General features: G+C 39.3%; 2 protein-coding genes across 2 annotated transcripts; one reads left to right on the top strand and one right to left on the bottom strand.

Annotated features, from left to right (window-relative positions):
- Window positions 1-35,066: 35,066 nt before the first annotated feature.
- On the bottom strand, window positions 35,067-43,713 carry LOC131224292 (uncharacterized). The gene is made up of 9 exons (XM_058219816.1): window positions 43,567-43,713; window positions 42,657-42,920; window positions 41,639-41,736; window positions 41,310-41,379; window positions 40,919-40,967; window positions 40,032-40,120; window positions 39,896-39,943; window positions 38,177-38,236; window positions 35,067-35,254 (listed from the first exon to the last, which is right to left on the bottom strand). The coding sequence occupies exons 1-9, from the start codon at window positions 43,711-43,713 to the stop codon at window positions 35,105-35,107; spliced, it is 975 nt and encodes a 324-aa protein (XP_058075799.1). The 3' UTR covers window positions 35,067-35,104.
- A 7,837-nt stretch (window positions 43,714-51,550) lies between these two features.
- LOC131223780 (protein RETICULATA-RELATED 5, chloroplastic-like) lies at window positions 51,551-111,649 on the top strand. The gene is made up of 7 exons (XM_058219283.1): window positions 51,551-52,220; window positions 98,442-98,571; window positions 104,628-105,158; window positions 105,255-105,362; window positions 105,655-106,203; window positions 109,602-109,718; window positions 111,357-111,649. Exons 1-7 carry the CDS (start codon window positions 51,586-51,588, stop codon window positions 111,507-111,509), a joined length of 2,223 nt encoding a protein of 740 aa, XP_058075266.1. The 5' UTR covers window positions 51,551-51,585; the 3' UTR covers window positions 111,510-111,649.
- Window positions 111,650-115,238: the final 3,589 nt, after the last annotated feature.

A 115,238-nucleotide genomic window follows, 5' to 3' on the forward strand; every position in this document is an offset into this window, starting at 1 on the left:
TTATCTCGTAAGAAGCATAACTACAAGTTTACCCAAATCACAAAGGCAACATCATCATCACATATCTACTAATATAATCATTTGAATACAATGCTGAAAAGGAAATAATGTATCGAAAAATCAAAGCTCCGGAGGTTCGCTGCATGCTCCAAGCCCAACGCTGCTGCAACCTAACACCACTTGCACGCATCTATCATGCATAAGCTTATAGAAAGCTTAGTGGGTGGTGAGAGTCTGTGCACAAGGTAAGTGCCAAGTATGTAATATCAGAGTAATTAGAGTAAGTAGAAATACTGACAAGCCCATAAATCATACAATATCAGAATAATGCGAAAAACATGCTAATAGGCCATAAGACAAAAGGAAGTGGACGGTGCTAGGGTCTCACATCCTTAAACAGACGAACGGTCTGGATCATCAGACCCCAACTAACGTCAATATACCAGCTATATATAATATTTTAATTCAACGGGTGGGTCCCACGTGGGGCCCACCAGATATGTATGAATATATATATATATATATATATATATATATATATATATATATATATATATATATATATATATATATATATATTATATCATATACATTTATCATATTATATAATATTTATATATATCTGTATATATTTATTAATAATCTAACAATTGCTTATAGCTAACGTACAGAGCATGTACACTTGCCTGACGGACAGTGTGGATTATCCACATACATCACAGTGGCAGCTATGCATCGTCCAATCACTCCAGCACCGTCCAGATCATCTAGACAGTGTGGATGGAACAAATACAACATGGTATGGCCCACATAACTAGGTGGCGTCAATACATGAAGGTGGGCCGTGAATGGACGGTGGAGTGTAAGGCACGTACACCACGGTGGGGTCTTCACATGCACCGTCCACCCTCACACGAGTCACACGTGTGAGGTGGTCCCATGTCCCAGAGAAATTGACGGGAGGTGTGAATATATGCATACATCATGGTGGAGATCCACCGTCCCAACCAGGACGGTGTGTATCAAACCATATATCACGATGGTCCTCTCGGCAGTGGACGGTGTGGATCTCACACTAGAGAGGTGGGTCCCACATGTTGCTGACGTTAGCAACAACTGCTGCTACTGCAGCGATGAAATCCACATCTCAAGTGGATCTCACCGTCCAGATTTGCTGGACGGTGTGGATCTCACATCAAGGAGGGCCATGTCCCACACGAACGACCACCACATTAGGGCCCACTGTCCCATGTAGTGGACGGCATGGATAAACTCATTCAACATCGGGTGTGCCACACATCAAGAGAGAGAGAGAGAGAGGGAAAACGGATGGAGGAGGGGCCCCGCCACTATGGGCCCCTCAATACAATGCATACATCAAGATGGGTCCCACCATATATGGGCCCTCAAATCACAAAATCGACGATAAATCACACACCTTTGATCTTCTTGGACTTCTTATTCCATCAACGCATCCTAGAGCCATCTAAGTGCACAACTGGGTGAATGGGAGAGACCTCACTATCCGCCTGCCAATATAAGCCCGGCTCGTCGATAGCAGTTCCATTTCTCAAGCTGGGTCAGACTTAGCCTAATCATTGCCCACTCACTCGGCCGGGTAAGGCCACACCCCCTTCCAACTGACCACGATACAGTGGGAGACGCGGCCTACTGGTATCCGACCCTCATGCGCTCATACATCCACTCGGTCTAGACATTGGAGCATCCTCTAGTACCATAAGGGTTTGGGAACTTTCACCTTGGGACATATATGACGCCCCTGTGCTTAACAAGTATTTTCAGTATCCAATCTTGTCATCCACGCTATGCCTGCGGAGGCTACGGCCCTAATGTCACTAGGGCGTATAGTAATCATGTCACACAAGTGTGATATACATGAGTCACACTATCAGTCGTGCAGCAATCCTGCGTGTACCACACGCTCATGTGGGAGAACTTCATCTCATAGGGAGCCCCAAAAACATCTATGATCAATCATTACTCATAACATGCATGCAATGATGCGTATGGGCATGTATCATGATGTAATACTAAGCATGTTCTTAGTGTGTCCTACTAGACTAAATATACTAGCATGATTATCAAATATAATAGGCGATGATCGGCCTTAACCAGTATGTCACTTACAAGAGTAGGGGTTGAACGATACGCCCCATTAAACATATAGAAGTCTATATGGAATGGTCCATGTTAGACTATCGTAACCAACTCAAGGTACTAGCATATCATATGTCCTAAGACGGGGTCCACTGAAAGGACGGTGGGTCTAACCCATGCATTAAGGTAGTTTTCCCACAGTGGATATACCAAATCTGATACCACATACTCTTCCATCTACAGTAAGGGATGATGATGCACTAATGTCAAGGATAGACCATACATTTGTTTCAACAAGGAGACGGACGGTATGGATGATATGTACATGTCATGAGGTCCTAGCAAATGGGTTACAAGGGTAGGATACATCTCTCGTGGGGAGTGAAGTGGGTATACAACAAGGTAAGTTCATAGGGTGAGCTAACCAGGTGAACAATTGCGCTTTCTCAATCTCTTATCATGAATAAACTGGGCTTCCTTATGGGGCCCCATACATATACAAAGTGGGCTTAGTGGAGTTCATACATCTAGGACTACGTGTCCTTCTAACAGATTGGGTAGCCCACTCAACTCCTAAGTGGGCCTTAGGTATGGTCACTAAACTTAGAAAAAACATGAATCTAGGTGGGTCACATTTCTATGGAAGGCCCGATATGAACATAATGTGGGCTCCAAGGTTTGGACAATCCTATAGGGGAAGGTACTAGCATCAATGGGGGCCCAACGGTTTGGGTTAGCCCAATAAGAGAATCTGGTTACCTCTACATCAATGGGGGCCCAATGATTTGGGATAGCCTAATAAGGGAAGATGGGTTGAAAATTGGGTATAACAGTGGGCCCTACAAGGTATGGTTTTCAACGGTGGACGTTTAACCACCACTATTCCTATGGTACGGTCCACTTGGGATTTGGATATGACTCTTAATGGGGCCCACGGCCCTGACAGCAGCTGGAGAAGGGATGGATAGCGTGCATGTAGCACATACATCATGGTGGGCCTCATAAGACAGCCCAAGGAAAAATGGGTATTACAATCATCAGTGGGGGCCCAACGGTTTGGATTAGCCCACTAGGGTATCGGTGGAAATGAGCTTAACAATGGGCCCTAGGAAAGTTGTACAACAGGGACATTTAACCACCATTTATAATGTGGACATTTAACCACCATTTCTCCCAAGGCATGGCCCATTTAGAACCTAGAATTTAACTACAATGGGGCCCACGGCCCTTATACTAGCCAGAAAATGGATGGGCTACATAAGTATGATCATATACATCATGTTGGAATCATACATCACAATTGGGCCTTACTCAAGGGCCTCATATATATCACGATGGGCCTCACACAAGGGCCTCACAGACATCAAAATGGGCCTCACACAAGGGCTTCATATACATCTTAGTGGGCCTCACCACATGGGCCTCATATACATCACAATGGGCCTCACACAAGGGCCTCATATAATTCATGTTAGGCCTCACCACATGGGCCTCATATACATCACAATGGGCCCCACCAACTGATGGCCAATGCGGATATATAACGCATACATTATGGTGGATCCCACCGTCCTAGGTTGTTGGACAGTGCGGATATAATACATAAATCATGGTGGGGTCCAGCGCACGTCCAAGGACTAGACGGCATGGATGAAACACCTACATCAGGTAGGGTCCATGGGCGGACGGTGTGAATACAACCCTTACATCATGTGTGTCCCATGTCCTCGTGCAAACGGTGGACAGCATGGATAAAACACTTACATCATGGTGCATCCAGCACCGTCCCAAATAACTGGATGGTGTGGATGTACAACACATATATCACGTGGGCCCCACGGCCGCTGGACAGTGTGGGTGCAACACATGCATCACAACAGGCCCTACCATCCAGCCTATCTGGACGGTGTGGATACAACAGATGCATCAGGTGGGTCCACAATGTGGCCCACCAGCTGCTAAATTAAAGCTGATGTTTGTGTTTTCTCTTCTATCTAGGCATGCTGGATGTGTTGCTGATGGAGGGCCTGGATGGGCACATCATCAAGGTGGCCCCGTGATCTGGACAGTCTGGATGAACACATCATCAAGGTAGGCCCCACGTCCAGGGACTGGACGGTGGGGATACAACACATTCATCAAGGTGGTCCCACATGTGGGAGAGTTCCACCGTCCAGAATGCTAGACAGTGTGGATGTACAGATACATCACGGCAGGCCCCACAGTTTCACGTGAACGGTGGGTGAAATACATACATCAAGCGGGACCCACCGTCCCTTACTGGACTGTAAGATCCGTATCCTAACCGTACCATTTCGTAAGCCTTCGCGGTCCTCCCGGTCGAATTCCGGCGACCCGCGATTTGTTATCGGCGTTTACGCGCGATCGTGAGTCGTGTCCAAAGTTGGATCAACTCGAAACTTATACCTTTACGACCGCGCCGTCGTCGCGGTTCCGACGCCGTATATTTCACGCCAAAGCAAGACCCGGTCCAGGAGATGTGGGCCGGCGTTCAGTTTGAGGAAAACGCCGCGCGTTACAATTTAGAGAATCTCTACAATAGGTTAAATCAATCAAGTACATGTCACCTTACCCAAAAAGTAACCCAAAGTCAACTCTCCCTCTCTCCACCCATCCCTTTTCAAGTACACCCATCACTCACCCCATCACTCACCCATCCCTCTCTTTCTTACATCCTCTCTCTCTCTCATCTCTCTCTCATTTTTTCTCTCCCAAGCACCATGAGAGCACTCCATGTCCATAGCTCTCTATGGGAAGAGCTTTGTGTGGCCCACTCCCTACCATCTAATCCAATCCTTCAAAGCCGATCTCAACCGTTGAATCACACCCATTCGAGCTCTAAATCGCATTGGTGGAAGAAAGAAGAGGAGATCTTTAGTGGGTGATCTTTATTGTTTGATTTTTTTGATTTGAGGGCCCACACATGGTGGGACCCATCTTGATGTATGATTTGTGTGAGGGGCCCATAGTGGCAGGGTCCCTCCGCTACTCTCTCTCTCTCTCTCTCTCTCTCTCTCTCTCTCTCTCCCCCCCCCCCCCCCCATATGTTGTGGACCCCACTGAAATATAAGCATCCACGCTGTCCAGCCATGGGCCGCCCACTGTCCAGCAGCAGCGGCGGCCCACCTAGCTGCTAACCGGTGCGGATGAAGGGAAAATATAAATGTCAGCTTGATCGTAGGGTGGCCCACTCACTTGGGACTCACCTGATGTGTTGGGTCCACCTTCCAGCCACGTGGGACGTGTGGACCCCAACCATGATGAATGGGTTTTATCCACGCTGCTCGGACCATGGGACAGCACTGCTGTCCACCGTTGAGCCCACCTTGCTGCCTAGTTGTGGCCTGTGTGACCGGCCGGTCACACAGGCCCAAACAAAGGGAAAGACATAAATATTCGCTTGATTTGCCAAGCTGGTGGGCCACCTGTGTGGACCCTACCTTGATGTATGTAGTATAATCCTCACCATCCATCTTCAGACCGTCCATTTGGTGAGATCATGAACCCTGATTAGGGCAGATACAGTGGCAATGAGCAGTAGCAGTCTGCAGCCAGACCCGTTGAAAGGAGAACACAGATATTAGTTTGATCCAAAACCAGGAGGGCCACATGCACGTGGGGCCCACCTTGTAGCGTTTAATCCAAGCCGTCCGTCTAGACGAGGGACGCGAGGCCACCTTGAAGCATGCCATCCAGGCCGTTCGTCCACTGGATGCCCAGGACGCTGGATGGATGAAGAAGAAAATACAAATATTAGCTTCATCATAAGCTGGTGGGTCCCACACGTGTGGACCCACCTGATATCTGTGTTTCATCCGACCGTCCATCAATGGACGTCTATGTCCAGACCGTCCGTCATTGAATGTCCAGACGCTGGACATGTGATGCATATAATATATTTATATAAATAATATAATATTATATATATATGGTGACCCCACGTGGGACCCACCTTACGCATGTATTGTATACACGCCACCCATCCGTTGTACGGTGTGGCCCACCCCACACGTATGACACGTGTGGGCGGGTGGGACCCACCTTCTATATATGTTATAACCACACCGTCCCTCCACATAGCTGGGGCGGACAGGAGCTTCGAATAGCCACCTGATGCTTGGTTTAATCCAAGCCGTCCATCTAGTGACGCGTGCACCTCCAGCAACGTCAGCAGGTCTGCCAGTCCACCTTGATGAATGTCTGCATCCCCACCGTCCACGTGGACGGTGAGGCCAGCCGTAATGAATGTGTTTTACACACTCCGTCCCTCTGTGGAGCCCCACACGTAATGTAAGTGCTTCATCTATACCGTCCACACATGGACGTGGGGCCCACACATGATTCATGTATTTTCTATCCACGCCGTCCACTGTTTAGACGGTGGAAGCCCACTGCTGGCGTGTCTGATCCAGACCGTCCAGATAATGTGAGGCCTACCATGACTTGTGTGTTGTATCTACACCGTCCATCCAGGCCTCCCAGGCAGAATGATACAGATTTAAATCTCAGGTGGAGCATGCCACGTTCCCCCACAATAATGTATGTGCTGTAAATCCATGCCGTTCGGACTAGCTGGGCCGAGGCCCACCATGATGTGTATGTTTTATCCTTACCGTCCATCAGTTTGCAAGCCCGCCAGAGGTATGTGTTTTGATTAGGCCCATTTGCTGTGTATGCGGGGCCCACCTGTTGTATATCAGGCCCAAGTGACGGGACCCACCTTGTGGACGTGGGTCTGATCCTGAGGTTGTGTTTATACAATCGTCCAACTGTTGAGGACGTGGACCCCACACTTGATGCATTTAGGCCCGTGTGTAGGGCCCACCTATTGTGTATTTGAGGCCCATGAGTAGGGCCCACCTGCTGCGTATATGAGGCCCATTGATGCGGTCCGTTTGATGTATATGAAGACCATTGGTGCAGCCCATTGATGCAACCCCAGCCCATTGTGATGTATTTTCAGCCCATTTGGTAAGGCCCAATGAGACGTATATTCTTGCCCATGTATTGCGGCCCAATGTGATGTACATGAAGTCCATGAGCAAGGCCCAATGCGAAGCTTATATGGCCCTTGTATGAGGCTCATTGCGATGTGTATTAGGCCTTTGTGTGAGGTCGTGGGCCCACTATATGTTTAACCCTATGTGGGCCACTCCTTAGGAGCAATGTTGGTTGAATGTCCACATTGATGGGCAATGATGGTTGGATGTCCACATTGTGACCTTTGCTTAGGCCTTGTTAGGCCCATTTCGATTGCCGATTTCGATTGATGTGACCGATTTTCCGATTCTGATTATCGATTGATTGCGATTGTCATGACCGATTGCTGATCCCGATTGACATGACCGATTTACCGATTCTGATTGTCGATCGATCCCGATTGTCGTGCCTCTGATTGTCATGACCGATTTGCCGATTCTGATTATCGATCGATCCCGATTGTCGTAGCCGATTGCCGATTCTGATTGACGTGACCGATTTGCCGATTCTGATTATCGATCGATTCCGATCGTCGTAACCGATTACCGATTTCGATTGACGTGACCAATTTGTCGATTCTGATTGATGTGACCGATTTACCGATTCTGATTGTCGAGGCCAAGTATCGAGGTCAATTCCGATTGTCGAGGCTGATTGTATAGGTTGATTCCAATTGTCGAGGTCGAGTATCGATTCCGATTATCGAGGCCGAGTATCGATTTCGATTTGTCGAGGCCGATTGTATAGGCCGATTCTAATTGTCGAGGCTGACTGTATAAGCCGATTTCGATTGTCGAGGCTGATTGTATAGGTCAATTCCGATTGTTGAGGACAATTTCGATTGCCGAGGCCAATTGCCAAGACCTATATGAGGCCCATCGTGATGTGTATTAGGCCCTTGTGTGAGGCCATAGGTCCACTATATGATAGGCTCTATGTGGGCCACTCCTTAGGGGCAATGTTGGTTAAATGTCCACATTTTCGATGCCGATTGTCGGTGCCGATTATTGATGCCGATTATGAGTATGTGACAGCATAGCATCACGATACATGCTCATACGCATCATCTGCATGTTTGTTATGAGATGTGGTTGATCATTGCATATGTCATTGGGCATGTTGTTATGAGACTCCCTGATAGGCATAGATTATCTCACATGAGTACACGGTATGCACAGGATTAATGCATGACTGATTTATATGACTCATGCATCTTGCATTGTGTGTTGTGATTACTGTACGCCCTAGCGACATCAGAGTCGTACCTCCACAGGTATTTCGTGGATGGTCAAATGGGATACCGAAAATCTGTTCTACATGGGGTGCTATAGATATTCCTAGGTGAAAGTCTTTAAACCCTCTTGGTTCCAGAGGTTGCTCCAACGTCTAGACCGAGTGGATGTATGAGCGCATGATGGCGGTATACCGTTAGGCCGCGTCTCTCACTGTGTCGTGGTCGGTTGGAAGGGGGTACGGCCTTACCTGTCCGAGAGGAAGGGGCAATGCTAAGCTGAGTCTGACCAGCTAGAGGAATGGGTTCGCTATCTACGAGCCGGGCCCGATATTGGCAGGCGAATAGTGAGGTCTGTTCCACTCACCTTATTGCGCGCGATGGGGCGGCAATCTGGTTTGGAGTGTAATAGACCCCGGTGATTTTTCAAAAAGGAACCATACTGATATGTGGACTTATTGAGTAGGAGTTGCATACTCATACATTCATTTCATTCACTATCCACTCCGGCTGGTGGTGCGCAACTAATTGTTGTGTACTTTGCATGGCCAGGATTTCGGTTGGGCACGCGACTAACCTGAGATCAGGAGTCTACCACATTAAGTCTGACTATCTAAATTTAGGTATGGGACTGGTTTAGATAGAAGCCCTTTGTGATAGACCCCGTAACTTGCGATACTACGTACTACCATCCCGACTTCACAGTTCAACTTGGTCATTTCATTCGCATCGCATATTGCATTGCATCCTCAACACATAGTATTTAGCTTACTGCCTCCGCATTTCATAGCTGATCTACATTCCTTTATCAATATATGATATTGGTTTATTATATTTTTGCATCACATAACCTGGATAAGGCTGATGGTATTTATGGGCCTATTAGCATGTCTTCGCATTACTCTGATATCGCATGAACTTGCTAGTATTTCGGATATTGTATAATTTATGGGCTTGTTAGTATTCCCGCTTACTCTGATTACTCTGATATTGGTTACTGGGCACTTACCTTGTGCACACACTTTCACCACCCACTAAGCTTTCTATAAGCTTATGCACGATAGATGTGTGCAGGTGATGTTAGGTTGCAGCAACATTGAGCCTGGAGCGTGCAGCGGTCTTCTGGAGCTTTGATTTATTTTATATATGTATTTCCCTTTCAGTATCGTACTCAAACGATTATATTAGTGGATATGTGATGATGATGTTGCTTTTGTGATTTGGGTAATCTTGTGGTTATGCTCATTACGAGATAAATGTACGTTGAAAAATCCTCCTTGTAGGATCCCAAGATCGGAATCTGGCGTATATACGCTGGGAGCCGAGAATGGGGTACTACGGAGGCTGTCAGCACCGGATTCGGCGATCGGGAATTTTGTGATCCCGGTTTCTGAGTTTGGGGCGTGACATGGACGATGGAGTTACAACGCATACATCAAGGTGGGTCCACATGGTGGCCCACCGGAGTTTGGATCAAACTGATATTTGTGATTTCCTTCATCCAGGCCTATCCCAACGGACAGGCAGTAAGGTGGGGCCCAACACGTGAACGGCGTGGATCAAATACATCATGGTTAGCCACAAGATGGGAAAGAGAGAGAGAGTGTGTGATGATGGAGGGCTCCGCCACTATGAACCCTCCTAGGGAGGCCATGGGACTATAATACATTCATCAAGATGGGTCGCAAAAAAACATGTGGGCCCTCAAAATAGCAAATCAGGGTGGGGATACCATCCCCATCATAAAATCAAGGGTCGAGATGACCTCTACATGTTGAATATCAAATAAACATCATGGTGGGGTCCATGGGGAATGGCCCCAACATGGATTTATATATATATATATCATGGTGGGTCATTGGCCACACCTTGGGTCTAAAATAAGATCCATACCATCGATCGGTAGGCCCCACTTGGCCATCATCAAAATCACCAAATCTAATCCTATAAACACCCATCGATTCCACTTCTTCTTAGTTCCTTGGAATGCTAAGCTCCTTGGCTTCTTCTTTGATGGAGGATGATGAAGATTGAAGGGTTAGGATGAGAGATTTGGGGTAGGGAGTGGGCCACATACTTGGGTTCTTTTTTCTCCTTAGGATTTTCTCTCTTGGTTGCTTGGGATTTTGGGTAAAGAAATGAGATGGGATGGAGTGAAATGAGAGAGGAGTGGTGTTGTGTAAGAGGAATGGGTGTGTGTAAGAGAGAGTTGACTTTGGGGATAGCTTGTGTAAGAGAGGGATGGATGTGATAGGTGGAGTAATGGGTTATACTTGATTGATTGATGTGATAGGTTGGGTAGAAATTCTCTCAAGATTTGTAACGCACGGCGTTTCCTCAAAATATACGCAGGCCCACTACTCCTAGTCTAGGTATCGCATCGGTGCGCAAGACGCGGTGACAGCGTGGTCGTTAGGGTATAGGTTTCAAGTCAAGTCGACCCAGATCTACGGGATGCGACTTAGGGTCGCGCACAAATCCGTCTACAGGTCGCGGGTCGTTGGAATTCGACACGGAGGATCGCGGAAGTCTAATGAATAGTACGGTCTAAGATACGGGCCTTACAGACATGGCCTGGACTCGGCCCAGACTCAACTGAGTTGAGCCCGACTCGATCGGGTTGAGTCGTTGCGGCACTTGCTACACTCTCTCTCTCTGCATCGATCTCATTTCTCTTCCTCTTGCTCTTTCTCTCTTTTCCTTCCTTTTTCTTCCTTTCGCTTCTTTGCCTTCCCTCTTTCTCTCTTTCTGTTAGGAAGACCAGAGATGACGGACTCAGCCTTGATCTTATAGCGACACAAACCAAGTCGACTCGGCTTCTCGCCATACCAGAAATGGCACACCCCTCGCCCTCCCACTTTATACATTTGGAAAGTAGTTACCCTAAAAAAGAGTTTCTTATAGGCTTTCCTAACCCCGTTCTAGAGGTTTTAAATGCAACTAATTGAGGGATTAGTTGTGAGCTCCCACTCTAACCCGAGATGATTTCTAGATGATTCCACGAGGGTTGGGTTGCATGGCCATATGATTTGATTATGGCTCTCCTTCTGACACTAGGGCCTACTCAACAGATGCATTTGATCAATGGACCAGGTCTGCTTAAAGATAATGGGGTCTTTGGTTGAATGGGGAAGATGATGGGGTTGTTAATGGTGATTTCTTACCCATGGCCTCTTTTGCTAATCCACAGCTCCTGGACAGTCCAGATGAGACCACTGATCATTGTGGGACCCACTTTTTTATCAATGGTATGAGATATCTCGATGGTGCGTGAGAAATTCGGCCGCGGGCGAGTATCTAGTGCGAGGGAGGATTTCTCGCGGAGCTTTTCATTTTATCGAGATGAGTCATTACTTACCCTAAGACCAACACCTTTGATAGTTCTGGAGAGCTTCTAGAAGCAGATGAGAGGTCTGGATCGTGTCAGTGTAAAGACTCCATGTGTGTGATAGCTTTAATTGAAAAACCCTAAAATGCGCTGGAGCTTGGATACATGGCTAAGATTCTTTGCATTAGAGGGTTGGGATGGAAGGAGATAATCCCACTTGGATTGCCAGCTCATTGCCAGCGAAACAGAATTTCTATTTTTAGTAAAATCATGTGCACAAAGCACTGTTTGTGGATGAAACTGTTCACCCATGTGTTTGCAACTTGTGTGGAAACACCTATGGCCTTGGTCGGATTCACCTTCCACTCCTGATGGATGGTTTAGATCGGTTGAGCTGATCACAAAGGTGGGTCATGGATCACGTTAGCAACGACCACTCTTTCAAATGTTATTGATGGTTGTAAAGAAGGAAGAAGTCCTTCCTCTTTCGGCTTCTCTCAGGTCAAACCCGGTTTGACCACATGTTTGGCTCGATGAAATTCGGTTGTACACTGACTTTGTACACGCACATCCATGGTAGGGCAAACATTGATGTCCACGAGTGATATACACTCCATTCAATCACTTTGACATCTCCTATTAGGGATGTCGGTCCAAGGATGATGCAGATTTGAAGCTCGGTTGTCCACACAACGAGGATTTTAATGTTTCATTAACGATGACTGACAATTAATGGTCAAATCTTTTCCTGATCTGCTCTCCGATGTTTCTAACGTCCTCAGGCTAATACGGATAGACTTTAATAGTCGTTTTTGTAATCTAGTGGTTATGTTGAGTAATTAGGTGCTAAATCACCCCATAGGAAGTTGTGGATCCAATGAAAGGTGGTTCTCATGATTCGAGCTTCTAAATCTAAGATAGACAACTATATTTATCTATCAGGGAGACTAGATACTAGAAAATAAGTTTCTCTGGCGATATGATGGTCCAACTTGAAGGTTTACGGATAAACAACTTGATCTAAGGATGGAGATCACTTCTAATGGTCGGATTTAAACTAGAATAAACATGAACAAGCTAGATGTGAGTTACTAAGTTAGGTCTTCATAGTAACACTCGAGTACTGAAAAGTAAGGGGTGTTACAGTTACGATCACCAAGACTCCTCATTTACTTGTTCTTTACTCCTTGATGCTCATGTCTTCTTGTGTCTTCGGTCTTCAGCTTTCAAGGGCTTAACTGACTACATGACACATGGACTCACGTGAATGACTAACAGGATATACAAATCAGTGTATTAATAATCTCTCCATTTATCAATTAGATGACAAAAACCTAATCTAGACTATGTCATGGTCAATACCAATGACATACTAAAACAACAAAAAATATTACATGTCCAAGATTATAATGATATATAAATTTAAGTACAAGACTCGAGACATATAACACTAGTAATGCTCCCCTATTCTTGCTCTCCCTATCTTTATCAATCCTTGTATAGAATAAACAAATCTTGTAAAACAGAATTTATTGTTTTTGTGGGACTTGATCTTTCTCCCCATTTTTATCAGTACTTAACAAAGAGTTAATTCCAATAAATATACCCATAAAAACATAGCATGAAACAACTTTATAAGTCATAGATTTTTCAATTACATGGCACATACTAATAGAGGATTAAAGGGTGCATATAATCATTAAAAACATGGAGCATGCTAAATATGATCATTTAAAAGATATGCCAATCAGATTAGGAATGACCAATGATAGTTTAAGATAAAGACATTGAATATTGAAGTTCCGCAACTTTAAAGCTTAAACTATTAAAACAAATGGGGCTTAATCCTCATATTTACTAATAAGCACAAGATGAAGCTAGTACCCTTAGATTTTCCTATATGCTCACTATAGAGGCCGAAAATCCTCAAATTTTCAATTAGGCTCATAAATGAGGATGAAATCCTCAGATTTAACTATTGAGCACAAGATTGAGGCTGAAATTCTTTAATTTTCAATTAAGCCCAAATAGACCTTTTAAGGTCACCTATTCTTCTTCACAACGCACTTGGGTGTGAATTTCTTAGGACCCGAACTACATTCAGGAGGGGGAATGATATTCCTAGATGCATTTCCCTTAGGCAATTTCCTAGCTGGAGATGTATGTTTGGTAGGTGATTTATCTATATTAGTCATACCTTGATTATTATTGTCATTGATTAGCATAGATTTTGCATTTTCATTAAGTCAGGCAATTAGAGTTAGCTACACCTTCATTCGATCGGTCTTTTTAGGAAGGGTTAGAAACTCTCTCTCTTTTTCTGACGATCCTTTAGGGATGCTTCTTCATTACTGTGCCATTTTCTCAATCATGAAGAATTTTCTGATTTGGTTTGGGAGACTGAGGTGGATTAGGCCCTTTTAAAGCTCGCATATTTAAATTTAAAGTGCCCAATATCTCCATAAGTATGTCAACAAGAGAAGCTCTCGAGCTACTTCCTGAAGTAGATTGGATTATGACTATCAAGTTCAATTCATCTATTGTTCCCAAAAGGCTTGCCCATAGTATATTTATAAATAGGTTCATGTTCTTGGGTAACCTTATCTTTCCCCTTATATGTAGACCTTATTCTTAAGCTCCTTTGGATCTTACTTCTAACGGTTAAGCCTTTCAGGAGGAACCTTCTTTGATACCAGTTGAAATTGTGGATGATGGGCCCATGTGCTATACGTGTGGAAGCTTGGCAGAGCTAAGGAACGAAAGCTATATTGTAGAGGGAGGGTGATTAGGACCAAATAAATTTTATCCAATTAAAAATAAATTTCTACTTAAACTAATATGTAAATTAAACTAAGTAAGACAATTAACTATAAGGATTCCAAGCCATTAGAGGGTCTAATCATATAGACTACAAAGGATATGGTAATTAAGCAATTAGTCTATAAACATAATAGTGTACATGTGTGTGTGGGATGTGCTACCTATCAACTCCTAGCACTCATCTAATCATGTATGTATATATATATATATATATATATATATATATATATATATATATATATATAATTAAACATTAATCACATAAGCATAATTAAAACAAGTTCTCAAAAGACAATCCCAAACACAAGCATTTATAGTGGTTCAATTTCCCTACTCCACTCCCAACGGATGCACTCAACCCATGAGTGTACCAAATTTCACCATCCGATGTATTAAATTAGGTTCACCTTTAACTTTTACAATCTTACAAAAAGATCGGCTACTACAAGAGGCTATATGATTTTTTATAGGCTCGCCACGAAACTCGATCTTACAAAAGAACGTACATGTGTACACTCCAGCCGGAGGTCATGAAATGTACAAGCGTACACTCTTGCCATAATCCTTGGTCCTACACAAGAACGTATAGGCATACACTCCTTCAAGAGACTTGAGTTGGTTTTCTATCGTCTAACCAAAAACCTCGGTCATAGTCAAAGGATCTACGTTTACTTCCACCGAAAGCTCTCACAAAGACTAACACATACACACCCCATGTCTGGTGAATTTGGCCCTACACAAGAGCCTACACCCTACACAAGAACTTATCGAATTTGGGTCATAAACTCTTACCCTCAATCCTATACAAGGAAAGACTCACTCAATGACACTTGTTGAATTGGTCCCCATTGATGTGTCGTTCTTGAGTCGTTTCTTCAGATCTCTGTTATGCTTGAATCCGCTCCTCAATTGCTCCCTGATCATGATGTTGATGCATTGTTAATGCTTCAGCTCCAAGATCAAACACCCTGCATATGATGCTCCGATGAGGTGACCAAGTTGATGTGAGGTTTGGTAGAATCTCTTACAACTAATGAACGGTTGTAATTCCTAGGAAATTCACCTAGATAGGTCTTATAGAGGATTTAGAAAATGGGTATACCAATACGATTAGGTCTAATCTATTAAAAATAGTGGAGTTCAAGCTCATCTTAAAGGTAGAAGTTGGAGTCCTCATTAGAGTGTTAATCTCAAGGAAGATGACTTAGAACTTATTGGTTTGAAGGCTTAGGATGAAGGATATGATCATGGAATCACTTAGGCTTCTATTACACCAAAAACTCATGTAAATGCCCAAGAATCGAATGCCTTTGTATAAGAAATCTATTTGCAATGGCTATAAAATGGTTAGTTAACGGCTCTTTTGGTAGGATCGAAAGGCCATTCGATTGGATCGAAGGTCATTCGATAGGATTATACCCTCTGTTGATCCCATCGAAAAAAGTTAAAATTATCTCTGATGGTTACTGGACTCATTCTTTGATCTGATCAAGTGGATCTTCGATGGGATCGAAACCCATCGACAAACTGTTGATGTGATTGAAGTTTACTTGAAAGATGTTGTTTTGGGCATACAATTTCATAGGAGTTTGCACATCTTTTAACCTTCTTATCATGTTCCAATTAAGTTTGTAAGGCTAAAGGATAATTAACTAGGTTTACCTATAAGGTTAAGAATTATCTAGAGGTTTAAAGGTTGTTTTGGGTCAAGAGTTAGGATCACCAAGGCACCTCATTTACCTATTCTTTGCTCCTTGATGCTAATGTTCTCTTGTGTCTTTGGTCTTCAGCTTCCAAGGACTCAACCGACTATATGACACATGGACTCACGTGATTAGCAAAGAAGATGCACAAATCAGTGCCCTAATACGAGGAAATACTAGATGATCCATATGCTGAGAAGTGGATGGTAACGATGCATGATGACATTGATTCTTGTACAAGAATGAGACATAGGAGTTTGTGGAGCTTCCTATTGGGCAAAAAGTGATCGGACTCAAGTGAATTTACAAGAAGAAATAGGATAGGTACAAGGAAAATTTGGTTACGAAAGGGTATGCTTATAAAAAAAGGCATTGACTTTAGTAAGACATTCGCATTGGTTATCAAGTATGTATCTATCAGGTTTGTGTTGTCGCTAGTTGCGCGATACAACCTTGAACTGGAACAAATGGATGTAAAGACTGCTTTCCTACATAGAAAATTGGAAGAGCATATCTACATGAAACAATCAGAAGAGTTTAAGATATATGAATCAAATTTACTTAAACGAACTTAAGCTTCAAAAGGAGGCCATGTCGGTTAATTGTGACAATGAAAGCGCGATCAATTCGGTGAATGATTCTGTTTACTATTCTAGAACTAAACATATTGATGTTCGTCAACATTTTATCCAACAGGTGCTTAAGGAAGGTGGTGTCACTATCGATAAGATTCACACGAGCGTGAATCCGGTGGACATGCTTACAAATGTGGTTCCCGCAGAGAAGATATGATTATGTTCTACTTCTTTGGGTCTGATGAAAGGTTAATGAAGATGGAGTGTGCCTGAAAAGCGATGACAATGGTGAAGATATGATGGAGGTGATTAAAGATGAAGCTTGGATCAATGGTTCATGATGATTGGAGCCATGGTGGAGATTGTTGTCTAATGTCTTCAATCTGTACGTGAAACAAGGTATTGATCGATTGAATAACATGGTCGATTGATCAAGTGAGCCCCAAAATATACAGATTGGTCTTTAGATAGTTTTTGACAGTTTCAATCGATTGAACTTTCAAGTCGATCAATTGATAAAATTTGAAAAATACTTTTAAACTCTCTGGACACTTTTGAGCATGTTCGAGCAATCGAACATGTGGTGCTTGAAATTACGGTAGAACCGCTAGTACTGAAGTATGAAGTATGACCAAATGTCCTAGAGGGGGTTGAATAGGACTTTTTGAGATTATTTTCCAATAAGTACAAACAATACCTAACTTTTAATAAGAAAGATAAGGCAATGTAACTCTAAGGCTTCCAATCCAATAGAGGGTCTAATTCACTTAGGATATCACAAGATTTATAAATAAAGTATAAGCCTATAGGGATTGTGAATGTGATGATGTGTGGGATATGATTTCCAATCAACACTTATACATTAACTAAATCATGCATCATAAAGATCAAATGATAAACATAAACATAACTAGATAAATGTACTCAAAGCAATCTCAAACACATTTATATATAGTGGTTCGGCTACTTGCTTACTCCACTCCCGACGGACGCACTCTCTCTTAGAGTGTACCAAATTTCACTATCTAATGATTTTAAATCAGGTTAACCATGAACCTTTACAACCTTCACAAGGTTAACTAGGAGACCTACACAAGGACACTACTTGGGATCCTACATAAGGCATCCCATGCCTACGCAAGACAATACGTCCTACACAAGGACACAACATCCTACACAAGGATACAACATACTCTCCCATCGGAGGCATATAACTAGGACTTGGCGAGTTTGATACTCAAACTCTGAATCTCAATCCTACACAAGGAAAGGGCTTCAGACACAGTAGACTCTAAGTACTTACAAATAAGTGGATGAGTCTCATTCTCGCACAATGTGAAGATCTTCAATGATGATGAAGAATCTTCATCTCCTTTAACAGCAACATGCTTGTGATGTCGATGAATACTCCGAGGTTGTGAGATTTAGGGTTTTAATCTTCTCTATTTAAATGGTATGATTTAAATCTATAGAGAAGGTTCCCATGAGCTATGCATTCAGGAGTTCCAACACTTAGGATTTTAGTTGGTTGGAAACTTAGTGAATGTTAGAGTTCATTTTTCAATCCAAGCAAAGAAAATGAAGAGTTAGTGCTTGTGCCAATGATGAACTCTAATGGGAAAGAGAGAGTGAGAAGAGGGTATGTGTTCACAACCCCAAGTGTAGGGTCGTGATGTAGTAATAACTCGGTAAGACCGAGGTCGAATCTACAGGGACTAAACTTGTACGTATTTTGAAATAACTAGAACTAGAACTAGAACTAAAAAAAGATCTAAATCTAAATCTGGAATAAAGGAGAGTAATTGTGAATAATGTTTAAACTATCAATTAAAGGTGGGAACTAGGGTGCCAAGGATCCACTTGTAGCTATCAAGATGATACTTTACTTGATTCAAGGAACACAATTGGAATTGGAGTCCTATCATATCCAATTGGAAGATAAAATAATTAAATTAAATATGAACTTTTCATTGACCAAATTCTCAATGAAAGAGAATTGTGATGAGTGGAAGGGATTCCATTCCATCACCTTACCATGCCCAGGAGACGATGGTGAACAACAGGATTTACGATCTCACAATGTCAAAACATGAAAAGAAGATATCCAAAGCTATCACAACATCTATTGTAATTTGAGTCACAATAAATCATAGAAAACTCAAAATATTCCATAAAATCAAATTAGAATCCAATGAAGTTCAACATAAGCAAGAATCAAAGCAAAATAAACATTTCAACAAACTACAAGCTTCATCTCTTAGCCCTAGCTAAGAGGTTTAGTTAACTATAGACATGATTAAACTAAAAACTCTTAAACAAAGCATAACAACTAACTAGAAGAAGAAGATCGAGGAAGAAGGAAAGACTTCTTGAAGTTCTCCAACACTTTGCTCCACTCTTCTAACCTTAATTCATACTTATAAGTAATTAAAAGACCCATATTTATAGTATTTTCTTGGACCGACTTTGAAACCGCCTCAAATGTGCGTAAAAAGTTATGCTTCGTTCGGATCGAAGTTGGGTTGATCGGACCGAATTAAAGTTGAAAATCGCATTTTCTCACAGGACAAACCTGCGTGATTTCGGTCTGACCGAATTAAGGTTGAAAATTATGTTTCTCGCTGGACTGTTTTGTGCGATTTCGGTCGGACCGAAAGTCTATTTCAGGAAAACTCTGCTTTAGACTCAGAATTTCAGACTATGTTTTTTCAGGGCAATTTTCAAGAATCTTCTTTTTTTAAGACAATTTTCAAGATTCCTTTTCTTCACTTCAAATCTTTGATTCTCTTCATCCCTCACTTAGTTTTCTTAGATCTTTGGCATGTGAATTCTTCACTATTGACTTCCAAATCTCTGAATCTTCATTTAGTAATCTTTTGAGCATAAATCTTCTTTTTGGCATCAATTTCACCTTAAGATCTCGAAATCATCTTGCACATGAAAACATGCATAATTAGATCAATTAAGCACTATCATGTTTATAAAACCAAGGTATAAATAGGAGAAAATATGTAATATTTCACACTCAACACACTCCTCAACCAGCATTTTGCTAGTCCTGAGCAAAACATGCATTAAGATATCCTCAATTCTTAGTGTGCAAACCTCTTTCAAAAACCAATCTTTTGTGTAATCAAGTATGAATGAGTAGTATCAAGATAAGAAAGCGGGACTTTGAAAACCTAGAGTTAAATTACATAAGCAATCAACCAAATAGGTTCTATATCAATTACTTAGGAGCATAAGTTCATATATCAAGTTTTTCAATGTGCTTAGTGAATTTCAACTTACTTTTCATAAAAAGTACTATCATTTCAAAATATTAGCCATAATTATCACTTCAAGATTAATTGAATAGTTAAGTGCTAATTCCAAACTTATCCACTTTTTCTTCTTTTTCCAGTTTTTGATTTTATATCGACGGTCCTTTTTATTTATTCATTCTTTTCAGTCTTTTCAGTCTCCCTAATCGTGTCATCATCCAAATTAGGGGAGTGGGCCAAACACATCTCTAGAGGATCAGAGTATAGATTCAGGGTTGTTCTATCTTTCATGATAGAGCCAATCATGTTAATGTCATGGATATCGTCAACATCTTCTAACTGTTTTCTCATGTTGAAAAAGATATTGAGCTCTAACATCATATTTCCAAAAGATAAACCCATAACTCCATTCTTACAATTAATTATGCATTTGATGTAAAAAGGAATGGACGACCAAGGATGACAGGGATCTGAGTGCTCATATCTACAATGGGTTGAGTATCTAGGATGATAAAATCTACCGGATAGTAGAATTTGTCAACCTGGACCAACACATCCTCGATTATCCCTCTCGGTACATGGACCGAATGATCAATAAGTTGTAATGTGGTCTGGGTGGGTTTTAATTCACCTAGACCTAATTGTTCGTATATGTTCACAACCCCAAGTGTAGGGTCGCGATATAGTAATAATCTCGGTAAGACCGAGGTCGAATCCACAGGGACTAAACTCGTACGTATTCTAAAAAGAACTAGAACTAGAAAAGATCTATATCTAAATCTGAAATAATAGAGAGAGTAATTATGAGTTTTGTAATTGAAACTTGTGAATTTAAAGGAGGGAACTAGGGTGCTAAGGATCCACTTGTAGCAATTGGGATGCTACCTTACTTGATTCAAGAGATCTAACTAGAATCTATAAATGCTATTGTGTAAATCTAACACCCGTAGTGTTGTCAAATTTTGTTGTGTCAAACCATTTAGTATTTGTATCATGCTTTGAGTTGAAGTGATCAGGTTCGTACATTTTAAAGTTCTCTGGATCTTCATCGAACTTTCCTACATATTCAAATTGAAGTGAAGAGTGTTAAAGCTCATGGTTTTCAAGCTAAAATTCAAGAACTTAAGTTCAAGTTTGAAGTTCAACTACTGTATGCTAAAGACTCAAGAACTCAAGCATAACTCAAGCTCAAGTTCAAGAGATCGAACTCAAGCTTCAAATATCACAAGATATCAAGATTCAGAAGCGAATGATGTTTCATTTGTTCCTACTCACAAACAGGTTTGGATGACCCTAGATTGACCTTAGGTTGTGTCATATTTATTGTATATTTTACGTGGGTCATTTCATAAGTTTATAGGTCATTTTCTCGACTAGTCTTAGTCCTTGTTCGACTAGTCCAAGTACTAGCTCGACCAGTCTAAGAGTTTTCTTGACCAGTCCAAGGTTTGTTGTGAATTTTCAGAATTTTATGTTGGACTTTTGACCAGTCGTGCAGGCTTGACTCAAAGTCCAGTAAGCTTTTTTGGTTCCACTCGACCAGTCTAGTGCATTACTGGCCTAGTCGAGTGCATTATTCGACCAGTCGAGCGGGCCACTCGACCAGTCGAGCAAGCCACTCGACTAGTCAAGTAACGACCTTATCTTATCACGCTAGAAATTTTGAAATTTTGTTGGAACTTCGACTAGTCGAACTGACCCTTAGACCAGTCGAGTGAACAGTATTTTCACCTATAAATAGAGCATAAATTTCAGAGTTTATTCATTCATTAAAGCGAAATCAAGACACCACTCTGAGAGATAAGTTTATAATATTATTAAGTTATATTGTGCTCATTTTAGATTCTCTTTAATTAGATTTTGTAATTTAATTTTGTGATTGTTATTCCAATCTTACATTAAGAAGGGATTTGTGATTTCCTCTTTCTTGAGATCAAAATCAAATCAAGTTAGCCCAGGTTGATTTAATTAAAAATTATTTAAAACTAGAACCTTTTCATATGTGAGACTGGATATTGAACATCTTCGTTTACATCGGATCAGTTCTACCGGGCTTCTTTAAAGGAAAATTTTCAGATAAGTACCATTTACAATTCTATATTTGTTTTGGTTTTTGAGGTTGTGCTAGAAAAATCTCTTTTTGATTTTGTTTGAGGTGATCCAAAAAATCTCAGAGTGTGGGCCTTTTGTGATTGTGTAAGCCCAATTAAAGACACAATTGTGAAGGTTTTAAGGTGAACCTTGGAAAACCTTTTTCATAGTGAACGCTAATATCCCGAGGGAGTGGATATTAGGAGTGGATTAGTTGTGTGGCTGTTTTCTAACAGTTGGTGTACACACAAGCAAACTACTATAATTCCTGGAGTTGTGGTGGATGATTGTGAAATGGCCAAGCTATATGTCCTAGAGGGGGGGTGAATAGGACTATGTCAAATTAAAAATAAATACAGCGGAATATGAAACAAGGAATAGATAGCACTATACATCAATCACAGTATAGGAATGGAAAGCAACCTAATATAGAGAAATATAAACAAAAATTGTTCTAAGGACAACCTTACACCAAAAACCAAAGTTTACGGTAGGACAACCTTATTTCTAGAACAAATAGAGAAACTGAAGCTCAACGTAATAATAAAGAGATAGCAAAAATATAATGCTGAAATATAAATCTAAATTATTACAAGATTCCCCACTATGCTTGAAATGAAATGATTACAACATTCACATTCGCACATACATTCCACAATTCTGAATGATAAAAGATAGAAAATATAAATCACACATCCATAACACATAGAATTATAGTGGTTCGCCTGTGTGTTCACCAACTGTTAAATAATAGCCACACAGAATGCTACTCCACTCCTAATATCCTCACACATTGATTTTAGCGTTCACTATCAAATAGGTTTTCACAGGTTCACCCAAAACCTTCACAATTGTGTCTTTTTCAAAGGGCTTACACAATTCAAAAACCCTCACTTCTGAGTTTTCTGGCTCTCCTCAGATAACCAATAACTTTGAGATTTTTCTGGCTTAACCTCAAATAAAATCAAACAATGTAAATTACACAAATTGTAAAATACCTGATTTTCTCATTTATTGTAGCAACCCAGAAGAACCAAGTCGGAGTAGAGATTTAAATGTCAAAGTTCAATGTCCAATACTCACTTTATAATGGTTCTAGGTTCTAATAGATTTTAAATTAAAACAAAAAGGCTAACTCTAATTGATTTTGATTCCAGAAAAAGGAAAACAACAATTCCTCTTTTCAGATTAGATTGAAATGCAAGAAACAAAATCAATTAACAAAGTTAAAGAAAGAGAATATTAAATATGCACACTTAGTTTAAATGGAGCACCGACTTATCTCTCAGAAAACCTAATTAAATTAACTTGAATTGCCTTTTTTCGATTTTCTAATTCTGAGATTCGTGCTCTATTTATAGGTAAGCAAATCATACCTTTGACTGGTCTAAGGACCTCTACGACTGGTCGTACAACCAACAGATATTTGAAAATTTCGGGCGCGATAAGATTGGCAATTTTACGCCTGGTCGTAGGTGGTCTACGACTGGTCGTGGGTCTCCTACGACTGGTCGTAGGCTCACACGACTAGTCGAAGCAAGTGGATTTTAAGCGCTGTACCTTGAGTCGTAGCTCTACGACAGGTCGAAGATGCAGTCGACATTGTACCTACGACTGGTCGAACAGTCCCCAAGACTAGTTGAAGCCTAACAGAAAATTTTCAATTTTTGTAACAAACTTACAACTGATCCAGGAAATGTTTAGACAAGTCGAAGCAGTGCTAGGACTAGTCGAACAAAGTCCAAGACTAGTCTTAGAACAGACCAAACTCACTTATATAAAACATATGAATTATGTATCCAAAATGGCCTACTCTAAAGGTCAACCTAAGGTCAGTCATACCTCAATAGTGAAGAAGGACATTGAACATAGGAGACAAGTGACCTTTGAAAGTAGTAAAGGTTGAAGTCTTGATGGAGTTCAAACTTGAAAGCTTCTTGAGATCTTGAGGTTGAACTTGAAAGCTTCTTGAGATCTTGAGGTAGAACTTGAAAGCATCTTGAGATCCTTGACTTGTGAACAGTGCATGTCAACCTAAGTTGATCTTGAGTAGAGCATTGTTCTTCACAGATGCAAGCTTCATAATAGTGTCTTTGGTACCACAAATTTGACAACACAAAGGGCTATAAATTATGGCACTTACAGATTGAATGTGCTTATGTGTGTGAATATTATAATTTTTTTAAGCATTTGTATGTTATGCACTTGTAGGAATATTGTAATAACTTAGTTTATTTTATTTGCTATTTTTTTGCCTCTTTATTGGTTTGGGATTTTGATGCTTACAAACGTTCTAATAAGGTTGTCCTGTCATAAGCCTTTGTTTTTTGGTGTTAGGTTGTCCTTAGAACTAAGTTTGTATCAACCTCTCAAGACTAGTACATTTGAGGTTGTTATTTACTTGTGCTTCTTTATTATTTAATTGTGTTATCTTTCTTTTAATTCCACTTATTTTTTTATTTGGCATAATCCTATTCACCCCCCCTCTAGGACGTTTTGCTCGGCCTTTTCAAGTGGTATTAGAGCCTAATAACTCATTTTATTATTTGGATTCATTTCCTGAGCTAACCGATCTGAGCTTATAAGATGTCAAATTTTGATAGCCTCTCAATCACTAGGCCTCCACCTTTTAATGGTTCCAATTATACCTATTGGAAAGCCAAAATGAGTATCTTTTTAAGGTCTATAGATGAGAGCATGTAGCAAGCCACAGTGACTAGATGGACCCCTCCTACCACTAAAGTGACTGGCACTGATGGATCCAAAACTATAAAGGTTACACCATATTTTTCTTGGACTACACTTCAGAAAAATAAGAGTAGTGCTAATGCAAAGGCTTTAAACGCAATCACTTGTACACTATCACTAGATGAATTCAAAAGAATTATATCTTGTGATACTGCAAAGCAAGCCTGAGACATTCTAGAAATGGCACATGAGGGTACGACTATAGTTAAGAAATTTAAACTTCAAATCCTCACCACTCGGTTTGAGGAGATACATATGGAAGAAAGTGAAACTTTCATGGACTTCTATACTAAGTTAAATGGCATACTCAACTCTATGTAGGGTCTTGGTGATAGTATCCCAGAAAGCAAAGTCTGTGCAAAAATATTGTGCTCATTGCCTGATAAGTTCAATTCAAAGGTCACTGTCATTCAGGAACTTCGTGATACGGACAATATGAGGGTTAAAGAGCCGGTTGGTTCTTTAAACCTACAAGTTAAACTTTAAGGCTCCTAAAGGTAAGTCCATTGCCCTTTAGTCTTCTAAAATATTTCTCATGAAAATGTTAGTAATTCTGATTTTGAAAACTCTGAAGATGATATGGCACTATTAGCCAAGAAGTTTTATGAAATTTTTAAAAGTAAAAAGAGGGTAGATTTTCAAAAACCTTCTGAAAAGAAAAGGACTAGATCTAAAAATTGAAAATCTATTAAATACAGCCAATGTTTCAATTGTCATGAATACAGGCATCTGGCAAACAAATATCCAAAGAGGGACAAATATAAAAAGAAAGGCATGTTAGCCACATGGGATGAATTGTCTTGCTCCGAAGCCTCTTCTGAGTCAGATGATTCTGAACCTGAGTCTACTAATAAGGTCAAAGCCTTAATGACTCTAGCCAAATCCACTTTCTCAGACAGTTGTGATTCAACTAGTGAAGAAAATATGCGAAGTGATCCTGAAAATGATGAAGATTTACAAGATGCCTATGATGCCCTATAAAGGGAAAGTTGTAAAATAGCTGTAAAAATAAAAGTTTAATAATCTAGTCTTCGAAAAATCGCACCTTTCAAATTGTTTTGAAAAAAACCAAGTGTGATTTAGATTTCAAAACTTCTCAAATTGAAAACCTAAAGTCTGAAAATAAAAAACTAAAACTAGAGTCTTTTCTCTCTTGAGTTTGAAGGATACTTGGAGGTATGCCTAGGGTGATCCTAAACTAGAAAGACTACTAACCGAATCAAGGAAATGTGGCGATAGATCTGGTCTGGGCTACGATAAAAATATACCTCCTAAAAGCAAGTCCACTCCTCCTAAGTTTGTTAAAGGGGAGTCCTCTAACTCAATAGGGAAAAGTCTGAATCAAAATAGTTTCAAAAATCCTAAAACTTTTTAGGCTATGAAACCTAAAATCAACCATATCAATTATAGAAATCAGAATCATAACCCCTTAGTTGAGAAAATTGTTGATTTACTCAAGAAGCTTATAAAATCTAGCTCGAATGGTAGAATATACAACAACTACAAGCATAGAAAAACTAACTATCCTCCAAAATCCAAAACTGTAATGAAATGGGTTCCTAAGGTTGCTTGTTTGGTTGCCCACACTGCTTTCAAGGCTTCGAGTCAATCAAAGTGGTACCTAGATAGTGGTTGCTCTAGACACATGACAGGTGATAAAGATTTGTTCACCAATCTTAAAGATATGACCGATGGCTCAGTCACATTTGGTGATGGTAGCAACTATAGAATTGTTGGCCAAGGTACAGTTCAACTCTTTAATCTTCCTCCATTTGAGAATGTCTTGTTTGTAGAAGGTCTTAAACATAATCTCTTAAGCATTTCTCAAATTTGTGATAATAAACATAGCATAAAATTCACCAACCAAGGGTGTGAAATTTCTAATAAGAATGGTTCTGTGATATTAACTGGTTGTAGAACATTTGAGAACTGCTATATAGTCAGTGATTCAAGCTCATCTAAGTTATCGTGCTACATAGTCCAAACCGATGAGACCGAACTATGGCATAAACGCTTAGGACATGTACACTACCGTAATCTTTATAGACTGAGCAAAAGTGAAGTAATAAGAGGTCTACCCAAGTTAAAGAAATTGGATAAAATTTGTGGCTAATGTCAGATTGAAAAACAAACTAGGAGTGCTCACAAGAAAGTGAACTCCAATGCCACATCCAAACCCCTTGAACTTCTCCACATGGATCTCGTTGGACCAACTAGAATGGAGAGTCGAGGCGGTAAGAAATATATTTTGGTAATTGTAAATGATTTTACCAGGTATACATGGGTAGTTTTCATGAGAGAGAAATCTAAGACTCTCGGTGAAGTGAAAAGGGTACTCAAGCTTATCCAAACTGAGGAGAAATCACATGTCACCAAAATCCATAGTGATCATGGTTTCAAATTTGATAATAACATTTTTGAGAAGTTCTTAGTGATCATGGGATATCACATGAGTATTCTGCACCCAAGACACCTCAACAGAATGGGGTTGTTGAAAAAAAAAATCGGTTACTTCAAGAAATGGCCAATGTAATGTTAAATAGTATGAAACTTCCTAAAAATATTTGGACTAAAGTTGTGAACACGGCATGTTATATCACTAACTGTGTTTATACTAGAAAGTCTAATAATAAGACCGCATATGAACTATGGTTCAATAAGAAGCATACTGTTAAATACTTTTGAATTTTTGGCAGCAAGTGCTACATTTTACGTGACCGGAAAAATCTGAAAAAATTCGAACTAAAAGTGACGATGATATTTTCCTAGGATATGCGCTAAATAGTCGAGCGTATCGTGTTCTTAACAAGCGGACTAGTATTATTCAATAATCCATTAATGTGATTATAGATGATTACTTGAATACACCAGTCTCAAGTTCAGAAGATGATCAAGTCTCTTTATTTGATAAACCAGACTATTCATCTAGTTAAAATGACACTGAACTGCGATCAGTTAAAGACCATCCAACTGATCAAATTCTTGGGAACCCTCTCACTGGTGTGTACACTCGTAGACAATTAGAAAACATTTATAATTATGTGTGCTTCACATCCCAGATTGAGCCGGCCAATGTAAAAGAGGCGCTTACTAATGAAAACTGGATGGTGGTTATGCAAGATGAACTTAATCAATTCATAAGGAATGATGTATGGTACTTAGTTCTTAGACCTAATGATAAACACATTATTGGAACTAAATGGATCTTTAAAAATAAGTCTGATGAACTTGGTAATACTATAAGAAACAAGGCTAGACTGGTTGTACAAGGGTACACTCAGATAGAAGGATCGATTATGAAGAAACTTTTGCCCCGGTAGCTCGTCTTGAATCTATCAGACTATTTATATCCATTGCTTGTTACAAAAAGTTCAAATTTTACCAAATGGATGTTAAGAGTGCTTTCTTAAATGGTGATCTGCATGAGGAAGTATATGTTGAACAGCCTAAGGGTTTTGAAGACCCTAAACATTTTGATCATGTTTATCACCTAGAAAAGGCACTCTATGGATTGAAACAAGCTCCCAGGGCATGGTACGAGAAATTGACTAAGTTTCTACTAAGTCATAACTTTATAATGAGGAATATTGATAAGACACTTTTTATAAAGAAACACAATGATCACATATTGATAGTACAGATATATGTTGATGACATTATCTATGAATCTACCTGTTCTAACATAATTGTTGAGTTTACAGATTTAATGAAGTCCAAATTTGAAATGAGCATGGTTAGAGAACTGAACTATTTCTTAGGTTTGCAAGTAAAACAACTTCCTGCTGGGTTCTTTATCTCTCAAACCAGATACGCTCTAAACTTGGTTAAAAAGTTTGGTTTTGAGAGCGGTAAAAACTTCGATACTCCTATGAGTACGACACTTAAACTCTCTAAGGATTCGACGGGTAAAAGTATAGATCCTAGATTGTATCACAGTATGATAGGTAGTTTATTATATTTAACTACGAGTTGACCTGATATTACATTCAGCGTAGGAATCTATGCTAGATATCAATCGAACCCTAAAGAGTCCCACCTGATTGCTGTAAAGTGCATTTTGAGATATGTCGCAAGTTCGGCCAAACGTGGTCTTTCGTATCCTCATGATACTAATGTTCAATTAGTCGGTTATTCGGATGCTAATTGGGTTGGTAATATTGATGATCGCAAGTCTACCAACGGTGGATGTTTTTATGTCGGGAACTGTCTAGTTTCTTGGTATAGTAAGAAACAGAGTTCCGTATCACTTTCCACAACTGAGGCTGAGTATATTACAGCTGGTAATGCATGCACCCAGCTTGTATGGATGAAAAGGATGTTAAGTGATTACGGATTTGCGTAAGATTCTATGGTGTTGTATTGTGACAATTCTAGCGCAATTAACATTTTTAAAAATTCTATTCAGCATTCACGAACTAAGCATATTGACATTAGATATCATTATATTCGTGAATTAGTTGAAGATAATATTATTTCTGTGGATTATATTCAGACTGAAAATCAACTTGCTGACATATTTACAAAATTGCTTAACAGAAACAGGTTTACTACGTTGAAATTGGATATGGGTATGTGCAATATGATCTAAATTGTATGTGTTTATTTGTAATATATTGCATGTTTTTATTTTATTTATTTTTACAAATTTTTAATTTTCAAAAATATGAAAAATACAGAATTTTTGTGGTGCACGACCAGTCGAGTACACACTCGACCAGTCATGGCACGACCGGTCGAGTATGTACTTGACTAGTCGAGCCGCTCAGGTTTGGGGCCTTTTATTGTGCAAAAAGTACTTTTTCTTCATTTGTTTCATCTTTCCTAACTAGCCCCACCACGACCGGTCGAACCCACCTTCGATTCCTTCTTGTTAGTGCATCTTTTTCGATTTCCTTGTGGATTTAAGTTTTTTGTACTTCCATTTTCTTGTTTTTGTAGTTTATTTCAAGGTTTATGGTGGTTTATTGGGTTTTCTAGCTAAAAATCTGATTTACTTGAAACTCATCTTTCCTTTCTAGCATTGCTGATATTTCTTCTATTTCTTATGTTATGAAGGGTAGAAATAAGAAGAGAGCCTCTCATGGTCCCTCTTCTTCTCGTTCCGCTCCAATCACGGTGCGTCATCTTAGTTCACCCGAAGAAGATTCCAAATATGTGTGGGATATACGCCTCCGCAACGTGATTGTTGAACAGACAATCAACTCTAATCATTTGAAGCCTTTTGGTATTGTTCCCCTCCTTCAAAATGTAGGTTGGGCTAACATTTTAAATTGGGGCAGTCCGGCATACCGTTCCATTGCGTAGGCCATGTTTGCTTACATAAGTTCTCTGCTGAGAATCTAACTTTTACAATTACAAACAGAGAAGGTCCTATTGACGTAGATCGTCACTTAATATCTGGATTGATGGATCTTCCAGTTAATGATGACGGAATTCCTATTTCTACTCTTATAGCAAGACCTTTTGAGTTTGAGAAAAGAATGCTAACTAGAATGTTATGCAACATGGATGCTGATTGGAACTCTAGTGTGGTGCTCAATTCCAAATATATGTTACCCAGATACAGGATTCTCCATCGAATTTTCATCTCTAATGTATATCCTATGTCTGGTAACAAGACTGAGCTTACTTCTTTCACGGCTCGCATCTTTCACTCTGTTGTTACTGGTGTTCATATATGTCTTCCATCTCTTATCTGTTAAATTATCATTTAGTTTCATCTCCATCCGGGTCATAATGATATTCCATTTGGCTACCTCATGACTGTCTTAGCCACCCATAGTCTTGTGGCTATGCCTGTTGGAGAAGCTCTCATTAACCATCTTCCCTTCAATAACTCGAACATAAATAAGATGAATCTGGGGTTGGCTCCTGGACAAGTTGATGTGGGTGCTAGTGGAGCTGCTGAAGCAATTGAAGAGGAGGATGCTTTGCCTCCTGATGATGTTAATATGGATGACTTATTTGATGAGATTGAGTCAGATTCTGTGGCTAATCCAGACTTTCATCCTTCTGACTTTGATGAGTGTTTGCGATCTCTTGAGGAGAGGGTGGAGGGTCTGCATGTGTCCCAAGAAAATCAATTCAAATACATGCACAAATATCTTTGGCGCATTAACAAGGGACTACATTAGATAGATCATTTTATTCCTGCTCCATCATTTAGATCTGATTAGCTGTTTATTTTATTATAGACATGTATTAATACTTTCTACTCTTTGTGTGTTGGGATATTTCTTGGACATACTTTTACTTTTTAATATGTGGACATGCTATTATGCCTTTCGTTAATATTTTGATTATCATGGTGATGCTATTTCCTATCTTATTTCATTTACTTTTCTTTCTTTATATATCTTTCCTTTGTCATATTGTGACAAAAAGGGGGAGAAATTGTAGAGATGTGTGATTGTGGAATATGGAGTGTAGTACGTATGGAAAAAAAAATTTACAGGTTCTACAAATCACCTCTCCTGGATTGAGGGGGAGTAATGGAAAGAGGGGGAGATGTGTCTGTTGATCATTTGTTACTTAAATGGTGCATGATTCTTTATTGTACTTATATAACTAATGCATGATTCCTTATTGGTGCATGATTGGTGCATGATTTTTTATTGTGCGCATGATTCGCTATTTGGTTTTGTCACAAATTTGACAAAGGGGGAGATTGTAAATGTTATTATGTAAATCTAGCACCCGTAGTGTTATCAAAATTTTTTTGTGCCAAAATATTTAGTATTTGTATCATGCTTTGAGTTGAATTGATCAGGTTCATACATTTTAAAGTTCTCTGGACTTCATCGAACTTACCTACATCTTCAAGTTGAAGTAAAGAGTGTTAAAGTTGATAGTTTTCAAGCTAAAATTCAAGAACTCAAGTTCAAGTTTGAAGTTCAACAACTGTACACTAAAGACTCAAGAACTCAAGCGTAACTCAAGCTCAAGTTCAAGAGATCGAACTCAAGCTTCAAGTATCACAAGATATCAAGATTCGGAAGCGAATGATGTTTCATTTGTTCCTACTCACAAACAGGTTTGGATGACCCTAGATTGACCTTAGGTTGTGTCATATTCATTGCATATTTTACGTGGGTCATTTCATAAGTTTATAGGTCATTTTCTCGACTAGTCTTAGTCATTGTTTGACTAATCCAAGTACTGGCTCGACCAGTCTAAGGTTTGTTGTGAATTTTTAAAATTTTCTGTTGGACTCTCAACTAGTTGTGAAGACTGCTCGACTAGTCAAGTAAACAATGCTCGACCAATCATGCAGGCTCGACTCAAAGTCCAGCAAGCTTTTTTGGTTCCACTCGACCAATCGAGTGCATTGCTCGACCAGTTGAGTAACGACCTTATCTTATCGTGCCAGAGAATTTGAAATTTTGTTGGAACTTCGACCAGTCGAACCGACCCTTAGACCAGTCGAGTGAACAGTATTTTCACCTATAAATAGAGCACGAATTTCAGAGTTTATTCATTCGTTAAAGCGAAATCAAGACACCACTCTGAGAGATAAGTTTGTGATATTATTAAGCTATATTGTGCTCATTTTAGATTCTCTTTAATTGCTTTTGTAATTTGATTTTGTGATCTTTATTCTAATCTTACATTAAGAAGGGATTTGTGATTTTCCCTTTCTTGAGATCAAAATCAAATCAAGCTAGCCCAGGTTAATTTAATTAAAAATCATTTAGAACTAGAACCTTTTCATCTGTGAAACTAGACATTGAACATCTTCTTCTACATCGGATCGGTTCTACCGGGCTTCTTCAAAGGAGAATTTCCAGCTATGTATCATTTACAATTCTGTATTTATTTTGGTTTTTTAGGTTGCGCCAGAAAATTCTCTTTTTGGTTTTGTCTGAGGTGATCCAGAGAATCTCAGAGTGTGGGGTTTTTGTGATTGTATAAGCTCAATTAAAGACACAATTGTGAAGGTTTTAAGGTGAACCTTGGAAAACCTTTTTCATAATGAACGCTAATATCCCGAGGGAGTGGATATTAGGAGTGGAGTAGTTGTGTGGCTGTTTTCTAACAGTTAGTGTACACACAAGCGAACCACTATAATTCTTGGAGTTGTGGTGGATAATTGAATGTGCTATGTGTGTGAATGTTGTAATTTATTTTAAGCATTCATGATGAATGGTGTAATTTATTTTATGCACTAGTGGGAATGTTGTAATAACTTAGCTTATTTGATTTGCTATTTCCTTTGCCCCTTTATTGGTTTGGGTTTTTGATATTTACAAACGTTCTAGTAAGGTTGTCCTACCATAATAAGCCTTTGGTTTTTAGTGTTAGGTTGTCCTTAGAACTAAGTTTGTATCAACCTCTCAAGACTAGTACATTTGAGGTTGCCATTTAGTTGTGCTTCTTTACTATTTGATTATGCTATCTTTTTTTTTAATTCTGCATTTATTTTTCAATTTGGCATAGTCCTATTCACCCCCCCCCCCAGGACGTTTTGCTCGGCCTTTTTAGAATCGGAGTCCTATCTTATCCAGTTAGAGAAAGAGATGGTCAAATCTTTAAACTTCTCATTGATCTAGCCTCAATAATGAAGGAGAAATGTGAAATTTTGGATGGGATTCCATCACCCAACTATGCCCAGGAGACTATGGCAAATAACAGGATTTACCAATCCCACAATCTCAAATAAGAAAAGAAGATACTCAAAGCTATCGCAGCATCTACTGTAATTTGAGTCACAATAAACCATTGAAAACTGAAAATATTCCTTAAAATCAACTAGAAATCAATGAAGTTCAACATAAACATGATCAAAGTAAAGTAAACATCTCAATCACGCTACAAGCTTCCCCTCTTAGCCCTAGCTAAGAGGTTTAGCCAACCATAGACATGATTGAACTAAGAACTCTTAAATAAAACATAAAAAACCACTAAGGAAGAAGAAGAAAGACTCTTGGCAGCGGCTCTCCACCCTTTGGCTCTGCTCCTTAAACCCTAGATGTTGCCTAGGAACGTCCTAGGGACTCCTATTTATACTTGTGAAGCTCCACCTTACACACCGACTTGAATTATGCAATCCACAACTTTTCCGCGCTACGCTTCGGTCAAACTAAAGTCGAGTCTGAATTTGGAAAGGAATCTGTTTCAGCAGTTACCTGTTTTCGGTCGGAACAAACTTAAGTTGTTGGTCGGACCGAATTAATCTTCGGTCTAACCGAATTAACTCCTTTTAGCGCTGGAGTAATTTGTACACTTTTGGTCACACTGAATCCTCCCTCGATCGGATCGAACTAGGTTTCGGTTGGACCGAATTAGCTTCTGAATTTCATTATTCTTCGCTGGATTGTTTTGTGCAAGTTCGGTTTGACCAAACATGGGTTCGGTCGAACTGAACCTGTCTCTTTTCTACTCCAGATTCTGCAATCTTTCGAATCCTTTCTTCAGCTTTTGTAATTGGTTTCTTTGGGCCTTTGGCACGTGAATTCTTCATTCTTAGTCTTCAAGATCCATCCTATGCCTTAGCGATTCTTGAGAATTAAATCCATTCTTTTGGCATTCTTTTCAATCCAATCTCTTAGATTTACCTTACAACACAAGCATGTATAAAATATACCTTTAAGCATTATCATGTTCATAAAACCAAAATATAAATATGGGAGAATATGCAATATTTGACACTCAACAATATATCGAGAGAAGAATCAAATTAACGCTTGCTCCCAAGTCAAGAAATGTGTACTCTATCTGGTGATTCCCAATTATACAGGTGATAGTTGGGCTACCAGGATCTTTATATTTTTGTGACACATCTTACTTAAGGATGGCACCACTACCAAAAAAAGGGACAAAGGCTACGGATAAAAACCGTAGCAAAAGACCTATTGCTACGGTTATAGTCCATAGCACGGCCGTAGCAATTAGTGGTGTAGCTAAAGGTAAAAAAGCTATGGCTACGAATTAAATCCGTAGCAATAGATGTCAATACGGATATAATACGTAGCTATACTTTCTGTAGCGAAATGTACATACCACTACGGATAATATCTGTAGCTAAAAGTAGAACGAAATCTGTAAGACATTGCTGGAGGTGGTAATAGCTACGGTTTTCTAGAACAATAGCTACGAATACTATCCGTAGCTAATTTTTTAAAAAAAATTACAACAATAGCACCTGTTACCCTTGCAAAAACCTACTGTGATCGATCAATACAATCAAGAAAGAAAACGATCCATTCATATTACAAATAGCAATCAAATCATGCAATGCATCCTGCATTCACATTTCTAAATAAACAAATTTCAAAATACAACTGATCGCCGGTTGTAAGTATAATACGAGCAGAGATCGTCCAAATGTAAGATCGTCCAAGTGCCTTGTCAACTCCAGCACCACAATAGTATGGCCCCTGCACAAACCGACACACACAGCCTCAGCTCTAGTAACATGAGAGATATCTAGATAGCAAAGATACACATTGGATGAGATCCTTTTTTTTAACTATGGCTTGTGAAGTCAGTGACATTTGGGACCATTTATGCAGATCCTGTTTCTCAGAAAAGGCAATTTTTGAACATAAAACCTGAAATTTTTTATGAAGCAAGGTACCAATTAATGTTGCAGTTGAATGCTCACTACACTTAAGCCTCTCATTCAAGGACGGTGCGTCTTGGGCATGTGAAACTAGCAGCAACCTAAAAGTGATTCATTCTTTAATTCCATCATGACAAGAATAAGTTATGGGATAAGAGGCAAAATACAGACATTTAATCATGCCAGTTGCAAATAATGCCGGGATTATATAAGATGGAGAAGATAGAGATCGATGGATCATACCTGACAGTTGGTGTAGAACCTGTGAATACTTCAGACAAGTCATAGAGATATTCACACAAAATGTTAGAAAGGAGATTAGTACAAGCTTCTTCAACTATCTGAAAATACAACATGAACCATGTCCACAGCCATCAGAATCAGGAGAACATCCAAGAGCCATATAATTCGAATACACAAGCAATTGAAGCTATCAGGAACAAAGCAGGAGACAATGGCATCATTGTATAGCAAAAAAAATAATGGAGAAGTTGTGAGGTCTTACCTTGTTGTTATGTAAGATATAAGCCTCTTGAGTAAAGGATAGCCATGACTCGGATTTTATATAAAATAAGAAAATTGTAGTTCCAGTGGTCGGGTTTCAATATAGTGTTCTGCAGTCCAGAAAAAAATCAAATGAACAGCATACTACCGAATCTGTTCCAGAAAAAAATCATCATCATCATAGCCTTGTCCCAGCTTTTTAGGGTTGACTTTCATTATTTGCTTGGCAAAAGTATCATGGCGAGCTGCCCACCCAACATCAATTCCCTCAGCCTTTACCTTCAGGACCGCACGCATCACTTCTCAGCTGAGGATGACTATATAAATGCTAGTAAAAAGAGAACAGCAGAATTTATGTGTACAAATCAAAAGTGAGCTATATAAATCCTGCCTATTATATAAATCCTGCTCTTTTGAATAAATCCATAACCCTCTCTTTTGAGCTATATAACCTTCTCTTTTGATGTTGTGCACAGTATCTCTAGTATATAAATGCTAGAGAGCAGGATTGGACCTGGGCCTGTAGCTTATGGGAGTGGGCATTGAGAAATAAGAACTGCCTTTTTTAGTTTTTGTTTTTGTTTTATTGATTTATTTATTTTTTGTTGGGATTGGAGGCAGGACTGAGTATTGAAACTCTGATACCAAGGTTGATGTTGTACAGAGTTTTTTTGCTCCAAAATAAGAGGGGGAAAGGCAAAGTATGCATGCACCAGATCTCAGAAGCAGGATCTTTAACAGAAACTCCTCTGAATAGCAGAAATCAAGACAATTAGATACAGAATGTCGAAAGACTCCAATAATCTTCTACGGCATCGAACCAGTCGAAAGAAAGTAGAAGAATCATCAATCACACATTCTAATCTCTGGAAGCAGAGATTCGCACATGTCCCCGTTCAAGACACAAGGCCTGTATTATATAGGCAGGCTAGCTTCTACTTTCCTACCACTACCCAACTTTCCTAATTTAGGTTCAACACAAATGACAATAACAATGACCCAACTTTCTTAATTTAGGTTCAAAACAAATATAAACAATAAAGAAAATCTTTCTAAATAAAGGAAGCCTGCTGGTAAACAATTTACTGGAAACTCTTAGAACTAAATCAACCTAAGAGGTCATTTAAACACCTGTAAATTGGGCTAGCTGTAAATGAAATACAGGTAAATGATTTACAGGCAATGTTTGGATGCTGCAAAATGCCTGTAAATAATTTTCAGACTGTAAATCATTTACAGCTTTTAGCTGCAAATGAGATCTCTCTGTAAAGCTATGATTTCATTTACCTGCAAATCATTTGCAGCCTAGCGGCTACAATTTTGAACTTTTAGCAGCAAATGAAATCCCTGTAAACAATTACAAGCTATCCAAACATAGACAATTATTTACCTGTAAACATATTACAGCTTAAAGCCAAACAGGACAGGTTGTAAATGATTTACAACTGCAAATCATTTACCACCTACAAAATTTACAGTCATCCCAACGAGCCCTAGCTACATGATATGGCTAGATATGGCTATACCCATGGCTGGAACTCAAACTTGGACAAATGGTTCCGTTGGTCCCACAGACCACTTGATCCACTGTATAGGCCACAGCCGATGGGTCCTATGGCACCAAGAAAACAATTGGTTTACTGTTTTGGATCTCCGATTGGTCCTGTGAACACCACAAACTAATCAACCTGGGACCTTTTTATGGTTTGGCTACATGGCATAAGCACACAACCTTAGCAAACATACAAGTGCAAATAGTGGCCAAAGTGCATCAACACCCAGCCCAGTACCCCTCATCGTCACCTAGCAAGCATGCATGTGCAAATAGTGGCCAAAGTGCATTAACACCCAGCCCAGTACCCCTCATTGTCACCCATAATATTATCCACTTGTAAATTGATAAGAGCTTTTCTTCATGTTTTTAATAAAATGAGGTTATTGATTAAGAAGAAAGGAAAAAAGCCTTCATGACACTGAGAAGAACCCCATGCTACTTGTTCCAAAACACATAAAATTCTACTTGTGGAGAAATTCTGTGGTTGATCATCAAGAAGTGGTGTGCCTAATTTGAAACATGGGTATTTGTCTTGGTTGCATCACCAAATTCTCAAACATTTTGACCATTTTCTGATCAAAATAGTACGCATTTTCACTCTTTTAAGGTGAAAGAAGATGAGGGCCTGAAATTACTGATTAAAAAAAGACAACTTGAAGCCAAATAATTGCCACTTACCTCGCACAAAACCTCGGCACTTTTAGCATTGAAATCACGTAAGGCCGCTCGTCTCACATGCTACAAACCCCGCAAGGCAGCAACAACAAGAAAAGAAACATTGGATAGCATGATTAAAACTCAGCAGTGGAGTTTAAAACTCAATCAAGTTCTTGCATCAATAAACAAGGAATGACTCAGTCACACGTTCAACTATGCAGAAAACTTACAAATCAGACTAGAGGATTGGCTCCTTAAACACAAAAGCCCACATTGAGTGCTCAACCAAATATGGAGTTGTTCTAGGGTCCATATCAAGTCCAATTTGAGTTAAGGGTTTTTAAAACCTTGCTCAATACCTTAAACCTGAATCTCAAGATCAGATCATTCATGAGAAATATCCAACTAAAACGTGAATCTCAAGGACATAACACTGTTGAACGAATAAATTTCTGCACTCACAAAACCAGATAGATAGTGGTTAGCCCGGCTACCCCACAAAGTATACATGGCATTATGGTAAGCAAGTGGGACATCAAATAGTGCATAAGTTGGCCTTCCCCATCAACATTAGCATGCACAAAAATCAAGCTGATCCACTCATCAGGTAGATGATGCAGCCGTGGATGCACCTCACACAATCACACAGTCATGGAGACCCATCAACTATATTTGCACACACGCGCACACGCACACACACAAAGATTAGGCTTGTCCATTCATTAGGTGGATGATGTAGTCGTGGATGGGCCTCACATAATCATGGAGACCTATCACCTACATTTGCAGAGAGAACGAGAGAGTAATGCACTACACGCGCTACAGTGCTTAAGTGCTCATACACAAAATTAGATAGATGAGATTGAAAACAAACGACGAGCTAAGATGCAAGTAGGAATTGGTTTTATGTATGGGACGTGCCTGGGTTTGGATTTGTAGCGCTACTGATATCCTTTTTGGATTTCTATTAGAGAAGAGTTTTCTCCTACAGTGAGTATGATTATCAAATCCAAGAGGTAAAATACACCCTTGAATACATCGTCAAAATACCAAATAATAATAATAATAGATTCTTGGATATCTTTTTTTTCCTTATTTTTCCTCCTTTTTTTTGCTTTAAAAAAGAAAATTCTGACCGATACGGGCCGAAACAGCCCCGAAACCAATACGCGACGCTGTATCATATCATTTTTCCATCAGGCCGATACGTTGACCGATACCGACATTCAAAACCATGGACAAGATGGCTGAGAGAACACAGCAGGTGTACAAAAGAGAAGTATCCAGCCATGTAAAATGCCTTTCTCATTACTTTATCTGCAAGGACACTTTGAACAAATACAAGTATTTGGACACCATAATGTGTAATGCATCGTTGATAAAAAATAATAATAACATATAAATATAAACAGTGAATGTGATATTATGGATGTGGAATAGACATGCATAGATATGGATTCTTCACATAAGATTGAAGTTCCAGAAATAGGACAGTGTAGATACATTGCCTGTTTTGAAGTATCCAGTTATCATCAATTCAAAGTTCTCATTGACTGCTGTTTTTATATTAGAGAGCAAGTGTGTGGCGTTGCCAAGTTGTGTATCCATTATGTATGAGTTGAAGAAGAGTGTAAATTTTCATCTCTCTCTTTTTTTTTTCTTTTTTTCTTTTTTTTTAAATGCCAGCAAATTTCCATCATAAAACAGCATTGACCGAAGCTGGTAAAGAAAATTACTTTCGTCTCTTGCTGTGGTCTTATGCAATGAATAGACTGCGTGAGAGGCAACCTACAATGGCAATTGCAAGGAGGGAACTTAGGACCAGGTAAATAGAACAAGCATGACCCAGGTCATTGAACAAATAGTTGGTTCTCACCTTTAAAGTTGTAAAGAGAAAATCCATGTTGGAACCTTTTTTCCGAGTCCCAAATGGAGGGTTCATTACAACAGTGTCGACTATTTTGCCTACATAAATAGGATGTATTGGATAAAGAACCTTTTTTTCAAGTCTTTCTTTTCTTTTCTGCTCCTCATCATCCTTTTGAGTGAGTTGAAAACTTGACCAAGTTTAGTCAAGTTTTTCCAGGGCTTTCATATTTTTATTAATTTATGCATTTTTATAATACATTTTATATTAATAATAATTATTAATTCTTGAATTCTTGCTTTCAAGTGTTTTGAATTGTCAATTGAGTCTTCAAGTCGACTCGACCCAGTGGACCTCCGAGTCCAGTTTTCAGGTTCTCAAACCACGTAGGAGATCCAAGGAGAGTGAACTGAAGCTTGTAGCCTTTTACTTCTGCAGGGCTAGTTGAGTTGCCTAATGAGGAGAAACTTGAATCATTTAAAACAACTTATCTCAAACAAATAACTGAAAATAGGAGCAGCCCATTGGGGTAAAATTCATGAGTTGATCTTTACATGCAGCACCAAATACTCTTGTGGAGAAGGCATATTATCACAACCGTATTAAAACAGGGGAGCAAAAAAGGGTTCAACAATACTAGCTGAATTTGGAAATTCCCAGTTGACGCTATTTAAATGGTGTCAGCTTGCATTTGGAAATATGCATTTCTTCAGGAAGTGTGGAAAACTGATTCTGCTAAAAAAATCCATCAAGTGCAGCAAGTGGCAAATTGAGCACAATGACCATTTCCATCAAAACCCATTCTGTTCAATGCAAATAGTATTTTTTTTCCAAATGCACCCTTTTTCTGTCCTCAGTATTCAACAAAAGAACAGGACAAGGGATTAAATGTATACCTCTCCATTGTAAATTTTTGATGTCACACCAGATAAGATTTATGTCCAACTGCCCATGCAAATATGTAACCAAGAAGCAATGTGTCAGTGAAACATCTCTATTCTACAAATATGTCCTGCACATAGATATCATAAAATGTGTAACATAGAAACCGGGTGGTTTAGAAAAAGAAACGTATAAAAAGTACAATATCTTCACATTTCATCCTTGTGAATGGTCAATAATGTAAATAAGCATGACTTCATCGTAAAAATCAAATATAATATATAGTGAGTCCAAGTAGCCAACCCAATTAATTGGGATAAGGTTTGGATGATGGTGGTGGTGATGGTGACTCCATGAAGCTGATCAATATCGTGACAAACACAAAAGTGGAGGACATGATATTACCTCAAGATCTGCAGCGTTTAATGAAGCAATTTCTAAAGATTGAGAATCAATGTCAATGCCAACCACATGTCTGTCACATCATATAAGCACGTCTCATCAATTTAGAATAAGTTCATGAAAGGAAATTTCATCAAAAATTGCATACTGAAAAATCCTGTTTGGCTCTCACATTTAAAGTTTAAATTTGTAAAATGTGCAAAATCACCCTGGATTATAACAAAACTTGTACCAGTGGGTGGCATCAAAATGAAAACATTCCAGCAGAGAGTAAGCAATTTACTTGAAAAACAAAAAAGATTCTAACCAAACGAGGGAGAGAAGGTACTCACTCGGCACCCAAAAGAGCACCTGCAATACCCAATGTACCACAACCACAACCAAAGTCTGCTACTACCTTGCCACTTATATCTCCAAATGTATTCTCTGCCTGGAATGTTTTGAAAAGTACAAAGGAAAGGGAAAAGAGGTTCAATACTTTTTTGTGCCATTGTCATTATAAAAAATAACCTGATGATGTACAAAACTTTCTCACAGGAAAAATATATGTGTGTGTGTGCGCGCGCGCCTTTTGAACCATTTTGAATGCATACATATAGCAAAAACCTCATTCTGTCATATGCATCTAAGATTGTTAATACTATTGAGAATTGAGGAGTTCAACCACCCAAGAAATAAGCATGCAAAGGCCTAGTATTCCTAACAAGCAGGAAGCATGAATAATATAACCACTAAAATGAACAATTACAGACATGATAGCAATATTCATGTCTACGCTCAATTATAAGTTATAAACAATCTAAATTTAATGGCATGTAAGTAAACCTTGATGTTTTAAAAACATAATGCCCAAACATCTAGAAGTGATATTATGCCTTTCAGAATCCAACAATTTATGATACAGATCATACAATTGGATGTATGATTCAAGTCGTACATTCAAATCACATATTCTACACTCAAATGATTTTTTTTTTAAGAAACCAATCAAGAGGAACTAAGACGGGAAATGAAAGTGCTAAATGCTTGTATGTAAGTTAGCCATGGGAAAGAATACAATCGATATCGCATAAGTGTGACATGAAACCAGGGGGATACGTAAAAATCCCCCGTGTCCACGAAAAAATCACAGATATCGTTTGTGTATCGTGATATAACACACTCAGGGCCTTTATACATTTTCAGTGTATCGATCAATACATGTGATTTGATGATACGTGCAGCAAAAATCAGGGAATTTTAGGGGGAATAGAAAATGTTAAAAATTGAGAAAAAGAAAACAGAAAACCTTTTCACTTCAAATAGTTTAGGGGGAATAGAAAATGTTAAAAATTCGGTTTTAAAAGATACCTCAAAGATATGAGAAGGGTTTTGAATGACGTGGATTTCTTCGGGTAAGAGCTTCACAACTGCTGCAATGGAGAGAGTTAGAGAGGGCGGATATGCATTGGAGAGAGAGGGAGGAGAATGAGAAGATGGAGCAAAGATCCAGAGGGAGAGCGGAACGGAGGGATAGAGTAATAGGGAACGGAGAGAGAGAGAGTTGGGCGCGGCCGTGTTTTTGAGCGCGCGCCCAATTTTGGGCGTCCTTTCGTGAGACGGACAAGGACAGTCCTATCAAGAGCTCAGTGGGGCTCACCATGATGTATTTGGGTTATCCATTTCGTTCATTAATTTTAATAAATTATTTTAATTCATTATTCTAAACTTAAAGTGCATTGAACGCCCAAGGGGACCACACTATAGGAAGCAAATGTGATTTAATTTTCATGTTTCCTACGTGTGGTCCACATAAGCCTTCGATCTAGTTGAGTTTTTATTTCCTATTCTAAAATAATATTTCAAAATATATGGACAGCTTAGATATAACATATATATTTTTTTAGGCCCTATAGGGCTCCTTACACTACTATTAATTATTAACGGTGTAGGAACATTTTAGTTATGGATAAAAACCGTAGTAATAGTAGCTACGGTTTATATCCGTAGCAAACAAGCCAGTAGGTCTGTATTTTTACCTCTTTTTTTGTAGTGCTATATGCACTCACCTTTTTTGTCAGCAAAATTCTCTATTGAATAGTCTGTCATCTATTGGTTGTACATAAATCTTTCAAAAATTTGATGTAAAAGGGAATTTGTTTCACAATGTCCAGCAAAGAGATGTTGACTTTCACTTGTTTCAACACCTCTAGAATATCTTGTGAGTTAGCTAGAGGTTTTGGTGCAATCAACTGTTGGAGGAATGGCACAATCGACTTACTTTTTTTGGTTCTTCCTCATGTGGGCCATTGTTAGGTCCATCATTCTTAGTTCCTTGTGGGTCCTTAGGCTTTTCGGCCCTCGCCAAAATGGTTTTGTCAATAATCTTCCCACTCCTAAGAGTGGTTATATACTTAGCCTGCTCCATTTAACTTGAAGAGTTTGGGTCACTTATTTCAGATTGCGGTTAAGAGTTGGGGAGAGGTTGGGCCGGAAGGATCCCTTTCTCCCCAATCAATTTGTTCATCTCAAGCCCTTGCATGGCCTTTGTAAGGCCTTGAAAGGCTTGTAACGTACCTTGATTAAAAAACTCTTTATTTTGAATATATTTTAAGACCGGATCCTCTTGAGGAGTAGCAGTTTGCTCATTCCTCCAACTGAAATTTAGATGGTTCTTCCAACTTGAGTTATATGTATTTGAGGTAGGTCCACTGAAAGGTCTTTGGTAGTTGTTCATGGTATTTGATTGCTCCTTCAATATTTCTTGAAAAGCAGATATTGTTGAACAATTTTTAGTTGTATGAATGTTACAAGTACAAATACTACAAACAACTTCCTTAGCCCTATCCTTCTTAAGTTCTATGGCCTCAAATTTCTTTGTGAGATTGGCCACTTTAGCATTTATATCATCTTCATTTTTCAAAATATATATTTCACCCCTCTCATTTGATTGAGTAAGCTTAGAAATGATGCTGGGTCTTGGGGAAATATCTCATGATTGTGCGTTTTCAACAAGTTTGTCAAAGTAATCCCACACATCATCGACATTTTTATTCATGAATTTCCTATTGCACATCATCTCGACCAATTGGCATATGGAAGATGTCAGTCCATCGTAAAATAAATTTGTTATGCACCACGTTTCAAAGCCATGTTGTCGGTATGAACTGACAAGATCCTTGAACTGCTCCCAACATTTGAAGAATATCTCATCTTCCTTTTGGACGAAGTTCATGATCGACTTCCTGATGGTGTTCGTCTTATGGTATGGGAAGAATTTCTTTATGAACTCCCTTGTCATGTCGTTCCATCTGCCAATAGATCGTAATCGTAGTAATGCAACCAAGTCTTAACTTTTTCTTTTAAGGAAAAGGGAAAGAGTTTTAACTTGATCATGTCCTCAGACATATTGGGAAAGTGTACAGTGGCTATTATCTCATCAAACTCTTTCATGTGTAGATATGGACTTTCAGATTCAAGTCCATGGAACTTTGGAAATAGTTAGATCGCCCCAAGTTTAATATTCATATTTTCTGCATTATTTGAAAAAATCATGCAGGAAGGTGTGCTCACCCCTGCCAATTATAAATAATCTCGTAAAGTACGAGGCGGGGGGTGTATGATGCACCTCATTCTCATCCTGAACTTCCTCAACTGAAGGTTGAGGTTGATTTGCAGCCATCACTTCTATTAACTCAGGGGATCTCAAGTGGTATCTAATCCTGCGATGGATAGGCAACCCTTCAACTAATCCTCCTCCACTCAAAAGACGTAGAATGTTATTATGAACCCACTTGGGCATGAAACATTCTCCGCCCTGAAGTAACTAAACAACTAAATCTAAAAAGAAAACTAAAAAAACTAAAACAATAAAATATCTAAAAAAGATAAGAGAAAGGGTTGGAACAAAATTACCGAATAAAAGTTGCTATGTTAGGATCCTACAAAACAGAAAATAATGTTAGTTTCAAAATTTTTTTAGAAAAAATCTTAACAGAAAAATATAGTAGAAAAATAAACCCTAATCTTAACCTAATTATAATACCAATTAAGTTTAGAAAAATGCATCTGTAGTCCACGGAAACGGCGCAAAAAACTTGTTCACAACCCTAAGTGTAGGATCACGATGTAGTAATAACTCGGTAAGACCGAGGTCGAATCCACATGGACTAAACTTGTACGCATTTTAAAATAACCAGAACTAGAACTAGAAAAATATCTAAATCTATATCTGAAATAAATGAAAGTAATTGTGAATAATGTTTAAACTAACAATTAAAGGTGGGAACTAGGGTGCCAAGGATTCACTTGTAGCTATTAAGATGCTACTTTACATGATTCAAGGAACACAATTGGAATTGGAGTCCTATCCTATCAAATTAGAAGATAAAATAATTAAATCAAATATGAACTTTTCATTAACTAAATTCTCAATTCAAGAGAATTGTGATGAGTAGAAGGGATTTCATCACCCTACCATGCCCAGGAGACAATGGTGAATAGCAAGATTTACTAATTTCACAATCTCAAAACAGGAAAAGAAATCTGAAGCTATTACAACATTTATTGTAATTTGAGTCACAATAAATCATAGAAAACTGAAAATATTCCTTAAAATTAAATTAAAATCTAACGAAGTTCAACATAAACAAGAATCAAAGCAAAATAAACATCCCGACACACTACAAGTTTAACCTGTTAGCCCTAGCTAAGAGGTTTAGTTAATCATATATATGATTAAACTAAAAACTCTTAAACAAAGCATAAAAACTAACAAGAAGAAGAAGATTGAAGAAGAAGAAAGGACTCATTGAAGTTCTCTAACACTTTGCTCCACTCTTCCAACCCTAATTCGTGCTTAGAAACAATTAAAAGATCCATATTTATAGTATTTGTTTGGACCAACTTTGAAACTGACTCAAATTTGCGTAAAAAGTTATGCTTCGGTCAGACCAATTTAAAGTTGAAAATTGCACTTTCTTTCTGGACAAATCTGCGCGATTTCAGTTGGATCGAATTAAGGCTGAAAATTATGTTTCTCGCTGGACTGTTTTGTGCGATTTCGATCGGACCGAAACTGCACTTTGGTCAGACCGAAAGTCTATTTCAAGAAAATTTCACTTTAAACTCAGAATTCCAAACTATGTTTTTTCAATGCAATTTTCAGGAATCTTCTTTTTTTAAGACAATTTTCAGGATTCCTTCTATTCACTTCAAATCTTCATTTCTCTTTATTTCTCACTTGGTTTCCTTAGATCTTTGGCATGTAAATTCTTCATTAATGACTTCCAAATTTTCAAATTTTCATTTAGTAATCTTTTGAGTATAAATTTTTTTTTTTGGCATCAATTTCACCTTAAGCTCTAGAAATCACATCGCATATGAAAACATGCATAATTAGATCGATTAAGCACTATCATGTTTATAAAACAAAGGTATAAATAAGGAAAAATATGAAATATTTCACACTCAACCAAATGTAGATGTTGGAATAACAGGCTCAAACTCTCTTGGATTCTAGCTCATTTTAGAAAGAGCAACACTAGTGTATTTATAGAGTTGAAATCCCAGTGGTAAAAGAACAGGTAGAATTTTGATATTGTCGATGTCATCGAAGGGTATTTGATGTTATCGAAATATGAATTTCGATATAATCGAACTATCTTCGATTGCATCGATTCTCTACTCAAGATGTTCATTTAAGAGTAGGATAGATTCTGATTATTTTTCATCGAGCGTCTTTCGATGATATCGATGAGCGCTTTGATTCATCGAGGGGCGCTCGATTCTATTGAGATTTCTTTTGTACAATACAAAAAGTTTGCTGGACAATTTTGTCCCCTATTTGATTCCATTGAAGAGTCCTTCGATCCATCGAAGATTGAATTTTGATGGTATTCAATGGTCTTCAATGAACTTGAAGAAAATCGGTTTTCTTTAAAAGCTTGTTGGACAAAACTAAGTTAGTTTCAATGCTATTAAATAGACTTCGATGCCATCGATAACTTACTCTCGATAACATGGAGGAGGCTTCAATGTCACTAAAGAGCACTTAAGAGTATTTTCTGATTTTTTGGACGAGGTCCACGGTTGAAGTAATCGAAGGCCAACGTTGATGATATTGAAGCATGGACTTCGATGATATCGAATAGCTATCGATGCCATCGAGGTTTCCTGTATATCTTTCTTTTTATTACTGGACAGAATGGGTGTACATTCGATACTATCGACCGATGTTCGATGTTATCGAAGATTCCCTCGATTGCCGTTCGATTTACTTGACCAGAACTTATGATTTTTCCAATTTTATTTCTTTCTTCCATTTATACTCACTGTGCATTATATACCAACTTAACCAGAAGATTTTTAATTCCTTTTTATAGGGTAAGTTGGGATTATATGGGGGCATATACCTTATAGGGTTTGTCAGTTTAAGTTTAATCATGACCTTCATCTTTGTTGAGGTTTGATCTTGATGTCTTTATTTAAGATCTCATTTGGATTGACAGACTCAACACTCACGTATATTGACAAGCAAAAACAATTTCAATGCTTAATTGATCAAGGATTGCTCGATCAATATCGATCGATCAATGGTTAGATTGACGACACGCACAATTTTGCATAATTGTGTGATTAGTTTTCTATTTTGGGTGTTATACTATATATATATGAGTGTAATTGTAGGATCATGATATTTCAATCAGGCCTTAAACATTTTTAGGATTTGGAGAGGAGGAAATCAGGATTTTATGATTGTTATTGCATTCATCTCTTATACCTTTTTGTTTTACAGTGATTGTTGTTGCTTTGTGTTGTGGTTTTTTCTGCGAGGGTTTTCCACATAAAATTCATGCATACTTGTGCATGCTTTGATGGCATTTGCTTATTGTTGTGCGATCTAAATTTGAGGTTTGCTTCCGCGGTTCCCCAACAATTATAACGTGCCTTAAGATCATCTTTAAGTGCGATTTATCCAATTTCTCTACTTCTACATTTTCAACCCTTAGGTGCAAATGGTTGATGCCTGCGCACATGTAGCACTCAAGAAGGATATCCACAGCAGCCAAATTGCATGGCGCATTATGGATGGAGAATGCCTCCAGATTCAAAATTAAAATAGCGAGTTGTCCAAACCCCAAGAGCGTAATCAGATGGTAAATATTCTGACCCTAGTTGTTTTATGTTTCTCCAGCCACAATTAGATAATCAGTTTGAATGGTCTAAATTTCCATGCCTAACGTTGGTGAGTCACTACCATGTATACGTTGAACTATCACGGGCTCTTGTGGGGCAGAAGAAATCTGTTTTTACCATGGATTGATCTGTTTCAGTCCACTTGACTCGGTCGAGTTCAATACCATTCAACAATCAGTAGCCAGAGTAGATGGGACTCAACCCGATTCAGGACCAAACGAGTCGTTCTGAATTGCTATGTCAAAAAGACAAAAAAAAACCACGATTTTACAAACGCTTCTGGATAATTCGCTTCCGTTCTCTCCTTTCTCTCCCTCGTTCGGGGAGATATATGATGAGGAAACTGGTCGAATATGTGACTAGGAATTCTCCAAATCCTCGTCTTGAGAAAAAAAAAAAAAAACAAAATGCTAGCCAGCCAATTCGAGGCCAAGCGAATAAGAAAAAAACAAAAACTGAAAAGAAAGAATTTTTTTTTTAAAAAGAAGAAACAAAAAGCAGCAGTTGATCGTGGATTTCATATGACACTGACAGTAGCTTTGTGGGCCCCACCATGATGTATGTGTTTTATCAATGCTGTCCATCCATTTTTCGCAGATCATTTTAGGGAGTGAGCCCAAAATGGAGGCAGATCCAAATCTCACGTGGACCACACCAAAGGAAATAGTGATGATTGAATGCCCAGGAAAGTTCTGGATCAAGCTGATATTTGTATATTTCCTTCATCCAGGTATTTTTCGCGTAATCAACGGGTTGGATGTCAAATAAAAATTACAGTGGACCCCAGTAAGTTTTTAATGGTGGGCATTCAGGAAACACTATTTTTCCGTGGTGTGGTCCATATGAGATTTGGATCTAACTAAATTTTGGGAATATGCCCTCTAGTAATAATCCAAAACTGATGGACGGTGTGGATAAAACGCATACATCATCATAGGGCTCACAGAGAACCTTCCAGTAGCGAAATGGCCAGGCTGTGTCAGTCTGCAATCCGCGTCAAGTACAACAACGACCAAGGATTGAACGGCTAGGATCTTGTTTGGAATATACCGGGGCAATCCTGGTCCACCATCCGTGGACGATCCGGAATCTCTGGATCACCAATCCAGGGGCCTCGCGTGTAGGGAGAGGTGAATCAGGGCCTTTTGCCCGTTGCATGAGGGTCCTGCTGCACTGCAGTTGCAGGGTTCGTTTACGTGGCCGGATCAACTGGTAATCGGTGTATACTGTGGGCCCACCCTGATGTATTTTTCTTATATCCACGCCGTCCATCCATTGCTCCATATTAGTCTGAGATATGAATTACAAAAAAGAAAAGCATATCCAACTCTCAGGTGGACCACATTACATGAAAACGTGTTGGTTGAACGTTCACCATTAAAAACTTATAGGAATCCACCAGGATGTTTATTTTCCATCCAACCCGTTGATAAGGTAAAAAATACTTGGATGGAATGACCACACAAATATAGGCTTGATCCAAAACTTTTGTTGCCCATGAGAAGTTTTAATGGTCAATCACCAGTATTTCCTGTAATGTAGTCCAACTGAGATTTGGATCTTCTGCATTTTTTTCGTTCATCGCTTAAAATTATCTGAAAGAACCGATGTACGGCGTGGATATAAGATACATACATCAAGGTGGGACCCACAGTCAGGTATCGACCGAAGCCGCTTCCCTAAAAACGATTGGGCTGCCAGCACGACGACACGCCATTCAGCTTCTTCACCACCGAAATGGACTTATCCGGATTTAAAAGAGGAATTACCAGATACTCTGGTGGAGTACGTAGTGTATCATACACTTTCATGAATAAGTATTAATATTTTATGAAATTCCTCAATCTAAACCGTCCAAAATTTAGACCCATTATGTAATAATAATATAATGGAGAGAAAAAAAATACAAACATTTTTTAATGAACATTTGATATCGAATTCAAATAAACGGGAATCCCCAACAACACCCGTTTTAGGTGGCGCGTAAAACACCCGAGCTCTGGTGAGGCCTATATGTTATGTACTTAAAATCTACCCCGTCCATCAGGCAGGAAATATTATTTTCAGCGTAGATACAGAAGATCAGCAAGCTAAAAGACTCATAGAGGACAAACCAATGGAAACAATGTAAAATTTCGCATAAAACCTATAATTCAGCGCGGTGTGGTCTGCTTGACTTTTTGATCATGATGGTTGTTGTATGTTCTCTTCATCTCGTTGAGTTACACCTGATTAACTGGTTTGATGAAAGATACATACCATGGTTACCGGAGGCAGAAACCTATATTCAACCGTTCAATCCATATTATTCCGTGGTGTGAGTCCCTTGAGTTATGGATCTAGCTGATATTTTGTCCCGAGGTCTAAGTACCTAGTATATAACTTGATGGACAGAATGGATTTTACATATAAAATATGGTAGGGCGCACAGTGCGTGTGTGTGCCGGATTAAATGACATGATAGTTCACGCGGGTGGAGGAATGTCCTCAACACCTTGCCCAGCCAACACAAAGTTTCCGTAGGCAGAAGCTCTGTCGAGCCTGCCCTGATGCCAGTGATAAATCCACTCCGTTCATTAGTTTTACAGTCTCAGGATAGAACAGCATCAAAATTTTTTTGAGACAGATCCAAAACTTATTTGGATCACACTACAGGAAAAAAAGTGGGATTGAAACAGACACCATTGAATCTTCATGGAGCCACAAAAGTTTTGGATCAAGCCATCCCAGTGGGGATAACCTTATGAACGGTTTGGATGACATATAAAAGCTCCGAGAAGGTTTTAACAGTGGGCATTTCCATTCTCCCTGTTGCCAGTTGTGTGGCCCACCTGAGTTTTGGATCTGCCCCATTTTTGTTCTCCTCTCCTATTGTGAGCCTGATTAACTAATGGACGGATAGGATTTGTCACTGACATTGCATTGGGTCCCATGTAACTCCACCTACAAGAACTTCATGTTGGCTGGGGAAAGTCGACGGTCCAGATCGGATGTGTGCGTGCGTAGGCGTATAATCCACCATAATCTGTCAGCCTATCATATAATTATTCAAATATATATACAGGCGATTATCGTCTTGTGACGTTTCTCTCACCGGCGGGAAATGAATTCCCAGTCGCAGAGAAGCGGCTTCAAAGCCGGCTCTCTCCCTCTTTCACCTCCTCTCCGCCAAATCCCTTCGGAACGACTCAGTTTCCGGTCCATCCCATCTCAAAATCGCCTCCAGAAGCCCCTGACCGTCCGAAACTGCCGTAATCCCGCCGAGAATTCCGATACCTCGACCAAATCCCATCGTTCATTAGCCACAAACCGCCGGAATATCCTCATCACCCCTTTTCTGGTCGTTGGATCTTCATTCGTTCATTCAATCATTGCCCATGCTGAAGACAAGCCTCCGGAGCCTGTTGCTACGGCAGTGGCGACATCCACTGCAGCTGTGGCTGCAGATGAGAAGGTGGAGGATGAGATAATTTCTAGGATTTACGACGCGACTGTGATTGGAGAACCTCTGGCGGTGGGGAAGGATAAGAAGAGGGTCTGGGAGAAGATGATGAATGGTCGGATCGTATATCTTGGGGAGGCGGAGCAGGTCCCGGTTAGGGAAGACAAGGAATTGGAGCTGGAGATTGTGAGGAATTTGAGGTGCAGGTGTTTGGAGCAGCAGCGGTCCATCTCTGTTGCAATTGAAGCCTTTCCGTGCAATCTGCAGGAGCAGCTAGATCAATTCGTGGATGGAAGGTCAGATTTTTACTGATTCATTTCATTTTGTCCAGTTGATGAAGTTCAATATACGAATCTGTTTTTCCTTTAAATAAATAAATAAATGAAGAGCATGAAAGTCTCCGCAGAAGAGTGAGCCCTCAAGATTTGAGTGTCTACACTATATGAGACCTCCACAAAGCCGAAGATGAACGGTCCAGATCTAGCAGTCTACCTAACTGCTACTGGAGCAGATGGGTCTAATCACTCCTCTGATTCTACGGTATAGATAGCCTTGGATTACGATCTATGGCTTAGATCGTCCCAAGAACAAGCTAAATGGACAAAAATCAATCTATCACTTTCCTCTTTTTCCTCTAGTTGTTGCTTAATGTGTAATTTGCGAGAGAGCCTCTTCCCATTTATAGTGAATGATGAGGAGTTTGGACAAGACCAGAAATTATCCGGTCTTATCCATATCTCTTCATTTAAAATCTTCATTTAAAGTTGAATTTAAAATTCAACTTCAAACAGAAGAAAGAAAAATGATTAATAAATGGGAGGCCAAACCTCATGGGACCCACCCACTAGTGATTGCCCACCAGTGGGCCCCACTGGCATATGTCCAACATCTCCCACTCAATCACATTGTGGGATAGGCATCAAAAAAAATAATTTGTTCATCTAACTTGCCCAATAACAATAAAAAACAAACATCGTGATCAAAAGAATCAGAGGCGTGGGACCAGTTGGATCACCGTAATCTTCTCATAGATGTTTAAGTACTAAGTGACCACCTAACTAGTACTTAATCACTCAAGCTTTACAATGCCTGTCTTAGTCCGCATGACCACACCGGATGGAGTTAACTCCCGATCTGAAGCAGGGTGTCTCATATCGGTTACGTATCGGCCGTAACCGATCAGCCGTAACGGCTGATACGTAATTGTAACGGTGGGGTCCGTTACGCAATACGGGGGCGTAATGAGCGATGCCCCGATTTTGCTACCGTAACAGCTGTTACGGGCCCGTTATGGGTGAAACTGCTGTTACTGACCCGTAACGGCTGTTACGGGCCTTAAAAAATAGGAAAAAACAAACAAACAAATACTTACCTCTTTTTTTTTTTTTTCTTTCTTTCTTTTCTTCTTCTTCTTCTTCTTCTCCTTCTTCCTCTTCTTCTTCTTCTTCTCGGGAAGCTGCGGTTGCGGCCGCGTTGGCCTGCTGCTTCTTCTTCTTCTTCCTCTCTCTCTCTCTCTCTCTCTCTCTCTCTCTCCCTCTCTCTCTTCTTTCCCTCTTTTTTCTTTTCTCTCTTCTTTCCCTCTTTTTTCTTTTGAAATCGGAAGCGGATTGACTGGTTTACCATACACCAGTATAGCTTCTGGAGGTACGTGTCATGCTAAGACGAGCGCTGACAGTCCTCGAGCTCCGAGTTGTACGAACGGTTCAAAGGAGATCAAAGTTACGTGGGCTCCACAATGATGTATTTATTACATCTACACCGTTCATCTATTTTTAAATATCATTTTAGAGCATTAGCCAAAAAATCAATCGTATCCAAAGATCGTCTGGACCACACCAAAAATAGCAGTGAGATGATCATTTTCATTGTTAAAAAATTCGTAGGTCCACCATAACGTTTATTTTCCATCCAATCTGTTCAAAAGGTCAAAAAGACCTGAATGAAGAGGAAAAACAAATTTCATATTGATCCAAAAGTTTTGTGATCCCAAAAAGGGTTTCAATGGTAGACGTTCAATCCCCCACTGCTTTTTGCAGTGTGGTCCACTTGATAATTAGATCTGTATTATTTTTCGTGTCAAGTCTTAAGACAAGCTCGTCAAATGAATGGACGGTTTAGATATAACACATACCTCATGATCAGGCCCACAGGACTTGCTTGCGTCAAATGAATGGACTCGTACGCGTTACGCAGCACATTGCACAATTTAATAAAATGTACACGTGCCACATGGGCCCCACCATGCTGTATGTATTTTATCCATGCCGTCCATCCATTTTGCCACATCATTTTAGGTTATGATGCCAAAAATTAGTAAGATCCAAATCTCAGGTAGACCACAGCATAGGAAACAGTGGTTATAGAATGCTCACCATTAAAAATTTCTTAGGGTCCACTGTATTGTTTATTTTCCATCTAACCTGTTAATAAGGTCACACTAACGTGGATGGATGGTGTGGATATAACACATTTATCACGGTGGGGCCCAAAAAACTTTGACACTTGTGTGCTACACTTCACAATCCGAGTCCCGCCTAATTCGAGCTTTGGATCTGCCTCATTTTTGGGCTCATGCCCTAAAATTATTTGGCAAAATGGATGGACAGTGTGGATATAACACATTCATCACGAGTGGGGTCCAAAAAACTTTGACACTCGTGTGCTACACTTCACAATCTGAGTCCTACCTAATTCGGGCCCTTAAAAAATTGTACACGAGACATGTATTAACTTAAAATTTACCAATTAAATTATGGACTGTTGCTAACTCAAAATGCTAAAATAAAATTGTTTGAATAGTTTTAATTGTTAATTTGTGGACGCTTATTTTTTAAAATAGGGCCTTTTGATTTTTTTTTTTTCATGATTCACTATCCAATAAATGTCCACCAATTCACAAGTGGCATAATGCCAATAAATTGCATGAATTTGAGGCTGATTTGGGGCATGGATTGGTCCTCCAAGTCAGCCCCAAATTGGCAACACGATCTACCTGAATTTAATTTCATATTTTAAAAGAACTATTGGGAGAAATGATATCAAATTGTTAAGTATATAAATTAGATATTTAGAAAATTAAATATATGAATTTTGTTGTTAAATTCAGGTTATCTGGTTCATAAATTCATCAGACAGTCCGATACAACTTCTCACCAAAGAGTGGACCGTTACACCACCATAAACATGTTCCAATTTATAAATGAATGCATATTTGGAATGCTTAGAATATTCCGGATTTAATCCATATTTTTTCATATTTTTTTGGCAAAAAAAATATTTGCGCCGTTACGAGCCGTTATGCCCCCGTATTGCCGTTACGCCCCCTTATCCGTATCGGTTTCGGAGGGCACCGTTACACCAACCGATACCGATATGAGACACCTTGATCTGGAGTACTTGGTCAATATACGCACTTATCCAACTTATCGAGTTATTCTGAAAACTCGATTTTCACAAACTTCAACTAAAATCAATTTAAAGTAATACTTACACACACACACACACACTTTTAAGAAAGAATATCGTTTGCAAAAGTCTATAAAAAATTCAATACTGTAGGTGGATAAGTCTTCAAGTGCATATTTATAAAAATTCAATACTGCTGGTGGATAAGTCTTCAATACTGCTGGTAGTTGTCATGGAATTTTCACACGCAGATGTGTAATTTGGAATCAATCAAGCTGCTTTCCTAGCGTAATTGAGTCTGGCCAATCAAGGACCTTTCGTCATAGTACACTAAAATAGCGACACTCAATCTCATCCTCTTATACACAAGAGGGTAGCTAAGGACATAAAGAGTCACCTACGGGACTAGCTACTCGTATGTTGTGATGATTAGATCGAATCAAAGCAATCTGTAGGTAAAAGGTCCCAGCACGTGGTTACAATCCATGTCGTAAAGTAGAAAATACTAGGTATATGTCGGGTCTACAATACGCAGGTCATTCGACATGAGGCACGACTCATCTCATAACCTCACAACTTGGCTATTAATTCATGCCATAACATTGATCGCATGTAAAATAATTGTGTGATTATGTTATTCGACTTGATCAGTCTCATCTTCAATCTTTTAAGATTGTAGGCGGATATGACTCACTCATATCCTCATCCTTTATTATTCACAATAAAGAGAAGTCCATACCTCAGTGTATGAACATCGCCCCAGATGTACCTCTCTTGTACATTCAAGGTTGGTTAACCCGTGCAATTGGGTGACCGGCCTGCCGACAAAAAAATAGAAATCCTATATGATCTCATGGTAAATGCTGATGATCTACATACCTAGTTTATATAAGTACTCAATATTGAATAAATGGAATGTGTTATTCATTGATGAAAGATCAAAGGTATTAGATACAAGCATATCACTCAAGCTCTCCTCAATCCCATCTGCCTGACGTGAACCTAAAATTAGGGGTGTACACGAACCGAGCTAGCTCGGTCAACTCGCTCGACTCGGCTCGAAAAAGCTCGAATTAGCTCAGTTCGAAGCTGAGTTCGATCCGAGTCAAGCTGGTTTTTAGAGCTTGAAAATGAGTTTAAGCCGAGTTCGAGCTGGCCTCAGCTCGATTCGACTTGGTTCGATATATAGCTCGAACCTGGCTCGACTCGGATCAACTCGGTTAGGTAGTATAAAAAGTTAAAAAACCTTAGTATCTATCCCTTTCTAGTTTCCCCCTTTGTTTGAAAAAAGAACTCGCCCAACCCGTAGTGACCCGCTGACCAACTCCCTCTCTCTGATGTTGATGCTGTTAATGGTCTCTCTAGAAAAGTTAGGATCGAAACCGGTTCTCTTCGCCCAAGATTTCATTTCTCTTGGATTGTAATCGGTGGTGTTTGGGATGCATGGTTTAATCTTTGGAGGCCATAGCCCAGGCTTCTGCTGACCCTTTCCTGGGTTAGTATTTTCCATGGCTTTTGAGCTGGATCCAGCTTCCACTGAAGCCCTTTCGGAGACGGGTCTTCTAGCCGTTGATTTAAGATAATAAAGAAATAGAATAAATGGGTACTTGTTATCTTACATTGAAAAGTAGTAATTTCTGTGAATCTTCCATTCATATAAGCAAAAGAACAGAAAAAGAAGAAGAAATGGGTATTCTCTGATGTTTCAGTAGGAATTTCCATAAATGAATCTATGTAATTGAAGTAAATGCAAAACAGAAAACAAAGTAATGGGTATTCTCTGATTTGCTCACCAAGTGTTTGATGAAATGACTCAACGAAGTGTTGGCTGGTGGCAAGGAAGGTATGTTTCATCAAACAAATCCCCTTTTTTCTTGATTTTGATGTTGCTTACAAGGTGTTTGATGAAATACCTATAAAACCATTGTTGGTGTTTTACATTCAATGAGAATTTGAAGGTGCAGTCCATGTGGTTGTGAAAATGCTGCATAGGTGAACTCGGTTCGATCTTGGCTCGAACTTGGCTTGAACTGGCCTGAGCTGCTAATTGAGCAAAGCTGAGCTTGCCAGTCAGGCCCGAGGACTGAGCCGAGCCGAGTTCGAGCTAAGGTCAGCTAGTGGCCGAGCTGAGTCGAGCTGAGGCCAGCTCGACTCGGTTCGACTCAATGTACACCCCCACCTGAAATAGATCTCTAGCCATAGGTTTCGTCATGGGATTAGCCATCATCTCCCTAGTAGAAATGTAGCTTAGGGCGACCTTCTTATCTCTCACTTGATCACGGACGAAATGATACTTGATCTCAATGTGCTTGGGCTTCTGCTGGTGTTTAGGGTCCTTTGCCAAGTCAATGGCAGAAGTATTGTCTATCTTCAGCGATATAGGTTGACGAACGCTTGGTACAACACCCAGACCTAGTAAAAATCTGCTAACCCATACACACTCATGAATTGCACCACAACATGCAATGTACTCGGCCTCCATAGATGAAAGAGCTGTGGATGTCTGTTTCTTACTCGACCATGAGATAGCTCCCCGTCCAAGTAAGAAGACAAATCCTGAAGTAGGCTTTCCCTCGTCGGCGTCATTACCCCAAGCAGCATCAGATTATCCTTCGAGCTTGAGGCTCGTGCCTTCATAACTCAAAATTAGGTCATTCGTTCCTCTGAGATAGCGGAATATATGTTTGACGGCTTGCTAATGAGACTGTCCCAGGTTACTCTGATAACGGCTAACTATGCCAACTGTATAACTAATATTCGGTCTGGTGCAAAGCATAACATACATTAAGCTTCTTATCGCGCTTGCATATGGTACCGAGGACATAGCCAATTTCTCAACTTTAGTCTGGGGATATGATTTTCTGTCTAACTTGGTAGCTTTGTCCATAAGGGTTTCAATATCTTTTGAAATTTCCATCCTGAACCGCTCTAAGATCTTTTGTATGTAGGTGACTTGAGACAAGCCTAAGAATTTCCTAGGGGGATCCCTGATGATTTTTACCTCGAGAATAAAGTTGGCTTCACCAAGATCTTTCATCTCAAAGTTCGAGAATTGCCTATCTTTAGTTAACATCAACAATTGCATGTCATTATCAGCTAGCACGATATCAATTACATATAGGGATAATATCATTAAAGATCTTTCAAACCGTTTCATGTATACACAATGATCTTCTTCACTCATTGTGAATCCAAAAGTAGTGATGGCTAAGTGGAACCTCATGTACTATTGTCTTGAAGATTGCTTCAGCCAATATATAGATTTCAACAACTTGCAGACTTTCTTTGGATGCTTTTTGTCTACATAACCCATGGGTTGTTGCATGTATATCTCTTCATCCAAGTCACCATTTAAGAATGTGGTCTTTACATTCATCTGATATAACTATAAGTTTAAACTTGTGACAATGGACAAGATCATGCGGATTGAGGAGAACTTTGCAACAGGTGAAAAAGTCTTCTCGTAATCAATGCTTTCTTTCTGTGTGAAACATTTAGCAACTAATCATGCTTTGTACTTATCCACTGTACCATTTGCCTATTTTTTTTAATATTGAGTACTTACTTATTACCTATCGCTTTGTGATTGGAAGGCATATCTATAAGTTTCTAGACTTTATTCTTTTCCATGGAAGCGATCTCTTCGTTTATAACAGTCACCCAATTGGCCGAGTTAGAAGATAATAATGCATCCTGATAAGAATCAGGTTCATCATCATCAACCGCAACGCAAGAGAATGACTGCCCCTCAATATCGAAGTATCTTCGGGGAATCAATTCTCTTTCACTTTGACGTAACTCAGGAGCCTGCTGAGATGTTCTCCCACTGTCCTGACGAACTATAGGAGCATCATCATTTTGAGAAGCAGAAGTCCCACTCTCCTGAGATACATCGGGAATTTCAAAGAAGTTCTATTATAACCTTTTACTTCATTCGGCTGGGGTATTTATTTTCGACGAAGGTCATGTCCCGAGATTCTATCTCTATCCATTGTCCATGGTCCTCATAAACTAGAACATATCCTTTGAACGTATGGGGTACCTTATGAACACGCATTCAATGGTTTTACTATCAAGTTTACCTCTCTGCGGGGTAAGCAACAAAATATATCCCAAAGATCCCCAAGGGCGTAGGTTGGTTAAAGAAGGAATCCTCCCAGACCACGTCTCATATGGGGTCTTAGGAATGAATTTAGATGAGACTATTAAGGACATGGACGGCTATTAGCAGTGCATCTCCCGAGAATGTAGTAGAGAGATTAGCTTGTGCCATCATCGATTTAACCATGTCTAATAGTGTCGTATTCTTTCTCTCTACAACACCATTTTGTTGTGGAGTGTAAGCCATTGTGTACTACCGAACAATGCCAACGTTTTCACAATATGATTTGAACGTTTCAGATGTTTACTCGCCACCTCTATCGGATCAAAGGATTTTAATCTTTTTCTCAAGTTGATTTTCCATTTCAGCTTTATATTTAAGAAAACAATCAAAAGCTTCAGATTTGTGTGAGATGAAAGACAGATATCCGTAGCGCGAGTAAACGTAAATGAAAGTGACAAAGTATTGACATCCATTTCTAGCATGTACATTCAAGGGTCCACATATATCTGAATGGATTATTTCTAGTTGACCCTTTGTCATGCCCCAAACCCGGAAATTGGATTCACAGGAATCCCGATCGGTGCCGACAGCCTTCGTAATATCCCATTCTTGGCTCCCAGCGCCTATATGCCAAGTTCCAATCCTAGGATCCTACAAGGAGGATTTTTCAACGTACATTTATCTCGTAAGAAGCATAACCACAAGTTTACCCAAATCACAAAAGCAACATTATCATCACATATCCACTAATATAAACTTTGAATACAATGCTGAAAGGGAAATACATATGTCAAAATAAAATCAAAGCTCCGGAAGACAGCTGCACGCTCCAAGCTCAACGCCACTGCGACCAACGTCACCTGCACGCATCTATCGTGCATAAGCTTATAGAAAGCTTAGAGGGTGGTGAAAGTGTGTGCGCAAGATAAATGCCAAGCACACAAATACAACGTCATAATTATACAATGTTGGAAATGCTGGTAAGATCATGAATCATACGATATCATAGTAAGCGGAAATACTGACAAGTCCATGAGACAAACAATATCAGAGCACACAATACAGATCAGCTATGCATATGAAGAGTCATAAGGAGCCAAATATCAGATGCCGATGATGCAATGCAATATGCGGTGCGAATGGAATGACCATGCTGGAGTGTGAAGTCGGGATGATAATACGTAGTATCGCAGGCCATGGGGTCCATCATAAGGGACTTCTATCCAAACTAGTCCCATACCTAATTTGGATCGTCAGATTTAATGTGGTAAACTCCTGATCTCAGGTTAGTCGCGCGCCCCAATCGAAATCCTGGCGATTGCGAAGGTACACTTAACAAATATTTGCGCACCACCAGCCCGAGTGGATAGTGATTGAATGAATGAATATGTAACTCCTGCTCCACAAATCAGTACTGTACATCTCTGGGATCATCACCGGGGTCTAGTACACTCTACACCAGCTTGCTGCCCCATCAAGCGCATAACTGGGTAAGTGAAAGAGACCTCACTATTCGCCTGGCCAGTAGTCAGCCAATATCTACCCGGCACGTCGATAGCGGACCCATTCACGAGTTGGGCCTAGCTATGCCAGGCGGGTAAGGCCACATCCCCTCCCAGTCGACCACGACACAGTGGGAGATGCGGCCTTCTGGTATTCGGCACTTGGGCGCTCATTTATCCACTCGGTCTCGACGTTGGGGCGTCCTCTGGTACCAAGAGGGTTTATGGATTTTCACCCAGGGCCATCTATGATAGCCCGATGCTAATAACAGATTTCTGCTATCCCATTTGGCCATCCACAATATGTCTGTGGAGGCTACGGCCCTGATGTCGCTAGGGCGTTCAGTAATCACAACACACAATGTAAGATGCATGAATCATACAATCCAATCATGCATCAATCCCGCGCATAACGTGCGCTTATGTGAGATGATCTCCGCCTATCAGGGAGTCTCATAAACCACAGGCACTATGACATATGCAATGGTCAATCATATCTCATAACAAACATGTAGATGATGTGTATGAGCATGTATCATGATGCTATGTTGTCACATACTCATAATCGGTATCAATAACCGGCATTGGCAATCAACCTCGACAATATGGACATTTAACCAACATTGCCCCCAAAGAATAGCTCACATAGAGCCTAACATATAGTGGACCCATGGCCTCACACAAGGGTTTAATATACAACAATATGGGCCTCACTCAAGAGCTTAATACACATCACGATGGACCTCTCACATGGGCCTAATATACATCACAATGGGCTCCATCGCCTGGCCCTCAAATGCATCACAATGGGCCTCATCACATAGACCTCATATTCATCACATTAGGCCTTAAACACGGCTTGGATACACATTACAATGGGCCTAAAAAACGGGCCACATATACATCACATTGGGCCTCAAACACGGGCCGCATATACATCACATTGGGCCTCAAACACAGGCCGAATACACATCACAATGGGCCTCAACTACGGACCGCAAATACATCACATTGGGCCTCAAACATGCGCCGCATATACATCACATTGGGCCTCAAACATGGGCTGCATATACATCACATTGGGCCTCAAACACAGGCTGAATACACATCACAATGGGCCTCAACTACGAGCTGCATATACATCATATGGGTCTCGACAATCGGCCTTGACAATCGAAATCGGCCTCGACAATCGGAATCGGCCTCAACAATCGGCCTCGACAATTGGAATCGGCCTCAACGGTCGGCCTCGACAATCGGAATCGGCCTCGATAATCGGAATCGAAATCGGCCTCGATAATCGGAATCGGAATCGGCCTCAACAATCGCCTCGGCAGTCAGAATCGGCCTCGATAATCGGAATTGGAATCGGAATCGACCTCAACAATCGGCTTCGACAATCAGAATCAGCCTCGATAATCAGAATCGGCCTCGACAATCGGATTCGGTCTCGATAATCGAAATCAGAATCAGCCTTAACAATCGGAATCGGCCTTGATTATCGGAATTGGAATCGGAATTGACCTCAACAATCGGCTTCGACAATCGGAATCAGCCTCGATAATCAGAATCGGCCTCGACAATCGGATTCGGTCTCGATAATCGAAATCGGAATCAGCCTTAACAATCGGAATCGGCCTCGACAATCGGCCTTTACAATCGGAATTGGTCTTTACAATCGGCCTCGATAATCGGAATTGGCCTCAATAATCGGCCTTGACAATCGGAATCGGAATCGGCCTCAACAATCGGCCTCAACAATCGGAATTGGCATCGATAATCGGAATCGACCTCGACATTCGGATTCGGCCTCGATAATCGGAATCGGAATCGGCCTTGACAATCGGCCTCGACAATCAGATTCGGCCTCGACAATCGGATTCGGCCTCGACAATCGGGATCAGGATCGGCAATCAGTGAGAATGGGCCTAACAAGGCCTAAGGGAAGGTCACAATGTGGACATCCAACCATCATTGCCCATCAATGTGGACATTTAACAAACATCGCTCCCAAGCAGTGGCCCACATAGAGCCAAACATAGAGTGGGCCCATGGCCTTAAACAAAGGCCTAATATACATTGCAATGAGCCTCATACAAGGGCTACATACACAACAGATGGGCCCTGCACATGGGCCTCAGATACATCACACAGGGCACAACCCATGGGCTTAATGCACATCATAATGGGCTACAAAAATATCACAATGGCCATGCCATATGGGCTGGAAATACATCTCATTGGGCCTTACCAAATGGGCTGGAAATACATCATAATGGGTCACGTCATAGGGGCCGAAAATACATCTCAATGGGCCACACCCCATAGGCCACACATACATCACATTGGGCCTCACACATGGGCCATGAATGCATCACTTTGGGCCTCACCAATGGGAAACAAATATACCACATTGGGCCTCACGTATGGGCCTCAATATACATCAAGTGGGCCGCATCACATGGACCTCGAATACATCACAATGGGCCTCACTCGTGGGCCTTATATACACAACAGGTGGGCCTTGCACATGGCCCTCAAATATATATCAATGGGCCCTCATTACATCAAGTTGGCCGCATCTCATGGACCTAATTATATCATATTGGGTGGACCCTCCATGGCCAGCAGGTGGGCCTGCACCTTCCACATGGGCCCACCAAATGAACATCATGGATGCACAACACATATATCATGGTGTCCCACGAGGCTACGGCACAGATGAAACGGATGGACGACGTGGCTAAAATCCATGCATCAAGGTGGGCCATACATCCATCAAAATGGACAGACGGTGGGGATATACCCATACAACATGGTGCGACCCATATAGCCTGTCTGATGGACGGCATGGAAAATAACACACACATCATACAATGGGGTCCACACGCATGTGGGGCCCGCGCTACTGGACAACATGGATAAAATACATAGATAATGTGTGGGGTCCACAGCTCCGTCCAAGCAGTCTAGCACCGTCCAGATGGTTTGGACAGTGTGGATGAAACAATTACATCACGGTGGTCCCCACAAAATCAGATGGACGGTCCTGCATACATGCAGCAAGGTGGGCTCCCACGTGGATGTGGCCCCCCCGCAACATACATACATACATACATATATATATATATACACATCTGGTGGGTCCCACATGGGGCCCACCACATATGTACATTATATATGTATGTATGTATATGTGTGTGTGTGTGTGTGTGTGTGTGTGTACACACACACACACACAACAACAACGTGGGTCCATATATATTATATCATTATAATAATAATATATTTACCCTTTTAAGAGGACAGCAACGTCCAGGCCCTGGACGGCCTGGATATTGCATCATGGTGGGGTCCATGATCACACCCAGATGGACGGATGGCGTGGAATACGAAACATACATCACGGTGGGGTCCTCACTAATGGACTGATGGTGTGGATGTAACCCACATATATCGTGTGGGGTCCACGGAAATTGCTTTTTTACAACGGCTATATAGCTGGTTGCTGACCAGCGTACACCAGCCAATCTGCTTCCATCCCAAGGTGGGTCCATACGTGTGGCCTACTAGTCCATTAGATTGGATGGATGGTGTGGATATTTACGTATATAAAATGGTGGGTCCCACAGGACAGAGCAGATATTTGTATTTTTCCATTTGCCCAGGCCTGTCCAAACGGACAGCCAGGTGGGCCTCGCCCACCGGAAGGATGGCATGGATAATCACGGTGGGCCACACATCACCACCATAAAGAGAGAGAGAGAGAGAGAGAGAGAGAGAGAGAGAGAGTAGCAGAGGGACCCCGCCACTATGGGTCCCTCTTTGATACAACACATACGTCAAGATGGGTCTCACATATGTGGGCCCTTAAATCACAAATCAAATAATAAAATCACCCACTGTTAGATCTTGGACTCTTCCTTCCACCGTTGCGATCTAGAGCTGCAAGGGGTGTATTTTCAACGGTCGAGATTGACTTTGGATGGTGGAGATGGGAGGTACGAAGGTGGGCCACACTAGCTTCTCCATGGAAGCTTGGACGGTTGCTCCATGGTGCTTGGGAGAAAAATGAAAGAGAGATGAGAGAGAGAGGGGTGATGTAAGGAGAGAGGGATGGGTGTGTAAGGAAGGTTGACTTTGACGATGGGAGAGAGAGGGGTGCCATGCTTTGTTGGTAAGAGAGGCATGGGTGTTGTACCTATTGTACTTGACTTGATTGATGTGATTGATTTAATAGATTCTCTTGGGAATTGTAACGCGCGGTGTTTTCCTCGAAATAGACGGGGGCCCACATCTCCTGGCCTGGGTATCGCTTCGGTGCACGGGACGCGGCGTTAGAACCGCGGGGACGGCGCAGTCGCAAGGATATAAGTTTCAAGTCGAGTTGACTTTAATATATGGGACACGACTCAGGATCACGTGCAAACACCGATAGTAGATCGCTGGTCGCTGGAATTCGACCGGGAGGACTGCGGAGGCTTACGGAACGATACGGGTTAGGATACGGGTCTTACACCCTTGGACCTAGCCGCTTTAGGGAATGGTTTCTTCGAAGTCTTCCCGAACATACAATATTCACGAAATGGCAAATCAACTGTAGATAATGAATCCAAAAGACTAGAACGTGCTAGTCTTATCATACGATCCTTTTTGATGTGACCAAACCTCGCGTGCCATTTTAGATATTCAGATACCACGGTTTCATTCGACATAGTAGATAAAGCAAGATGTGCATTATCACTATCTATGTCAAGAATAAATAAATATGAAATTAAATTTTCCTATGCAAAGATGAAGTTATTTAGTCTTAAAGAAACTCGTATCCCGGAAAAACGAATATCAAAACCATCAATTAATAACCTATAAACAGAAATTAAATTTCGACGCATGCCTGATGCATAAAGAGTATCACGGAGGATTATTGTTCGCCTTATGCGCGTACAGAGGTGGTAAACACCAATCCCTAGTACGTCTTCAACAATATTATTTCCCATATACACTTTGTAACTTCCCATGGCTATAGGTTGGAATTCCTCGAGTCCTCGACGACTTTGTGTCACATGCTTTGTTGCGCCTGAATCTAAAATCCACTTGTTAGATATAATATCAACAGAAAGGATTTCAGAACAAACGCCTACATACAAAGTATCTAGTGACTTAGGAATTATCATCTTTTTATGGGCACACTGCCGGGCATAATGGCCGGAGTTTCCGCAAATGAAGCAGATTATGTTTGCCTTTTTATGCTTCTTCTTTCCATTCCCCTTCTTGAGATTTGGAGGAGGTGTTGTGGACTTCTGTTCTTGGTCATTCTTTTTCGCCTTCTTGCGAGCTTTGTACCGTTTCTTGTTAGCTTTCCGCTTTTGGGTCTCTACTGTAAATGCCTTGGTTGAACTTGGCTAAATTTCATTCATTTCAATCTCTCGTACTAAATGGCTACAAAAGTCTCTGAACACAGTAATAGAATCAGTATGGTTCAGAATCCTTTTAATAGGGACTCAAGATTCGAGCAAGGAACGGTGCATTTCTATTATTTTTTTTAAATTTTTAGTCAATTTGCACCCAACATTCGTAAGGGCACCTATTATTTGCTCCATCTTGCGGATATGATCTTTGATAGGGCAGCCGATTGACATATTGTATTCCTGGAATTCTAATTCCATTGCACGAACTTTTGCATTTGATTTCTGTACGTAGGCATTTGTCAGTGCTTCCCAGATTCCTTTAGCGGTGTCATGCACTTCATACGTCGGTATGAGTTCTTTGTGTATTGTGCTAATTAGGATATTATGGGCAGAACGATTCTGTTTATGCCACTTATTATAGCGGTTTATTGCAGCCCTATGTTCTCCTAAATTTCCGTTCTCAGTTAATATAGGTTCCTCTTGAACCTCATCAAGTGTATGTGATATGTCGTCCTCGTCCAGAAGGATTTGCACTACGCGGGACCAATCTTCGTAGTTGTTACCGTCGAATTGTTGACCTTTGAGCTGTTCAACGATTAACGCTTTGGTGGCTATCTCTACATTACATCAAATATCACTACTTAGGTATGATCTAAGGTATTGGCACTAATTATCAGCATTTCTACGTGTTATTCAAATTTTCAAGGTATAAAAGTAGTCAACACATCTCAACGAGATTTGAAAATCCACATACCTGAATGGGCGGTGTAGATCAATCAAGTTCTCTTTTTAAGATGAATTTGATGCTTTTATAAGAATATATTTGTATAACATGCAACCTTCCATTATATGTTGCATGCATCATTTGGTGAAGAAGATTTAACTCCTACTCAGGTTATGCACAACCTTTATATATAGGGAGCATTCTAGCACTAAGTTTTCTATTTTCTAATGAAAAATGGGCTTAGATATAATCGCATCAAGCTTAATTATACCACACATATAAATATTATCATTAGATTTAACAAAAAATAAGTGCTTAGATATAAATTGAATTCTATCATCACCAATGATCATGTCCATTAGCGATGGATCCGATCATTACCATTAATGATCACCGTTGATGATGGATCCTCTCATCAACGTTGATCATCACGATTTATGAGGTTCCGATCATTGATGGTCCCTTAATTAATAGTGAATTGAAGGATATATCAATGAAACTATATTCACATACATGCATACGTACATGTAATAATCAAGAAACACGTGAGATGTACATTTTGCTTGTCTAACTCTAAAAATGTGTAGCTTACTTTAAATGATTACATTCACGATACTAATATATCATAATCAAGATTATAAAAAATTATTTATTTATTTATTTTAATACATACATCAATCTTTATCATTTTAAGAGATCTTAACTGTTAATCATTAAAACGGACCGCACTATAGGTTAGATCTTGCTTAAAAAATCCCAAGTCATTTCCTACTACTTGGTTTAAATCAACCCACAAATGGCTGATTTAAAAACCCTTAATAAGATATACTTAATCTTTAAAGAAAGTGAATTGGGCTTGTGATACGGCACATTTGAATTTGTATGTAAATATGGGGTCCATATTAGCTTTCCAACCACTAATGGATTATTTATTATGGTTCCTTTATTTTGTATACAAAAGGCATATTTAAATAGTTTCAAAAAAATGCTACTACATGAATAAATGGCCCAAGTCTAGATATTGAGCCCAACTGAATAAGGAGGCTTTAAACAACAATTGAACAAAATTGTTATCTATTGATTTCACTAAATGGGACTTTAGGCCTTCAATAGTTATGGAATAATTGGTGGTAATTTATCTACAGTAGTAAATATATACCCCAATCCTTATTATTTAAAGCACGGGGCCTAAAAATGTCACCAAAAAATGGATTTGAATTACTAATTATTTAACTTTTGGTCGTCCATTTCATACCCATCAATTTGATAAGCTAATTTTATGAAAAAAAAAAAAGAAAAAGAAAAAAGAAGGATCTCACAATCATAATAGTGTAGGTTGATGCACATTCCAGCTACATATTCATTAGAAGAACATGATAAACCCACACCGTCATCAGTCCCTTATGATTACCGTATTATAAGAGATTCGTGGTGCCTATTAAAAAATGCTTCCCATTAAAAAGGCTTCTTTTTGTTCGACCCCTCAATATCTTCCTTATCATTGATTTCTATCTCAAATCAATATATGGTACACCATTATATTCGTGTTTATCAAATCTCCAATGTCTAATATTGGTGACTATTAAAAAGGCTTCTTTTTGTTCAAACCTTAATATCTCCCTTATTATTGATTTCTATCTCAAATCAATCTATGGTACACCATTATATTTGAGCCTTATCAAATCTCCAATGTCTGATATTTGTGACTATTAAAAAGGCTTTCTATTAAAAAAGGCTTCCCATTAAAACGGTTTCTTTTTGTTCGAACCTCAATATCTCTCTTATCATTGTTTTCTATTTCAAATCAATCTATGGTACGCTCTTATATATGAGCTTTATCAAATCTCCAATGTCTGATTTTACTAATCCTTAGGATGAAACCCTTTTTTTAAAAAAAAAATTCTTCTCGGGTCAATAGGATGTAAATCCAGATATCGTGTATTTGATATTACGATTATTATTATTATCATTATTTAATTCCCATACATCAGGAAGAAAATAAATAATAATAATAATAATAAATGAATATATAAATGATCGATGTATGGTTAAAATAAAGTATATAATATAATAAAAAGGGCCACTGACCTTCCGTGATTAAAACAATAAATTGGAGATTCGCCGTTAAATCACTTTGATACCACTGAAAGTCTATGCGGAAGAGTGAGCCCTCAAGATCTGACAATCTACACAATATGAGACCTCCACAAAGCTAACGATGAACAGTCTAGATCTAGTGGTCCACCTAACCACTACTAGAGTAGATGGGTCTAATTACCCCTCTAATTCTACGGCATAGATGACCTCGGATTACGATCTATGGATTAGATCGTCCCAAGAACAAACTAAATGGACAAACATTAATCTATCACTTTCCTCTTTTTACTCTTGTTGTTTCTTAATGTGTAATTCACGAGAGAGCCTCTTCTCATTTATAGGGAAGGATGGGGAGTTTGGATAAGACCAGAAATTATCCGGTCTTATCCTTATCTCCTCATCTAAATCTTCATTTAAAGTTGAATTTGAAATTCAACTTCAAATGGGAGAAAGAAAAATGATTAATGAAAGGGAGGCCAAACCTCATGGGACCCAACCACTGGTGATTGCCCACCAGTGGGCCCGACTAGCCTATGTCCAACAGAGTAGCCCTCAAGTCCAATTGGTTGGATGATAAATTATAATCAGCAGATAAATTCCAACCTGTGATGTGTGTGCAAAATCCAATCCATCTAATAGGTTGGCCCTATTATGATGATCACTTGTAGTAAAAATCAGCACATCCACTTTTCAAGTGGATCACACTTGTAATTTGCTATTTATCAACCTCTGGAAATTGTTTCCTATGTTATGGTCCACCCAATGAGCAGATAGGGCTTTAGCTTTTTTCCAGGTATTCTGGGAGTAGAGAGAGGGAGGGAGAGTGCTCACCTGCGCACCTTACATGAGCACCCATGTGCACCTTAGCACACATGTCATGGCCATAGATTTTGAACGGTCCACGTGATGCGGCACCCCTTGAAACCTCACAAGCCAAACTTATAGCCCGATATAAAACTCTGGTGGGCCATGGAAAAAGGAAGCAGTTTCCTCCCTTGATTTGCATTTCTCTTGGCTATGGCCCACTAGAGTTTTGGATCAGGCTGAAAATTGGGCCCATAGAGTTTCAAGGGGTGCTGCATCCAACCTATTAGGTGCATGTGACATCCAACTCTTCCAATAGGTTGGTCCTGTCATGAGGATTCATCCCTTCGTTCTGGTTTGGTCATTTTTTAATTTTTTAATTTTTAATTTTAATTTTTTACACACACCCACACACGCCACATGGATGCTCAAACCCATGACCTTAGTGTTAAAACCCACAAGAGCTAATGAGAGATGCTTTAGATCTGTTGCTGATGCAATTCGTTCTGGTTTGGACAAACTTTCCTAGCTTATTTGATGAGAGATGCATTAGATCTATTGCCGATGCAATTGGTAAGGTAGTTAAGATTGATCCTTCAACTCCAGATGCTTCTCATACAGATGTGGCTAGCGTTTGTGTGGAATTAAAATTTGGAGGAGTCTCTTTAAGGAATATGAATTGTTTTACCTGTGAAGTCTAGATGGATCTCTATCAAGTATGAGAACCAGCCTTTTTTGCCCCTTCTGCTTTTGATGTGGTCTTTATGGCCATTCGTCAGATTGGTGCAATATTTATGACGAAAACATGCAATGTATGGTTTGATCTGAGGCACATAAACCTGGCAAGGCTAAGGAATCAGTTATGCAACGGGTTCTGAAGCTGACTCCTTCAAATAAACAGCCTAGCCAGGAAATGGTTGTTGATCATGATCCCCTCTAGTGATTCATCAATCTGATGGAGTCTAGTGATTGGTGTTGAACGTCTTGTTAATGAGGGTGCAATTATAGATTCTGATAGAGATCTTGTTATGATAACCCATCAGTTAATTCTGCTCATGTGGCTGATCCTTTTACTACTGGGTATTGTTAATGATCCTGTTGGTTTTGCTACATCTAGTCAAGATCTTCCTGTCAGTCCTATTCAAGATCTCGGTATTGCTTTATCTGGTTAGGTTCCTGCTATTGATCTTTTTTTGGTAGATCCAGATGTTGATGTTTCTTTAGGAGGTTCTGATCAGAGGTATGCAGGGGACTTCTATTGCTGATAATGTTAATCATTGGCATTGTGCCTCAGATGATCTATATCTGATGTCAAGGTTTATAAGTGTCATATTGATTGATTCATATCATGTGCCTCTCCTTTCTATGATTGATAATGAATCATGGAGCGGTTTGAAGCCTTTCAAATATCAGAAAATGTGGGCCACTTGGGTTTCCTCTCGGTGGTTAGGGAGAATTGGAATCAAGAGTGTAGGGGATCAGATTTGAAAGTTCTGGTGATCAAGTTACATAAGCTGAAGTAATGTTTAAAACATTGGAATTCTATTGTTTTTGGGGATGTTTTGCAGTAAGTGAAGAATTGTGAGCGTGCCTTTCCCCAATTGAGGGCCCTCTTTGTTGTGGATCCCTCTCTAGAAAATGGTGATGTTGTGTCCATTGCTTGTTTTTCTTTGAACCAGGCCGGCACCGGATGTTGGGTGTGAAGTGGTTAAAGGCAAGGTGTATTGTTGCGGTAACAGTGGACATAACGGTGCCCACCGTTACCATTATCGTTACAGGCCATATCGGCCGTTATGGCCCTGTAACGGCTGACACATCCCCTGTAACGGACAATTTTTATTTTTATTTTTTTTGTCAAAAAAATTTGAAAAATGTCCATTAAATACAAAAAATTCTAAATATTCCAAATATACATTTATTTATAATTTTGAACATGTTTATGGTGGTGTAACGGTCCACTCTTTGGTGAGAAAAGTCGTATCGGGCTGTCTGATGAATTTATGAACCTGACAGCCTGGAATTGACTACAAAACTCATATATTTAATTTTCTAACTATCTAATACCAATAATAAATATATTAGAATGAATTTAGTGTCAAAATATCTTACATGTGTAGGTGTTTGCTATTATTTTCCATAATTTATTATACATTACAATATTACTTACATAATATTAAAACTCATATATTGGCCGAAAATAGTCCGAAAATAAAGAAAAAAAGAAAATCAGTTGCATAACCTATAAGGCCCGTATCCTAGTCCGTACCGTTCCTTAGATTTTCACGATCCTCCCCATCGAATTTCGGCAACCCGCGACCTATAATTGGCGTTTGCGTGCGACCCTAAGTCGCATCCTGTATATTTGAGTTGATTCGACCTAAGACTTGTACCCTAGCGACTGCGCCGTCGCCGCGGTTCCAACGCCACGTCTTGCGCACCGATGCGATACCCAGGCCAGGAGTTGTGGGCCCACATTTATTTCGAGAAAAACGCCACGCGTTGCAAATCCCAAGAGAATCTCTACCATCTATCACATCACATCAATCGATCAAATGTAAGTCAAGTACACAACCCATCCCTCTCTTACACAAGCTATCCCCAAAGTCAACTCTCTTTCTCCACCCATCCCTTTTCTTACACACACCCTTCCCTCTCATCCCATCCCTCTTACAACACTCTCTCCTCTCTCATTCTCTCTACCATTTCCCAAGCTTCCATGAGAGAAAAGCTCTAAGGAGAGAATAGTCAAGTGTGGCCCACTTCCTACCCCCTCATCTTACCATCTAACCCCTCAGACTTCATCATCCACCCTTAAAGAAGAAGCTTAGGAGCAAAGGAGTCCAAGGAGCTAAAGAAGAAGACAATCGATGGGTGTTTTATAGGCTTAGATTTGTGTTTTGATGATGGGCCAAGTGGGGCCTACCGATTGATGGTATGGATCCTATTTGGGACCCATTTTGATGTATGTATTGTAATCCTGGGAGGGCTCATAATGGCGGAGCGCTCCATCACTCGGTTCTCTTTCTCTCTCTCTCTCTCTCTCTCTCTCTCTCTTTTGTGATGGTGTGTGGCCCACTATTCCAGACTGCCCGATCGTGAGGCCCACCTTGTTGCCTGCCCGTTGGGACAGGCCCTGGATGAAGGAAATCACAAATATCAGTTTGATGCAATACGTGGGGCCACTTTGATGGCACGTGTGGCCCACACCCACGTGGGAGCCCATCGTGATGCATGCGTTTCATCCATGCTGCCCACCGTCTAGACCTTGGACGGTGGGGCCAGTTGTGATGTACATGTTTTATCCACTGTCCACGTGACGTGTGGACCCCAGCAGCTAAAAGCTGATGTACTGACGTCAGCAAGTGGGCCTGATCATGAAGGACGTGTTATACCCCAACCGTCCATCTGGACGGTGGGAACAGTCAGCAGCATAGCTGCTGTATCATGTCAGCAAGTTCTATGGGCCACCATGATGTATGTGTTTCTTCAAGCCGTCCATCTGTTTGGACGTGGGGCCCACCCCACACATGTGGCACGTGTGGGCAGGTGGGACCCACCTTGATGTATATGTTCTATATCCACACCGTCCATCTGGACGGGTGGTGTGGGACACACCATGATGTACTCCAGCCGTCCATCTGTTTTGAGGTGTGGGCCCACCCCACACGTGTGACACGTGTGGGCAGGTGGGACCCACCTTAATTTATGTATTTTGTATCCACACTGTGCTGAGTGGGGTGCGCATGATGTATGTGTTTCATTCTTGCTGTGTGGTGCACACTGTGATGCATGTGTTTGTCACCCACGTCGTCCATTCGCTAGACGGGTGGGGTCCACCTTGATTTATGTATTTTATATACAAGTTGTCTGTCCGCGGCCCACCGTGATATGTGTTAAATCCACACCGTGCATCCGCGAGGCCCACATGATGTATATCCATACCGTCCACATGGGACGTGGGCCCCACGTGATGTACGTGTTTGATCCAAACTACCCATATGTGAGGCCCAAGCTAATGTGTATGAGGCCCATATGTGAGGCCCAATTTGATGTGTATGAGGCCCATATGTGAGGCCCAATCTGATGTGTATGAGGCCCATATGTGAGGCCCAATCTAATGTATATGAGGTCCGATGTGTAGTATATAAGGCTCTTATAATGAGGCCTGATGTGATGTATGAGGCCCCTATGATGAGGCCCGATGTAAGGTATATATGGCCCATGTGATAAGGCCCATTATGATGTATATGAGGCCCATGAGTGAGGCCCAATTGATGCATATGTGGCCCATGATGAGACACATCGTGATGTGTATTAGGCCATTTGCGTGAGGCCCTTTATGTAGTATATGAGGCCCTTGTGTGAGGCTATGGGCCCACTATATGTTAGGTTCTATGTGGGCCACTCATTGGGAGCAATGTTGGTTAAATGTCCACATTGATGGGCAATGATGGTTATATGTCCACATTGTGACCTTCCCTTAGGCCTTGTTAGGCCCATTCTCATCCTTCTCTAAGTAGGTTGACCCAAATCGTTGGGCCCCATTGATATTGTATGATCCATCTATTCTTCTAGGGCTAACCCAAAATGTTGGGCCCTCATTGGTTGCTAGTAGGGTTGTTTTAATCTTGGAGTCCATCTAGGACTTATTTGGGCCCCCTAGGGCATCTAGCGGGCCATATGATAGTATGGTGAAGGAAGCCCATTTCGGATCCTTAGGATTATAGGTAGGCCACCTAGGCCCAACCTTGATATGAGAAGAGTTCATCATCACCGTAGACGGAAGGATCCGTGCTATCAAATTTGGTATATCCACAGTTGAGGATTGACCCTCATTTTATGGATCTGCTGTCCATCTATGGACCTCGCCTTGTATAGGCCGATTATTGATGCCGACTATGAGCACGTGCTAGTATAACATCATGATACAAACCATTGAGATGGTATGAGGCCCATTGCGATTGTATTAGGCTCATTCTCATTTCCCCTTAGTGGGCTAACCCAAATTGATGGGCCCCTATTATTATTAGTATGATCCATCTCACCGTATTGGGCTATCCCAATTCTTTGGGTCCCCGTTGATGTTAGTGCCTTCCACCTCGTCTTGTAGGATTATCCAAGCCTTGAGGCCCACCTTGTTCACACCGGGTCTCCATAGGGGAGCCTAGTTCATGGCATGATAGAGTGGATAAGGAAGCTCACTTATTGTACTTAGGCTCACCTTCTTGACTCCCTTTGTTGTATGCCCATTAGATTCGCCTCATGAGGTCTATCCCCATTGATGTTAGTAATCTCTCATCTATCCTTATTGGGCTATCCCTTACCGTTGGGCCCCCATTTGATAATGATGCTTTCCACCACACCCTATAGGACCACCTAAGCCTTGGAACCCATCTTGTATTTGTACTGGGTCTTTCATAGGGAATGTGGCCCCACCTAGATGCATGTGTTTGTCCAAGCTTAGTAACCAAACCCGAGGCCCACTTAGATGATGAGCAGGACCGTTTGAAGGGTTATGTAGTCTTAGATGTATGGATCCTACCAAGGGCCGCCTTGTATTCGTATCAGGCCCTCATAGGGAAGCCCAGTTGTCATGATAAAGGGAGTGAGGAAGCCCACTTGTTGTATACCCACTTGACTCGCCCCATGAGACATATCTTATGCTTGTATCTAGTTGCTAGGACCTCGGTGTCAAGTATATATCATCCACACCATCCATTTACTTCTTTAGGACAAGTGTGAGGCCTATCCTTGACGATAGTACACCATCACCTCTTGCCATAGATGGAAGAATATGTGGTACAGATTTAGTATATCCACCATATAGAGCCTATCTCGATGTATGGGCAAGATCCGCCGTCCTTCCAGTGGACCCCATCTTGGAATATATGATATATCAGTACCTTGGAAGGCTAATGTTAGTATTACGTGGGACATACCACACGGACTCCTATAGTTGTAGAAGGGGCATGCCATTGAGCTCCTACTCTTTGTATGTGATATGCCGGTGATGGTCGATTGTGGATTATTGATGTCTGCCCTATCAGATAATCATGCCTATGTACTTTATTACATCATGATATATGCCCATACGCATCATATGTATGCTTGTTATGAGGAGTGATTGATCATAGCATATGCCATTGGGTTGGTTTACTATGAGACTCCTTGTGAAATGGAGTTGCCCTACATAAGCGCGCGGTATGCGCAAGTTTGATGCATGATTGGATGGTATGACTCATGTATCTCGCATTTTGTGATATAACCACCGTACGCCCTAGCGACATCAGGGCCGTAGCCTCCACAGGCATATCGTGGATGGCCAGATGGGACACCGGAAATCTTTTTCTACATGGGGTGCTATAGATGTCACTAGGTGAAATTCCCTAAACCCTCTTGGTACCAGAGGACGCTCGAACGTCTAGACTGAGTGGAAATATATGAGCGCATGAGGGCCGTATACCAGTAGGCCGCGTCTCCCATTGTGTCTTGGTCAGTTGGAAGGGGGTGTGGCCTTACCCGCCCGAGGGAGTAGGTAATGTTAGGCTGAGTCTGACCAACTCATAAATGGGTCCGCTATCGACGAGCCGGGCCGATATCTATAGGCTGATAGTGAAGTCTCTTCCACTTACCCAGTTGTGCGCTTGATGGGGCGGCAGGTGGTGTAGAGTGTACTAGACTCCGGTAATAATCCTAGAGAAGTACAGTACTGATATGTGGACTTACTGAGCAGGAGTTGCATACTCAGTATTTTTCTCATTCATTCATTCATTCACTATCCACTCAGGCTGGTGGTGCGTAACTAGATCATTATGTGTACCCTCGCAATGGCCATGATTTCGGTTGGGTACGCGACTAACCTGAGATCAAGAGTTTACAACATTGTGTCCAGCTATCCAAATCAGGTATGGGCCAGTTTGAATAGAAGTCCCTTGTGATGAACCCCACAGCTTGCGATACTACATACTATCATCCCGACTTCACGCTCTAGCTTGGTTATTTCATTCGCACCGCATATTACATTGCATCCTCAGTACATAGCATTTGGTTTACTATGCTTCTGTATTACATATCCTGAATAAGGTTGATGGTATTATGGACTCGCTAGGATCTGCATATTGTATTACATCTGTGGCATCTGACATTTGGGTTGCTGTGTTTTTGCATTTATATGGCCTAGGTGAGGCTGATGGTAATCGTGGTTCGTCAGGAATTGTATATTACATTGCATCCTTGGCATCTGATATTTGGCTCTCTATGACTCCGCATTTTCATAGCTGATCTGCATTGCATACTCTGATATTGTATGACTTATGGATTTGCCAGTATTTCCGCTTACTCTAATATTTGTGTGCTTGACACTTATCTTGCGCACACACTTACACCACCCTCTAAGCTTTCTATAAGCTTATGCATGACCGTTGCGTACAGGTGACACTAGGTCGCAAGGAATGCCAAATCGGTTACGTATCGGCCGATACGGCCGATACGTAACGGTAACGGTACGCACCGTTACCCGATTCGGGGCCGTATCGGCCGATACCAATTTTTGTACCCGTATCGGCCGATACGGGCCCGATACGGGCGTAACGGTCACCCGTAACGGTCAGCCCCGTAACGGTCGAAAAACGGCCATTTTTTTTTGCATTTTAAGGTCCGTTTTTGATGTTTTTTCGAAACTTCTTGCTTCCAAACTCCTTCTCACTCCTTCTACTGCTAATTTCGACCAACCTTGGCTGGATATTTGAGGAAAAAACACATTATATTGGCGGATTTTGTTGAATCAAAGCTTGGTGGGCCATTTTTCATAAATTTATCAAAAATAGGTATTTATACTTTTTTTAATATGTTTTGCTGTTTTAATTATCTCATATGATGTGTTAATCATAGTAGAACATGTTAATATCCATTTTACAGATTTGGGGTGCCATTTAATATTTTTTTAATATTTTTTTCTATTTACGCATGAATTTTGCCCCTTTTTTTTAAAATTCAAAAAATCAATTTTTAATGATTGTTTTGCTGTTTTAATCACTCCATATGATGTGTTAATCATAGTAGAACATGTTAATGTGCATTTTACAGATTTGGGGACCCATTTTATATTTTTTAAATATTTTTTTCTATTTACGCATGAATTTTGCCCCTTTTTTTAAAAATTCGAAAAATCAATTTTTAATGATTGTTTTGCTGTTTTAATCACTCCATATGATGTGTTAATCATAGTAGAACATGTTAATGTGCATTTTACAGATTTGGGGTCCCATTTTATATTTTTTAAATATTTTTTTCTATTTACGCATGAATTTTGCCCCTTTTTTTAAAAATTCGAAAAATCAATTTTTAATGATTGTTTTGCTGTTTTAATCACTCCATATGATGTGTTAATCATAGTAGAACATGTTAATATGCATTTTACAGATTTGGGGTCTCATTTTATATTTTTTAAATATTTTTTTCTATTTACGCATGAATTTTGCCCCTTTTTTTTTAAATTCGAAAAATCAATTTTTAATGATTGTTTTGCTGTTTTAATCACTCCATATGATGTGTTAATCATAGTAGAACATGTTAATGTGCATTTTACAGATTTGGGGTCCCATTTTATATTTTTTAAATATGTTTTTCTATTTACGCATGAATTTTGCCCCTTTTTTTTAAAATTCGAAAAATCAATTTTTAATGGTTGTATTACTGTTTTAATCATGCCATATGATGTGTTAATCATGGTAGAATATGTTAATGTGCATTTTACAGATTTGGGGTGTCATTTTATAATTTTTTTCTATTTTCGAATTAGTGACTTTATGTTTTTATTTGCTTATATTGGACAGGTTTTGCCTTGGAGCTTCTTAGGGTTTAGTTAGAATATAAAATCATCTTTATTAACATAGGTCATACACAGATACACTCATACTCAAATCTAATTATCTAGTGTCTACCTAAGCCTAAAGAAATGTCTGGATCTGGCCAACAACAAGTAAGTGATGATATTGGATGGCAACATTGTGAGAGGGTTGGTGGTACTAGGCACCAAATGAAGTGCAAGTATTGTGATAGACTAGTGACTGGTGGAATTACCCGTCTCAAACAACATTTGGCACATCGAAAGGGTCAAGTTGCGCCATGTAGTAGAGTACCGAAAGAGATAATGCTTTTAATGCAAGCTAGTCTGGATGAGTCGAAGGGTAAACGTGCTGCTGTACAAAAGAAGAAAGATGATATTTTGGATGCAGCTCGACAGGAAGTGTTTGGTCCTGAATATATGGGCATTCGTGATGAAGATATTATTGATTCTGACGAAGATTCAGATCGAGAACTTACTATAGCTAGGAGAGAGAGCTTGCGTCTAGCTCGTGAAGAGGAAGAACGTCGCCGCATGTTTGGCACGCATGGGTCAGTGCGTGATACAGGGGGGGGAGTGGGAGTGGGAGTGGGAGTGCAACTGGAAGTGCAACTGCTTCTGCAGGTGGGGGTGGGGGTGGGAGTGGGGGGGGTAGGTTTGGTGGGTTACGACGTATGTTTGGGAGCCGACGACAGACATCTTCACATGATGCCCCTATACGTTTGGATGAAGAAGTAAATGAGCCTAGGAGACCCTCTATTGATCCAATCCTATTTAGGAAAGAATCAACTAAACAAAAGAAGATAAAACAAATGTGGAGTAGAACTTCCGTTGAGAAATTAGGTAGAGCAGCAGCAAAGTTATTTATACATGCCAACATACCTCCTAACGCAGCCAATTCTCCATATTGGCAGGTGGTAATTGATGCAGCAGCAGAAGCAGGTGAAGGAATAAAAGCTCCCACGGCTAAGGAGATTAGGGGGAAATGGACAGATGCAGAGTATGCGGATGTGAAAGCATACGTGGCTACCTTTAAACCTGTATGGCAAGCCAGAGGATGCACAATCATGTGTGATGGTTGGACTGGCCCAACCAGACGCAGCATGATCAACTTCATGGTATACTGCCACTTAGGAACTATATACCACAAGTCAATTGATGCCTCAGAGGCAACCAAAAATTCTACTTATATTAATGAACTAATGGATAAAGTTGTGGACGAGATTGGAGAGGAGAATATAGTGCAGATTGTGACAGATAATGAAGCAACATATAAGCTTTCAGGACATATGTTGATGGATAAGAGAAAACATCTTTTTTGGTCACATGTGCCGCCCATTGTATTGATCTTATATTGGAAGATATTGGGAAGAAGAAGAATGTTAAGGAAATGGTCGAAAGGGCAAGGGAAGTGACGACGTTTATTTACAACCATAATCAAGTAGTTGCAATAATGAGAAAGTTTACGAAAGGACGAGAGTTGTTGAGGCCTGCGGCGACTAGATTCGCAACAAACTTTATAGCATTAGAGAGTTGATTACAGCATAGAGTAGAGTTGATTGTGATGTTCGCTTCCCGAGAATGGCTCAACACAAAACATGGGAAGAAGACATCGGGAATACGGTTGAAGTTGTGAACACCATACGGGACAACAAATATTGGAAGAAGGTCAAGGCGATCCTAAAGGTGATGGAGCCACTAATGAGGGTACTCCGTCTTGTTGAATCCGATGAAGCACCTACCATGGGCTTCATATATGATGCCATGGATAAGGTAAAGCTTGCAATTCAACGTGATTGTAGAAGTTGGCAGACTTATTGGAGGATGATCGACAAGAGATGGACAAACCAACTTCATCATGATCTTCATGCAGCAGGTTACTACCTAAATCTTAGGTACAGATATGCCCAATCATTTGTTGCGCATAATGAAGTTCCTGTCAAGCTAAAGAATGTGATAAAGAGATTAGAGTCTGACTTGGATATGCAAATAAAAGCGTTGAATGAATTAGATACATTTGGAAATCGCCTGGGTAGCTTTGGAGATGCTCTTGCACAGCATACAGTATCTAGGTTACAACCGGCCGAATGGTGGATGAATTTTTGAGAGAGTACGAAGGCTCTACAAAAATTACAGTAAAAGTTTTGAGCCAGACAACATCTTCTTCTAGCTGCAAAACGAATTGGAGTTGTTTTGCACTTATTCATTCAAAGAATAGGAATAGATTGCAGACTAGGACATTAGATAGACTTGTCTTCATGCACTACAATATGAAGCTAAGAGTGCGACAACATCATATGAGCATTACAGCTGCCGATGACACAGACTACTGTTCAATAAACTTGGACAATATTTATGATGAGGACGACCCGCTTCTACCTTGTGGAAACAAGGGAAAAACAAATTGAAGAGGATAGTGAAGAATTGGAAATTGATGACCCGGAAATACGCAGAGCGCAACAAGAGAGTCGTGCAGATGTGTTGGACCCAAGAAGAGGGGCGGCGTTTATGCCACGTATGGATACGGCTCAAGATCAACAAAGAGTACGAGCGGTGGTAGCGTGACCGTGTCGGATGAAGACGATGACCCCCGCCCGGTGCCGGCACTCGGTGTCGTGCCCTATACAGCCGTCTACAGATCATGATGTCGATGAACAACGCAACGAGGTGGTACACGAGGTCGGACTTATGAGTGTACCGAGTCACGATATGCCCGCAGGAGGTGGGTACATCTAGTGGTGCACCGGTCCGAGAGGTTCGGAACATCGGCAGGCTCATGGTCTTGGTTATTATGATGGATATTCTTATGGTGAATTGAATTATGATGGTTATACTGAGCCTGTTCCATCACATTCATGTTGGAGTAGCCCTCCCGATCAATATCCATATGATTATAGATATCCAGATCCAAATCCAAGTTACTCATCACAGCAGACGCACTCTCAATCTCAAGATTCTCAACAGCCTGAGTATGGGCACCAGTATGGCTATTCGACGGGCACTGGTAGATATCCTTATTCCGGGTCAGAGTCGTTGCCTAGTCAGGATCAGTCATCCTCTAGTTTCGTTGATCTAGTATTTCCTTATGGCACTGGATATTATGGATATGTAGCACCTACACCTATCGGACAGCCTCGGCCTGATGGTGACGATGACGATGATGTGGAGGTCGAGCAACCACAAAAAAGCAGATTTTCATTTTGGTGGTGACTTGTGATTGTGACTTGTGAGTATATATTTGTGTTAAGGTAAGTATTTGTTGCAGCAGACAGCTCACAACAGTATTGCAAGAAGCCATGCACACACTTGACACTACCGAACTTGTATTTAAAATAGCTCCCCTGACAACCAATCAAGTAATCCTTAATCAAGTTGCAGGGGAGTATATCAGACACTACTAATTATTTTTTTTAATATTCTTGACTTGAGGATGGATGACAGGTCATAGACAGGAATTACACTATCACAGTCACGTGCATGGTGCACCACACTGCACAGGACCACAGGTATGTTCGAGAAATTCCTCAAAAATAATTGCAAACACCTGATGTAAGATATTTTCATTTTACATTCATTCTAATATATCTATCATTGATAGTAGATAGTTAGAAAATTAAATATATGATCAAATTCAGGTTATCTGGTTCATAAATTCATCAGACAGTCCGATACAACTTCTCACCAAAGAGTGGACCGTTACACCACCATAAACATGTTCCAATTTATAAATGAATGCATATTTGGAATGCTTAGAATATTCTGGATTTAATCCATATTTTTTATATTTTTTGGGGAAAAAAAAAATTTACACCATTACGGGCCGTTACGCCCCCGTATCCGTATCGGTTTTGGAGGACACCGTTACGCCAACCGATACCGATACGGGATACCTTGCTAGGTCGCAGCAGCATTGAGGCAGGAGCTTGTGGCAGATCACTTTGAAGATTTGGTTATTTATGTATTTCCCTTTTAGCATTGTACTCGAATGTTTATATTAGTGGACATGTAGTGTTGATATTGTCGTTTGTGACTTGGTTATGCTTGTGGTTATGCTCCTTTACAAAAAAAATCACACTAAAAAAATCCTCCTTGTAGGATCCCAGGATTCGAATTTGGCGTATGAGCGTTGGAAGCTGAGAATGGGGCACTACGGAGGCTGTCGGCGCTGGATTCGGCGATCGGGAATTCTGTGAGCCCAATTTCCGAGTTTGGGGCGTGACATAACCTTTAAAATGTACATTGATATATTCTAATTTGAATAACATATCATATTCAACCATAACAACAGAAATTTTAAAAAATGTATAAATATCTATTTAAATTTTTTTTTTGAAAAATGGCCTACGGAGGTTCGATTCACCCAAATCCTTACATTAAGCTGTTTCGATTCTCAAATTCAAGTTAAGAGTGGTCGGAATTTATAGTAGAATAGTTTAGGAATGAATTTGGAAGACAAAAGTGCCAAAAAATGAGAAAAATCAAAACTTAAAAAAGGCTAGAAAAGTAGCATTTTTATGACTGTTACGCCTTGACCGTTATGGGGTAGTAACGGTTGTTATGGGGAGTATCGGCCGTTATGCCACCCATAATGGCCGATTTGATCCAAAAATTGGGGGGTCACCCTTTCGACCTCCGTATCGTGTAATGGTACATGCTGTTACTGTTATGAATCAGCCGTTATAACCGATATGTGACCAATATTGAATACCTTGGTTTAAGGAGGGAGATTGTAACTCCAAATTTTTTCATACGACACTTCAAATCTAACAAACAACAGAACACAATTTGAAGAATTAAAAATTCTAGTGGAGAATGGTTAGAAGGCAAATGTTATTGAGGAAGCAGATCTGGTTTTACTAGTGTCTTCTTTTGGATGAATATATGGTGATTGATGAAAGTGTTTTAGGTTGTATCCCGATCTTAGTGACTCTCGAAGATAACATTATGTACCTAGACATCCTAAGGATTCTGTAATCGAAGAGGTTGTTTGCAACATTCTCTTTGATAGCTTGGTCTAGATGGTTTCTCCAGTCATTTCTTTTCCTATTGGTGGATATTGTTGGCTTCGATGTTTGTCATGCAATTTGAAACTTTTTCTCTAGAAGCCAATTTCCTAAAGCATTTACTTCTTCTATAATTCTTATTGTTAGAGTTGTACATTGGGTCGAGTCAAGCTGTGCTTTACCTTGCTCGGCTCGGCTTGTTCCCATCTCGAGCTCGGCTCAACTCAACCTTCGAGCTCAAAACGCTAGTTCAACTCGGCTTGACTGTTCGATCCAAGCGAGCTGGGTTTGAGTTGAGCCGAGCGAGTTAGGTTTGAGTCGAGCTGAGCTTTGTTAATTTTTTTCTTTGAAAATGAAAAGGTAAGTTAGTGTATTTATTTATAATCTACAAGTAACAAACTTAATACATCTTTTATAATTTTTATATTCTCCTTGGGATGAATGCCTTCCTAGCATAATTTCATAGCCACATCTGTGATGGGGACACAAGAGGACCTACTCAGGTGTACTAGAGACGGAGACAGCCACCTACATCAGTACAACTTTCTTCGTGGATGGGAGACGAGTTCCAGATGGGGCCTGCCGGGCTATTTTGAAGACCATACATGCATTAGACATGCATAAGGAATACCTCACTTTGGGATGATGCATGTGGGCTGCTTAGGATGCCATTTTAGTCATAGGATTTTTATTGTGTCGATCCGACCGTTGGATCTTGTTGATCAGCCATCGGGCCACCGGATCTTCCTGATCTAGGCCCCTTGGACTCTGATCTTGCTTTCTTTGTTTTTTATTTTTATTTTTATTTTATTTTTGCTATTTTAGGATTTATTAAATGGCTAAGATTGATAATGAATGTTTTAATTTTCTTATTTTGGATGATGGGTAATTTCACTTAAGTGAGTGGCATAGTTGTAATTATGTTGAATTTTTAATACCAAATTTTTAATTATAAAACCACAGGGGGGTGAAGTTACAACCCTAGTGATGTTATTGAGAAGAAAGAAAAAAAGAGAAGCTCTCTTGTGTGAAGGAATTTTCCTGATTGTGTTTTAGGGTTTGTAAGAAACCCTCCATTCCAATTGAATTGTAGAAGGTAGAAGCTTGTTTGGTGGTGGATTCCCCAAGGTACGTCTTTCCTCTTCCTCTTCTTCGAAAGGTATTATTCTTTTCACATCCTTCCTCTCTCTTCTTCGAAAGTATTCTTCTTCTTCTCCTATTGTCTTCCTCTTTTCCTTTCCATTACAACCTGTTAAACCTTAGATCCTTTGAATCCCTAAAAACCCCATTTTTAAATTTCCATACATGAATCCAAAACCTTAATCAAAATTTGAATTTTTTTTTTTTTTTTTTGTGAAACTTTCGTAAAACCAGAATTTTGATTGCATCATCATCTATCTACGTGGTTGTTGCACTACCCATGCTAGATTGGAAGTCCCTACTTCCAAGTGGGCCACTCTTGAATTATTTTATATTTTCATGCACCGCATATGTGAAAACCTAGGATCTTTATGTTATAAATCTGAATTTCTGAATCTATTATAAGGATATGCTTGATTTTATATGTTGATTGCTGAAATGAATGTGTAATTGATCTCCCATCTTCCATCTTAGGATAGTTTCCATCATCCAGGATCAGTCCGCCACGTTCATAATACTCATCCCCTTCATCTAAACCGGGATCGGATCCATCATTTTCGTCATCCATCCCTAGCGTTCGAAGTATCGGTATCGCTACAAGTTTTGTTGGCTATGGACACTAAAACAATATCGATATCGTCGATAATATCGCTAATAACTGGAAATGCGGGAAAAACGGTGGAATTTTTAGTTAAACTTAATGTTAAAATGTACATATTTAGAAATAATAATAAATAAAAAAATTGCAAAAAAAATGCATACACAACAAGTTTTCATTTAACGGGGCCTTAAAAGCATGTACTGTTGTAAGAAATCAGTCCATCCATCCCATCCAGCCTATTTAGCGATCCGAACATCCATCAATGTTGTAAAATATCAACAACACAATATTTTACCAAGAAATCATCAACAATTGTAAAGGAAACGAAAGATTATGGTCTCAATATCATGCCTTTTGCGATATCAATAATACTGAGATAATATCAATATTATCAATGACAAGTTGAACACTACACACAACCATGTGTCCATGAAAAAAATTTTGAAATAAAAAAATTTCTAATAAACAAAATTTTGTTGATATCAATATGTTGGCGATATTATTGAAATATTGTCAATACACTAATGATATAAGTATTACCTAGAATTTACATTGCCGAAAATATTGGTGATGCATTGGCGATATTGATGCATTAGCAATACAAGCGAGACCTAAAATTTACATATTTGAAAATATTGGTGATTACATTAATGATATTGGTACATTGGCGATACTTAGTTATACATTGCTAATACTTGGAATTTCTATACTACCAACGTTATTAGTATCGCTATCGGTGTTATTGATATCACTAAGTTGGAGATTACGGTAATATCGAGGATATTTCGATAACATTGGAGATAATTCAAACACCTGTGCCCGAGCTGGTATTTTCTCCAAGATGCTCGTTAACCTCTCTTGAATCAGAAAGTGGGGATACCTTTCCATCGTGTGCTTATATAGATCCAACTAGCTTTTTCTAACATTTTTTGTGAGATGATCTATATGGAGTATCCAAGATCTTGTAGAATGAGGCAAGTCTGGAGATAAACTTCGATGGCTTCTTGCTTCTCGTGCTCGGCCTTGCTTCGGCTCTATGTTGTTGAGGATATTGTTGATATCTAAATGCCTTTGCCTCTTCCTTGCTTAACTTCAAGGTAATTTTTAATCGTTCTTCTTCCAAAGCTCTCAATCTAGCTTCCTTCTTCTCTTGCTCTTCCCTACTAATTCTCTTCACTCTCTATTTCCGATTCTTCATCAATTACAATAGGCCTGTTATGGTATATCTTGTGGCTAATTGTATTCGGTGTGGGGGAGGGAGTGGAAGGCTTTTTGTTGGAGTCTACAAGAGCCTAGAATCGAACTTGTACCACTCGTGATGCTCTGGAACATAGTTTTGCGTCTCCCCCCGATCTGAGAAGTGTAGTTTAAGCCGATTTGTTTTATTTACAAATATGGCCCCACACAAATTGCATTCAATCTTCATTCTTCCAGAGTCTGGGAGGTAGACTTGAGAACCGTAATGCCAAATGTTGGTGGATGGATCATCTGAAAACATTACAGCACACCCTTTTGTTGTAAGATAAATATTTTTATAAGAAAAATAAAGAAATAAACAGAATTACACAAATTACAAAAAATAGGAATTTAATGTAACAACTAAAAGACTAAAAACAAGATATGAATAACACATCACATGTAATTTAAAGAATAGTAAATCCAAAAGTGTAATCCATAATATTCATTCATGATTCAACACCATCGCCAATAATAATAGATGAAATGTTAAACCGCTCATCAATACTAATAATAATATGAAAAATTAACCTCCTTTAAACAAGTAGAGGTACATTCTCTCCCAAACCCTCATTGTCGTTCTCTTCATCATCCTCAACTTCAAAACCACTACCACCCCAAATCGGCTGCAACCAATCTTGTGTACAGAGGAGCGCTTCAATTGTTTTTGGTGTAAGAGAGCTTCGATGCTTGCTGATGACTCTACTTCCCATGCTAAATGTAGATTCTGATGCTATTGTTATAATCGGAATTGATAAAATATCACGTGCCATCATTGACGATTGGAATTGCTCAACTTAATCACTGTCATTTATCCCCAGTTCCCCCTTCGGATTCATCCCATACATGAAAGTCTCTTAGTTGGGTCGGTGTAGGGTATTTAGCTTCACGAGCTCGTGCCTTCCTCCATTCAAACACTTCAAAATTTGTGCTTGCGACCTTCACGATTGGTTCGTTGAGGTATATGTCTATTTCTAACTTGGTATTGTCCTTGTTTAATTTTTCTTCCTCATAGGCTAAGAAGAATTCATTGAACACATTATTACTAATTTCCGTTGAACTACAACTACTTTCAGGTTGTTTAACTTCATCCGTGTCTTGGCTTTTGGCCAATTTAACAAATACGCATTGTACAATTCTACAATCGCTTAACGAACACTAATGGTTTCTCTTCCTGCTTTTTCAGTCTAATAAATCTTATTGAAAATATAATTAAATATTGCCATCTTACTTTGCGGATCAAGAACAACAGCCATGGCCATTAACAAATGGCATTCAGATCAGTACTTTTCGAATTTGACTTGCATACCTTCAACCACCTTCAACCATTGTCTGTAGAAAATCTGGACATGTGATGACACTTCTATCTAGAGTTTCTTTAATCTTTGAAGGGGATGGAAGAAATAGATTTCCGGTAGGGTATTTACTTCTAGAAAAAATATTCGTACATTCATAAAAACCTTCAGAAACCCGTGAACATGTTCAGCTTGTGTCCAATCATCTTCTATAGGGGACTAGACAGAGGATTTATCATGCGTTCAAATGTTGAATTCCAACGTGTGCATACATCTAACTTCAACGTTTTTTGAGACTTAACATTCAAACGATGGAGTATCTCATTCTAGACACTAAGTCTTGAAGGTGACCCCCTTGTATATTTAATGCTCTCTCTTATATTCTCTATTATGGGGTCAATTGATTTAAGCCATTCTTGTATAATCAAATTTAATATATGGACACAACATCGAATCTGGAATATTTTTCTGTCGAAGAATAACTTGTCGGTTGCCTTAAATTGATTTCGTAAGTAAAAAATGACACTATCATTTGCGAATGCATTGTCTAATGTTATTACGGAAATTTTATTATTGATGCTCCATTCTAGAAGACAATTATATATGCAATCTAAAATTTCCAAACTAGTATGGGGGAGGAAGATGGCAGAAGTTTAAGATTGACTGGCAGAACTTCCATTCCTCCTCAACGTAGTATGTTGTTAATGACATGTACCCCTTCCTTTGATTGGACAATGTCCACAAATCTGAAATTAAACTTATAGTGATACTCATTTCAATACATTGCTCATCTTTGCCTTTTCATTTGAATACATCTTCATGCACTCTCTTTGCGCAATGATACACGACATCTTATCAACCTTAGGATTGAGGTATTTGCATAATTCATTAAATACTTTGCTCTTTATGAATCTAAATGGTTTTTCTTCGACTATAACTAACCTTGCAATCAACTTTTTTACATTCTCGAACTTATGAGTCATGATGCTAGCTTGAGAGTCACCTATAGATGTGGAAAACAAGAACATTTATTGGTCTCCACTCACGCTTCTTGGTTGCTTGGGATCAAGGTATTCCGTATTGGTATCGGTGGGCGTAACGGTGCCCACCGTTACCTATACGGATACACCCCGTATCGGCTGATATGGGGCCGTAACGGCCGAACGGGGTGTGTAACGGTCACTGTTTTAAATATCGGCGATATTAGCCGATATATCCCACGATATATCTTGTATCCCACCTGTGCGATACGAAATGCACAAGTAGTGTAATATATCCCACATGTTTGATCCGGTGAGCATTTTCGATTTTCGACCTTTTTTTTCTTCTATAAATCATGTTAAATTAGTGTCAAATTGTTATAAATTCATGATTTTTCATGTTTTGGATTGAGAGCTTCAATTTCGAGATTTGGAGGAGATGGGCCAGGTTGCGGAAAATTGAAAAAAAAAAAATTAATTTCTCGCAAATCAGTCGCAATCTGTGTCCGAACATAAAATCAAACATGTATGTAACCTGATCTAGTGATTCTTCTTTTGCTTTTGAATGTATTTCTTGTGTTCCCACACTTCTTCTTACATTTATAAATTATATGAATAGACTTTGAATCAGTATTGTGAATAGCGTTGTAGCGTAGCGTGTAGCGTACGCTACGTAGTGTAGCATACCAAAAACGCTACGTAGCATATGGAAATAGCGTATTTCGACTATAGCATATGCTACAAGGGTTGTAGCGTACACTACACATAGGTAGTGTGTAGCATACGTTGCATACGCCTCAAGACTATGGTACTTTTCTTTAAAATAAAAGCTCTGTTTTATTATGTGAGTTAACAAATTGTTTTAAAATGGTGGTGGCCCATATTTTTCACATGTGGCAGCATGCAGATCCATCCAAATCATCCTTCACACACGTGGCACTTTGTAGGTTATAAATATGTACTCATTTGAACATTTTTACAATCTAAACCATTAAAAAATTAGCCTTGAAATGTACGGCTGAGACTTTGTCCCTTTGAGTAGATGGTGGGAGACTCATATTTTAAGAAATTTTTTTTTAAAAAACTTAAAACTATCGAAATAGGGCTTTTGAACAGCCCTATCTCAGTGCTGCAGCTGCCGCGCTTGCTGCCATTTTCAAGCTTTGATCCCTACCGATCAAAAGGCCCTTTGAAGATCGGATTTTAGGCATTCAATCAGACCTACAAGAGCATCTTCTTGATAGATTTTCAAGAGCATTGAAGCCCAAACAAGGCAGAAATCACGTTTCCCTCTTTTCGCAGCCACGCGGACATGTAGCTCAAAAAAATCCATTTTCAGTTGACTAAATCTCTATTTAAGGTATGTTTTGGCCCTTTAATCATTGCTAATGAGTTTTCTTTTTATTTATGCTGAAAAGTAGTTGTTATTTTTTCATTTTTTTTCATTTTTCAAATTTTTTTTTTCTTTTTAGGAGGTCGATTGTTATGTAACAAAGATGCATGGGGGCTGTGGTGTGTATAGCATGGATTTGACCCATCCAACCATCACGTGGGACACATGCGTGGGGTCCACTGTGGTGTTCTATGCCATGGCCCACATGTGCGACCATGGCCCACATGCGTGGTGTCCACTGTGGTATCATATTTTTCTTTTTTTTTTAAAAATTAAAAAAATAGAAGTATTGTGTAGCTTATGCTACACGCTACGCTATTTCACTACATGCTACGCAACACGCTACCGCTATTTAAAACACTTCTTTGAATATGCTTGCATCAATTCAGTTAGACAACGCATAGATTAGTTCCCCATACAAAGAAAAACTATTATATGCACTTGTTTTTTGTAATGTTTTAATTTATAAATATATATTGATGTCTTTTTTAACAATCACTGAAGTTTCATTGAGAAATTCGACCAATTTCCCAATGTTTCCCGATGTTTCCAACAATAATGATACATTATGCGATACAACCGATATATCCCATGTGATAACCGATATGTATCCGTATCCCAAGGGTGTGATATATAACGCGATACCGATATTTTGAACACTAGAAACAGTGCAATTTTTTTTTTTTTGGTAAAAAAATTATGAAAAAATATCCATTAAATTTGGAATATTCTAAATATTCCAAATATGCATTCATTTATAATTTGGAACATGTTTATGGTGGTGTAACGGTTCACTCTTTGGTGAGAATGCTATATCGGGTTGTCTGATGGATTTATGAACCTGAAAACCTGAAATTAATCACAAACCTTTTATATTTAGTTTTCTAACTATATAATATCTATATAAATTTACTATAATGAATGTAATACCAAAACATCTTATATTTTCAAGTTTTCCTTTTATTTATAGTGTTAGTGCATTGCATACTTCGTGACTCACGTGCATTTTATTTCAATATATAGAGTTTAGGGACTTTTGTATCCTGTTATGTAATTCATATACCTCACAATTTAATATCATTTTCCCCATAAATCTTTTAAAAAATTAATACTAAATTTAGGTAAATATTGTTGTCGATTGGGGGCTGGTTTGGGGACCATTCGATGCCCCAAATTACCCTCAAATTAATGCAATCTATTGGCACTTATCCCACTAATGGATTGGTGGATATTTATTGGACAGTGAAAAATGAAAAATATCAAATGGTCCTATTTCAAAAAACAAGTGTCTGCAAACTAATGATGAAAATTGTAGGAGTTATTTAATTTTGGGATTGTGACTTAGCAATAATGGTCCCAAAATTTAATTGGTTAATTTAGAGTTAATATATACGTCATGCATAAATTTTTAGGGCCATGTACTGGGGTCCACTCGATTATGTATTATATATCCATGTCATCCATCCATTTTGGCAACTCATTTAAGGGCATTGGAAAAAATAAGGTAAATCCAGATCTCAGGTGGACCACTAGTGGGCCAGGCAGGCCACCTCAATGTATTTGTATATCAATGCCATCAATCTGTTTTGCCAACTCATTTTAAGGCATGGTCCAAAAATTTAGGTAGATCTAAATCTTCGGTGGACCACTAGTGAGTATCCCTTTAAAACTAGGGCCCACCTCAATGCATTTATTGTATATCCATGTGGTACATCCTTTTTGCCAACTTATTTTAGGGCATGGTCCAAAAAATGATGCTAATCCAAATCTTAGGTGAACCACAAAATAAGGGTTTAATTCCCACCATTAAAAATTTCTTAAGATGTATGTATGTGTGTGTGTGTCTATAGATATATATATATTTGGATCAAGCTACTATTTGTGACCTTATAAACAGGTTCGATGGAAAATAAACATTATAGTGGACGGCATGGATATACTACACATAAATCAAGGTGGGGCCCACGTAACAAAATAGTGCAAGTGCACTGTGCAGCGTGCACCGTGGAGCATTTTCAAAAATAAATTTGAAGTGCGTGGCTGTTTCATTCCTTTTTCCAAGACCCAGAATGAAAAGAAGAGAGAGAGAAGGAAACTGAAATGAAAAAAGGGAAAGAAGAGGGAGGGAGAGAGAGAGAGAGAGAGAGAGAGAGAGAGAGAGAGGAAGAAGAAGAAGAAGAAGAAGAAGAAGAAGAAGAAGGAAGAAATAAGTGTACTTTTTTTTTTTCTTTCATTTTTTCCTATTTTCTTTAGGCTCGTAATAGTCGTTACGGGCACAAAAAAGAGGGGGTGGCCGTTACGACCCCGTAACGCGTAATGTTCATGGCGGTTACCATTATGTATCGGCCGTTACGAGCGTATCGTAACAGATACGGAACACCTTGCTTGGGATATTGTGAAAGGTGTCTGGAATAATGAGTAATTGTCGAACCTCGATGTTTTTTGAAAGTTGTCTTTCAATGCTAGCACATAACCTTCGTCTTACCACCTCTCGTCTCTTCATATAATTCTTCCCAAATTGTTGACATTTTCTTCCCTTTTCTTGTAGCTAAAGTTCTAAAGTTTTCATTTCCATCGCCTACCTCTACATGTAGAGGAGACGTGGTCGACACACCGGCATCGTGGGTACTTGAAACTTCCTCACTAATAATCTATAATTACAAGATAGAAAACAATTACACAATCCCAATTTGTGAATTTGAATGGTGCTATTCTAATTTGTATGCGGCCATCTCCTAAAGTCCTAATGTCTCTATGAATTTCATTCCACTTTTTATCCCATTTAGTAATATATCATGTACTACACACACAATTTACATGCAAGCCGAAAATTCGGCAACGTCTTCCCATAATTTTCCAAATATGTGCAAAATTCTATATTGATTTAGTGCATTAACAATATCTGTTATTCATAGAGGAGGCATTCAATTAGTATAGAACCATACATTCAGAAAATAAATTGAGAAATGCACCGAATTTCTGACCGCATGTAAATCGTGCAAACAACATTAAGTACATGATATACTACCAAATTGTCCACGAATTTGTACAATCTAAACATATATATAGAACAAACGTTATTAAACCAATAACTATAACAAGATGTTCTCTGAAATCATATTTTTTGAATTGCACAAGATCGTTATGGACATTGGATAATACAATGTAGTTCTACATGGATTCTTAAACGGGTAGGTAAATTATTAAATACCATCTAAACACATTAGTTGAAGCGAATGTAATTAACCAATAACCACAATTATTTATAGGTCTAGAAATAAAAATATCACAATTAGAATTAAACTCTACAAAATACAAATCTAATCCAATTACACAAATGTAACTATCCATAAATAAATCATGCACAATTAATTATCCAACCAGACCAAACCTAGCCCCCACCCCACCCACACCTGACCCAACCCAGCTCCAACTCAACCCAACCTAGCCCCTACCTGACCTAAGCTAGCCCCTACCCGACCCAACTCAACCCACAAGCGACCTAACCCAGTCCCACACCCAACTCGACCCACCCCCGACCCAACCCAGCCCCATCCTGACCCAATCCAACACCAACCCAACCCCAACCCCAACCAAACCCAATCCAACCCCAACCAACCCAACCCAGTCCCAACCCGACCCCCAAACCTTCCAATTTGCAAATCAAAACCCAAAATCTCAATATTGAGATTTGGGATTTTCTTATTTTCAAACAATTATATAAATAAATAAAAAATCAAAGATTAGAGGGTTACCTTGCCATTGAGTCGAGAGAAAGAAAGAAGATGAACTTCGAACGTGCAAGTTCCGAGTTGGGCAGGTCGAGCTAAGCAACTCGGTCAAGTCGAGTTGAGAAATGGAATAATGTATAATGAGAGAGAGAGAGAGAGAGAGAGAGAGAGAGAGAGAGAGAGAGAGAGAGAAACTCGGGCGGGCGCGGGTCGTGCTGCTGAGTTGGGTAGAATCTCTAGAGAGTTGGGCAGGTGCGGGTCATGCTGTTGTGTCGGGCAGACTCTCCAGAGAGTCAGGCGGGTGTGGCTGAGTAGAGTCGGGCGGGTGCAATGGAGACTGGTGAGAGAGAGAGAGAGAGAGAGAGAGAGAGAGAGAGAGAGCTCGGGCGGGTGTGGTGGGTAGGGCTTGTAAAGGAGGAAGGGAAAGAAAGGGACATGTATCGTTTTAGTTTACACTCGAGCCGAGCCGAGCTCCACTCTGCTCGACGTCGGCTCGTTTTCAAACGAGCTGAGTCATGAAAAGCTTGGTTTGCCTCGAGTCATCGTTTAAGCCGAGTCAAACCGAGCTAGATCGAGCCAAGTTGAGCGAGCTTTTCTAGCTAGCTCGGCTTGTGTACAGCTATACTTATTTCGAAGGTGAATGAGCTTGCTTCTTTTGGTGACTCAAGCCTCATCAAGCTTTGCAATGTTGCTTATGAAGTTACCTCTAAATTGTTTATGATTCAATTAGGGAAGGTGCTTTTGAAGATTATTTTGTTGGAGTACGAGGCATTTATTTGAGGTAGATGCACCTTTGGAAATATTTTAATGGTGCAAGAACTTGTTTAGCATATAAACTGTAAGGTTCATGGTTCGATATTAGTGGTCGTAATTGCAGAGGGATGTTAGGAAGTTCATGTAGAGATGCCATATATGCCAAGTAGCCAAGGTGCGGTCATCTACGTTCCCTTACCTATGCCAGACACACCATGGGAGGATGTGTTTGTGGACTTTGCGTTGGGTCTTCTGCACCTCAATGAGTTAATGGATTCTATATTTTTGCTTGTTAACAAGTTCTCTATGATGGTGCACTTTATTTCATGCAAGAAAATAATGGACACAACAAACATAGCCAACATTTTTTTCCTAGAAAGGTCATACATTTGCATGTTCTACTTAAGACAATTACTTCAAATTGTGACACCAAATTTCTCAGTCACTTTTGGAGGACTTTGTGTCTGTGGAGTTGATTTGATACATCATTACAATACAACAATGCATAACATCCCTATAGGGATGATCGGATGGAGGTGTTGAACTGAACATTAGGGAGCATCATACAGTATCTCTTTAGTTATAAGCTTAAGCAATGGAGATTCTTCCTTGCTCATGCTGAGTTCGCTTTCAATAACACAACGAAGAGGTTTATGGACAAGTCTCCGTTCATAATAGTGGATGGTTGCATTCCTAATCATACGTTGGATATTGTGTTGTTATTGAAATTGCTAGGGATGAGCATCACGATAGACAACATAGTTGAGAAGATCATAAAAATGCATGCGGATGTCAAGAAGACGCTGGAAGAATCCAATGCCAAGTACAAGAGAGATGCTAACAAGCTGAGGCAATCCAAGGTGTTCCAAGAAGTTACCATGGTGACGATTATCACAAGGAAAGCTTGTTTTCGTTGGGAATGCACAAGCAGCTAAAGAACAAGAAGATTGGCTATTCATGATACTCTGGAAGATTAATGACAACACATTTGTTGATCTCCTTGAGGACTTGGCGAACCGTGGATGCTCAATGTTGTATCTTTCTATAAATAAAACTTTAAGGTGAGGGTGAGGGATAACTCACTCTTCTCATGTTCTTCTTCTCTTCTTCTTACTTATCATGGTATCAAAGAATTAATGATCCATATTCGTCTCCTTTTCCTTCTCTATTCTTCCTTTCCTCCTTAAACCCTATTCCTTTTTCCTCTTTCCTCTCAGATTCTGAAGGCCCACCATTAGATTTATGCTTCTTCTTGTAACTTGCTGAAAGAGAGATTTTGTCCATCACCATCCTATAAATATAAGCTTAATGCATCATTGATGCATCTATAAGAGACTTCTCCACTTGCCGAAGCAATCTCAAGCATCTATCTGTAACGAAATCCAGTTCCCGTAGGTTTTCTGGCCCCGGATCTTAGTTGAAACGAGTGTTTTAAATATTGATGATATTGGCCGATATATCCCGCGATATATCTTATATCCCACCTGTGCGATACGAAACGCGTAGATAGTGCCGATATATCCCACCTATTCGATCTAGTGAACATTTTTTATTTCTGATGCATTTTTTATTTTTATTTTTGTTGTAAATTATGTTAAATCAGTGTCAAATGGTTATAAATCTATGATTATTCATGCTTTCCATGAAAAATCATGGATTTGGAACTTCGATTTCGAGATTTAGGGAGACGGGCCAAGTTGCAGAAAACTGGGAAAAATCGAAATTTCTCAATTTCTCACAAATCAGTTGTAGTCTTTGTATCAAAACACAAAATCAAACATGTATGTAACTTGATCTAGTGATTCTTCTTTTGCTTTTGAATGTATTTTTTGTGTTTCCATACATGTGTTCTTACGTTTATAAGTTATATGAATAAACTTTGAATATACTTGCATCAGTTCAGTTAGACAAAGCATATATTAGGACCCCATACAAAGGAAACTCCTATTATGTGTACTTTTTTTTTTTTTGTAATGTTTTGATTTCTGAGTATGTATTGATGTCTTTTTCAACAATCCTTGAAGTTTCATTGAAAAATTCGACCAATTTCCCAATGTTCCAATGTTTCTCAACAACAGCGATACAACCGATATATCCCATGCGATAACCGATATGTATCTGTATCCCAAGGGTGTGATACATTATGCGATAACGATATTTAAAACATTGGTTGAAACCCCTCCAAGACAGTCGGATTTCAAATTTGGCCTTACTTTCGGCTCCAGATCTGAGTCAGGTCTCCCCTAAAGTCGTTGGAGATCCCTTTGGGATATTCGATTGCTCCTAGAGCCACCAAATCCAAGCTAAAAAGTGTTTGATGCTGCCGGAAAACCTTTGGGGAGTTCCTATTGATGCCAGAATCAATCTCCACCTCCTTTGTTGTCGTTGGAATCCTTCTTCGATTCCTCTGCTATCGCCGGAAGCCACTATGGGCTTAGTCCTTGAATCTAAACCAGAAACCCTCTGATCTTGTCGGAATCTGCATACTGCTTCTACATACGCCTTTTATTGGTTCAGAAGATCAGTTAGCAGATGTCTTCATCAAAGCCACGTCAGCAGTTCGCCTTCAGACCATCATTATCAAGCTCGGCATGAATGATATCCATGCACCAGTTTGAGGGGGAGTGTTGGTGTATGTAGATTTATGCACACATGTGGAGTACCGTATATGAGAATTAAGAGAAGACATTATTGATCTTCTTCCATTTCTCCATGCATCGGCTATGTTATGATGCCACTTCATGGCATTCCCTTGTGGTTGTTAACCCCATATCTTTGGGCTTGCTGATGCCTTCCCTGTTGATGGAGTGCATTTTATGTCCATGAAGATGGGATCATTGCACAATCCTTATAAACTATTATTTAGAATCATTTAAACTCATATGCATGTATGCTGAGTTGAGCCTTGAGAGTAGGAATGCATTCCGAAAAAGGGGGGAATAACATGCTCGGAGCTTTACCATCCTTGTTTTAGTTCCTTATTATCTTGGGTATTTACTTTCACATAGAAGCTCATTATTTATTTATTTATTGACTTGCATATATTTGGTTCCTGCCCAAACCAAGAGTGATTATAATCATATAATTATTTATTAAATATCATTGTTGTTACTGTTATTACTATTTAAAAAGGGAAAATCTCAAACAAGATAAGGTGCACAGTTTTCCCAATACATCAAGAGTTATAAGACAATATATCTATGAAATTTTGTTCGGAATGCTCTCTTATTTTTCCGAGGAATTTCAGAGACATGTTTTTCCTTTTTTCCTTTTCTCAATAAACTGCTCAGTGATATGTATGTGAGATAAAATTTTCTCAGTAGCCGACCCCTATTAGTTGGGCTGAGGCTTGATGATGATAATGATAACATTTTCTCAATGTCCTAACTATGTTTTTACGTATAATCGAGAAGATTCTTTAGATATTCTCTTTAGACCAAGAAATTTTTTGTATAATGTTTGAATTCCCATTGTAAAGTCAATATTACATGACAGGATTGATGGTGAAAGCTTAAGGTCTTATACCACACATTGGCCACCTCAACGCTGGCAGGAGTACGAACCTCTTTTAAGTTATTGCCGTGATACTGGAGTCCGGCTTATTGCTTGTGGTACTCCACTTGAGGTATTTCTTATCAGCAGCTAGTAGCATAGATTTATGGACAGATGTCCAGCACATGTGCCTCAGTTTGAAAAATAATAGAAGTAAAAAGAGCTGAAGGAAATGGGAGCAAAAATTTCATCTTCTGCAAGCCTTGGCTTGGTTGTCTATTTCTGTTCATCAGTGGATCACATTTTTGTTGGCAAGAAGACACTTGCAAAATCTCTTGCAAAGATTGGAATGTCTCTTATATGTAAAAAGAAAAAGTAAATTATTTCCTTATTTCTTTTGTGTTAGGGAAATAATTTTGCTAAAAACAGACAAGGATTTAGAGATCTGTACCTAGCTCATGGTTTTTTGTATTTGCTTTTAGTAAAAAAAAATAAAAATAAAGAACAAAATAAATGATGCAGATCTGGCACTTTCTCCATTGGATAATTGCTGTTTTGTACTTTCTAGGATTCGAAGTGCAAATAGTTGGACAAACATTTATTTTATTAAGTTATATATGTAACACTAGTTGACCTATGGTCTAACTGAAGTTATGGCTCTTGATAGAGTGGATTGTCAGGAAAAGATTCATTTAGCTGACCCCAATTAGTTGGGATAAGGTTTAGATGATGGTGATGTTGAAATGTAACACAAACAATTTAATTCCATCTTAAAGAGAGCATGTTTGTAGAGTTACAGACCTAGGTTTTTTGGAAAGATTATTACCTTTTCTCGGCAAAAGTCAGTATCTTCTGTCATTATTGAAACCAATCTTTCTATTCATTTAAATTTAATTTTTTGTGGTTAGGACTTAGGATTTACTATCTAGTTCTATTCTTTTTGAGAAGTCATCCATAACCATGATGATTTTATGACTGTATAACCAGAAATAAAACTGGAACTTAATTTTATTTCTTCCAATTTAGAAAAAATCATGCTATAATAATAAGAGACATGTATGACACTAGCTAACACTGATAAATATAAGCTAAGTCAGGTCTAGGCTCGCCTGTTGATTACCATTTCAGGCCTATACAAAAGGTCTGGCCCTTCAAAGCTCATGGGGGAACCCAGTCACCGACAGCCCTATTCATGAGCTTGAACAAGGAACTCTCAACTATTTGGGCTCCTAAGCAACTGGATGGTATGTTCTAATGGCTCCAACCAAGAAATATGTAACCTGTTTGATAATTAATACAAGATATGACATGTTCTCCATGATCCCATAGAAAGATATTGAATCATGCAGGCTGATAAATCTGAACTTTTTCCAGGACAACTTTGGTAAGGTCGAGTAGCCATCTTTGATTGTTTCTTTTGTAATCTGTGTAGTTTATTGAGATCCTTCAACGTGTCCCTCATATATTCCCCACGCCACAAGTGTATTGTGAAAAACCACTACAATCTTGACCTCATTTTTGTGAAAGATAGTTTCTTTCAATCTGGGTGTCTTCAGTCGTATGATACATTCTAGAGTAAGGACCATTAAATGTCAACATTCACTCCATGCTGATGTCTTTAATTCCCATAGAGATAACTTTGTCTTCTTGTTCCTATTTCCACTCAAGGGATTGTTGTTATTCTTCTTCCTTGAATATGAGCTCTGGGAACAATTCAGTAACTATTGTTTAATTGTGATTATCATATATGTAACTAGGATGCTAACATGATGGAAGGTGTTGGATATGATAACTTTTAAAAGTCACATTCGCCTACATATCCGCACAATTATGCTAAATAAATGTTATCTTTTGTTTTTGTATATTACTATTGTTTATATGCAAAAAATCTCCGAAGTAAAAAAGAAATACAATAACCTACATTACTTATTTAGTTGTAAGGTAATATAAATAGCATGGGCCGTTACGTTATATGGGGTCACTACGGCCCATGCCAGAAATTTTGGACTATTATGATCCGTTATGAGTTTGCATAATATAAGTCTCCTTTTAGTTCTTTTTTTTTTTTCCCTTCAAAACTGAATCCTTCCATTTTTTGGGTTGTTCTAATATTTTTTCTCATTTCTTTAAATAATCAACTGTCATGGGGACCTTAACGATTATTACAGCTCATAAGGTAACGATTCAATGTTTGGCCGTTACTCCTGCCATTACCATTATTAAATACCTTGATTATTTCTTGTATACAAAAAATCTAATCACTAAAAAAATAGCAAAAATAAACTAAACAACAATATCTTTTAGAACAGTCTTCTTTATTTAGTTATAGTCCTGGTTGGTCTCGCTTGTTTCATGGGCATGTTAAGGCTTTTTAATAGGACATACATGTTCTTGAAAGCATAACTAGTCAAATGAGAAAAAAAAGAGATTATTTTGAATTCTTGCGATTGGAATCTCTAAAATGAGACTCTTATAGACGTTAGGTTTGCGACCATGGTTTTGAAAAATGGTTATGTTACGTAACCATAATGCCCACCCTTATTACATGGTACAGGGTGAACTGGCTGCACTTAAAAAAGGGCTGTAATGCTCCCTTATCAGCCAATATGGGCTGTATCGGCACTGTTGCACACTAGGCGTAAAGGTGCATCAGTTATGCCAGTAGGGCCCATTTCATTTCATCTATTTTTTCCGTTTCTTTCACCTCTTTTCTCCAAAAAAATAAAAATAAAAATGTAAGAGGAGTTGTTGTTTGTTGGATTTGACCACATTGTTGCTTAAATACAAGATCAAAAAAGGGGATTTGAGTGTGATTTGGAGGGCCCGAAGCAGTTTTGTTCCATGTAAGGAAAAATAAAAAATTCGATAAACCACTACTTGTTTTTTTTTAGATTTAAATATAGTAGTCCCCAATATCATGCTTGATTTGTGTTTGATTGAGGCCTATTTCAAGGCTCTTAAGGGGATGAATAGTAACCGTGTACTATTCATCGGATTTTTTCCCCTGGCAAATTTCTCGAGGGAAATGGTATATATAGGTTAGAGAAATGCATTAGTGGTTTGATTCTCATAGATTGCACAAATTATGGGTCGTTCAACTATACCCAAGTTGCACTAGCATTGTTCGTCTTTTTTTTTTTTGCTTAAAATTTCTTGAGGGAAATGGTGTATATAGATTAGAGATATGCATTAGTGGGATGAATCCCATGGATTACACAAAATTTGGGCTATTTTCGAGTTGTTCAAGGGTACCGAAAATTGACTTGGCACTTTTCATTAGATTTTTTTTTTCTGTAAAATTCTCTTAGAAATTCTTGAGGGAAATGGTGTACTATAGACTAGAGATATGCATTAATGGGATGAATCCCAAGGATTGTACACATTTTGCCACTTCCTAACCATTTAATTTTACCCAAATCAAATCAGGTCAATGCTATTTATATGCTTTTTGGTTTAATTTTTTTTCCTCAAATTTCTAAAGGGAAATGGTGTATATAGATTAGATATATGCATTAGTTTGCATAATTTTGGGCTGTTTTTTGGGTCATTTAAGTTGAGCATGCAGCCTGGGTTCGGGTCAACCTTGATGTACAGACGGGGGGGGGGGGGTGGTGTTGGGGGGGATGGATTTGCGGGTGTCTAGACCCAATCCATTGAAACTCGGGTCGGTCCTGGTTGTTTGGAAGTCTAATAGTTGACCCATTAATTTAATGGGTTGGATTTGGGTCAGGTCTAGGTAGGGTATAGAAATTACCATTGAGTTTTCACACCACCAATGTTACATACCATCCAATTAGTGATGGTTATCAGTTTTAATGGTAAAAAAATGAAATGGCCAATGTCCGAGTTGGGTCTATTTCAGCATGACCCAAATTAGACCCATTAAAAACTTGGTTTGGGTTGGGTTGCTTTTAAGAGGACTCAGACAGGGCCCATTTAGTAATTTAGGTCGAACTTTTAGACCTGCATCGACATGGGTCTAAATTTTGGACCCAAACCTACTAGTTTTCTACTTAGGTCCAATTATCCATCGAGTCAACCGTCGACCCAATCCATTTGCACCCCTAGTGATGAGGACATCAATCCCTTTAAGGTTTGTCAAAGATGAAGGCGGCCAACAAATACATCTTTATGGCTCGATGATAGTTTGTGGCACAACCAGGGAGGATTTTGAAGACCTTACACATGTCCCTGGATTAATTGAAGCCCCCACATTAGGTGGACACACGTGTAGGATGAGTTAGAAGACCGATCTGTTACGCGGGATGTTTTTAGAAAGCTTTGTTTTGCGCGTTTTTTTGTTTGTTTTTGTTTTTGTCTTTTTTGTTATAGGGGTAGTTTAGTCATTGTTTAAAATCCGAATTTTATAAATAGGGTGTTTTCTACCCTAAACCTAATGATGTTTTTTTAATGAAAGCTTGGTGCCTCCTTCCCCTTTCTCTCTGTGATAATTTCTTCTCTTCCCCTAATCTCTTTCATTTTTCTAAATTTTGTTTCTAACACTCCAACCTTCTTCTTCTTTTCTATACCTAGTATTTTTTGATTGCTACTATTTACAATTAAATTCTTTGAAGTCCCCTTACCCTAAAAATCTGAGGATTGATCCAAACCCTCTCTCAGATTTTCCAGCTGTCCCTCTTCCAGAAATCCTTTGATTTCCTGGACTAAAAAAGCTGCATTGACTGTTGGATTGAAACCATGCAAGATCGGGAGGTCTCATCCCTTGCCGGATCCAATCCACGCATGATTTGAATACGGTATTGTAGGATTGTGATGATGGTCTTCAACCATTGCATGTTTACTTTATTATGATCTTTACTATGATGTGGAATGTTAAATATTTCAATCGATTTGCTTAATTTATTTCCCTGGATAATTTTTGTGTTTACATATGCATTCTAATTTAGAACATCCTGCATCACCTAGTCAACCCGAACCCAATTGACCTAGTGGGTTAATAGGCAGCTTGACAGACAACATTCTTACCAAAGAATGCCTGCGTCACACCATAAAATAGATGTCCAAAACCAAAAAAGAACACATATTTGAGATCCTTACATTTTTTAGCCCCCCCTTCAAAATAAATTAAAAAAAGGAAAAAATCTGTCATTATAAGGCCGTACCATATCAGCTAGATTGATATTGAAAACCTAGATTGTGACTTTAGTCTTTTTGTTTTTTTTTTCCTTGCAGTTAGACCCCATTAGATTTTATCTTCTTCTATCCCCTATTTCTTTATTTTTAATCTAAATTTTGATTTCATAAGTTTGCAAGTGTGTTTATTTTGGGGGGTTGATGAATTCAAAGCATTTGTACCATCTGCTACTTGTATTGGAGAATTAAATCAGACGCCGGGGGGGGACATCTAAGATTGAAACAAATGCAACTCAAAAAAGAAAAAAAAAAAAAAAAGGAAGAGAAAACTCTCGGATTTGGCTGCACTAGGAATGCTGGATAAATGGAAAAGGTCCATGATCTGTTTTATAATGATTTTTGGAATTAGGCGTATGTTTTAACTAATGGCAATATTCATGAGAACAAAGAGAATCAAGATTGTGACTTTTCTCTTTTCTGTTGCATTCTGATTGTTTCCTAGCTGCTAATTCTTTTGCCTTTGGTTTTGGAATCCGAACTTGAGGCTGATGTAGAAAGCACAATACTCATGTATTGTGTTGATATGTTTTATTCTGAACGTCCGAAAGTGATGAGTTTGTAGGTCTAAGTCTAACATATATGATGGAAACACTTAATGAGTTATAAATGCTGTTTTATACAAATTTATCCGGAGACTTGCTGCTTCAATCTTAATGACAAGTAAGATTAGTTCCTTGCTTTATAGCTTCTGCTGAATCCAATGGTGAGGATTTCTAGTTTTCTTTTGGTTGCTTCCATTTTTTTTCAGTTATTGAGTCTCCTTTATTCTCTGTTTCTTTGCCTTTATTGTTGGTGTGCATCAAATGTAGAATAATGATTTTTGTTCATATTCTTTTAAAGAAAAAGAAAGAAAGAAAATTATAAATTAATTTTGCTTTCTAGCTAGACATAAATCCAATCTTGGATTTTCTTCTGTCCTTTTTATTAGTATTGATTTGTTTGTTTATGCACTTATATATAAGTGGGAATTGGGAAGTGCACATGTTTCTTTCTTTTCTTTTTCTTTTTTCACTTTTAACTTTTTTAGGTGTCTAGGTTTTAAGGACTGTTCAAGCTGAAGGCATTCGTGGTCTTTCCAAGGCACAACGTGAACTATATATTCCTCCTGCTGGATCCGGATTTATTGCCGGATTCAAGTCCATCTCTCAAAGGTCATCAGTAGACACGATTTCTTCAAATCAGTCTGTTTCTTTTGGTCCAAGTTCATATCTATCTGCTCAGGCAAGAGTCGTTGAAGATTTCAATATGTCCCAGATTATCATGAAGGAAATGGTAGATAGTGACTCTTCTGGTATGCTAGTAGTGGTAACAGGTGCAAGCCATGTTATATATGGATCAAGAGGGACTGGCTTGCCTGCAAGAATATCAAAGAAGTTGCAGAAGAAAAATCAGGCTGTTATATTACTTAATCCTGAAAGGCAGGACATACGTAGAGAGGGGGAAGTCCCAGTCGCCGATTTCTTGTGGTACTCTGCTGCTAGACCTTGTAGTAGGAATTGCTTTGATCGTGCTGAAATTGCTCGAGTCATGAATGCAGCTGGTAGGAGGCGAGATGCTCTACCCCAGGTTTGCTATGATTTTTTTTTTGCATGAGCAGACTGTACTGTAGAATATTTCTTTTTGAAATGATGAATGATATATATTTTTTGATATGCTAATCAGGACCTTCAAAAAGGACTTGATCTTGGTCTGGTATCACCTGAGGCACTACAGAACTTCTTTGATCTGGAGCAGTATCCTCTTATTGCAGAACTTACTCACAGGTTCCAGGTGAGAAGTGTGCATGAAGATTTTGTCTTTCTTTTAATTTTTGGTGCCTTATCCTATATATATCTCAGCTTCTTGTTGTTAAATGTGGCATTTAGAGGCATTTAATGTCATCGTATTCTTCTTAATTCTCTGTTCCATGTCCTGAAAATGACAAATACCAGTAGTTACAGCACTAGTGGTGGTGGTGGCCATGGATATGTTGGGATGAACTTTGATTGGAAGTGGTGTTAACGATATGGAAATCTTATTTGCAGTGGTGCTGACATTTGTTTCCCAAATCATTTTCATGCAGGGTTTCCGGGAAAGATTACTGGCAGATCCCAAGTTCCTACATAGGCTAGCTATAGAAGAAGCTATATCAATTACAACAACTCTCTTGGCTCAGTATGAAAGGCGTAAAGAAAATTTTTTTGAAGAGCTTGACTATGTTGTTACTGATACTGTCAGGGGTTCAGTTGTTGACTTTTTTACTGTGTGGCTTCCTGCCCCAACTTTATCATTTCTTTCATATGCTGATGAGATCAATGTCCCTGAGAACTTGGAGTTATTAAAGGGCCTTTTAGGATCTGTTCCAGACAATGCTTTTCAAAGGAATAATGTTGGGAAGGACTGGAATCTGATCCATAGGCTTGCTTCCGTGCTCATTGGGGGTCTGAAACTTGCTGGTGTTGGATTTATTTCCAGCATTGGGGCTGTGGCAGCCTCAAATGTTTTGTTTGCTGTTCGTAGATTACTGAATCCTTCATTGATTGTGAATGAAAGACGTAAAAGATCTCCTATACTTAAGACAGCAGTTGTGTATGGATCTTTTCTTGGGACATCAGCAAATTTGCGGTATCAGGTACAGGAATATGCATGAATAATTTGTTAATCACCTTTTACTTTGGCACTTATACCAATCAGGAGTGTTCATAGGACTGTCAATATATCCTTCCTCCCTTCTCTAATATTGTATAGTTTAGAGATTTTTGGTAAACTTCCTGGGTATTGGCCAACCCCAATTAATTGGGATAGGGCTTAGGTGATGATGATCATAATGATCCTGGGTATTAGCCCACATGTACTGAAATATTTGTCAAAACCAACTACTCTGTGAGGTTATTGTTTTGAGTTGGTCTTTGAAAATTAGTAGAGGATCTGATACCTGGTGATACATTCTGTATTCCACTATCCTATGTGTGCTATACATTGCAAGCGGGTTTATCAAAACATAAAACAAACAGTGAAGCTTCCAAAGATATTAAACTAATCCTCCATGGATGAGCTCAGATCTACGACCAATCTTTGAAATGATGTTCAAGGTACTGGATTGAACTGATTTGTAATTTTGAAATCATGCATCACGATAAACATACATTTTGTAGTATCGAGATGCTTCAATTTGTGTCAGGCACGCATCACGATAAATGCCTTTGGTTATATCAGAGATCCATTCCGAATTTAAATGCCATCATCATTAAGGCTTTGTCCCAACTAGCTGGGTTGGTTTTGCATTCTGAATTTAGCATACTTTTAATTTAAATACTTTATTTATTTGTTTTAATGACCATTCTGTCACTAACTTCATAACTCTTATTTCTCTATAATCATCACATTTTTGTGGAATTTGTAAAGGGAGTATCCGAATTCCAGAGCTAAAGGCTAATGTCTAAGTTGGTCATCAAGATTCAAACACTTTTATCTCCATACATAGGGATGGATGTATGAGATCTAGACTTTTCTTCAATTGTGTGCTACCATGAACAGGTCACGTGCCAAAAATTAAACTACTGATGTGATCTTATCAATTGATTGGGGAACTTTTGCCCATTAAATGGCGATTGTTGGTTGGAAATTTTCTTTCCTACCCATCTTTAATTGTCAAAAAGTCATCCAACCAGTGGCAATGATCATAGGAGGTCCCTAAAGTTGAAACTCTGGATCCCATGCACGTCACCACATGTACGGATATTTAATGCTTGATAAGTAACTCGGTTTTTCAAATTGTGTGAATTGTCTACTACGGCACGCGGAAGCTTAGAGGAGCTTAGAATTACAACTAAGTCTTAAAGGGGGGGGGGGGGCGGTGTGGTTGCATATAGGACCACTTAAAATTCTTGCCTAATTAAAACAATGAGGTATTTGCATAATGAGAATCGCTTGCTTAGCACAGGCCAAGGATCCACTTAATCAACTAATTCTCGTGAACTGAACAACAAATTAAAAAACGACCAATTTACCAATTAACACTTAGGCTTCCAAGCCAACTGAGTCCAATCACATAGACAAGAATAGATGCAACACTATAAGCAATTAGTATATAAAAATGATAGTGATCTTGTGTGTGAGATGTGCAGACAATTTAATACCTAACGTACATCTAATTATGCATTCATATAATTCAACGAGATAAGCTGACAAGCATAAATAGAAATGTGCACAAATAATAATCCCAAACGCAAGCATTTATAATGGTTCGACCACTTGCCTACTCCACTCTTGGCGGATGCACTCTCCTCGAGTATACCAGATTTCACTATTTCGGAGGTTTTAAATTAGGTTCACCTCTAACCTTTTCAGCCTTACACAAGTACCTAACGCACATACACTCTTGTGTCGAAGGAACACGTTTCCACCCGTGTTGGTGGCTCTCGGGGAGACTTAATTGGTTTTCTATCGGCTAACCAACAACCACTACAATCCTAATCTAGGGACCTACGTACACTCCCACAAGAGGCTCCCTATGGAGACTTAACACGTATGCACCCGTATCCGGTGAATGCAGTCATAATCCAAAGCCCTACGTTTAGTCCCGCTGAAAGCACCCATAGAGACCAACACGTATGCACATGTGTCCGGTGAATTCAGTGATACACAAAAACCTATGTCCTACACTAGAACCTATTCGAGTTTGGGTCACAAACTTTACAGTCAATCCTACATAAGGAGTGTATGGACTCTAACATGACAACTTACTTACCGGATTGAGCCTCATTGTTGTGCCTTCTTGAGATGCTTCTTCAATGCTCTCCCGTGCTTGAATTAACTTCTCATTTGCTCTCACGATCATTGAAGTCGAATGGTTCAGCTCCACGATCAAACACCTTGCATGCGATGTACCTATGAGGTGACCAAGGTGGTGGGAGTTGGGTTGAATCTCCTACAACCAATGGTTTTAGTTGTTCCTAGTAGAGATTCAACTAGATGGGTATTCTAGAGGATATAGACCAGGATATACCTAGTGGAGATCAAGTGCATCTTCATAATGGAGGTTAAAATCCTCATTAGAGTGGTAATCTCAAGGAAGATAACTTAAATCTCATAGGTTTAAAGGCTTAGGAAATGGATTAAGAGTGGGGAATCACCTAAGCTTTAATGGCACCAAAAACCCATCGAAGTGCCCAAAAGCCTAAATGCCTTTTATAAACAAATCAATTTGCAACGGCTCTAAAACAGACAGAAAACAATTAGTTCGATCAATTAACTGAGAGCCTTTGATCGATTGAACTTGGTCAAAATAGGCCAAAGAACTTATTGGATAGTTTAGGCCATCTTCAATCGATCGAGAGTCTGCTGTTTTGGGCTGTTTGGTTTACAACAGCTTTGAACCTCTTTAGCTGGATTTATCATGTTTCAAATGAGCTCCTAAGGCTAGGGGATGATCAAACAATGGTTTACCTATTTAAGGAATGGATTATCTAGAGGTTAGGTCGTTTTGGATTTAAGGTTAGGGTCACCAAGGCACCTCATGATTAACCTGTTCTTTACTCCTTGATGCTTCATGTCCTCTTGTGTCTTCGGTCTTTAGCTTCTAAGGGCTCAACCGACTCACTAATACATGACCCACGTGATTGACAAATAGGTGCACTAATAGGTTTGACAACATTGGATCCTCTCAATTTTTGATCATTTTCATACTTTTTTTTTTTTTCTGGATTTTATTTAGGTTGTGTTTGGTTGCACTAAACATCATGATATTTTGCACCAAATTAGACTGATTAATCATGAAATATAATGAAATTGCATGATATTTGGTGCAACCAAATGCACTCTTAATAAAAGCAAAATGAATCTTACGAGCTGTATATTGGATGCATATATGGTACGAGCTGAGCGTTCAATATAATACGCTCAACTGTTAATTTGATCCACGCTTTTAACGATACATCTTTCTAATCTTGAATGTTCATTTCCAATTATCTTTTTCATCTTCGCTTTGAGAGATTTGTGTTATTAACACCATTGTGTACTGTAATGCAGATAATTGCTGGAATAGTGGAACATCGGATATCCGATCATTTGCTATCATCTCAACCATTACTTGTGAATATGTTATCTTTCATTGTTCGCACTATTAACTCATACTGGGGAACTCAGGTTAGATCTGTTTCAACTTTTGAAATTGCGGCATTATTTGGTTGTCTATCACAAGATTATATTTTCCCATGGTATACAGCTAACGTCATGATAGATCTGACAACATTATCCAACCTGGATCTTTTCCATGATTCTTCGAAGACAATGTGTATTGAAATCCGATAACGTCTATTCTTATTGCATTCTCTTTATTAGCAGCAATCTTTATTGATAAAGGGGACAATAGTGCAGAGAGTGTAGAATGCAAGACTACTCAAGCGGACTTCAGTGTGCCCTAGAACCTAACTCTGACACTAATTTTGTTGTCAGGTTAGAACAAATTAACATCCTAGGAGGAACTCAAAAACACACAAATGATATGCCAAGCCAAAAAAAAAAAAAAAAGCTAACACATTGGAGGAGGGATCTAGCCATACCCCTTAAAGAAGAAGAGCCCTCCACCGAATTCATGATTTTATGACTCGGGGACTGACTGGTTTTGTCTTTATTCAAGTTGAGACTCTGCATAGTCAGGTCCAGTCACCCTGTATCTAAATATCAACTCATGTTGACTATTACTTTTGAGCAGTCATCCAGTACAATGACAACCTCAATTGATGTACTTCCCAACCACATCATCTGTTGCAAATACCTTTGATGTCAAGGCCTCGTCTCCTAGTGTCATTGACCAAATTAGTGCACTTGGATTGCTACAATGCCACTAGGAGACTCGTTGAATTTAATCAATTTCTTTGATGGTCACATAACTCTTTAAGATGCAGATTCATTGGAATGAGAGCAATTATGCTTGACCATCATGCATTATCAAATATACTCTGGTTCCTATAACGTGAGAAGCTATGGATAGCCTAATTGGCTTTCATGGGGCACAACTCAACACTGGTAACATGAACTTCACATGCAATATCCTGCCTTCTAATAGTAAGATTGAATTGTCAACATAGTCTTAATACTTAGTGGTCTAAAAGATGGAATATTAGTTATTATAACCCAATCAAATGAGATTTTTTTTTTTTTTTTTTGGGGGGGTGGGGGGTGGGGTTTGGCCCCATGGCTCAGTGGTAGACAGACACTGAGACCAGGGATCGAGTGACCATGTGGTGTGGGTGGTTGTGTGAGTGTGTGTAAAAAAAATAAAAAAATAAAAAAAAAAGATATTTGGGGTGAATGCGTACTCCCTAAAGGTACGCTTTCACCCAAAAAACAAACAACAAAAGAATCATGAACACAAAATTTATATATGAGATGAAAACAAAAGAGGATAATTTTTTCGTGCATTTCTAGGGATCTTTATTTGTCATCTCTTGCCTTCTTATCATGGGAGAAATACGGTATTTGGCAGATTTAATGAAATCTAGTGTCAATTAGGGTGTACTATTGAATTGTGTGTGGTTTTTTTTTTTTTTTTTTGGGGGGGGGGGGACTACTTAATTATGAATGCTAAGGAATCTAACAATTAGTTGGGATGAGGGTTAGATGATGATGATGATCAATTTCCTCTCTATTGAACTAATATTGGAATTCAATTCAGTATTGCATCTAAATGTAGTCCTATTATGCAGCTTCTTTATTACTAAAACCAGAACCAACACAAATTTTCATTGCATTAACGCATCTTCTTTTTTCCAATGCTGGCAGCAATGGATCGATCTTGCACGATTAACAGGATTGCAGACACGTAAGATTGTACCACCCTCTTATAAACTTTTAGATACTCCTAGCTTCAACAGCACAGAAGCAACTGGTATAGATGATATTACGAATCAGTCAGGTGATAATCCTACATCATAGCATCATTTTGGTGGGAACTGTTGTATCATATCCCTCTAAAATTGGTGGGTGAGACCTGTAAGAAATGGTTCCAAGCCCCCAACATATGTACATCTCTTTTTTGGCCATCTTCTTTATTCAATTTAATGTTGTCCTTTCAAGTTTTGGCTTAAATTTGGAGTTTGTTAAGTATATAGTGTGGAAGGGAGAGCATAAGAGAGCTGCAGACACCCCATTTTCTATAGGTGGTCTACATTATTTGATTCAAATCTCTGCCCAATTCTCTTGTGCCTTCTTTCCCCTCTTTTCCTTTCAAGTGAATTACACCGGTTCTGATCATGGTGTGCCGTAACGGCCATTACGGGGTTGTAAAGGCTGTTATGTGAAGGTAACGGTGGCAACTGTTACATGCCATGGGGTCATAACTGCCTAAGTGGCCATTACGGAATAAATGACCCACAACGGCCATTACAACCCCAGAACGCCGGTTACACTCCCTGTAAAAGCTGTAATGGCTCCATAATGGTCCATTATGGGACGATACAAGTTTTTTGAATTTATTTATTTTTTAATTTTAAAAAAAAAGAGAGACCGTAACAACCATTATAGGGGCTGTTACAACCCATATCATAAAGGTAACGTTGGTGGCCATTACGGCCACTATTACCGTTAGAAAATACCTTACTTCTAATGCTAACTATAGCCCCTAACCTGTATCCAATTTCTGGTAAATCCCTTTTGAAAACCTTCAAAACCTACCAAAAGTAGTGTTTAAAAACTCAAAAACTCTACTAGCTTGAAATCATGGCGAGTTGAGCAGATCAGTGAGTCGGGGGCATCGACTTGTGATTCATTAAATTTCTAGTAAATCGTGAGTCGTTTGCTACCCCTCTCCCTCTCACCCTCATGATATGCCACCATTGTGCATAAAGGCATAGGTCCGCTCAATCCACAATCGAGGAATCAGTGGGCCCACAGTGTGTAACCAGCGTGCACATCCTAAAAGGGATCCATGGATCCATGCTATAAATAAATTTTAAAAAAAAAATGAAAAAGAACTCCCATGTCCTGTAAGAAAAATCCAAAACCCAATTTCCATTTATTTTATCTAACCGTGGCAGGTTTACGTGTCAATCTGGGCAGTCCAACAAGTGAGGGAGTGACCATGGACAGCTCATTTAAAAAAATAAAATAAAAATCACACCTATTAGACAAAGCTAGCTGTTATTTTTCAACACCTTCCAGCACTTTGCTGACCATTAGCCATTTTTTTTTTTTTCAGATGGTTGCATTGATGGCTACTGCTTAGGCTAATTGTCAAATCTGTCTTTAATTATTATTTTTCGCATCTGTAGTAGGCCCACTGGATGGAAGGTCATGATTGATGTATCAAATTGTCACTCGTAACGTAGAGAAATTGCTCTACTATGTTCCGATTCTTCTGGCTCCACCTTCTCATATCTAAGTACACCTTTGAATTGAATACACAGGATAGACGAGCTATGAATAGCTGCTTCTCTTAAGCATTTAATCCGTCTGGGAGGGGGCAGGACAGCAAGCCACTTCCGTCCTGGCAGGGCTGTGGGGCCCACCGTTATGCATGGGTTTTAATCTAGGTCGTACATCCATTTTTTTTTTTTTTTTTCAGATCATTTTAGGTAATGAGTCTGAAAATTAGGTAGGTTCAATACTCAAGTGGACAGAAACTACAGTAAGCAGCCATGATAGATAATGAAACTAACCGATTGAAACCTTCCTAGGGCTGATGTGATGTTTATTTGCCATCTAACCTGTTCATAAAGTCATATAAACCTGGATGAATGAATGGAAAACACAGATATCAGATTGATCCCAAACTTCTGCCGCTCACAAGAGGTTTTTAATGGTGGGAGTTTAATCCCCACTGTGGTCCAGTTAAGTCTTGTATCTGCCTCATTTTTGGGTTCGTACCCTAAGATGATCCGAAAATGGATGGACAGCTTGGATAAAACTCATCCATCACGGTGGGCCCCACAAAGCCCTGGACGGATTATTGCCGAGCGGAGTAAGGACCGCAATCCGCTTCCGCTGCTCTTATGGCTATCAGCATCACACTCTCTCTACATAAAAAGAACCGAACCCACTTTCAGAAAAATCCCAACTATGACCTGTGAAACTGAAACGCATGCTCGCGTGAGGTATCTGTTGGCATTCTCGTACAAGCACGAGGGTCGCTGTTGGGTGTCATCAGAACCATTTTTCAAGACTGCCTCACTTTAAGGGATCCTGAGTGAAAAAATAAATAAATAAATAAATAAATAAATAAATGTATTGACGCCATGACATGAACCATTGAAAATAAAAGACAGCCACGTATTAACACCATGGGTTTCTACTCACGTCTTATAATATCTTCATGTGATCCTTAGGCATTACCCTTTATGTTATTAATGCAGAGGCATATAACATTACACATGTCAATGGGGGAAACCCTCTATGGAGGCCACGATAAACGTATCAATTAATGAGGTAGCATGCTTGATGTCTACTAAATATGATATGCTAAGAGAAAATATTTAAAATGGGAGATATTCACAGAGATGTTAGGATAGTTTGTAGCGTATGAGAAGACCATGAATACCAGAAGATCGAATCGATGATCAAGTCAATCCAGTAATGGCTTGAACTCAAATTAGGAAAGACAAACACATCAAATAAATTAGATCTCATTCAACAACAAATAGGTATCAGGTATTTTGGACCGTCCAACACCTTGATTGGAAGAGACAAAGGATTCACCTTGATATGGAATAATCCAATCCTGTGACCATAGTTTCATTGAGATCAAGAGATGGAGAGAACTAGATTTGCTAATAGATTAATATAATGTCAAATTCATAAGCATCCTAAACCATTAGGGGACAAGCTCGTAAGGTTAAACGCAGGTGAGTTGGGGTTGGGGTCTTAGGACAAGACCGATTCCTACGAACCCATGCAATGGGCCACCGTCATGTTTCTGTTATATCTACTCCTCCATCTTGGCCACCAAACATGAGAGAGATTGAAAACTCAAGTAGGCCATACCATAGGAATTAGTGGCGATGAAAATGCCCCGGTTGACAAATTTATGGGGCCCACCTTATAAGCAATCTATGTCATTCATGAGGTCATTTCTACGTGAATAAAGTCAAAATAGAAATATAAGCTTCGTCCAAAACTTTTTGTGCCTCGTGAAGATTTCAACGGTGAGCATTCAATCCTCACATATTATTCAAGTGTGACCTACTTAAGTTTTGGATCTCCCTCTTGTTTGTAGCCCTATCTTAAAATGAGTTTCCAAAACCGATGGATGGAGTGGATATAACAGAAATGTCAAGGTGGGCCCCTTAGTACTTGCGTTGCAAGATTTCCACCTAACCAAGGTGCCCGGGGCTGCGTGGGATTTATAGAGATATAGTGGAAAATTCACTCCATTCATCTATTTCGTATGAGGATGGTATTTCGTGAACTATAGTTTATCTCAACGGTAATAAGATGGATGTTTCCCTTCACATTGTTTTTTTTTGGTATGGCCCACCTAAGTTTTAGATCTAAATCAGAATACTCTCCTACTGTGGTCTTTCAAAACAGATGGACGGAGTGGATTTGTCACGGACATGTATGTGGACCCCACACATCTCCGTGCTCACTGCTGGGCCCATTAAAAATAAAATAAAAATCCCACAAAGCCAGAAGCGGATAACCTGTGTCCTGTTTTTCGGAAACTGTGTA

This window comes from Magnolia sinica, chromosome 13 (assembly GCF_029962835.1).
Source record: "Magnolia sinica isolate HGM2019 chromosome 13, MsV1, whole genome shotgun sequence".
Lineage (NCBI taxonomy): Eukaryota > Viridiplantae > Streptophyta > Magnoliopsida > Magnoliales > Magnoliaceae > Magnolia > Magnolia sinica.

Bases quoted from the DNA above. Each gene is read 5' to 3' on its own strand.
- LOC131224292 (XM_058219816.1), bottom strand. From the start codon at position 43,713: ATGGAGCAGGCTAAGTATATAACCACTCTTAGGAGTGGGAAGATTATT. The intron at 40,121-40,918 runs GTATACATTTAA...CTATTTATGTAG, and splicing joins CAAAAATTTACAATGGAGAG to GCAAAATAGTCGACACTGTT. The intron at 38,237-39,895 runs GAAAGTAATTTT...CGGGGTTTGTAG, and splicing joins ATAAGACCACAGCAAGAGAC to CATGTGAGACGAGCGGCCTT.
- LOC131223780 (XM_058219283.1), top strand. From the start codon at position 51,586: ATGAATTCCCAGTCGCAGAGAAGCGGCTTCAAAGCCGGCTCTCTCCCT. The intron at 52,221-98,441 runs GTCAGATTTTTA...ATTACATGACAG, and splicing joins GATCAATTCGTGGATGGAAG to GATTGATGGTGAAAGCTTAA. The intron at 98,572-104,627 runs GTATTTCTTATC...TTAGGTGTCTAG, and splicing joins CTTGTGGTACTCCACTTGAG to GTTTTAAGGACTGTTCAAGC.